Here is a 143,469-nt window from a genome sequence, read left to right as displayed (position 1 = left end):
GACTAGGGGTCGCATGATAGCAGTCTTCCAATATTTGAGAGGCTCCACAAAGAAGAGGGAGTCAAGCTATCCTCCAAAGCACCTGAAGGCAGGACAAGAAGCAACGGATGGAAACTAATCAAGGAGAGAAGCAACCTAGAACTAAGCAGAAATTTCCTGATAGTGAGAACAATTAACCAGTGGAACAACCTACCTCCAGAAGTTGTGAATGCTCCAACATTGGAGGTTTTTAAAAAGAGATTCGATGTCCATTTGTCTGGAATGGTCTAGGGTCTCCTGCTTGAGGAGGTTGGACTAGAAGATCTCAAAGGCCCCTTCCAACTCTGTTATGCCGTTGTCCTTTTCTTTAAAATTGTTCTCTCTTTTATCTCTTTCTTGTTTCAGGTGTCTGAAAGATGTGACTACGTATTTGTCAATGGAAAGGAAATGAAAGGCAAAGTGAACGCGGTGGTCCATTTCACATACCAACATCTGAACAGCCCCCTGGAATTGACTGTGTGGGTTCCCCGCCTCCCACTGCAGATTGAAGTCTCTGACCCAGAGTTAAATCAGATCAAGGGCTGGAGAATCCCCATTGTTTCTAACAAGAGGTAAGGTCCCTTGGGATCTTCCTAGCCCCACCCTGGTTTTCTCTCCCATGATTTACTGAAAGCATATAATTGGCTTCATTCACACAACACCTTGTTCCTCAAACTAGCCAATCATCTTTTATGCACAGCCTCTCCATGTTGTGTGAAATCAGCCTCTGTCTATCCTTGTTGCTACTGAGTCTGAACAGCTGGCAATACCTTCCATTCTAATGGAGCGCTAACATTTGTGGGTAGATATATTGTACATTTATTAGTGATCAGCATCAATACATAAATTGGGCTCACACGGAATACTCCATCTGGTTAACCTGGGTTCACACTGTTTTTTAATTTCTGTGTGTTTGTGGCCTGTGTCTCTCTGAGTGTGTCTCTCTGGCCTTCAACCAGTCTTGGCTCCTAGTGACTTACATGGACAAGTCTTAGCAACATTTTTGGAGATGATTTGCTTCTGAGTGACAGTAATTGCCCCAAAGTCACCCAGCATGCCCAAGTCAAGAGTAGAACTCAGCATTCCTTATTCCTAGTCCAACACCTTCACCACTAGATTCAAATGGCCCTCCCGTTGAATTCGTCAAAATGAAATGAGTTCCCACTAGCATATTTTAGGTGGAAGGTGAAAATGACCTCAAGTTGGAATTTGGGGCAAGAGGTTTGTTTCATTAAGGGGAAGGAACAGCAGAGGCCCCCTCCCCACAAAGTAAGACTCACAGAGTGACCAGGGTGGTCCAGACATAACTGCTTCATAGCTTGCCAACAGACTTGAGGGAGGGAGGGATTTGGTATGGCTACTTCGTGAGAACCAAGGACACACAGAGAGATGTTTATGGAAGACTGTGGATTCTCTCATAACAATTGTCGAACTTACAATTGGGCAATCTGACCTGCACGAAGAGGGGAGGGACGTTTCTATTCTTTTAATATAGGTAGTCCTCGACTTACACAAAGTTCACTTAGTGAACATTCAAAGTTACAACGGCACTGAACAAAAGTGGCTTGGGAACATTTTTTCACAGTTACAACCTTTGCAGCATCCCACGATCGCGTGATCAAAATTCAGATGCTTGGCAACTGGCTCATATTTATGACTGTTGCTGTGTCCCAAGGTCATGTGATTGTCTTTTGCGACCATCTGACAAGCAAAGTCCAGGGGGAAGAAGCCAGATTCCCTTAACAACCAAGTTATCAACTTATCAGTTGCAGTTATTCACTTAACAACTGAAGCAAGAAAAGTCGTAAAATTCACTTAGCAAATGTCTCGCTTAACAACAGAAATTTAGGGCTCAATTGTGTTTGTAAGTCGAGGACTACCTGTATAGCAATTTAGGCACGAAACCCCAGAGCTGGTTTTCCTTTCATCAGTGCTGAAATGGTGCCCTCAATAAAGTTTTGCATTAGAGATTTAATTGTCTCAGCTGCGTTTACTTCATCCATTGGAACCTTGATGGATCGCCCATGCAAGTCATGAGTTCATGCATGGACCCCATGAGAGCACGTCTTTAAGGCCATAACATCAACAGGGCCACAAGGTCAACTTTGAGGTTGGCTTGACCATCTGGCTTGAATCTTTTCACAGATTAGTTAGAGACAGCGATGATGAAGAGGAGGATGAGAGGAAGGGAAGAGGTTGTACTCTCCAGTACCAGCATGCAACGGTGCGTGTCCTTACCCAGTTTGTAGCTGAGCCCTTGGACCCTGGTGGCCAAACTACTTACCTGTTGGGCTCCGACTGGCAAGTGGACATCAGTGACCTGGTAAAGAATTTCATGCAAGTGGAAGAGCCGAGGATTGCCAAGCTGCAAGATGGACAGGTGCTAATGGGACAGGAGTTAGGAATGACTACCTTACAGGTGAGCACAATGAAGGGCTGGGTAAAAAAACAGGTTCCTTTCTAGATCAGACCAAAAGATTCATATCCTTCATCTAACTGGAGACACTAGAGATGTTCAAAAGTAAGACACGAAGGCAGCATCCAATTTAGGGCATGTGAATATGGAAGTTTCATTAAGTTCAGAATCCATCCAACTGAAGAACAGAATGACAGAGTTGGAGGGGACCCTGGAGGTCTTCTAGTCCAGCCCCCTACTCAAGCAAGAGACCCTAGACCTTTCCAACAGGTTTTCCAGACATTCACAGTTCTTTCCTGAAACTCATGGAGAAGACTCTCGGTGTGCTTCGTGGTGTGTTTGTGGTGATCAGAAAGCAATTTAGAACAGTCCAACCCCCTGCTCAGGCAGGAAACCCTATACAATTTCAGATAAATGGTCGCCCAATCTCTTCTTAAAAAACTCTAGTGTTGGAGCATTCACAACTTCTGGAGGCAAGTCGTTCCACTGATTAATCATTCTCATGATCAGGACATTCTAGATTGCTTCTCTCCTTGATTAGTTTCCATCTGTTGCTTCTTATCCTGCCTTCAGGTGCTTTGGAGAAGAGGTTGACCCCCTCCTCTTTGGGGCAGCCCCTCAAATATTGGAGCACTGCCATCAGGTCACCCCCTAGTCCTTTTCATTAAACTAGACATACCCAATTCCAGCAACCGTTACTGCACCGATCAGTGCATGAGGAAGCAGAAAGGAAAATTGAGATACGTTTCAGAGCTGGAACAGCTTATCAAAATAGTAAAAAAATAAACTGAATACAAAGCCACAGAACCTTTAAAAGTCCACATCTGTTCTTGGTTTACCTTGAAAAGCAGGAGAAACAGGAAGGAACAGACTACCACCCTAGAAAGAAACCAAAAGCATTAGCACAAAGCAGAAGGAAGTGTGTTTTATGTTTCGAGAATGCCCTGAAAGGAACTAAAAAGTTCATTTTATACTGTTGGATTAGCTACAGATAAGGTGGGTTTTGTTTTGGGGTTTTTTGTGCCTTGCAAAAAGCTTTTACGGCAGTCAGCAATCCACACATTGCACTGAGCAAATTTATCAGTCTTTCCTCCCCCCAAAAGGGGGGTGTATGTCCTTTGTTAGAGTAGCATCACTCTGCAGCTCTTTCTAAAGACATTTTATCAGCCGCAGAAATTCTTTGCTCTGCCTTGTGTCCAGAAATACAAAGAATATATTTGGCAGGGAAATTCAGCAAGCAAGTGAATGACAAATGGATAGTCGGTCCATTCACTTGCAAGAATACCTGTCACCTGTCTCTCAAGAATTCATCTGTCACCTATGTGACATAGTGTCATCCCCTGGATTGCTCCATCTTGTCACTCTGTCTCTCTCTCTCTCTCTCCCTCCCTCTCTCCCTCCCTCCCTCTCTCTTTCCCTCCCTCCATCTATCTATCTAGTCTATCTATATCTCTGTTATCTCACTCTAAAGGAGAGAGAGATAGAAATATAAAGATGTTAGAGAGAGAGAGAGAGAGATGATAGACATAAGGTAAAGGTAAAGGTTCCCCCGCACACGCGTGCTAGTCGTTTCCGACTCTAGGGGCCGGTGCTCATCTCCGTTTCAAAGCCGAAGAGCCAGCGCTTGTCCGAGGACGTCTCCGTGGTCATGTGGCCGGCATGACTAGACACCAAAGGTGCACGGAACGCTGTTACCTTCCCACCGGAGTGGTCCCTATTTTTCTACTTGCATTTTTACGTGCTTTAGCAGAAGCTGGGACGAGTAACAGGTGCTCACTCTGCTACGCGGCACTCAGGATTTGACCCGCCAAACTGCCGACCTTCTGATCGACAAGCTCGGTGTCCTAACCCACTGAGCCACCGCGTCCCTTTCATGATAAACATATCTCTTATCATCTCTCCCTCTCCCTCTCTTTCTCTCTCTCTCTCTCTTCCTTAATTTTTTTAGCAGAAGCAAATAAAAAGGTATGAGAAGAAAATCAATCTATGCAAAACACTGGCCCCATGAGCATAGGACATTAAATAACAGGAAAATTCCCAGGATGAGGTGGGAAGACAGAAGGAAGAAGAGCTGAAGAAGGGATCGCATTTATGTTTCTTAACCTTGCATTTTGAAATGTGCAGATCCTGAAGTCTGGGTTCTCGGGATTTTAAAACAAAGTTCTCAGTCAGTCAGGAGCACCTAAAGGTGCAGAGAAAGATGGTTTGGGAGATAAGGTGTGTTTAGATCAGGGCTTTTCAACCTTTTCACCCATTGTATCACTTTTAGGATATGGCAACATCTGAGTACCATCAGTCGCCTAGCAAGGTGTCAAAAACTTGATGACCCAAAAAAAAAGGAGAAAAGTGATGAAGTACAGGTAGTCCTCGACTTACAACAGTTTGCTTAGTGACTGTTCAAAGTTACAATGGCCCTGAAACCCCCCCCCCCAAGCCACAGCTGAGCAAGACACCTGCCTGCCCGCCTGGTGGCGCTCTTCCTCCTGTCCGAGGTTTTCATTGTTGTGAGCATTTCTGTTGAGGATTGGCAGTGGGGGTGGGGTGGGGGGTGTTTGGTTTTTATTCCCCCCCCCCGTCTGCTGGGTGGTTGCAGCAGGGTTTGGTCACTTCACATGACCCTGGGACACTGTGACCGTCATAAATATGAATCAGTTGCCAAGCATCTGAATGTAAATCACAAGACCCTGGGGATGCTGCAACATTCCAGCTGATCGGCGCTTCTTCTGGGCTCAGCAGAAGTGCCAGGATTAGTGCCGAGCTCCGGATGGAGCCTGGTGCTGATCCTGGCGCTTCCGCTGAGCCCTGTCAGCCCTGCAGCTCCAGCCGTCTCTCGCTCAGGCTTGTGCGGTGCTGCCACCGGTTCAGCTCGTTCCCCTCCCCCGCTACCACTTTTCTAGGATGGTCGCGTACCACCTGCCAGGTGCCAATGTACCACAGGGGGTACCCGTACCAGTGGTTGAAAAGCCCTGGTTTAGAGATGTTGAGAGAAATTGCGGGTAGAAATGTGCAGTTTTGGAGAAGGTGTATTCCTGATGAACATCTTGTAGAGGTTTCAGTCTGAAAAGAAAATAGGACGAACTCATCTGATCATCCCACCTTGAACAGATTGTTCTCTGATGGTCATCCTTCCTTCCTTCCCTCCCTCCCTCCTATTTTCCTTCCTGCTTTTTTCCAGCCCATCTCTTCTTTCCTTCCTTCCTTCCTCCCTCTCTACCCCTCCCTCCCTCCCTCCCTCCCTCCCTCCCTTTCTTTCTTTCTTTCTTTCTTTCTTTCTTTCTTTCTTTCTTTCCTTCCTTCCTTCCTTCCTTCCTTCCTTCCTTCCTTCCTTTCTTTCTTTCTTTCTTTCTTTCTTTCTTTCTTTCTTTCTTTCTTTCTTTCTTTCTTTCTTTCTTTCTTTCTTTCTCTCTCTCTCTTTCTGTTTCCTCCCTTCATCTTTCTTTCTTTCTTTTTCTTTTTCCTTCCTTCCCCTTCTTCCTTCCTTCCTTGCTTCCTTGCTTCCTTCCTTCCTTCCTTCCTTCCTTCCCAATCCTGTTTTCTGAAACTTAAGTCCCAAGTAAACCACTCTTTGTAATGTATCATTGTTGTGTTATAGAGCTGCAATCTGATTAACCAAATTCTGGTTTCTGGGATAAAATAAAATAAAATAAAGGCTCTACCTAGTTAAAAGTGAGACGTGGCGTGTTTGGCAAAAGTGATTTCCTTGGAACGGAGCGATGCCCTGTCACTTTGCCTGTCTCCTGCAGATCCTGTCCCCACTTTCCGATGCCATCTTGGCAGAGAAGACGGTGACCGTCCTTGATGAGAAGGTGACCCTGACTGACCTGGGGGTCCAACTGGTGTCCGGTCTTTCGCTCTCCTTACAGCTGAGCACTGGAAGTAACAAAGCCATCTTCGCTACGGCCATCGCCCAAGAACTGCTTCAAGCGGAAAAGCAGGTTAGCAGCCTCACACCTGAAGTCCCTTTTCCCCTGGTTGGGGTCTCCGAGTGTCCTGTCTGAGCACAGGTGGCCCATATTTCTTCCTGAAGCCTAAGCGGCCACTTCTGAATGGATCCTTTGATGAGCCATAGGTGAATAGGGGATCTATTTTACTGGCAACATTTTACATGGCCTGATGAATCTACAGTTAGCCAAAGGGAGAATCAGGCAGTGTTGATAATGTTTGCTTCTTTGCTTTCCTTTGCATTTCCTTTCCCTCCCTCCCTTCTTTCTTTTCTTCCTTCCTTCTTTCTTTCCTTCCTTTGTACCTCTCTCCCTCCATTGCCCTTCCTTCCTTCCTCTCTTCCCCATTCATCCCTCCCCTTCCCCCATTTTTCTCCTCTTTCCCTCCAATAATATTATTCTTCTACTTCAACTCTCCTTCTTCACTCCTATTAGTTCCCCCCCCTTTCCTCCTCTTCATCAACATCTCCCATAATCTTACTCTGACCATACACCCCCTAGCGTAGAGACTTGTGCCCACCAAGACCCCTTCCCCATCCATCTTCTTTTTCCTGCCATCTCTTGCCAGCTAAGCAGGTGAACTGGCGCTGGTGTCCTTGTATGATTGTTAATATTATTCTAAAAGGACATTTGAGATTTCTAGGTGCTCATCCCCGAAGGCCACTGAACACCTAAACAGAGAAGCATTGTAACCAGTAAATAGGGCAGCAAAACTAGAACAAGCCGTGGGTGAGAAAAAAAATGTGAATTCTTTTTTTTCCCCCTTTCTGGTAACCTTTCATAAATAATACAACATTGTACTGCTCACCTGCCAAAAATACATGTTTGGGGGAAGAAGATTCTATGCACTCTAGTTGAACAGCCAATCTAGCCGTTCCTTAACCTTGGCGGTCCTTCGTTTTTTATGTATAAAATTTTTATTAAAGATTTATTTTTGTTGAAAGGAACATAAAATCCCATATAAATTAATACAGAGCCAGAAAAAGAAAAGAGAAAGAAAGCTTGAAGGGCAAAAAAAAAAGGGGGGGGGAAGAAAAAAAGAGAAAAGCTACAAAGGAGTAGCTTGCAATCTTCTTTATGGTAGCTATAAGTGCAATTATCAATTTATCTCTTTCTCAATAGTTACAACATCCCTCTCCTTTTTATAACCTATCCTGTCTGATCCTCCCAACCGTACATCCTAAGTTCATTCTTTTCTGTTTCGCAGCAAAAAGTCTACAAAGGATTTCAATCAGCAATAAACGTAGATATTGTCTTTGTCTCTGATTAAAGAAGTCAACTTTAACCATCTCAGCAAGTTCTGTCATCTTAAACCTTGTTGGTCCTTTGGTGTGTGGAAACCATCCAGATGTGATTTTTTGCCTGCCTGGTGGTTTTGGGGAGATGGATTGAATAGTGCTGGGGGAGGGGGGAGGCAGGGGAAAGATGGATAGAGCAAAAGTTGTTCTCCCTCTTGTGTGGTTGCTGATGTTGAGGTCATCTGCTAGAGATCAGCATCAGGAGATCCATCTGCTGTACCCACAGCTACATGACTCAAGCTGCTATTGGTAGAGTTGATCATGGCCATCAATTTAGAGCGGGGGTCTTCAAAATTGACCCTTTTATGACTTGTGGACTTCAACTCCCAGAATTCCTCAGCCAGTGTGCCTGGCTGAGGAATTTTGAGAGTTGAAGTCCACAAGTCATAAAAGGGCCAAGTTTGAAGACCCCTGATTTAGAAGGTTTCAAGGGAGACTTTGAGCTTGTGAGGTCATAGATGATCAAAATACAAGATTACATGCCTCTAGCCCCAGCAGTTGGGTGCCGTATTTGGAATGGGACCAGCTATTGTGTTTTGAGCGATGCTGTGCTTCTGAACATCCCAAATGTACTGGATTGTCCCCTGTAAGTATGGAGTGGAAGCGTCTTTGGCCTTAGGATCCTTCTCCATTTCTTTTCTTCTTCTTTTCCTCATTTTTCCAGCATTAGGTTTATTTTGCTCCATGTCTGCATTAGGGGGTCCTTGGTACTCTCTGAGCTTGGTTGTTTTCTTGAAGACATTTTGTGACCCAAACTAGGTAACATCGTCATGTTTGGGTCATGAAACATCTACAAGAAGACCACCAAGCTCAGGGATCACCAAGGACCCCACAGTCCTCCTCCTCCTCCTCAGTTCTGCAAACCCCACTCCCTTCTAGCACTGATGATATTCCCAAGTTGGATAATGAAATGTCTTCAAGAAAACCACTAGGCTTAGAGTACCAAGGATCCCACAGGTCAACCCTGAGCTACAAATATTCACTTTTTATGAGGTCTTCATTAGTTTATCTTTAAAGGAATGTGCAGGGACAATTAAAAATGATGTGTCCAAGGTGTGTGTGTGTGTGTGTGTGTGTGTGTGTGTGCATGCGTGCGTGCGCGTACGCACACACACACACACACACACACACATATTTTACACAAATATGAGCTGTCACTGTTGTGACTACTGCCTGTCGATGGCCTTCGGTTAGGCTGAAACAGGAAATAAAGATTTGTCCCATGTTCGGGGCCTAGCAAGGTAATCTAAATAGTTAACAAGCATTTACACATATCTCCCTTGCTTCTCAGCTAACAAAGTGAGATAGAGCTTGCGGCCTAGAGGTTAAAACAACTGCCTAATGTGCAATCAGCCCAGGTTCGAATCTCAGAAGGGTGTGGCTGACTGATGAAAACAAATAAGTTTGAAATGCATATCAGTCTCCCTTTAATTCTTTGTTAGCAATCTAAAAATTTACACAAATATGAGCTGTCACTGTTGTGACTACTGCCTGTCGATGGCCTTCGGTTAGGCTGAAACAGGAAATAAAGATTTGTCCCATGTTTGGGGCCTAGCAAGGTAATCTAAATAGTTAACAAGCATTTACATATATACATACACACACACACACACACACACACAGACACACACACACACACATACATAAATACTAAGCAAACTGTTGTGAGTGAAGGACTACCTGTCTAAAAAACCAAACTGTGCTGGATTTGTCCCAGTGTCATTCTGTCTCATTTTTCCCCCCAAAACAGGAAGCCGTGATCAGTTGCTGGATCCAGTTCAGTGATGGAGCAGTTGTGCCCTTAGATATTTACGACACCAAGGATTTTTCTTTGGTGGCCACGTCTCTGGATGAGAAGGTGGTCTCCGTCCACCAGAGTCCCAGGTTTAAATGGCCATTCATCGTGGCCGAGTCGGAAGGCCAGGGTCTCTTGGTGAAAGTGGAGCTGGTGATCAGCGAATCCTGTCAGAAGTCCAAAAGGAAGAGTGTCCTGGCTGTGGGTACTGGAAGCCTCAAGGTCAAGTTTGGTCAGAATGACACCGTCCCAAACCCAAGTGACGGTAAGCCTGGCAGAGACGGTGTCCATCTGGAGAACCGGACCAGCGATCGGCGTCAAAAGACCAGCCTGCAGGAGAGATCTCGCCCACAGGGACCTTACTACAGCTCCTCCATGGGACACGAGGAAAGCAGAGCGACTAGCACCACTCAGAAGTCGATTCTAAGTAAGAAAGAAGACCGGGAGAGTCTCCTAGAAGACGACGGTCATATGCAAAGTCTCCCGATAGACTTCACCAGTTTTCCAGCTCAGGTAGACCTGCCTAGGAGCAATGGAGATTTGGAAGACGACGATCCTGAGGAGACACCCAGGGGCTTAAGCGACTTGGAAATTGGGATGTATGCTTTGCTAGGTGTCTTCTGCTTGGCCATTTTGGTCTTCCTCATTAACTGTGTCACCTTTGCCTTGAAATACAGGCACAAACAGGCTCCGTTTGAAGAGCAAGAAGGCCTGAGACATTCTCATGACTGGGTGGGACTGAGTAATAGAACTGAGCTGCTGGAGAACCACCTCAATTTCTCCACCCAACAGGAGGAATGCATTACAGCCATTGACCGGAGTGTGGATTTAGAAGAAAGCAAGTATCTCCTTAGTATCAACCCTCAGAAGAACCTCAACGGCCAAGTCCTCCGACCCACGGATTCTGCCCCCTCCCCGGAAGGGAAGGAGCAGAAGAACGAACCAGCCGCCTCCCCCACCTCCAAACGGAAACGTGTCCAATTTACCACCTTCACCACCATCTCTTCAGATGGTGGGTACCCAACGGTCAACTCCATTTTGACCAGCGGCGAGGATGATATCAAATGGGTTTGCCAAGACATGGACTTGGGAGAGTGTAAAGAACTAAGGAACTACATGGAACAGCTACATGAAAAAGTGTAACAATACATCTGAAAAAGATTTTGTTTTCTTTCCTATCTCTTTTTTTCCACTCACCTTTCTGCCTTTATGTTGAGATACTAGTCAAGAACAAAGAGCATAGAGAGAGGGAGAACTTGGTGAACAACCCAAATCTGGCTCCTTGGGTTATCGTGGAAAACTTCCAGAGTGTACTCAAAATCCCAGATAACAAATATATATATGGAATGGGTCTTTGAAGAGGTGTTTGAAGCCAACCCACAAGGGGAAATAAAAAATTAAATAAGGAGAAGTCAAATAAGACCTCATTATTTTAGCTGATCCTCCCAAATCAAGGCCAAAAAAGTAAATCCTGATGTATGGTTTAGATCAGGGGTAGGCAACCTTGGCTCTTTTATGACTCGCGGACTTCAACTCCCAGAATTCCTGAGCCAGCATAGCTCAGCTTGGAAACTCTCCCTTTCCCCTCAGCATGGCTGGCTCAGGAATTCTGGGAGTTGAAGTCCACGAGTCTTAAAAGAGCCAAGGTTGCCTACCCCTGGTTTAGATGCTTTCAAGCTGGTTAATTCTCAGTATTTCAGATTTGTCATCTGGATCTTATGTTTTGGGGAGGGATGGGTGGGAGGGAAAAATGGAAAAGTTGAAGGCCATATCTCAATCCATGATGAGATGGAGGAGAACATGTGAACAAGGACCAGCAGAGCCAAAATCATAATTTGGACTTAATTTGGTACCTCTAATTTCTCTAATTTTCTCCAGAAATAGTGCCAAAGAATGCGGAATGTATTTATCTATTTTCTTTCATTCTTCGTTTTTTCTTGCAAGGAGGATTTACTAACGGATCTATGATTTAGTAGGAAAGATTGCAACGTGAGCCTTCACCAAGGGGAATGTGATAGCTCCCCCCTTTTTTAATTAAATAAAATTCTGTGGCCATTTGTCACATTCAGACTCCTTTTTATTTATTTCCCCTAGAATTGCAGCAGCTTTGGCAATGCGGAAATTTTAGGGGCCCCCAAAATTGGAGAGCTTATATTGTTCTCTCAGATTTGTCTTGTTCTGGTTCCGATCCGGTCTGTGTCCCACAGAAATCAAGATAGGATGGTTTGTAAGTAAATAATTTGGCCCAGGATCAAAGGTGAAAATGTGTCCCAAAAAATAATAATAATGGTAACGATCTGGTTTCACAGGCCTTTTAGTGTGACGTTTTCAGGATTGGAAATGTGTTTCCTTGCTTTCTAACTCCTGAGATTCCTTTGGATCCATTCATGGTCATCTTTGAAAGTTCCTTATGGACTTCTTTGATGATCAGAGAAGGAAAGATTCCTTTCTTAAGCATCTTTCTCTTTCCCCCTTTCTATCTCCCCCTTTCTGAAACACTCCCTACCATTTCAGAAATTGTAGGGGGATTAGTTAGAAGACGTAGCCACCATATCTCATGGATGTGAGCAGGTCTGACTCAAAGCAACCTAGAACTAAGAAGAAATTTCCTGACAGAACAATTAATCAGTGGAACAACCTGCTTCCAGAAGCTGCGAATCCTCCAACACTGGAAGTTTTTAAGAAGAGACTGGACAGCCATTTGACTGAAATGATATAGGGTTTCATGCCTGAGTAGCACATTGGAGTAGAAGACCCCCAAGGTCCCTTGCAACTCTGCTACTCCTATCCTATCCTATCCTATCCTATCCTATCCTATCCTATCCTATCCTATCCTATCCTATCCTATCCTATCCTATCCCTTAATTCTATTCTATTCTATTCTATTCTATTCTATTCTATTCTATTCTATTCTATTCTATTCTATTCTATTCTATTCTATTCTATTCTATTCTATTCCTTATTTCTATTCTATTCTATTCTAATTCCTTATTTCTATTCTATTCTATTCTATTCTATTCTATTCTATTCTATTCTATTCTATTCTATTCTATTCCTTATTTCTATTCTATTCTATTCTATTCTATTCTATTCTATTCTATTCTATTCTATTCTATTCTATTCTATTCTATTCTATTCTATTCTATTCTATTCTATTCTATTCCTTATTTCTATTCTATTCTATTCCATTCCATATTCTATTCTATTCTATTCTATTCTATTCTATTCTATTCTATTCTATTCTATTCTATTCTATTCTATTCCTTATTTCTATTCTATTCTATTCTATTCTATTCTAATTCCTTATTTCTATTCTATTCTATTCTATTCTATTCTATTCTATTCTATTCTATTCTATTCTATTCTATTCTATTCTATTCTATTCTATTCCTTATTTCTATTCTATTCTAATTCCTTATTTCTATTCTATTCTATTCTATTCTATTCTATTCTATTCTATTCTATTCTATTCTATTCTATTCTATTCTATTCTAATTCTATTCCTTATTTCTATTCTATTCTATTCTATTCCATTCCATTTTCTATTCTATTCTATTCTATTCTATTCTATTCTATTCTGTTCTGTTCTATTCTATTCTATTCTATTCTATTCTATTCTATTCTATTCTATTCTATTCTATTCTATTCTATTCTATTCTATTCTATTCTATTCTATTCTATTCTATTCTATTCTATGGGATTTATGGACTTCTGTGTAATTAGTTTTTATTTTGAACCAGAAATGTTAACTTTGGAGTTTGATAGATCCTTGTATTCAAGGTGGAAACGATCAGGATTAGCTTCCAGCATTTTGGACGTTGCAGAATGGGAAAAGGTTGGTGCTTCTTCATTGCTTTATAAAAATGCTGACTTCCCAGATACAGTAGGTGACTGGTTTCATATCTCACATATGCCTAGTGGTTTTGAACCACCGATGAAGGATTTGCACGTGTGAACGGAATCTAAAGTAGGATGTAGACCAAAGCAAATGTTTCAGAAGTCCTGGGAAATTTCAAAGGTGCTTTTTCAAAAGGCAACCGGACTGTTTTGTTTTTTTCTTGAGGAACATGAAGATGAAGAAAACGTTTTGCTTCTCATCCAAGAATCCTCTTTAATTCTGATGGGGGGGGGGGAAATGGAAGGATATGTTCTGATAGGATGGTGGGAGATGGAAGGATTGTATTTCATGTAGTCATCTGGTTATTAGCACTCTCTCTGAGAGCTCTTGAGGCCACCTGGGGGTTTATTGGTGCCCTCAGGGTCACCTAAATCAGGGTACAATTGGTTGTGGAATCTTCTCTGAACTGTTGCAAGGGCTGTGTTGCAAAGTGGAGATTGGTGGTGTCTTATTACAACCCCCCCCACACACACACCTTCTGTTGAGGGAAGGGCGTTCAAGTCTTAACATAAATGAATTATTTTACCCCTCTTTCAATCCAGCGGTCCTCTCTATCCAAAATGTGGACTTTGCCGTTTTCAGAAGAGTGACCTTTGTCTTTCAAATGGAGATGGACCATTGGATCTTGTCCAGATGGGACTGGATGAACTGATGAACTTTATTGGAAGAGAAGCGAAATGTCCATGGGGATTCTCCATCATCCAGGTCATAGTTGCCCCAAAGATGCTTTTTCACAAGACAACTGGACTTCCTTGCTTCTCTTTGGAGATGCTTTGCTTCTCATCCCTGAAGCTTCTTCAGCTCTGACTGGATGGTGGGGAATGGCAGGATTTATACTCCTTGCAGACAGCTGGTCATTTGCATCCTTTTAGCGAGTCGTTAAAGCTACCTGGAGGTTTATCTGTGTCTTCAGGGTCACCTGAATGGGGCAAATGGGTGTGGAGCCTTCTTGGAACTGCGGAAAGGACGGGGTTGTGGACTGGAGATAGATGATGTCATATCCCTCCCCCTCTGTTGAGAGAGGGCTGTTCAGTTTTGACCTAGATGGGCTCTTTGACCCTTCTTTCAAACCAGCGGTCCTCTCTGTCCAGAATGTGGAATGCTGTCTTTGAAAGAGTGGTCTTTGTCTTTTAAATGCAGATGGACTGTTGAATCTTGTCCTGATGAGAAGCGAAACACCTCCTCCTCCTCCTCCTCCTCCTCATTCTTGATACAACAGTTGAGACCAATTTGAGGCAACCAGGACCTGGGAATCTCCACAGACACTCCTAGGGAATTTCTTGATGCTTTCAGAAAGGATTGCCAATCTTTTCTTTTGGAGATTAGTCACCCAAAGTGTGTGTGTGGTGGTGGGGAAACCGCTAGTTAATAATCATCTACATTGATCTGGAAAACGAACTCGAGGCAAGCAACAGATTCATTTGAGGAGCAGAATAATTCTTTTTTCCCCCTTCTCTCCAGCTAGTTAATGATGAAGACAAATGGACTTCACACACTCCGCGGTAAGTCAGCGCGCAAAGTGCTTTCACGCTTCGTTCAGGTAATGGATGAAACAGAAACGAAGCGATGCCGAGAAGAGACAAGCACCCCAGCAGTGTTTTGCAGCTCTTAGCGGAGTTCTGTTATTGTGTGTCTTTGTGTGTGTGTTGAAAGGGATAGAACAAACTTCAAATGAGAAGCTATGACAGATGCTTCGAGCTAGGCTTAAGACTCAGTCAACAAGTTCCCTGAAATTCAGGACACCCCCCCCCAAAAAAAGATCTAAATTGGGGTAAGGCAGACTGTAGTTTGGGGAAACACGTTGTGTTCTGTACCAGCCTGCTATTGGCCCTGCAGAAAAGGCAGGGACAACCCCTTTACAAACGGCAAGAGGCTGGAATAAAGCCTGCCCAATTTATTAACATAAAACAGACACCAACCATGAAACAGGAGCTATGAAACAGGAACTATTCAAACGGTTGCCTTCAGCAAACCAGCCCTCCCACGCATTCCCCTTATATAGAGTTCAGGGCATGGCTTCTCTCTGCCTCCTTCCGAGGAGCCCCATTGCCTTCCTCTGTTTACTCCTGATTGACTGCCTCCTGCGTCGGGCGTCCTTGAACAGGGCCAGCTGTGGGTCATCTTCATCCACACTGTCAGGCTCACACAGCTGGGTCTCCGTGGTGACCAAGTGGGAGGGGCCTGGCTGAGGGCTCTCATCAGCAAGATCTTCAACCCCCTCAGCAAGGTCTTCAACACCCCCCTCCTCCTCTGAGTCGTCCGACCCAACTGCCGAACCCACAGGCTGACCCTGAATCACAACACGTTGATCGTGACTAGAGTAGGGCAACATTTGTGTAATTAGGCACTTGACTTCCTAATTATTTGCTTATTTATTTGAACGTGCGTGGTCTCCTATTCAGTAGTGACACAGGACGGGATCGCGAAAAGTGATAGCAAAAAATAGAAGCGTGGCAAGCAATAATAAAAAGATTAAAAAGCGATCGAAGACCTCAGCCAAACTTTCTATTCTCCTAGCACCACAAACTGGCATTATTTGCGTCTTGTAATAGGTGGATGCATGGCTTGAAAGACAGATGACGGACCTGGTCCACGGTGAAAATATATATTTTTTTCCTCATCCAAGCAATAACTTAATGTGATTTTTTCCCCTTCCTGGTATTTTTCTTACCCAATAAAAGGGTTTTAAGAGTATCTTTTCGCTGGCAGCTCTCCTAGCCCAAAATGTGATTTGATGGGACTCTGGATGTGGTTCAGCAGGCAAAAGGAGGTGGTGACCTGGCTTAAAAGTTCTCCTGGAACCATGGTTTATCCCAAAGGTGTTAAACTCAATTTCATTGAGGGTCGCATGAGCATTGCGGTTGCCCTCAGGGGGCCGGGTGGGTATGGCCAGGGTGGGTGTGGCCTACTGGGTGGGCGTGGCTAGAGTGTGTATGGCCTACTGGGTGGGCGTGGCCAGCTCTACATCGTTGGCATCAAGGGTGCCTATGGGGGCCTGGGCAGGAGTGGGACAGATCTGAGGGTCTCTGGTGGAAGGAGGGTCTCTGGGCCAGGGCCAAGGCAGTGGGGGCCGTTCCCTCACTGTTTCCAGGATGGCTTCACGGGCCGCATGAAACCAGTTCGCGGGCCGGATCTGGCCCCCGGGCCTTGTGTTTGACATGTCTGGTTTATCCCAATATTGCAAGAATAGGAGAGATATAAGCTGGTTTGGGGAGGAGATGGAGACATACTCTGGGGTCCCTAGTGCTCTCTTGAGTTTGGTTGTTTTCTCACAGACCCAACTGGGTAACATCATTGCTAGAAGGAGGAGGAGGAGGAGGAGGAGGATACATACTCTGGGGTTCCTAGTGCTCTTTGAGCTTGGTTGTATTTTGCAGACATTTTATGACCCAACTAGGTTACAACCTCAGTGCTAGCTGGCCTCATGAGTGCCAGTTACCTTCTTGGGAATTCTGAAGTTGAATTGGTTTTGCATTTTATTTTTAACCACTAGCCCATGTTGAGAATGGTGTTATCATGAAAAGAAAGGAGAAGGAGAAGCCATTTTCAGACTCCCATCTTCGCCTTCTGGTTTTTATTATTATTATTATTATTATCATTTGCCAACTGTCTTTGGAATGTAGGTCCTAGGTTGGGTTTTGCAGGCTTCGGAAAAATTAGGTTGACTTTTGGGTGAATGAAATATTCCTAGAGGTCTAAGTGGTTTAGCTTCCTTTCCAGATCTGACACAAAGGCTTTTCTCTTTGCTTTTGTGCAGATCGGAAAAGGCAGCATTGGTTACCTCTCAAATGAGTTACCAATCATTGGGTGGGACAGTCCTCGCAGCTGGAGTCCGGGCCAAAGGAGAGAAAGATTAAAACTTAATCTTGCAGAGTCAAAGGGAAGAGATTTATCTTGTCTACTTTCTGGTTTTAATCTACACACACACACACACACACACACACACACACCCTTAGTTTGCTATGCTCTTTCTCACCCTGTGAGAACGTGTCATCCTTGTCCTCCCTTCCTGCGTTTGATCACTGGCAACATTTTTCACTTCACATAACTTTTGAGCTCAAAATAGCTTGCTGGATTTCCACAGCTCTTGAGGAATTTAATTGTCCTAATGCTTGCTGAAAAGTCCCCTTTTAGAAAAATACCAGAATGGAAGGGTTCTTTGCTTGCAGACATTTCATTACCCCAGTAGGGAACATCATCAGTGCTAGAAGGGAGTGGGGTTTGTGGAGAGGAGGAGGAGAAGGAGAAGAGGAAGACTGTGGAGTCTTTGATGCTCTCCGAGTTTTGGTTATTTTCTTGAAGATGTTTCATGACCCAAGTAGGGAACGTCATCAGGGCAAAGGAGTATTGGGTTTGTGCCTTGTTTCTATGTATGCGGTAGCTGGTCCTGCCAGTCTCGGTGAGAGTTGTGGTTCAGCCATCAAGAGACCCATAGAGGTAAACCACATTTTATTTATTTATTTATTAAATGTTTATGCCGCCATTTCCCCTACACAAGGGGACTTGGGGCCACAAGGTGACTTTACATGAAACTGCCATGCTTTGGGAATAAGCACCTGAGCCTTGAAAAATCCATCGTAAATCTTATTAAGAGCCACGGTGCCGCAGTGGTTGGAATGCAGTACTAGAGGCTAATTCTGCCGGCAGTTCAGCAGTTCGAGTCTCACTGGCTCAAGGTTGACTCCGCCTTCCATCCTTCCAAAGTCGATAGAATGAGGACCCAGATTGTTGTGGGCAATAGGCTGACCCTGTAAACCGCTTAGAGAGGGCTGTAAAGCACTGTGAAGCGGTATATAAGTCTAAGTGCTATTTCTCCTTCCTTCCTTCCTTCCTTCCTTCCTTCCTTCCTTCCTTCCTTCCTTCCTTCCTTCCTTCCTTCCTGCACAGTGGTTAGAATGCAGTATTGCAGGCTAACTCTGCCCACTGCTAGCAGTTTGATTTGGCCAGCTCAAGGTTGACTCAGCCTTCCATCCTTCCTAGGTTGGTAAAAGGATGACCCAGATTCTTGGGGGCAACAGGCTGATTCTGTAAACCGCTTAGAGAGGCACTGTGAAGCTGTATATAAGTCTAAGTGCTATTGCTATTGCAATTCCCAGTTTTGGCATGCAGTAGATTCCAAATTCTTGTCTTGCCAGACCTAACAAAAACCCACCGATATGGCCTGGCTTATGTCATGTTTCTCCCAGTAAGTGAAAACCAGATGGCCCATCACGAAGGATCAAAGTAATCGTATTCCACTTTCTTCCCTTCCTAGACTTGAAGAGCGACCAAATTAAAATGATATCTCCATTTACCACTGCCAAAATTTATTCCTGGTCTTGCAATATGCCAGAGTGGCTCTTTCTCATTGTCAATCCATCTCTCCAGCTTCTGGGAGGCCTCCTTATAGTTATTGTCAGAGGACCCCGGAAAATGTGCACTTCCATTATTCAATCCCTCCATTAATATTTGGAACCACTTCATTAAATTTTGGAGTATCCTGACACTTGGCTCGCTCCCTTCCTTGTCTCTGCCTGGCTGCCACAGATAATGTAATAAGGGTAATAAACAACCGAGCTAGGTTTTTTTTCCCTCTTTCTTTTTTCTTTTTAATCGAAAGGGAGGCAAAAGAGAGCCTTCCTTTAATTTATTGATCATGACCAGCTTCTCACCCTCTCGAGGGAGGAGAAAGAAGGTAACCACCAGGAAGCTGGTAATTTGCAAAGCCTTCAATTGACAAGATTTAAATATCTCCCGCAATTAAATGTTACGACTGTTCACTGGGTGTTGTAATTTACAGGGACTGTACGCTGGGGATAAATGCAGGAAAAAGAGCGAGTCCTGGAAGCTTTGTATTGAAAGAGCACCTGTTGTGTTATTTTTTTTAAAAAAAAAAATCTCAAGGTTGTGTTACGGAGCTGTACACAATGCCCAAGAATGACGTAGAACAATTCCAGTGTCCAGATCTTTGTTCTCTTACACATAATAAACAGAATCTTGCCAGGATAAATTCTTCAACTCTCAGCTTAATGGCTATCGTCCCCTGCAGCATTATAAATCCAAACACCCTCTGAAAACAGCAGGTTGCTGAGCAAAAATGCAACCCTGCCTGTTATTTCAGGTCAGTTGTTCTATGGAGAGGTTTTTTCCTCCTTTTGCAGAAAAGATAAGATGGAGAAAAGGGGGGAGGGGAGGGGAAGAGTATGAAGAAAAATAAATCACCATTTCATAAACGTCAGTGATTATTCATCTGTTTGGCTGACGTTCACCTCTCCAGAGTTTAAAGCGCAGCTCACTCCTGCATTTTCAACCGCAGAGTTCAAAGAATTCCAAAAGGCCGCTGGATTACGTGACTTCAAAACAATCATAATCAGAGCGTTACTTAATTTGGACAGCAGCCATTGACTAACCACCTGGTTGAAGCTTCCCCGTCCGCGCTTTTGTAGTAGGTTGGCTTCGGTGGCTTCCCAAAATAGTGCCGATCAAAAGATGCACGCTCTCTCGTCAACCGAGGGAAGAGCAATAACGCTGCTGTGTAATACGCCTTTGCCCAGCTGAACGGCGTTTGAATGTCCTACGACACTAAATTATGAATTGAGAATGAGCATCTCCTAGCTTTGTCTGAAGGAGGAACATATGGTCTACAATGAGGGTCCCTGGGGAGGGAAAAATGTCCTTTCTACAAAATCCGACCTACAAGCTACATTTCTCGGTGTTTTTGCTACTCACATTTTCTATGGTTGTGGCCAAAGGGTGCCTCGGAGACGCTGAAAATTCGCTAGTTTTGAATTTCATTTCTGCAGGCAGGGAGTGGCATTCACAAGGACTGGATGAAAAACTTGGCCAGGATGTTAAGAGAGCTTGGCTTTCGTTTTGGTTTTTGATTGACTCGCTGGATGTCCACTCTCCCTGGGCTTGTCCTTTCAAGGGTGGGGTTGACAAGTTCCAGTTTGCACCCAGTTAGGGACTGAATGCTAATCCTGTTTTAGGTATGAAAACAGGGCAGGTGCCTTTGTGCCAGATTATTCATTCTAGTACTGCTTTGGGCAAGAAAGCTGTCTGGGTGACTTTGTGCCAATCACCAAAAGTCTGGGAGTTCTAGTCCCACCTTAGGCATGAAACCTGTCTGGGTGACTTTGGGCCAATCACCAAAATTCTGGGAGTTCTAGTCCCATCTTAGGCATGAAACTTGTCTGGGTGACTTTGGGCCAATCACCAAAGGTCTGGGAGTTCTAGTCCCACCTTAGGCATGACTTTGGGCCAATCACCTGGAGACAGTGAGTTTCAGTCCCGCCTTAGGCATTAAACTTGTCTGGGTGCTTTTGGGCCAATCACCAGAAGTCTGGGAATTCTAGTTCTGCCTTAGGCATGAAAGCCAGTTGGTTGACTTTGGGCTAGCTACCAGGAGACGGTGACTTGTAGTCCTGTCTTAATCATGAAAGCCAGTTGGGTGACTTTGGGCCAATCACCTGGGGACTGTGAGTTCGAGTCCCACTTTAGGCATGAAACCTCTCTGGGTGATTTTGGGCCAATCACTAGAAGTCTGGGAGTTCTAGTTCTGCCTTAGGCATGAAAGCCAGCTGGGTGACTTTGGGCCAATCACCAGAAGTCTGGGAGTTCTAGTTCTGCCTTAGGCATGAAAGCCAGCTGGGTGACTTTGGGCCCAATCAGCAGGAGAGAGTGAGTTCTAGTTCCCCTTGGGCCTGAAAGCTGTCTGGGTGACTTTGAACCCATCCCTCTCTCGTAGCCCAACATTTTTGAAAATTTATGGAGATACATCAACTTCCCCAGCAATAATGCCCAATCCTCTTTCTCCCACTTCTGGCAAAAATGTCAAATTGCCTCCCAAAGCATTTGGGAATTTCTTTTCTCCCGTCACGTCCACCTGGATCTGATTTGCAGAAAGGCAATGGAGCAGGATTTCTTTTTCCCAGCTTGATGCATTTGATTGGGATAATTATAGCACCATGAGAGTTTTTGGCCTTGCTAAAAATAGGAGGAGCAAAGGGGGATGCGGTGGACTGACAAGCAACCTGGAATGATAATTTTTGCAGCCGACAAAACAAGCTTTAAAAATGTACATGTGTCGGGGGTGGGGGTGGGGGGGCAGCTGTAACTTCAATCCTGTCTCTGAATCGAAAGCTCAAGGTCGCTCTTTGGGGCGAGATGGAATTTAAATACCTAATTTTATTCTATTTATTTAAACGTTTTGCACAAGGAAAACACCGTTGCATGAACTCAAACATCCAGGGTACAATTATTTGTACCCTCCCTGCCAACATAACCATTACTGGCTGTGGAAGATGGGAGCTCTAGTCCAGCTGAAAAACCAGCCTAGAGAAGAACTATAGAATGCAGGTGGTCCTCAACTTACGACCACAGTTCAGCCCAAACTTCTGTTGTTAAGTGAATTTTACGACCCCTTTTACAATCTTTCTTGCCACGGTTGTTAAAGTGAATCACCACAGTTGTTAAGTCAGTCACCCGGTTGTTAAGTGAATCTGACTTCCCCATCGACTTTGCTTGTCCAACTGTTGCAAAAGGGGATCACATGATCCCTGGATGCTGTGGCCGTCGTAAGTATGAATCAATTGTCTGAATTTCGATCACGTGACCATGGGGAGGCGGCAACGGTTGTTAAGTGTGAAAAATGATCCCGAGTCTCTTTGTTCAGTGATGTCGTAACTTTGAACACTCACTAAATGAATTGTTGTAAATCGAGGACTACCTGTAACAGAGCTGGAAGACCTTGGAGGTCTTCTAGTCTAACCCCCCCCCCCCGTGCTCAAGCAGACAAGAGACTGTCCAGTCTGTTCTTAACCTCCAGTGATGGAGCGCCCACAACCTCCTGTGGCAAGCTATTCCACTGGTTAATTGCCCTCAGCGTTAGGAAGTTTCTCCTTAATTCCAGGTTGCTTCTCTCCTTGATGAGTTTCCATTCGTTGTTTTTTTTGTTTTTGTCTTGCCTTCTGGTGCTTTGGAGAAGAAGCTGACCCCTTCATCTTTGTGGCAACCTCTCAAATACTGGAATACTGCTATCATGTCCCGTCTGGTCCTTCTTTCCTCCAGAATGGCCATACCCAAATCCTGCAACCTTTCTTCATATGCTTTAATCTCCAGGCCTTTAATCATCTTAGTTCAGGGGTGTCAAACTCAATTTCATTGAGGGCCGCATCAGCATTGCGGTTGCCCTCAGGGGGCCGGGTGGGTGTGGCCTGGGTGGGCGTGGCCTACTGGGTGGGCGTGGCTAGAGTGCGTATGGCCTACTGGGTGGGTGTGGCCAGCTCTACATCGTTCGCATCAAGGGTGCCCATGGGGGGGGCCCGGGCAAGAGTGGGACAGATCTGAGGGTCTCTGGCAGGAGGAGGGTCTCTGGGCCAGGGCCAAGGCAGTGGGGGCCGTTCCCTCACTGTTTCCAGGATGGCTTCGCAGGCCGCATGAAACCACTTCGCGAGCCGGATCCGGGCCCCGGGTCTTGTGTTTGACATGTCTGTCTTAGTTGCTCTTCTCTGCACTTTTCCCCAAAGTCTCAATATCTCTCGTTGTTTACTTTGATGAGTTTCCACCCGTTGCTTCTTGTCCTGCCTTCAGGCGCTTTGGAGAACAGCTTGACACCCCCCCCCTCTTCTTTGTGGCAGCCCCACAAATATTGGAAGACTGCTATCACGTCACCCCTAATCCTTCTTTTCGTTAGCCTATTCTATAACGAATATTTCAACACACAAGGCCAAGATCAGTGGGGTTTATTGAAGCAACATAAAAAACAACAGAAAGGTTTTGCTTGTAAGTGTAAAAACAAACAAAACAACACACACACACACCCGCCAGCATTACCGTGAATGAAAAATGAATCACGCTTCTGCTAAGATTTATGGGCCGAAAGGTCTTCCTTTAATTGCTTTTTTGGGATGGCGGGGGGGGGGTGAGAGACGAATCTTATGAACGCGTATCGAACAGCGGTAATGATTAAGGGGTTTTAGAATTTGGGAATAATACACCAAAGAAATCGCTCTACGTAACCCAATACAAATGAATTTCCAGAAAGCTGGTTGCATTTTGAGCTATCTACTGTTCCCCAGAAATGTATAAATAAATAAAATCAGTCGGGCTAAAGATGATCTCCGCTCAACAGATGTGTTGAGTTGTCTTCGCCTCCCCTGCCCCTCCTCGGCCCGCGTTCTCAGTGTGTTACCAGCAGGAGATCATCAAAAGACTGTCTCTAATACGTAGCCTTTATCTAGTTTTGCTTTCAAGACGGAAACGTCTTTTTTATTGGTTATTTTGGACCAATAGAGCCCAATTCATTTATTACCCACCGCAGGGAATGGGGTTTGCGTGTGCGGGCACATGTGTGTGTAAAACTACCGCTGCAACTGCAGCTGACAAGAAGAGGAAATTAAAAATTTTTTCATCCCCCTTCTTTGTACTGAGACAAGCAAAAAAAAAAACCCGTTTAAAGTTGTAATTTTTCTTTCTTTCCATCTGGAAACAGCTGCAGATTTAAAACAGGCTGACTAGGTTTAAATTTGAGTTCTGCCCTTCTAGAGATGTGTGAAATTAACGAGCTGTAAATCCATCGCAGCAAAGAGTCGAATAATTTTGTTGGGGGTTGATGCTTAATTCACTTTTTCTAGATAGGGGTTCATAGAATGCTCTAGATTTCCATAATTGAGTATCTGGATATTGTTCTGTACCAGCCTGCTACCGGCCCTGCAGAAAAGGCAGGGACAACCCCTTTACAAACGGCAAGAGGCTGGAATTAAGCCTGCCAAATTTATTAAGATAAAACAGAGCAAAACAAGACACCAACCATGAAACAGGAGCTATGAAACAGGAACTAATCAAGCGGTTGCCTTCAGCAAACCAGCCCTCCCACGCATTCCCCTTTTAAACAGTTCAGGGCGTGGCTTCTCTCTGCCTCCTTCCGAGGTGCCCCATTGCCTTCCTCTGTTTACTCCTGATTGACTGCCTCCTGCGTCGGGCGTTCTTGAACAGGGCCAGCTGTGGGTCATCTTCATCCACGCTGTCAGGCTCACACAGCTGGGTCTCCGTCGTGACCAGGTGGGAGGGGCCTGGCTGAGGGCTCTCATCAGCAAGCTCTTCAACCCCCTCAGCAAGCTCTTCAACACCCCCCTCCTCCTCCTCAGAGTCGTCCGACCCAACTGCCGAACCCACAGGCTGACCCTGAATCACAACAGATATCTATATACAGATGCTGGTGAAATTACCCCCAAACAATGCAGATATTCACTATTTGTTACTGTAACCTCAACTATCCACTATCATTCAGACAGATTATTTAATGCACTATATGCATACGGTTTTTTTTAAAATAAATGAATCTTTATTTACATTTCGTGTTAAAAACACACCATACACCAACAAAGACAAAAAAACCCACATTTACAATATACAAAAAACGAAGAAATCAAAAAATTGAAAAACATTTCAAAAATTTCACATTATATCTACTTCTAAACTAGCAATTATATTCCACTCATTATGTATGCATACGGTTTTGATGCACACAATTTTATTAAGAATTTTTAGATTAAGAGAAAAAGGAAAAGAAAGAAAGATTAAAGAAATATCAAAGAACTAAAACGCAAAGAGTGAAAGAAAATATATAGAAATAACTTCTGATTTTCTTTACTACATCATTTATAAGAAAAATTATAAATTTACCCCTTGCTCTGCAGGCTACACCATAACTATTTTTCCTATAATCTATTCTTTCTAATCATCCAAGCCATAAATCATAAGTTCAATTTCTGATGCTTCATGTAAAAAATCTATAAAGTGTTTCCACTCAACAATAAACATTGGATTGATTGTATCTTTAGGATTTTTTTTCAACTTGGAGTTCTATAATGTGTTTGAGGTCAGTTCCCATAGTCCTTTGGTAATGACTGGTAGGGGATTATGGGAACAGAGGTCCCATGCTTCTGGAGGCTGCCAGGCTGTAAAAGTCTACTACAGGCCTTTTGACTCTCAAGGAGAACAAAATCTACAAAATCACAACAGTAATAACTTTAATGAAAACGAATCCGATGATTAAGATGACAAAAACCTGGTTGACCATGGCGGTTGGTAACTCATGGTTGTTTGATACAAGAACCTTCATGAAGCCTCAAAACAAGGTTCTGATAGACCTTTCTTTCTTTCTCCCATGAATGATGCTTCAGGACATATTCATGTGCCTTTCTTATAATCTCTCTGTGCAAAAGTGGGTCCTTAATCAAAGTTTTGGCCAGTTGGACAAATTCCTGGAAAGGAAGAGCATGCAGTGGGCCATTATTAGTAGTGTTCTGTGGTGGTGCTTCTCAAAAGATCCTAAGAAAGCTTTCTGCCTTGCTTTCAAGGTACACCAGGTTAGGAAGCAGATGCCCGACTCCTACCAGAAGATTTCCCGACAAGGTTTTCCAAAACCCAAAATAACAGTTAAGCGTGTAGGATCCTTGATATTCTCTGAGCTTAGTGCTTTTCTTGAATGATCCAACTGGGTAACGTCACCAGGTAACATCACGAGTAATGTTCCCTAGTTGGGTAATGAAATGTTGGCAAGAAAACAACCAAGATCAGAAAGCACCAAGGACCTCACAGTCCTCCTCCTCTTCCTCTCCCTCCCCTTGTCCTCCGCCTCTTCTAATCCGTAAACCCCACTCCTTTCTAGCATTCATGATGTACCCATGTTGGTTACATTGGTGGTGTTATTGCTTCCATTTCTTCTGACTGATGAAAGAATGGAGGAAAAGAAGCAAAGAGACTAAAGTGTCTGTCTGTCTCTGTCTCTCTCTTTGTGTGTGTGATTGTGTGTGTGTGTGTGTGTGTGTTAAAAGAGAATACTTAGCTGTTAATAGTGGATCTTGGCAGGAGCGGACATTGATCATACTTGCGCTGCCTAAAATCCTCAGCGGTTCTTGAATCTCACCACCATCTTACCCAACACCAACTGTGATCATAAGACAGATCAGGAAGAACACAACTCCCAGGACAATTTGTAATTTTTTTTTAAAAAAAAAATAAACATAATTAAAAACATAATAATAATAATGTTCTGGTTCAAGAAAAACCTGCTGTAACTCACAACAAAAAGATTCATTCCTGAAGACTGCAGGAGACAACTGACTCTGGGGAGGAACATGTTAAGCCCATTATGTATTTTGAGAAGGGGTTGGTTACATCAAAGACTAATGAAAATGGAACATCTAACTTCCTGACTATAGTTAAACAGCATTCATCATGCTTAAAAAAATAGGCTTAAGGAGAAAATGTATTTTCCACTTTGTGGTTTTATTTAATCTGGGTCTGCAGTTTTATTCTTTAAAAGCATAGCATTATTGCACGTACCTGATTATTGATGGGGAACAGAAATCTAATTTATGGGATCAACAGGATTAATTCCCCTGTAATTTCTCCCTTTTCCTGGACCCTTCTTTCTGAGTTTAATAACATACTCTGGTTAATTAGGAAATGGGGTGAACCTCCAAGTTAGCATACATACAGAGGACCTAAAATCTCAGTGCTTAGGCACTTTCGCAGCTGTGACCCGGGTGCCACAAACGGTTCACAAGCTTAACACAAATAAGATCAAGGTTTTCATTATGGTAGTGGGGCTATAAATTATCTGGGAGGTGACACATCCTGCAGGCTATCCATGGGGGAGGAGAGGCAGAATTAGGTCTCAACTGAAAGCTTAACCCCCAAGTTGGCTTCAGCACCACAAGTCATAGACAGCTCCGAATATGAAATTATTTCATTCTCCTATCTAGCAACATTCAGGAGATGATAGATAGATAGATAGATAGATAGATAGATAGATAGATAGATAGATAGATAGATAGATAGATAGATAGATAGATAGACACAGACAGACAGACAGATAGATAGATGATAGATAGATAGATGAGCTAGCTAACTAGCTATAGATGATAGATATAGATAGATGAGCTAGCTAGCTATAGATATAAATAGATGAGATAGCTAACTAGCTATAGATATATAGATGAGTTATCTAGCTAGCTATAGATAAATGAGATAGCTAACTAGATAGATAGATATAGATATAGATAGATTAGATAGATACATGAGATAGCTAACTAGCTATAGATGATAGAAATAGATGAGCTAGCTAAGCTATAGATAGAGCTAGCTAGCTAGCTATAGACGGATAAATATAGATAGATTAGATAGCTAACTAGCGATAGATAGATAGATAGATAGATAGATAGATAGATAGATAGATAGATAGATAGATAGATAGAGAAAGACAGACAGACAGGTCTACATAGGATGCAACATATTTTAACTTAATTATTACCTGAGGGGTCGAATATAACAATCCAGTTGTTTGATGTACAATTATGGCAGCATTTCCTGGAATATTCCTTGCCAGCACAGGAACATTTAAATCCATTGCCTGTTACACGGAAAAGAAAGGGCTCACATTTGCTGCAACTGAGACCTTGTAGAGAACTCTGATGTGAGTTAAATTAGTAACACAGTTGTTAAGTGAATCTGGCTTTCCCATTGACTTTGCTTGTCAGAAGGTTGCAAAAACGTGATCACATGACCCCGGAACACTGCCAATGTCATAAATATGAGCCAGTTGCCAAACATTTGAATTTTGATCACTTGCGGCAGCTGTAGGTCATAAGTGTGAAAAACGGTCATAGGTCAGCACTTCATTCAGTCTAGTTGTAAGTCAAGGACTATAATAAGAGAGTGGAGCTGAAATTATCAGCTCTTTTTGGGAGAGAGATCCTTTTTTGCAGAAAAGAGGTAAAAGGTAAAGGTAAGGTAAAGGTTCCCCCGCACATGAGTGCTAGTCGTTTCCGACTCTAGGGGCCGGTGCTCATCTCCGTTTCAAATCCGAAGAGCCAGCGCTTGTCCAAGGACATCTCCGTGGTCATGTGGCCGGCATGACTAGACGCCAAAGGCGCACGGAACGCTGTTACCTTCCCACCGTAGTGGTTCCTATTTTTCTACTTGCATTTTTACGTGCTTTCGAACTGCTAGGTTGGCAGAAGCTGGGACGGGTAACAGGTGCTCACTCTGTTACGCGGCACTCGGGATTCGACCCGCCAAACTGCCAACCTCCTGATCGACAAAAACTCAGTGTCCTAACCCACTGAGCCACCGCGTCCCTTAGAAAAGAGGTACCTTAATAAAAAAAGATTAACTCATCTGTGGAACTTTTGTTTTATACATGCACACCCACACCCTGCTACAACATCAGCAGAAACAATGGTGGCAGATGGTGAAGGCAGGAGGCAAACGCTTGGCTTTGTACCAACCAAGCCTACCTGAATGGATTATGCAGTATGCAATTACTGCCCTCAATATCTGGGCCTTTTAAGGCAGTTCTTCTTTCCCTGAGCAAGGTAACTGTGCGATTAAAAATACCTGCCATTTGGATGAACTAGAATGTGACAGCTGACAAAAGCCAACTATTAGAGGAAGCCAGTTGATTTTTGTGGTTATTTTTCTCCCCTTTGTTCCTTGACCTCTTGGACCCAATATTAAACCCCAGGGCCAAATTATAAGGACCAAACCTTCTATCCGTAACATTATCTGATGTGGTGGAATGAAGTCTGGATTCCCAGGAGGGAGGGGCTGCCTCGTAGCGGACCAAGAGACAGCAAATTTTGGATCGCTTGGTTGGGAGGAAGCTTGTTAAGAGGGCTCCTGCCTAGAAGTTCTCTGAGCATATCTTTAGTGATGGAAATAGTTGCTTCAGACTGGCAAGATTCTGTCTGAAGGTGAGGAACATAAAGGAAACTTGCTCAGAAGTAACTCTTATGTGTTTCTTGGTTCTTGGGTCCTGTTCACCACAATGCGAAGTCACGCCTGCCAGTTCTTTAGCTGGTGGTGCCTTTCCTACACACCAGGTTCTTCCCAAGAATCTAAGATGCCATTATTATTATTATTATTATTATTATTATTATTATTATTATTATTATTATTATTATTATTATCAGAATTATTATCAGAATTATTATCAGAATTGGAGCCTTGGTGGCGCAGTGGGCTAATGCCTCCTTAAGTAACACCAGCTGCCTGCAATTAGTGCAGGTTCGGGTCCCACCAGGCTCAAGGTTGACTCAGCCTTCCATCCTTCCGAGGTAGGTAAAATGAGGACCCAGATTGTTGGGGGCAACAAGCTGACTCTGTAAACTGCTTAAGAGAGGGCTGTAAAGCACTGTGAAGCGGTGTATAAATCTAAGTGCTATTGCTATCTATCATCTATGTATATCATTCATCTATCATCTATATCTATCTGTCTGTCTGTCTGTCTGTCTGTCTGTCTATCTATCTATCTATCTATCTATCTATCTATCTATCTATCTATCTATCTATCTATCTATCTATCTATCTTGGTGGAGCAGTGGGTTAATGCCTCCTTAAGTAACACCAGCTGCCTGCAATGAGTGCAGGTTCGAGTCCCACCAGGCTCAAGGTTGACTCAGCCTTCCATCCTTCCGAGGTAGGTAAAATGAGGACCCAGATTGTTGGGGGCAATTAAGCTGACTTTGTAATAATGCCGCTTGGGGTGTGTGTGTGTGTGTGTGAAAGCCCTAATAAGCAGGCATATACATAGAACGAAGGCTACTGCTAAGCTTGTAAGCCGCCCTGAGTCTTCGGGATATAAATGGGATTTTAAAAAAAATTATTATCAGAATTACTTTCTTCTTAGCTCATTGTTCAAACTTTCTGTCCAACTGGCTTTAGACATCTGCTTTCTCTAGAAGTTGGACAAATACAAAAATGCTGTATTCTTTCTTACCTCTTCTTTTTAATCAAAAGGGTTTAAAGCAGCACTTATTTATTTTTCCTCATCCAGACCCCCTTGGGCTACAGCTCCATTTACACCCTTCCAGGCCAAACTGCAGCCTTGGTTAATGAAATGGGCATTTGACAGATGGCATTTCTGCCTGTTGGCCATTTTAAGATAGGAGAACCAGGTCTAATTAAAACAGCCCCCGCCTTCAACGAGTTGCTTTCTTTGGTCTTTCTGAGGAGATGTGGCTGCTTTATTGTCCAAGTCGGCCAGATTGTCTAAGAGAAACTGGGCAAAAATTAAACGTTAAAAATGAAGGCGGACCAATTTTTTTTTAAAAAAAAAAAATAAATCCAGCAACTCTGCTTGATGAACTTTAGAAGAAAGGAAATTTCTCCCTCCCTGCTAACGATTTGGGCAATTGACATTTACAGACGTTCTAGGAGCTGTGATGCTAATGCACTTCTCCGATGGGTGGACAGGATCTAAAAATTGGGAGTGTCGGTCTTTTCCTAAATCGTGGAAGCTGAAGAGTTGGTCCTTTCCGAATTTTGCGGTCTGCAGCCACAGAGAAGCAGGCTGTTTCATCTTCACGTCACCCCTTAATCTCACCATATGATAAAAAAAGATGACTCTGGAAAGAGTGCAGAGAAGAGCACCAAAGATGATTAGGGGACTAAAACATGAAGAACGGTTACAGGAACTGGGCATGGCTAGTCTAGTGAAGAGAAGGACCATGATAGCAGTCTTCCAATATTGGGGGGGCTGCCACAAAGAAGAGAGGGACAACTCAGCCTTCCATCCTTCCGAGGTAGGTAAAATGAGGACCCAGACTGTTGGGGGCAATAAGCTGACTTTGTAATAATGCCGCTTGGGGTGTGTGTGAAAGCAGGCATATACATAGAATGAAGGCTATTGCTAAGCACATTTGATTTGTGCTTAGATTGTAAGCCGCCCTGAGTCTTCGGAGAAGGGCGGGATATAAATGGGATTAAAATAAAAAAACAAACTCATTTTCCAAAGCACCAGAGGGCAGGACAAGAAACAAACGGATGGAAACTAATCAAGGAGAGAAGCAAGCTAGAACTAAGGAGGAATTTCTTAATAGTGAGAACAATTAACCAGTAGAACGGCTTGCTTCCAGAAGTTGTGTGTGCTCCAACACTGGAGGTTTTTTAAAAAGAGACTGGACAGCCTTTTATCTGGAATGGCATAGGTTCTCCTGCTTGAGCACGGGTTGGACTAGAAGACCTCCAAGGTCCCTTTTCAACTCTCTTCTTCTGTTGTTGTTTTTTTCTTTCGGAGAACCGTGCCTGGATCTCCCAAGAAAGGAAACATAAAGCAGAAACGTTAACTAGCTGAAATCCACCTCGGCTGCTACAACATCTAGAATTCAAACTTTACAACTTCAGGCTATCCAGCAACGAATGGGCTAAATCGAAAGGCTTTGGAGCACCAACAGAAGGAGTTTGGGGGGAACGGAATTGCATTTCAAAGCCGGCTTCCATCGTTTCGTTTTGTTTTCAGCTGCAATTTTACACAGGAGGATCTTGAGGCTGCCCAATGTGGTCTCAATTATTTCCTTTTCCAAACTGCACCTTCACGCCTCGGGGTCTTGTTTAAAGCAGGGAGTTGAGCCTCAAAGGGGTTTTTGACATTGTCCAAGCCTTCCTGAGTTTGATTTCCAGCTTCTCTGGTAGGAAACCCAAAGGGATTTTTTTTTCCTGACCTTTTTGAAGATCACGAAAAGGAAGTGGGAACCTATGCTCTTTTTTTGTTGTTGTTGTTACTCGTATTCTTCTGCTCGCTTTTTACAAACTTTTCTCCTGGCACCCCAGCTTTGAGGTGTTCACTCTGGAGTGAGCTATTTAGCCGTTTCATATAATCTGGGGGAGGACGAGACCAATAAATCAGCAGTGGATTGGCTTCTCCTGCTTGTAATTGCCAGACTAAATCAGAACTGACTTTTAATAATAGGGTTGATTTAAACACTACACGGTGGGCTTCATTCAAGGGGGCTTTATTAGACAGCGGAATTTTCACTTATGTTTTCCCCTCCGCAGTCTCTCTCTTTCTCCTGATCTCTTTCTCTCTCTCCCTCCCTCTCTCTCTTTCTCTGTCTTTCTTTCTCTCTTTCTGTCTCTCTCCCTCTCTGTCTTTCTCTTTCTCTCTTTCTCTGTCTCTCTCCCTGTCTCTTTCTCTGTCTTTCTCTTTCTTTCTGTCTCTCCCTCTCTCTTTCTCTCTCTCTCTCCCGATCTTTCTCTCCCTCCCTCTCTCTCTGTGTCTTTCTCTCTCTCTCCCTCCCTCTGTCTTTCTCTCTCTCTGTCTCTCTCTTTCTCTGTGTCTCTCTCTCTCTGTCTGTCTCTCTTTCTCTGTCTCTCTCTCCCTCTCTCTCTCCCGATCTCTTTCTCTCTCTCCCTCCCTCTCTCTGTCTCTCTTTCTTTGTGTCTTTCTCTCTCTCTCTCTGTCTCTCTCTTTCTGTCTTTCTCTCTCTCTCCCTCCCTCTCTCTCTCTTTCTGTGTCTCTCTCTCTCCCTCCCTCTCTCTGTCTCTTTCTTTGTCTTTCTCTCTCTGTCTCTCTCTTTCTCTCTCTCCCTCTCTCTCTCTTTCTTTGTGTCTCTCTCTCTCTCTCTCTGTCTCTCTCTTTCTTTGTGTCTTTCTCTCTCTCTCTCTCTTTCTCTGTGTCTTTCTCTCTCTCTCTCTTTCTCTCTCCCCTCCCTTCCTCTGGGTGAATGTGTGTTTGTCTTCTGAATCTCCATGAGGGTCCAAGTCAGCAACAGATCAAACAGGGGTGTGCAAATGCCTCAGCATCATTAGTCAATTTCATAGAACAGTTCAAACAGCTTTGTCTGTTTGACCAAAAAAAAAAGCTTGGCCTGTTTGAAGAGCAGTGAAGGTGATAAGTTGTCTGGAGGCTAAACAATCAATGTTTGAAAGGAACAGGGTAGTCTAAGAGAGATAAGACTTAGGGGGTTACATAATAGCATTCTTCCAATATTTGAGGGGTTCTAACAGGTTGGCCTCTTCTCCAAAGCGCCTGAAGGCAGGACAAGAAGCAACGGATGGAAAGTTATCAAGGAGAGAAGCCACCTAGAACTAAGGAGAAATTTCCTGGCGGTGAGAACAATCAGACCATGGAACAACTTGCCACCAGAAGTTGTGGGTTCTCCAACACTGGAAGTTTTTAAGAAGAGACTGGGCAGTTACTGAAATGGCATAGGGTCTCCTGCTTGAGCAGGGGGTTGGACTAGAAGACCTCTGAGGTCCCTTCCAACTCAGTTACTGTTACTCAGTGGAACTGCTTGTCGCTAGAAGTTGTAGGTTTTTAAGAAGAGACCGGACAGACACTTGTCTGAAATGGGATAGGGTCTCCTGCTTGGACTAGATGACCTCCAAGGTCCCGTCCCACCCTATTATTCTATGTTCTACGTCTTTTTAAGAGTTGAGGAACATCAACAGAAGCAGGGCAGAGGTTTCCAAGAGGAATGCCCAACACAGTTCCCTCCCCCCCCTGGAAGTAAGGAAGGAATTACCTCTAAAATTGCAGCTGACATCCCTTCAGATACAGAACTGTTAACAATGGCAAAAGAGTTTTTCATAACCGCGTGAAGATCTTCCTGGTGGATTGCTGGTAATAAGTGGACCCCAGCTGCCCTAGGGAGTAAATTCAGCTTGTTAATCCTCTCCCAATGGATGGCCGGTAGGGGCCGTCCTCCCCTTACTATCACAATTGGGACCAGATGTTTCCTTGCTAAGCAGGAGGTCATTAAGTGAGCCGTGCTTCAATTTACGACCCTTTTTTCCCGACAGCATCAAGAAAATCAGGCACATCTGGCTTTTCCCCATTCGCTTGGCTTGCTGGAAGGCTGCAAATGGTGGTCAATGGGATGCTAGGAGGCTGCAACTGTCGTATGTACATGCCAGTGGCCAAGCTTCCGGATTTTAGTCATGTGGTCATGGGAAATATTGCAATGTCCCAAGTGCGAAGACCAGTCCTGCCTGTCGTGACTTCAAATGGTTGTTAAAGGAATGGTCTTAAGTTGAGGACTACCTGTAACTTCCAGCCTCTGCCCATTGGCCAGGATAACTAGGACTGAAGAGAGATGGGGTTCCATCAGATTGTTCCCTGTGTTCCCTGCTCTCAGATCCTCTCCCATTGGCAACAGAGAGGATTGTGCAGTTTCTAAAGCTCTCGCCTTGTTCTGGGAGCAAGTGAAATTAATTCAATTCTTGTTCGGTCTTTCATTCTTTTCTTTCTTTCTTTCTCTTTCCTTCCTTCCTTCCTTCCTTCCTTGGTAATCAATCCACTAAAGAAGACTTTGTCAGGCTGGCTTTTCTTTTTCTTTCTTTCTTTCCTCTTTCCTTCCTTCCTTCTGTGATCAATCCACTAAAGACTTTGTCAGGCTGACCTTTCTTGCTTGCTTTTCTTTCTCTCTTTCTTTCTTTTTCTTTCTTTCTTTCTTCCTTCCCTCCCTCCCTCCCTCCCTCCTTCCCTTGGTGATCAATCCACTAAAGACTTTGTCAGGCTGACCTTTCTTGCTTGCTTTTCTTTCTCTCTTTCTTTCTTTTTCTTTCTTTCTTTCTTCCTTCCCTCCCTCCCTCCCTCCCTCCTTCCCTTGGTGATCAATCCACTAAAGACTTTGTCAGGCTGGCTTTTCTTTTTCTTTCTTTCTTTCTTTCTTTCTTTCTTTCTTCTTTCTTTCTTTCTTTCTTTCTTTCTTTCCTTCCTTCCTTCCTTCCTTCCTTGGTGATCAATCCACTAAAGACTTTATCAGGCTGGCTTTTCTTTCTTTTTCTCCTTCCTTCCTTCCTTCCTTCCTTCCTTCCTTCCTTCCTTCCTTCCTTCCTTCCTTCCTTCCTTCCTTCCTTCCTTCCTTGTTGATCAATCCACTAAAGACTTTGTCAGGCTGACCTTTCTTGCTTGCTTTTCTTTCTCTCTTTCTTTCTTTTTCTTTCTTTCTTTCTTCCTTCCCTCCCTCCCTCCCTCCCTCCTTCCCTTGGTGATCAATCCACTAAAGACTTTGTCAGGCTGACCTTTCTTGCTTGCTTTTCTTTCTCTCTTTCTTTCTTTTTCTTTCTTTCTTTCTTCCTTCCCTCCCTCCCTCCCTCCCTCCTTCCCTTGGTGATCAATCCACTAAAGACTTTGTCAGGCTGGCTTTTCTTTTTCTTTCTTTCTTTCTTTCTTTCTTTCTTTCTTTCTTTCTTCTTTCTTTCTTTCTTTCTTTCCTTCCTTCCTTCCTTCCTTCCTTGGTGATCAATCCACTAAAGACTTTATCAGGCTGGCTTTTCTTTCTTTTTCTCCTTCCTTCCTTCCTTCCTTCCTTCCTTCCTTCCTTCCTTCCTTCCTTCCTTCCTTCCTTCCTTCCTTCCTTGTTGATCAATCCACTAAAGACTTTGTCAGGCTGGCTTTTCTTTCTCTTTCTTTTTTTTCTTTCTTTTTCTTTCTCTCTTTCTCTCTCTTTCTTCTTTTTCTCTTCATCTACATTAGTTTCCACTGCGTTTTATCCTCTTTTAAAAAAGGAAAGGAATTCCATAAGATTGATTGATGATATTCCATAACTGTCTGTAGGAAGTCCCTGCCAAGGAGCAATTCGTTCAGGTAGGCCAGCTCAGCAAACAGTCATCAATAATCAGCATCTTGTTTCGGGGGAGAATTGCCAATTCTTCCATGATTTTAAGCTTTGTGTAAATGATTTTTTTTTAAAAAAAAATGGGGTGTTGTTTTTTTTTGGAATGTCCAACCTAACTTTCCCGAAGCTGTTCAACTTTAAAAAAAAACAAAAAACCCAAGTCCTGCACTTCTTAATTTCTAAATGCTTGTCTTTAGAAGAGGTCAACTGTGATTTCATTCATTTTAATTATTTATCCACCCATTTTTTTAAGCTGTCTCCTGGAGAGAATCTAGCGGGCATGTTGTGAAGCGTGACATGGAATTTAGACTGTTTCCCCTGAGGCTGGGCCGCAAATGTCAAGAGCTGAAGCGCGGATCCAACCTATTTCAACAAGGTCAGCTTAGTCGGGATGCGATTGCTCTCTCTCGCGCGGGGAAAGCAAGAATCAAGGGGACTTAAAGAGTAAACTGGTCTTCTGCGAATGGCGCCTTACCTAGCTTTCCAGATACATTGCAACGCAATTCCCAGTAGCTGGAGGAAGAGGGAATATTAAATTTTAATTATTCTTCTCTGCCCAAGTACGTAAGAGTTTAAGCGCTGCTATTTCTGATTCTGCCTTCTTCGTAACCTCAAATTCAAATCGATGGGAGATTCTTGAGCGGACTAAATCTGAAACTGTGACGCTCTCCGTTCTCCCCCGGCATCGAAAGGGATTTCCTTAGAGGATGAGCAAGCCGAGCAGACATGGGATCCCAGGATGTGACTCCGTGTGCAGGAGAAGACATGTCCCCCTTCACAGGCATTTCTTCAGGCCTGGAGAGTTTCGAGGGCTCCAGAGCTGGAAAGGTTGATCGTATCTAACGGGCGTGAGATACCACAAGGCCTCTCCCTCAAACTCCAAGCACCTGGGCAGCCAAAGTATTCTTGGCTTGCTCCAAATTTCAGTGAAAACTGAAATCACCGTTAAGTCCCCCAGAATCACTTTGAACAGTGTGATTGGTGTCAAAGGAAGGAAGGAAGGAGAGGGAGGGAGAGAGAGGGAGGAGGGAGGAAGGAAGGGAGGGAGAGCAGGGAGGGAGGAAAAGAGGGAGGAAGGAAGGAGAGAGGGAGGGAAGGAAGGAGGGAAGAGAGGGAGAAAGGAAGGGCAAGAGGGAGAGAGGGAGGAAGAGAAGGAGAGGAGAGGAGGGAGAGGAAGGAAGGAAGGAAGGAAGGAAGGAAGGAAGGAAGGAAGGAAGGAAGGAAGGAAGGAAGGAGAGGGAGAGGAAGGAGAGCAGGGAGGGAGGAAAAGAGGAAGGAAGGAGAGAGGGAGGGAAGGAAGGAAGGAGGGAAGAGAGGGAAAAAGGAAGGGCAAGAGGGAGAGAGGGAGGAAGAGAAGGAGAGGAGAGGAGGGAGAGGAAGGAAGGAAGGAAGGAAGGAAGGAAGGAAGGAAGGAAGGAAGGAGAGGGAGAGGAAGGAGAGCAGGGAGGGAGGAAAAGAGGAAGGAAGGAGAGAGGGAGGGAAGGAAGGAGGGAAGAGAGGGAAAAAGGAAGGGCAAGAGGGAGAGAGGGAGGAAGAGAAGGAGAGGAGGGAGAGGAAAGAAGGAAGGAGAGGGAGGGAGGGGGTGGGAAGGAAAGGAGGAGGGAGGAAAAGGAAGGAAGAAGAGAGGGAGGGAAGGAGGGTGAGAAGAGAGGGAGAGGGAGAAGAAGAGGAGGAGGAGGGAGAGGAGAGAGGAAAGAGGAGGAAAGGAAGGAAGGAAGGAAGGAAGGAAAAGAAAGAAAGAAAGAAAGAAAGAAAGAAAGAAAGAAAGAAAGAAAGAAAGAAAGAAAGAAAGAGAAGGAAGGAAGGAAGGAAGGAGGGAGGGCGGGAGGGAGGAAGGAAGGAAGGAAGAAAGAAAGAAAGAAAGAAAGAAAGAAAGAAAGAAAGAAAGAAAGAAAGAAAGAAAAAGAAAGAGGAAGGGAGGCAAGGAAGGAAGGAAGGAAGGAAGGAAGGAAGGAAGGAAGGAAGGAAGGAAGGAAGGAAGGAAGGAAGGATCGTAGCATGAAGATTCCTGAGGCCCTCAACATTGCACTTCCCAACCTCTGGAGGAGAGTAGATTAGAGAAGGTTGGTGTAGGAAATTCAGGAAAATAAAGCGAGCTTTCCTTAGGGAGAAACCCCCCCCCAATAATCTCCTTATCAATACTAGAGCAACCTACCTCTTCACCTTCTCCTCGACTTCTTTTGCAAAGGTTGGATCAGCCTACAGCAGGGGGGGAGAAAGGAAAAAAAAAGAGGGGAACCCAGAATTGATGGCATGCCAGGAAAACGCGCTCCAGATGGTGAAAATAAAATCAAGAGTCAGAAGAACTTGCTTGCTCAGGGCGAGGCTGCCAAAATCAAGCCTGTCAAAACCAAACATCTACCATGCCAACAACATTCTCCTGTCAGAGTAATCGGTGTCTGATGCTCTAATTGGAGGACTAAAACTTTGCTCTTTTATTCATGGTTTTTCTCCAAAACTTCCTCCTCCTTCCCACCAACCGACCTGTCCCCTGACAAGCAGGACTGTGCTGAGCAGGCTTTTTTTCTCCGTTCTCAGAACGGAGTTGTTATTGTTGTTGTTGTTGTTGTTGTTGTTGTTGTTGTTGTTATTATTATTATTATTATTATTATTATTATTATTATTATTGGGACTTATATGCTGCCCTATCTCCCGAAGGGTGGCTAACAACAGTAACATACAATAAATACAGAAGTTAAGATAAAAATTAAAATTAAAGGCCTCTGTACAATAAATTAAAATTAAAATTAAAATAAATTAAAAGTTAGAGTTAAAAATTAAAAATATAATTAAAATGCCTGTCAGTCCAGGTCAGCCTGGTGGAAAAAGGAGAGTTTTGAGGCCGCGGCGAAAGGATTGGAGATTTTGGGCCATCCGAAGCTCAAGGGGGAGCTGGTTCCACAGGGCTGGCGCTCCCACAGAGAAGGCCCTCCCCCTGGGGGTCGCAAGCCGACATTGTCTAGCCGACGGTACCCTGAGGAGGCCTTCTCTGTGTGAGTGTACTGGGCGATGGGAATTCGTTCCCGGCAGCAGATGATCCTGCAAGTATCCCGGTCCTAAGCCATGTTCCGGCACCATTTTTGGATGGAACCTTGTAGAATAGGCAAGGCGGGTTGTATGACATGTGTGAGTTCCGGCACCTTTTTCTTATACAAAAAAAGCGCTGGTGCTGAGAAAGAGAGAGGATTTGAGGGGGGGGGGTGTGGGGGGTTTGTTTCCGGATGCCTAACATCCTGGCAAATCCTTCTGGCAGTTTCAACCACTCATTTGGGAGGAAACTGACGCAAATAAAAATTGACAAGCTGGACTGCCTGAAGTCTCGACTTAAGCAGGGAGGCATCGGAAGCCAGGAAAAGGGAAAAGACACATTTGGATGATGTACCTTTTACACAATCTCCCCTTCCACACCAGTTCGCTTTCAAATCTTGCAATGAACCGGAATGGAAAGATACAATTAACGGGGAGGGGGGGGGAAATACGCTTCGTAGCCAAGCTGGAAGCGGGAGGAAAAAAGTTCAACGTGGAAATAAAAGTGACCAGGTGATAAAACAGGAAGCGTATCCTACTTGTGGCATCTTAAGAGAGGCAATCTGGTCTAGTGGTTAAAGTGCCAGCCGAGAAACCAGGAGACTGGGAATTCTAGTCCTACCTTAGTCATGAAAGCCAACTGGGGCCCAGTCACCAGGAGATTGGGAATTCTAGTCCTACATTAGGCATGAAAGCCAACTAGGGCCAATCATCAGGAGACTGGGAATTCTAGTCCTACCTTAGGCATGAAAGCCAACTGGGGCCAGTCACCAGGAGACTGGGAATTATAGTCCTACCTTAGGCATGAAAGCCAACTGGGGCCAGTTACCAGGAGACTGGGAATTCTAGTCCAACCTTAGGCATGAAAGCCAACTGCGGCCCAGTCACCAGGAGATTGGGAATTCTAGTCCTACATTAGGCATGAAAGCCAACTGGGGCCAGTCACCAGGAGACTGGGAATTCTAGTCCTACCTTAGGCATGAAAGCCAACTGAGGCCAGTCACCAGGAGACTGGGAATTCTAGTCCTACCTTAGGCATGAAAGCCAACTGGGGCCAGTCACCAGGAGACTGGGAATTCTAGTCCTACCTTAGGCATGAAAGCCAACTGGAGCCAGTCACCAGGAGACTGGGAATTCTAGTCCTACCTTAGGCATGAAAGCTAACTGGGGCCAGTCACCAGGAGACTGGGAATTCTAGTCCTTGTGACCTTGGCCTTATTTTGTAAAAATAATAAAGGTGGGTACAACTAACTAAATAAATAACATGGGGGAAAAAATCTTACGGACAGACTTGGCTCTCTGGAAAAAGCTTAATGCTGGGAAAGGTAGAAAGAAAGAGAAGGAGAGGACAAGCAGGAACATGGGGGATGGAATTCCTTAGAGAGAACTTACAGCAGGTCCAACAATGATCAGGTGTACCCTGGAGTCTTCCTGGTACCACTCTATCAATTGAACAGGAGAGAAATCTGGTTAGACTAAACTTAATCTAAAGCATGATAACATTGACTAACGATAACTGATGGCAGATGGGCCTTGATGGTGCGGGATGAAGCAGCTTCAAGTTGTTATTTTAGTCCAGCTGAGGTGAGAAGATACGGCAGATGCCTACAGAAACCTTGGACCCAAATGGTTGAGGATTATGTGGCTGAAAAGGAACCTTTTTGAATATTGCAACCAGCTGTTGGCATCTCTTAGCTTCTCTTAGCACCTGAAGTCTGAGTAATTCCTTAACTAAATCTCCATGACCAACTGGTTACGATCTATACCTCCTTTGACTAGTAAACTGTTTACTACACCATCTAAGTATGAAGGGCCTCGTTTCCTGGCTACGTTGACACCTATAATGACTTTTTTTTTCTCGGCTGCCCTATATACTGTATTTAATTTTGTACTCTACTGTAACTCTTTTTAATTGTTTCAGGAATGTTTGGTGCCCGGAGTCATTTGCTTAAAATGAATAAATGAATGGATGAACCTGGAGAATTCAGAGTTGTCTGATGAGCAGATGGACCGTTCAACCAATGAAATTAATTTTAATTGAATGTGATCAATTAAAGAGATAGGTCAATGATGATTGTTGGTGCACAATCACCTCCTTCCACCCAATGATCAGATGTTCAATCTGTCTCATCTAAAATCATTTACTGACCAAGAGTCCTGTGCATTCTCAGTCCTCAAAGAAAAGTGGTTCCATTTATTTATTTTTATTGATCAATTTAAGTTTATTTTGCTGCCCATCTCACCAATACCAGAGACTCTGAGAGGCTCTTAGGGTTATGGCCCCATCGGAACCCGGTGCAGTGGAAGAAGAGGAGTTGGAACTTGGACCATCTGACAGGGATGGCACACTTCCCTTGACCTGTTTGGAGAGTCCAGGGACTGAGGATGATGCTGTCCCAGGGCCCTCAGGTGCTGGGGGAGGTGGTCGACCAGATGGAGAACTGCCTGCCTTCACAGACACAGGGGAGGATCGGCTGCTGACCAGCAGTGGTGCTGATAGGCAGCCGATCCCCTCTGATGAGGAACAGCTGCCTCCTCCACTGATCCAAGGACACGGAGAGTGGAGCATAGGCAAGCTCACAGAAGGGCTGCAAGGAGATTTGTCTTCTGTCCCAGCCTACGTGAGTCCTTGTTAACTCACAAGGACCAACCTCTCTTTCAACAAGCAGGCTGGAAATGCAGGGAAAACAAACCCCTTTTAATATTATTTACAGACCTGCAAAATGTCCCCGAAGTAAAGGCAAATGAAACACGATTCAAACAGAGAAATTGTTCACAGGCAAGGCAATCAGAACATGATCCCATGAAACTTGAGTCCTCTGCAAACGGTTGCCTTCAGCAACCAGCACCGCCCACACCTTCCCTTTTTATTATGCAGCCCCAAGGCGTGGCTTCTCAATGCTTTCTCTGCCCTTGGAGTTGCCCCATTGCCTCTCTCTGTCCTGCTCTGGTTGCCTGTCGGCATTTGCGAGCATCTATGATATCTTCCAGATGTGAGTCCTCAGAGTCTGACTCAGCTTCCCAGCACAGCTGGATCTCAGCCTGAGCACGAGTGGAAGGGCCAGGCTCTGCATCAGATTGTAAATCCTGGAACTCATCAGAACCTTCCTCCGACTCTGATGGCTCTCCAGGCCCCTCCTCCTCTGATTCCCCGGACTCAGCTGCCGGGTCCACTGGCTGGCACGGAATCACAACAGATTGCCCCATCCCTCCTCATAAGGAACACCTGGAGGGGATCAACTTAAGTAGAAGCCATGGGGAGTTAGGTATTTGCCAGGAATAATTGTTTGCTTTGGCTTACACTCCTCCCGGCTTTAACTCGTTTGCAAGATGGCTCTTCGCCTTTTGCCTTGGACCTTCCCTTGCCTTGTGGACTGCGTTTGGCTTTGCTTTGTTGAGCCTTTGGAACGGCTTCTGGTCTTGGACCTTTTCTTTGCCCCAAGGACTGCCCTGGTCCAGTTGCCTCCTGAAAAACCACCTTTGGGACACCTGGGTCATAACAATTCATAGCACGCGGGGCTATAAAAAAAGCAAAGTCTAGAATTTGCCTCCCCAAATGTTCTTATGAACCACAAAATTTTTTAGAAAATCCAAACTCTGGTCAGATGGACACAACAGCTGTATAAATCACATTCCAGGTCCCCTGCCTCCTCCAATTATGCCTCCCAGTCATTCAAAAAGATGTCCAATTGGGGGGGGTGTCATCCATGCCAAATGTATTGTAAGAGGTTGGATGGGAAAATTTTGACCTGAAAAAACATCCAGTAGATAAAGAGGATCTTTAACTCTCCTTAGTCCACAGATCAGCAGGAAGATGTATAGATTCTGGTCGTCCTGGACAATCCCTGTAGACAAAGCAGGATGGAAAATTCTTAAGTTTCAAAGGATCAGAACTTCTCGGGAAATTAAGAAGGTCAAGGACCCACCAAGTCAACAAACCAACCATCTGTACTTTGGCAGTTGTTGATTCCAACACAACACCTTCACTCTTATTAGGAGCCATGGTGGCGCAGTGGTTAGAATGCAGTACTGCAGGCTAATTCTGCTGACTGCCGGCTGTCGGCAGTTCGATCCTGACCGGCTCAAGGTTGACTCAGCCTTCCATACTTCCAAGGTCGGTAAAATGAGGACCCAGATTGTTGGGGGCAACAGGCTGACTCTGTAAACTGCTTAGAGAGGGCTGTAAAGCACAGTGAAGCGGCATATAAGTGTTAAGTGCCATTGCTGCTGCTGTGGCTCGCTCCTTCCTTCCTTCCTTCCTTCCTTCCTTCCTTCCTTCCTTCCTTCCTTCCTTCCTTCCCAGTGGTTAGAATGCAGGATTGCAGGCTAATTCTGCCGACTGCCAGCAGTTCAATCCTGACTGCCTCAAGGTTGACTCAGCCTTCCATCCTTCCGAGGTTGGTAAAATGAGGACCCAGATTGTTAGGGGACAAGAGGCTGACTCTGTAAACCACTGTGAAGTGGTATATATGTCTAAGTGCTAAGTGTTATTAATCAATCTACTGAAACTCATTTTTTCATACTATTTTTCTTTCTCTCTCTTTCCATTGCTTTTCAAAACCATATATGGCTAGAAGCCAAGAGCTGGAAGGGACCTTGGAGGTCTCCCAATGCCCCTGTTCAAGGCAGTAGCCCTTATTATCATCCATATCCTGGAGAAATGGTCCATTTTGGAAAGTAAACCAGAGGACCACTCAAGGCGGCTTGGAGAGATCAAGAGAAGCCAAGAAATTTAGCCACTTTTCCCGAGGAAGCAAAAGTATTAAAAAAAAGGTTAGAATGAGGTTGGTGCCTCTTCAAGACTGGAACGAGGGGAAGAGAATTGGATTTTAACGGCTCAGTACAGAAACGGAATTTTCTTTTAGCCTCTCTCCTAAGGAACGATGGTGGCATCAACAAGGGCAGATTGGCCAGCTCAGATTAACCTGCCTCAAAGTCTAATTTTTCACCAGAATTTCTGCTCTACAGGTAGCTCTTGACTTACAACGGGTCCCTTAGCAACCATTTGCAAGTTACAACCTGCCTGAAAAAGAGGATTTATGAGCAGCAGTGGGATTCAAATAGGTGAACAACCGGTTCTCTGCATGGATGCCACTTCCGGAAGTCCATTCTGGGCTTGGGCAACAAAAAATTAGCTACCGGTTCCGCCGAAGTGGTGCGAACCGGCTGAATCCCACCACCGTTTACGACCCAGATTTGAAGTTCCAGCAGTTACTTCCCCCCCCCAGTCACGTGACCACTCCTCAGGTGCTCAGCAACACAACCACACTCACAACTCTTGGATGTTTCCCACGATCGCGTGACTGAATTTTACAACGGTTTTGCCCAAACCCGTCGGTTACTTCGTTTTCGCCAAAGCCGCTCCTGTACCGATCAGTAGGTTCGCACTTACAACCGCTGTGCACACTTAATGTCCACAAGATTTGCACTTACGGCTGCAGCGTTTGCTTTACGACCATTGCGTTCACTTAAACGACCGCCACACACACACACACACAAAATTGTAAAATCAGGTCGATGGTGCGTTAGGACCGTTAAAACTATTTACGACAGTAATCAGCGGGGCTCACTGTGATTGTAACTTTTAGGACTGTAGGTTTCTGACCTGGCAGAAATGGCAAAGATCTCGGCTTATTTGAAAGATCATTCGCAAGAACGCTATATTATGGAGTGGAAAAAATGGATTGAATATATCCAGAAGAAATATGGGACTAAAAAGTTTCATTTAGCATTTGAATAAGTCTTCCTTTCTATTTTCTTTTTCCCCCCTATATGAAATATTAGTATTGTTTGTAGTTATCTTATATGAGCTAGAGAGTGATAGATTTAAGAATTTATTGTTGGTAGCATATGGATGTTTATGATTGTTCTTTGTTTTTATACCCTGTACTTAGCTCTGGGAAGTGGGGGGGGGGAAGCGGGGGGAGGGGTAGGGAGGGATAGGTAGGGGAGGGGGAGGGGGGGATTGTTAAAGATAAAATGTATTTTAAAACTTTTCAATTAAAAAAAACTTTTAGGACTGTAGAACATCCCAAGGTTGGCCCCATCGCTGGCAGATTCCAGCAGCTTTATTAATGTCTCCATCCACAGTATGGATACCACAAATAATTCAGGTTTTTTTCCCCCAAACAGAACTGAATTGGCAACCATCATCTCTATTTTTATGGTCTCCCTGAGGTGACCTTTTAAAAAAGCAAAAAAAGAAAAACGTTTCGGTCGCCGTTTCCCGCACTTCATTTAAAAAATAAAAAATAAAAAAATCTCCGCAATCTCTTTTCAAGATTGGCGTAAAACACGGGGGCTTGATCAGTAACCTAAACCAGCTCCACCAAGGCCATCTCTGTTTATTTCTCCTAAATATCACCGGGGGGGGGGGGGGCAGAGTCCCAAGCCTCGCAATATTGCTTTTCGGAAATTAGAAACCCAATCCGGAGATTTATTTTTATTTTTATTTTGCTTTTTTTTTTTGCTCTGCTTTTCTGTAGAATTTGCAACCGCCTCATTAAGCTTCAGTCAGAGCCAGCCAGAAAGCACCAGACGACAGAAGGCGAGCAAGAGAAAACGTGAAAGGAAAAAAAAAAGGGGAAAAAAAAAATAGCGGTCCAAATAGCTCAATTACAAAACAGAAGGTGAAAAGGGAAGGAAGGGAGGGAGGAAAAAAAAAAAAACACAACCCCGAGATTCATAATCAAAATATCCTTAGTGCTCCATAAAGCACGGAGCTATTCTGCTTGATTTAGCAAAAAAAAATCAAAATTACCCTTAATGCAATTTTAATATTCCGCTGAGGTTTAAACCATTTCCAATTTTAACCTACGCTAATCTTCGGCTTCTCTAAAGGTAAGTTGTTACTTGTATTCCCGGCGGCAAAAAGATGTCTTTTTTTTTAAAAAAAAAATGAGGAATTCTTTGCAGCGTGCTGACCTTTTCTTATTTTCCTTTCTCGTCCTTCACAAACGCTCCTAGCAACAGAGCCTTTGGTTACTCGCAAGATGCGTTCAAAGCCGCCCCCGCCCCTCGAAAATATTCTCTGCAAATACGGCCGCTCCTCGGCTTACGACTGCAACTTGTTTCTGTTGCGAAGCGAGACCTTTGTTAAGTGAGTCTTGCCCCATTTTACGACCTGCCTCACCAGAGTCGTTAAGTGAATCGCTGCAGCAGTTAACTTAGTTGGTTACGTTGCCCGGCTTCCCCCTTGACTTTGCCCAATCGGAAGGTCGCAAAAGTGTTCCCGGGAGACCGCAACAGTCGTTAAGTACAAGTCAGTTGCCAAGCATCGGGATTTTGATCATGTGACCGGGGGGGGCGGTAGAGGCTGCCATGGTTGTAACTGGACAAAAGGCCACCAGTCATTTTTTCCAGTGGCCGTGGTAACATCGGACGGTCGCTAAACGGAGAGTTATAAGTCAAGAACTCCCTGTACAACACAGACAGGCAAACATGGGGATCAATTCGAAACTTTATACCCCTTTCCCCACCCCACCCCGAAACAAAACGGCCAAATTCAACCCAGCCTGGGATCCTCTTCCCGCCTTTCCGACATTTTGCATTCTGCAAAAATGCAAATCCCGATTCTCGAGCATCCTTCAGACCGTGCTTTTAGCGCTTTTCCTGTCTTCTGAAAGGATCCACCATCCGGTTTTGACAAACCAGGAAATTGCCAGGATTGGCGGAGGGAAGGCTGAGCTGGTGCCCCATGCGCGGGGCACGCGATGGACATGTTTAATTATCTACTTGTCACCGGTGCTCAGCTTGAAGGAGAAGTTTTCTAGCTTCCCCGGTCCTTGGACTGTGCGGACTGACAGCTCGAGGCGCGATTCGGAGGTCAAAGCCGCAAGGCACAACGGCAGGTGTGTGATTCCAAGATGACCGTGCATTATATCTGTCACCCCGTTTTGCAGAATCTCCGGAGGGAGAACCTTAATTCTTTCTCTACCAGGAAACAATCCCTTTTCCCTGCTTGGCAGAGAAAGAGGATTCTGCGCTTGGGTTCCATTCCCCCAGATTTCTTTCAGCAAAAGGGCAAAGGGATGGGCCCCGCCCGCCCAGGAGGAATTCTGCTTACTGGGATAAATAGTATTTAGGAGGTACCAGGATGGTTTCCTAAGAGTTTTTCCTTCGCTTTCCTTTCCCGCTCCTTTCTTTTCCTTTCTCCTTTATTTCTTTTCCTTCTCTTTTCCCATCCATTTACCACCTTCCCTTCTCTCCCCTCCACTCCTTCTACCTTTCCTTTCCTTCCCCCCTCCTCCCTTTCTTCCCTTCGCCCCCTCCCATCTTCCTTTCCTTCCCTTTCCCCATTTATTGTCTTCCCCATCCATTTGCCTCCTTTCCTTTCCTCTTTCCTCTCCTTTCGCTTCCCTTCCCCATTCATGTTTCCCCCATCCATTTACCTCCTTTCCCTTCCCTTCCCCATTCATGTTTTCCCCATCCATTTACCTCTTCCTTTCCTCTCCTTTCCCTTCCCTTCCCCATTCATGTTTTCCCCATCCATTTACCTCCTTTCCTTTCCCTTTCTTTCCTCTCCTTTCCCTCTTCTCTTCCCTTCCCTTCCCTCCTCTTCCCTCCTCCCCTCCCCTCCCCTCCCCTCCCAGGTCTCCAAAGAGAAAGACATTTGTGTTCAAGAAAGGCTTTTGCTAAAAATTCTGGAACCCTTCATGCTTGTATGCATTTTTACCTGCCCTCTGCAGAAATTCGGTCCAATTATGCTGCCTGTTCGGAAGGCTCACGATCCCTAGAAATGAAAGTAAATTAGGGGTCCTGCATTCAGCTGCCCCCAAAAAAGCAACTCAGGGCAAGGTTTTCAGCAGGTTGTTTTCATTTTTGCATATCGCTTTTTTAAAAAAATTGAAACATTTAAACTAGAAGATAAAAATGAAACTAACAGAAAGTAAAGAGGAAAAAAGAATAAGGGGGAGAAAAAATCAAACGAGTGCGTAAAACCTTTAAGCAAGAAAATGAAAACCAAGAAAAGCTTAATATAAGAAAAAAGGAAAGAAATCAAAGAAAAAGCCAAAAAAAAATGCAAGAAAAAAAAACCAGAAAAGAAAAAAGATATTAAAAAGTGGCTTCTAGTATTCTTCACAGCTGTTAACAGTAGAGCTTTTATTTTAACCTCTCTGCAAAGTTACCTTATATTACTCTTCTGATCCATCCTACCTAATCCTCAAAACCGCAGGCCGCGTTCATTTTCTTCTTGTTTTTACACAAAAAATCCACATAAGAGGCTTCAAGCCACAGCAGGTTGCGGGGGGTTTCGTTGGAAAGCAAGACAGAAATAGGAAATATTTCTCCAGGGGTGGGAAAGAGGATTTTGAACATACTTACCTTGAGCCTGGACACAGATTTTGCTCCTGATTTGAGGCTTCGCAAATTAATAATAACAAAACACAACAAACAAACAGAGAACAGAGGAAAAGCAGGTGAATAAAGCTGGAACCCAAAGGGCCAGGCGAGCTTTTGCAAAACAGTTAACATTTCAGAGATGGCTATTCGAAATGGCTGCAAAGAGGAGGTAAAGAAAAATAAAACACGCTTTTCTCTTTTGCTTCCTGCTTGCTCCCCTCAATTTATCAGGATCACTTGCCCCCAGTCACCCCTCTTAAAAAAAGGCTCTCTATCATCAATATAAGGGACGCGGTGTGGCTCAGTGGGTTAGGACGCTGAGCTCGTCGATCGGAAGATCGGCAGTTTGGCGGGTCGAATCCCGAGTGCCGCGTAGCAGAGTGAGCGCCTGTTACTCGTCCCAGCTTCTGCCAACCTAGCAGTTCAAAAGCACGTAAAAATGCAAGTAGAAAAATAGGGACCACTACGGTGGGAAGGTAACAGCGTTCCGTGCGCCTTTGGCGTCTAGTCATGCCGGCCACATGACCACGGAGACGTCCTCGGACAAGCGCTGGCTCTTCGGCTTTGAGACGGAGATGAGCACCGGCCCCTAGAGTCGGAAACGACTAGCATGCATGTGCGGGGGAACCTTGACCTTTACCATCAATATAAAGGTCCCTCCATTCAGGCAGGTGGAAAAAAATTAGCCACAAATAGCAGGGTCTTTTTCGTAATGGCACCCTCAGTTGTTGATACTGACTGAGTGATCAATATGCAAGAGACTTAAAACACTATCATTATTCAGGATCATTTTTTCCCCCCAAACAGCACGCACAAATTCCTGCCGTTAGACAAAAAAAGGGTCTTCTGGTGAAATTATTCTGCATTTAAAAAATTGGTTCTCTTCTTTTCATTTGGGATCCTGGTGAGGCTTTTATCTTACGCAGGCTGTCTAGAAATATACAGGTAGTCACGGCCACAATTGGCCCCCAGATTTCTGTTGCTACGCGAGGCCTTTGCTAAGTAAATTTTGCCAAATTTTACGAACTTTGTTGCCATAACTGTTAAGTGAACCCCTGTAGTGGCTAAGTTAGTAACACGGTTATTAAATGAATCGGGTCTTCCCCCACTGATTTTGCTGGCAAAGGGGGAAATCACACGATCCCAGGATATGGCAACCGTCATAAATATAAGTCAGTTGTCAAGCATCTGAATTTGGATCCCGTGACCCAGGGGGATGCTGCAGCGGTCAATAAGTGGCTTGGGTCCGGACTATCTAAGGCAGGGGAGTCAAACTCAATTTCATTGAGGGCCGCATCAGCATTGCGGTTGCCCTCAGGGGGCCGGGTGGGTGTGGCCAGGGTGGGCGTGGCCTACTGGGTGGGCGTGGCTAGAGTGTGTATGGCCTACTGGGTGGGCGTGGCCAGCTCTACATCGTTCGCATCAAGGGTGCCTATGGGGGCCTGGGCAGGAGTGGGACAGATCGGAGGGTCTCTGGCAGAAGGAGGGTCTCTGGGCCAGGGCCAAGGCAGTGGGGGCCGTTCCCTCCCTGTTTCCAGGATGGCTTTGCGGGCCGCATGAAACCACTTTGTGGGCCGGATCCGGCCCCCGGGCCTTGTGTTTGACATGTCTGATCTGCTGCCGGCATCATCTTCCCATCGTCCTGTGCGCCCCCACAGGGAGGGCCTTCTCAGGGTACCGCCAGTTAATGAATGCCGGCGGGTTATTCCCAGGGGAAGGGCGTTCTCTGTGGGTGCGCCTGCCCTATGGAACCAACTACCCACAGAACTTAGGACTGCCCCCGACCTTTGCGCATTTCGCCGGGACCTGAAAACTTGGCTCTTCGATCTGTTTGGTCCAGACTGAGGGGTTGTTAATTTTAATTGGGTTTTAGATTTACTTTTGGGGCTTTCTTTTTCTTTTCGAACAAGCTGGCCTGGTCTGACGGGATGGGGTTGGGTTTTTATAAATAGTTTTAATTGTAATATGTATTAATTTTAAGGGCATAATGTTTAATGGCTTTTTAATTTTTGTATAATATTTTTATTGTGTATTGCCCTGTTCACCGCCCTGAGTCCTTCGGGAGAAGGGCGGTATAGAAATCAAATTATTAAATTAAATTAAATTAAATTAATTGTTTTAATTGTTTTTATTTTTTGTATTCATGGTTTTAACTGCCCTGTAAACCGCCCTGAGTCCTATGGGAATAGGGCGGTATACAAATCCAATAAAATAAATAAATAAATAAATAAGTGTGTGAAATATGATCCTCAGTCCCATTTCCCAGTGCTCTTGTAACTTTGAACAGCCACTAAATGAACGATTGTACATTGAGGACTGTTTTTCTTTTCGTTTTGATTCACGGTGAGGCCTGGATCCTACACAGGCCATTCAGAAATATATTCAAGGAAAAGGAAGGAATAAAGATCTCAATGCTAGCTTTAAAAATGGGGCAGTCCAAAGACACAGCAAAGGGTGAAGCTGCCTCGATTTCTGGTTAAAATTACCCCTTTTAAAAAAGCAGCTTCTCCGTGACGTCAGAAGCTCATCAGAGCTGGCAGCTTGCAACTTGAGCTTCAGTCAATATTTATGGTAAGCTCCAATCAATTTCTGTAACTTGATACAATTATCAGGTTTTCCGGCAAAGCAGAATTTTTGAGAGAGAGAAACAGAAAGAGAGAGAGAGAGAGAGAGAGAGAGAGAGAGAGAGAGAGACAACGAAACAGAGACAGGCAGAGAGAGAAAGAGAGACAAAAGAGAGAGAGACAGGCAGAGAGAGAAAAAGAGAGACAGAAAGAGAGACACAGAGACATAGAGAAATAGGGAGACAACACACAGAAAGAAAGAGAGAGTGTGTAAGAGACAGAAAAAGAGACAGAGACAGAGAAATAGAGAGAGAAAGAGAGTGTGTGTGAGAGAAACAGAGACAGATACACAGAGAGATAGATAGACAGAAATAGAGTGTGTGACAGAGACAGAGAGACAGAAAAAAAGAGAGAGAGAGAGAGAGAGAGAGAGAGAGAGATATGGTAGATGATAAATGATAGATAATAGATGAGAGAGAGAGAGAGAGAGAGAGAGAGAGAGATGTTCCCCAGCAATATTTTTCTACCTTTAATCATTAGACTTATTTGTCTTCCTGGGCAAATGAGGGAAGGGAACAAACCCCACTGTCATTGTTACAGAGGTTAAAAAAATCAAAAGGAAGAAAAAAGGAGAAAAGCTAATGAAGGCCGCCATTTGTAAAAACGGGGAGAGACGGAAGGCTGCCAACAAAAGAGGCTTAATTTATTTTCAAGGCAGAGAATCGTAGCAGAAGAGGGCACTTATCTAGAGTAGTTCTTTCTGAAGGTATCAAAATAAATTAAGGCCCTGTCTGTGATTGCTATCAAATACTGTATTTACACAAAAAGCAATTCTCTTCCAGTCTCCGGCATGCTGAACCAAATCTGTCTTTTTAAGTTAGGCCTGCAAAATACCGCTTTCAAGGCAGACACAAACCGAAATTAGTCCCTTCCCCGCCCCCCCCCCCAGCAATGTACTTCTATCTGCATTCAGGTCGCAAATCCCAGTGGCTTTGAACCTGGGTTAGCCAATGCACAGGTGAGCCCCAATTTCAGCAGGCCTCTTGCGCCCCACCCATTTCTAAAAAAAAAAAAAGAAAGAAAAGATTTTGACTATCGTTGCACCTGAACTCTGCAAGGTTGGGAGGCTGATTTGTGGGCCAAGGGAGGCACGCCGTGCAGAGTTGTTGGGTGCGTGTCTGCAGATGGAGCACGACAGTGGAGAAAATGAGGTTTGCAGAAATTCGTCTTGGGCCGTGGTTTGCCAAGTGGAGAAAGGTGAAAGCCAGAGGGATTGGAAGCGAGGAGGAGGAGGAGGAGTGGAGGAAGGCTGTTGCCCACTCAAGTTGATGTGTTGATGAAGAAGAAAAAGAGGAGAAGAGATAATCTAGGAGGAGGAGGAAGAGGAGGTGGATATTTGGCTGATCAATTCCTCTCTTTTCACATGGATGTCAAATGTGTTGTTACAGGAGGAGGAAGAGGGGGAGGAGGAGGATTGCCATGACTTAAGCTAGGTGAGCAAAATCCTTGCAGAAGAAATTCATGCTCACAACCCAAAGGTTCAAAGGCAAGGGAATGCAATTTTTTTAAAAGAAAAAGAGACAAAATAAAAACCTTGTGGATTGCCAGCCTCCACAGACTCACCTACCCAATACGTTGCAGCTGCTTCTTTCATGGCTTCAGTGAAGGACACAGCAAACCTGGAGAAGAAAATACATCTGAACATGATGGAGCTGTTGATGGACTCAAAAGCCCCATCCCACTCAAGATCCTTCCTTTTTAGCAGCTAACTCTCGTCCAGAGAGGTTCCCCAAACCGGGACCCTTGGCAAGGGCTCCAAATATTAGGATTCCACCATCCCAAAGGTCCACAGTTGAGAATTTTCCAAGATGAAGGTTGGAAGAAGGTTGACTTATCATTGCCCTTCTCCAGTCTTAGGAGGTTCCAAGCGGTCTGTGGAGATTCTCAATCATCCAGGTCATGGTTATCCCAAAGGTGCTTTTCCAAAAAGGCAACTGGACTTTCTTGGTTTCGCTTCTCATCCAAGAACTGAAGAATAGCAATAGCAACAGCACTTGGACTTATATACCGCTTCACAGTGCTTGACAGCCCTCTCTAAGCGGTTTACAGAGTCAGCCTGTTGACCACCGAACAATCTGGGTCCTCATTTTACCGACCTCGGAAGGATGGAAGGCTGAGTCAACCTTGAGCCGGTCAGGATCAAACTGCCGAACTGCAGTACTGCATTCCAACCACTGCGCCACCACGGCTCATTCAAGCTTCTAGTATGAGAAGCAAAATGATTTCAAAGAAAACACCAAGAAAATCCAGTGTCCTTTCGGGAAGGACACCACACTTTTGGGACAAAGGTCCAAATAGATTTCAACTGATTCATGATAGAACAATAAAGACTAGGAGGGACATTTCTTTACCTGGCTTCATCCAACACCTTCTCCATAATCAGGGCCTTCTCCTCACTTTTGGCATCTTCGTTAACATCCGTGCCTCCAAAGATAATCCCAAAAGGAACAGGACTTCCTGAAAAATGGAGAGTTAATCAACAGTTAATCCCAGTGACAAAACCCAACTCAACTCTGGGATCAGTGTTGGTGGAGACCCTTTCAAAGATCTCCCCTTTGAAGTAGGGCCTGCGTCAAAGTACACCAAAGGGGACTTCGTCTGGTGTCCACGTTGGAAGGTGCCAGCAAATCCAGATACAAAACCAGTGGTAGAATTCAAATATCTAAACAACTGGTTCTCTTATTCGATGCAGGCCTGGGCCTCCGAGGCCTAGAATGGACTTCCGGAAGTGGCATCCATGCACTTCTGGTGGGCCATTCTAGACCTGTGAGGCCTCCTGCAGGACTCCGAGGCCTAGAATGGATATCTGGAAGCCAGCCGGTTCTCCGAATAGAGCAAACTTTAGCTACCGGTTCTCCCAAACCGGTGTGAACCGGCTGAATCCCAACACTGCTTACAGCCATTGATTTAGTGACTGTTCAAAGTTACAATGACATTGCAAAAAGCGACTTACGTCTGGCCCTTGCGCTCACAACCATTAGTACCATCCCCATGGACACACTCTCAAAATTAAAAATGGCAACTGGTATGGATTTACAAGACCATTGCAAATAGGGTCACCTGATCGCCACTGGTGATCTTCCCAGCCAACAAGCAAAATCAGTGGAAGGAACCACATTTGCTTAATTATGACATGATTCACCTAACAACTGCAGATCTGCTTAACAACCACGGCAAAAAAAAAGGTCCTAAAAGGAGCAATGGAAATTCCGGTCCCATCGTTGTAATTTGAGGACTTTCTTTCATTTGACCTCTGGGCTTTGATTTTTCTAAGGACAATTTTTAACTTCCTTTCTTCCATATGTCATCCTTATTTAGCAACCACAATTGGGACCATCCATTTGGTCATTAAGCAAAACAATCACCGAGCGAAACATGGCTGTGCTTACGATCCTGTTTCCTCTTTCCTTTGCTTAACGGACCTGCAAAAGTTATCAATGCAAGGGCAGGTTGCAAAGTTGCTTTTTCCTCACCGCTGTGACTGCACATGGTCACTAAGCAAGGCAGTCACTAAATGAGGACCACCCGTATTTAACCATCTTTCTTTTTAATCTCATCCTGGTGTTCCTTTTTTTAAAGGAGAAGGTGCTTTAGGCCAGGCTAAGTGCTCTTTTCAAACGGGAATCCAAGACAGGCCATCTCACTTTGCCTTTTGTCTGGCTAAATGAAAGCCAACTATCCTCTCAAACCTGTTCTACCATGCCAGCCCTGTCATTACAAAGAAGAGCAATTTGCATTGTGTCTTTTCAGATCAAGCATCCTTCAGCTCAAAAGCAGTGATGCTAACACAACTATAAACCTCTCTCCTTTTTTAAAAAAAAAACATTAGAAGAGTGGGAGGGGAAGGGAGAAACAATTAACTGGGCAGTTTTAACACTCCATTAAGCTAACAAACAGCAGCGGTGATGGCAGCTAATTAGGAACAAGCCCACTTTCCAATTCTAGGTAGATGGTTTCACTTGTTAAAAAGGAATCAGGTAAGCTGGCTCAGAGCTGGCAGAGGAATTCGTGACCTATTTTAAGCTGTTCTCAGAGGTTGGTCAGATGGTCCAGCATCTCTGGACAGCAGCAGTTGAGGGGGGGAAAAATGCAGGCAGACAGGAAAGCAATAAGTGACTAAAGTTGAAATGCCAATTAAAAGCATCTCTTGGAGAGGAACAATCAACAGATAATCCAGGCCTTATTCTCCAGTTAAAATGGAGTTTTCAAGTCAACGGAAAAGATTTGGGCTATGTTTGAGCCAAAGAACAGATCCACACTGCAAAACAACCATATAACCATTAGAGGGCAGCAGAACAATATAGAAAACTCTAGGTTGCTGCTGCCACCTAGGGGCTATGCATATTATAGCAGCCCAGTTATAACAGACTTATCAAAGCTATACCACTAATATTTTAGAGAAGCAACTTGGGCTTTTTCCCAAAGCCTTTTGTTTCCCACCCCTTTGGAGACCAAGAGACTTTATCTTACCTTGGAGAAGCCTTCCAGCTTTAAAGAGATGGATGCCCAGAGCTGCCTCCAACTTCTCCGAAGAGATGAGACTCGAAATTGCCAACGGGGACGCATAATCAGAGGTATCCTTCAAGAGACACAAATGCCCTGCAGCTTGTAAATGATCTCTTTGGAAAACAGGCGCAGATGGAATAATTAAAAAGAAAAGACAGGATATTAGCATTTAATTTCTGCAGGAAATAAGGCCATGAGGTTTTATAATAGGGGTCTTCAAACCTGGCCCTTTTATGACTTGTGGACTTCAACTCCCAGAATTCCTCAGCCAGACACAGCAGTTGAGGGCACAAATGGCAATCACATGACCTCATCACAAATACATGTGGGGATTGCCAAGTTCCGCTACAACAGAAGTAGGAATTTTCTTGCTTTCTTTCCATTGTACCAATAACCACGATTTACATTCTTACAGCCATTCTATACTGGTTGTGTTCCAACAGAACAAACCTCAACTGTTCTATGTGGAACGGAATAGAATAGAATAACAGAGCAGGAAGGGATGTTTGCTGGGCTTCAGCAATTTTTGCTGTTTTCCAGAAGAAAAACACCAATTCAAATTTATTATTTACGTATTAAAATCTATACAGCACCCATCTCGCTACCCAGAGCAACAAAGGAATGAGCTTGTTTAACAATCACGGCATTCATTTAATTTTAAACTTAACAGAATAACAGAGTTGGAAGGGACCTTGGGGGTCTTCTAGTCCAACCCCCTGCTCAAGTAGGAAACCGTGTATCATTTCAGCCAAATGCTTGTGCAATCTCTTCTTTAAACTTTCAGTATTGGAGCATTCACAACTTCTGGAGACGAGTTGTTCCACTGATTAATTTGCTCATATTAATAGGCTTGCAAATTGCCAATGATTTGAAACTCATTTCCTAATGGGATCCAGGAGAGATATTAGCAGCCAAGGGGGGTGAGGGGTGGGGAATATCATCACTGTGTTTTCTACCGCACAGAGAGAATATGCAATTTTTCTGAATTTTCCAGAAATCGCACCAAACATTTTCCCTCCAGCACTGATTGTAATTGACCAATGGAACTTTTCCCCACTAGGAATATCAAAAGCCTGTTCTCATGTAAGCTGTGATATTCCTTGAGACACTCTATGGCCTTTCAAGGAGCTGGGTGGGAAAAGAATTTGCTTGATAATTGTTGACTTGTTTTCTTGGCTGTCTACTCTATAACATGCTTAGATGTGTTTTTCAACAAAATTCAAAAGTTCTTGAATGTTGCTGTTGGAGACAATGCCATGTTTACATGTTGTGTATAGAATCAACACACAGGCCAAGCTAAGATCCAAACACCTCCAATAAGATAGGTGTATTACGCACACACAAATACACAGTGTTTGACATCTTTGTTGAAATGCATATCAATAGAGAAAATACGAAGTACAGTATCCAGAAGACAAAATAACCAGCTGAAATACAGAATAACCACTGTGAACACAAAATACGTAGCCAGAATACAAAATAAACCCCAAAAGTTACGTGCCCACAACCCAATTACTCCATTTCAGATTCACCCCATAGATGCACACCCTGTAAACCCACAAAGGGCTAAATCCGGGTAACCATTCACCGGGTTTAGCCCAGTAGGTGAAACAGCAGCTTAAGTCTCCTGACCTAGGTTTGGCAGATCGATCAATTGATCTGAATAGAGCTGGAAGGGTCTTTGGAGGTCTTCTAGTCCAGCCCCCTGCTCAAGCAGGAGACCCTATCATTTCAGACAAGTCCAGACTCTTCTTTAAAACCTCCAGTGATGGAGCACCCACAACTTCTGGTGGCAAGCTGTTCCACTGGTTGATTGTCCTCACTGTTAGGAAGTTTCTTCTTAATTCCAGGTTGCTTCTCTCTTTGGTCAGTTTCCATCCACTCTCCTACCCTCTGGTGCTTTGGAGAATAACTTGATCCCCTCTTTGTGGCAGCCCCTTAAATACTGGAATATTGCTATCATGTCCCCCGCCCCACCCCCAGTCCTTCTTTTCTCTAGACCAGGGGTCTTCAAACTCAGCCCTTTTATGACTCATGGACTTCAACTCCCAGAATCCCTCAGCTAGTGTGCCTGGCTGAGGAATTCTGGGAGTTGAAGTCCATGAGTCATAAAAGGGCTGAGTTTGAAGACCCCTGCTCTAGACTTCCCGTACCCAATTCCTGCAACCGTTCTTCCTTATGTTTTAATTTTAGTGCACCCAGCCAGCAACAGAGGCTTCCCTTTCCACTCCTGAGCACCCTCTCCGGCCACTGGTCCACCCTTTGCAGCCTTGCCCGGCTGCACCGGACGAACTCCCGCCTGCCCACCCGCCGCCACGTCTTAAACAGGGCTGCAGAGAGGGGGACCGGGCTGGGAGTGCAAAGTCGGGCATAGGGAGGGAGGGGGAAACTTACTGGATCCTCTGGGCGGTGGTGCCGTTGCCCGTCTGGGCTCGCCCGGGAGCCAGCAGCAATAGCCGCATGGCGAGTTGGCAGCTGTGCCCTACTTCCGGCCAGGTCCTTGGCGGCTTCATTCCCTCCTTTCCAAGCACCGGAAGCTAAGTGCTCCTCTTCCGCGCTTGCCCAACTCTATGGTCGGCTCCCTTCGGGTGTAGCAGTCAGCCGTAAGGAACGCCCCCCCAGCAACAAGGCGGCAGTCATGCAGTTCCGCTTCCTTTCGTTATGAGGACGTTATTGTTAACTTGTTGCTATTTCTTCCGCTGTCATTTTAATGTTTACTGGTTTTTATTGTTTGTAAGCCGCCTCCAGAGGAGATGAACGGCACATAAATCTAATGGAGATGGATGGATATGATGGATGGATTAGCTAGCTAGCTAGCTAGAGAGAGAGAGATACATAGATAGATAGATAGATAGATAGATAGATAGATAGATAGATAGATAGATAGATAGATAGATAGACAGATAGATAGATAGACAGACAGACAGATGAATAGAATCAGAATCATAAAGATAGATAAATGATTGGTGGATAGATAAATAAATAATTGATATTGAGTTAGGTAAAGGTAAAGGTTCCCCCGCACATGCGTGCTAGTCGTTTCCGACTCTAGGGGCCGGTGCTCATCTCCGTTTCAAAGCCGAAGAGCCGGCGCTTGTCCGAGGACGTCTCCGTGGTCATGTGGCTGGCATGACTAGATGCCAAAGGCGCACGGAACGCTGTTACCTTCCCACCGTAGCGGTCCCTATTTTTCTACTTGCATTTTTACGTGCTTTCAAACTGCTAGGTTGGCAGAAGCTGGGATGAGTAACAGGCGCTCACTCTGTTACGCGGCACTCAGGATTTGACCCGCCAAACTGCCAACCTTCTGATTGACAAGCTCAGCGTCCTAACCCACTGAGCCACCACGTCCCTTTTGAGATATTGAGATAGAATCATATAAATAGATGATAAGATGATAAGATAGAATCATAGATAAATATCGGTGGAGAGGTGATAAATGATTGATATAGAGACAGAATCAGAATCATAAAAATAGATAGATATCATACTATATAGACTGTAGAATGTATGCATGGGTTGGAGATCAAATTCAAAGAAACTCCAAAAAAAAGTGCCCTGTGTTAAGTAGAAGATATTCTACTGTGTGTTCTTTCTTGTCTCTTGAAAAGAAATATTGTATTGAGCTGAAATGGTTGCAGAAGTATATATTTTTTTAGTAGCCTAGAAGATTATTATTTCTCAGCCTAGGCAGTTTTAAGATACGTGGACTTCAACTCCCACAATTCCCCAGCCCCACATTTCTCAATTCCTCAATCCCTTTCAGGTCTCCTTAGCAGCAGAAGCAAACACACACACGCATTTGCATGGATAATTCCCTTGGCTTTATTTAAGCCTGTTTTATTATTCTCTTGCAAGCCACCTTAAGCAGCGGGAACAGAAATTATTGATACAGTAGCCTGATCAATATTTTTTAGCAACGGCTGTCAATGTATTTACTACCTGTCAAAGGCAAGCAGGATTTTCTCTCTTGTGAATGACAGATGTCAGAAAGAAACTGGAAACCAAACAACCAAAATGCTGGCTGTGAGTTTCCTTAAAAACTCTGATTTCTTTCAGTCTCACCACTATCTGCATTTGAGGGATTTTTTTCTCCCCCTAGAAGAGAGAGAGATAGCAGCTAGCTTTTGATGTAAAGCAAGATCTTCTCAACTTATCTCTTGAAATATAAAGAAGCGGTTTTATCATCTGACATCTCAAGTCTAAACCCTCTTTTGCCTCAGGAAGGCAGGCATGGGCTACAGCTTGGGGGCTGTGAAGTACAAAGTCTATCGTCCCCAGCCAACATGGGCAAGGCAGTTCAACACCCCTGGGGATGCTCAGGATAGAGAAAGCTGGATTGATTGCGGAGAAAATCATAAATCTTGCCATTAATCTTGGAATGCTAACAATAACAATGATTCAGATTCCAGGAAAAAAAAAATGTTATTGGACTCTGAATTGTGCAATGTTCTGCTTGAGGTTATGACCTGACTGGCATTTTATGTCGTTTTATTCCACTACTGTTGTACTTTTCTTCCTGTTATTGCGACATTCCGTATTTTATTCTTTCTTCTCGTTATGTACATACACAAACTTGTCAATTAATAGCCATGCGTGTACGAGTACGTTCACTTCTTTTTTTTAGGTTTGAGATAATCGCATTCTGGCTGTCGTTGGGCCATTTGACTTGCATTATTTCATTGCTCCTTAAATGCTTAGAACACTTCTGGAATCTGTAGCCTTACAACACCCTGAAACGGCAACCGCCTTTCCCCCATCCCAAAACAGCAAGGAAACAAAACTGCGCCGACAGCAAGAAACGAAAGCGACTCATTGAGAGTTTCGCTTCTTTGCGGGACTATCCAACAGCTGGGTGGAAGCCCAGCCGCCCCATTCCGGCCATCTGCACCCAGAGCCGGTCACTCCGGGCAGAAATAATAATAAACCTTTAACCATAGTGTGGTGGGATGGAGGGTTTGTTGTCACTGTGTGTTGGGGGGAGAGAGAGCACAGGGGGAGGCTCAGCTAATCTCAATGTACACATGTTGTACTTTGACAATAAAGGTTCCAAACATCCGCACGCCTCCCGCCCCCCCCCCGCTTTCCAAAGCATGCTTAAGCATTGCAACATGTTTGCACGTGACAAAAAACCCGTGACTCGCTTTGGGCGTGCTCTGTTGCTCAGTCTCTCGGATGGTCCTCTTGGGGGGTGTGGGGTGGGGGGGAAAAAGAAGTCCAAAAAAAATAAAATAAAATAAAGAACCAGAGAGGAAGGCACTGGAGTTTGGAACAAAGCCGCCTCTGATCCGGACCGACTCCGAATTCCACCCGAAAGGCGCGCTTGCAATTTTTGAGTTTATTCTTTTGCAGCGAAAGCAAGAACCCGGAAGTGTCTTCCACCAGCAAATCAGGGGGGAGCTGTGAGCGACGGCGCGCCGTGGCCAATCAGCGAGCGCGGCCCGGGCCGAAAGAGGCGGGCTTTAGAAGAACCTGGGCATTCCCAAGCGAGGAGGAGGCGAAGTGGCGGCCGGCAGAAACGACGGCGGGAGGGGGAGAAGGCTGTGAGAACGGCGGCCAGCGCCGGGCTTTTCTAGTGAGGTAGTTGGTAGGGGGGGCGGGGAGAGAGAGAGAGAATCTGGCGCGCCTCGGAAGAGCCCCCGAAAGCGTGAGGTTACGGGTTCGAATCCCACTTGGGGAAGAGTTGGGTTTGGAAGCGGGGTTTAATTGAAAAGTTTCGGGGTACGGGGGGTGAGTCGGCTCTTGGAAGTCAGCCCCCCCTTCGTTCTTTAGCTCCTAAGAAGGGATCTGAGCAGCCGAGGAGCTTAAAAGTTGCCAAGAGGGGGGGGTGGAAGGGTTGGAGAGTGCCAAAACTGGGTGAGGGTCCGGGGGGGGGGAACCCCAGAGGTTCCTGGGTCCTTAAGAGAGAGGACGTTGGAGGGGGAGTTGAGTAGGGGGCAACACCCTCATTCTGAGCTAAGGGGGGGAGTTTTTTCAGTTGGGTCACCCAACAGGAGACGTTGAGTGAGGAGTTGGCCAACCAGCAATGCAAGAGGCTGAGTCCAATGAGAGAAGCCCACTCTTAGACCCCAATGTTCGGTCACCCGGCTCCTTCCCCGCAGCCAATATCTTCCATGGACGGCGCTTGGCCTGCGCTGCAGTGCTGCTGGCTGAACTGCTGGAAAGGGTGGCCTTCTATGGCATCACCTCGAACCTGGTGCTTTTCCTCAATGGAACTCCTTACAACTGGGAGGGGACCCAGGCCAGCCAGGCCCTCCTCCTCTTCATGGGGATCACCTACCTGGTCTCCCCTTTTGGGGGCTGGCTGGCTGATGCTCTATTGGGCAAGTTCCCCACCATCTTGGTCAGTATGGCGGTCTATCTCTTGGGCATGCTGGCTTTCCCCGCCATGGCCATCACTCCAAGCCGTCAATGGCTCTGCGGGGAGCTTCACCTATCACCCATTGACAACTGCTCAACGCCTGTGGAGAGTAATGTTACGTCTGCCCCGTGCCCGTCACAAGGAACCACGCCCTACTGTTACATCGCCTCCTACGTCGGCTTGGTGCTGGTTGGGCTGAGCGTGGGCTCCGTCAAGGCCAATATCACCCCCTTCGGAGCCGATCAGGTGGAGTAGCCTTCATTGTCTTCCTCCCTAATGAAATCTTGGGTTGGGTTGTCAAATGGGTGGCCAAGCAGACCAGTTGGACAGCTTCATGTATGTCCTTGCTGCTGTCTGTAACTGTCTTAGTTGGTGGTGTAGATCTTCTTGGAGATGTGGTCCCTGCCGAAACACCATAGTTAAGTAGGAAACCAGGTGGTTTCTTAAGAAGATGGGTTCCATTAGAGTTTGGGCCATCCTAGGCTTGGGTGCTCTTATAGGAATTTCTGCACTAATTGGGGAGGGGAAGATAAATCAATAGAATCTTCCTACTCTAGATATCTATGATCATCTTCCCCATTTCCTGGCAAGCCTGCAGAAGCATCTGGAAAATGGTAGCTTATAGCAAAGATCAGTCTTCTCCAACCTGGTGGGACCCATCAACTCATAGGTTTGGCCACAATAGTCAGTTCAAACAAGGTTGGGGTGGACAATGCTAAGTTAAATGCAACAATGGCCTAAAAGGATAGTTAGCAGCTTTTTAGCCTTCAAATGATGAGCAGTGATTGATTTTTAATGTTGATACCCACCTCCTCAACTCATTCTTGAAACATTCTGGTTTTGTGGGTGTGTTGCATGTGATGCTCAAAGGATTTTCTTGGTTCTCCTCCCGTAATCTGTGGCTTTGTGGATTATTGAGATTAGCTTCCCCACATCTAATCTTCATGATGGCTCTTTCCATCAATTGTCCCTTCCTCTTTGCCTCTCCACCACCAAATTTGGGGGTGTGGTGGAAGATTTGCGGAGTTGGCTTGAAAAGCTCTTCACATTGGGAGATAAGAAAGGAAAATTCAAGAATTAGGGGCCATGAATGAGCTAAGTATCACCTTTGAATTGTGGTGTGGATTGATATCTCTCTCAAGAACGCTGGGATGGCGTGCTTGACTTGTATTTGTATATATGAAATATTGCTGGAAGGGACCTTGGAGGTCTTCTAGTCCAGCCCCTTCCCCCCCTCCCCGCTTAAGCAGGAGAACCTACGCCATCTCAGACAGGTGATTGGCTAGTCTTTTCTTAAAGATCTCCAGTGATGGAGCGCCCATGATTTCTGGTGGTAAGCTGTTCCACTGGTTGATTGTCCTCTCTGTCAGGAAGTTTCTCCTTAAATCCAGGTTGGTTCTCTCCTTGATCGGTTTCCAACCATTGTTTCTCACCCTTCCCTCTGGTGCTGTGGCAAACTGTGTCTATGAGGGGGGGGTCTCCTTTAACAGATCCTGATTCTTCCGTTCTCTTGCCTTTGAATTTGGACAATGGAGGGTTAAGAAATATTTCTGAGTAGGCCAGATTTAAAATTAGAATTTTCAGCTGCTCTTTAGACCAAACTATCCCCGTTAATAGTAGATATTCATATGTCCTGAATGTGCTTGTTGTGCTATTTTTGGATATATTAGCTTCTGTTTCTTGCAATCTCATCCTTCCCCAGTTCTGATGTCTTTGAAATACATTTACATAAATTACGTTTGGTTTGTTTAAGCGGCAATACCTTTCTGGGTGGCTAAAATAGGTGTCGTTTTGGATAATGGGAGTTATAGTCAAAGTCATTTGGCCTGGACCAGATTGAGAACAGTTGAAACCTGAAAAATGTGTATCAAAGTGTTCTCCGGAGGCAGCTGATTGAGTGTAAAAAAACATTGTGTTATATTAAGACAAAGAAATTGGCCTCTTAAATTTCCTAGTGCGCAAATTTCTTCTCTCTTGCTTACTATGCTGTGTCTGCTAAATTTCTATATAATTCTTCCTCTGTGCTAATCGCCCTGACCTGATATGCACACAATTGTGGCCTTGTGACCAATCAGACATGTGACACCAATAGGGAAGGTTTGTTCCAGGAAAGGCACAAAATTTGCCTATTATTGTGAGTTTGGTCCTCCAGATGTTGTTGATATGGCCTTCCTGGTCAGCTGGCTGATAATGAGGAATTCCGGGATTCGTAATTCAGCAACATCTGGAAGATCCATCTCTATGCAAATGAAACTTGGGACTTTGAGGAAACAGGATTGAAAGAGGATTGACACATTTGAACTTCGGAGTTGGAGAAGATTCCTAAGACCAGGTACAAAGCAAGACAAGCAATGGATCATCAAACAGATAAATCCACAGTTCTCACTCAAGGCATGAATGATCAGGCTCAAATTGTCCTATATTATGCGAAGACCCAGTTCTCTGGAGAAGGTTCAGATGCTAGAAAAGATGGAAGGGAAGGGAAGGAGAGGATGAGGTGGATGGACTCTAGTTAGATAGGGCCACCATTGGAAAATATTCTTGGAGACATCCTTCTGGAGAAAATTGACGTATGTGGGCAACACCAGCTTCATGGCACTGAGTCAATGGCATATGAAATCAAATTTCTGTTTCCCATCAGTCAACTTCCTCTGTTGACCTAAGATCTAAACCAGGGATGTCCAACCTTGGAAACTTTAAGACCCATGGACTTAAACTCCTAAAATTGTGGGAGTTGAAGTCCACCTGTCTTGAAGGATGTTGGCTGGAGAATTCTGGGAGTTGAAATCCACAAGGCTTAAGGTTGCCAAGATTGGACACTCCTGCCATCAACCAAAGTTTGTCAAGACACACCTTCATTGTTTTTTCTCTCTCCAAAATGAACGTATTGCTCTTTTCATTTTCCTGATGTTGTTTTCATTATACCAGCGAAACACGCTTACACCCTGTTCCAAATAGGTGGACTTAAGCAATGCAGTGGTTTCATCCCAATGGGCTGAAAAAGAGGATTTTTTTTTCATCACTCTTCCAGCTGTTTTCAAGTTCCTCTTTTAAAATGGTTTGTTTCCTGTTCCTCTCTTTGACACACGGTGATTTTTTAAAAAAAAAACTTCCATGACTTCTCATAGTTCTGCCATCACTGCAAGGAAATGAAACTGACTTGAAACGTAAAAATGGCAAAGGATGAGTAGCCCAAAATCTTTCTACATCACACTGGGGGCGTGAGCGCTTCTTAATTCATGATGGTCAAGAGAATCCCCTGTATATTTATTTGCTTACTGCATTTTTCTCCAAGAACGCAAAGCAGAGACTCTGTACTCTGTTTCTTCTTTTCTTTAGACTAGCCCAGGGGTAGGCAACTTCGGCTCTTTTATGACTCATGGACTTCAACTCCCAGAATTCCTGAGTCACCTGACTCAGGAATTCTGGGAATTGAAGTCCATGAGTCATAAAAGAGCCGAGGTTGCCTACCCCTGGACTGGCCAAACCCAAGTCCTGCAGCCGTTCTTCGTATGTTTTAGTCTCCAGGCCTTGGATCATCTTAGTTGCTCTTCTCTGAATTTTTTCCAAGGTCTCAACATCTTTTTTGTGATATGGTGACCAAAATTGGCTGCGGTATTCCAGGTGTAGTCTGACTAGGGTTTTATAAAGCGGTACTAATTCTATGAGGAGATCAACCCTGACTGCTCTTTAGAGGGCCAGATCCTGAAGTTGAGACTCAAATACTTTGGCCACCTAATGAGAAGGAAGGACTCACTGGAGAAGAGCCTAATGCTGGGAAAGATTGAGGGCAAGAGAAGAAGGGGATGACAGAGAATGAGGTGGCTGGATGGAGTCACTGAAGCAGGAGGCGTGAGCCTAAATGGACTCCAGAAGTTGGTAGAGGACAGGAAGGCCTGGAGGAACGTTGTCCATAGGGTCGCGATGGGTCGGACACGACTTCGCAGCTAACAACAACAACTAATTCTATGATCTTGATTCTATGCCTCTGTTAATGCAACCCAGGATTGTATTAGCTTTTTTGGCTGCTGCTGCACACTGCTGGCTCATGGTTAAGTGATCATCCACTAGGACTCCAAGGTCCCTCTCACAGTCGCTGTTTTTGAGCTAGGTCCCGCCCAATCTGTACTTGTACCTTTGATTTTTCCTGCCTAAATGTAAAAGTTTGCTTTTCTCCACATTGAAACTCATTTTGTTGGATAGGGCCCCTTGTTCAAGTTGGTCAAGATCTTTTTGGATCCTGAGCTTGTCTTCTGGGGTGTTTGGCTATTCCTGCCAGTTTAGTGTCATTTGCAATTTTTTTTTTTAAATTCCATTTATATCCCGCCCTTCTCCGAAGACTCAGGGCGGCTTACAAGCTTAGCAGTAGCCTTCATTCTATGTATATGCCTGCTTATGATGAATTTGATGAGTTCCCCTTCTATTCCCTTATCTAAGACATTTCATCCTAACTAGGGCCAGATTGTCAAGGACGGATTGATACGCAGAAGTCCAGATGTTTAATATGCCAGGCAAAAACTCAGAGCCACCTCTCCCCATCCCCCCAAATCGCACACCCCTAATCTCATTTATCAGATTTTTAAAACCTGGAGCACTACGAAAAGGAAAGATGGCTACACATCTCGAATTGCATGGGTCTTTCTTTCTTCGAAGAGTTTTAAGCAAACCAGAAGAATGAGGGCTAGGGATGATGGCAGTGGTGCCATTCTTGGTCTTCATCCAGCTGTGCTGGCACAGCATCCAAGACAGAAAGTGGACCTTTTAATGAGGCCACGAACAAGGCCTGCTAGTTAAGGACGTTGGCTTTTGTGCAAGCCGGGATGGCATAATTGAACCAAAACACAGCAAAACAAGTCTCTGGATGATTCAGCTGGCGCTGGAGGAACGTTCTGAATTTTTTATGTTCTTCCTTTTTTTTGTGGAGGGGAGATACAGTAGTGGCTTTTCATTCGCAGCTGTGTCATAGAACAGCAGCCCCAATGAGTCATGAAAAATGGGGCTTTGGGGCCAAGGGTGTGTCTGTGGGAATAGATATATATCCCTGTAACAGCTGTTGGGCTCTCAGTCCCCAAGAAACTGTGGCTTATTCTCTATTCTCAATCTTTTCGGCTGCTTTAAGATACGTGGACTTCAACTCTCAGAATTCCTCAGCAAGAGCCACCAATTGGGGTGTGGTTTTTCTCCTTGGTGGTCCTTTGATGAGGGTAGAGGTTACTGCTTGATTGTTTGTCTGGTGTGAATCCCTGCTTATCTAGTTGTGAGCTGCTGGAGAGAATAGAAAATAGAATAGAATAGAACAGAATAGAATAGAAAACATGGAATGGAATAGAAGAGAAGAGAACAAAAAATATGGAATGGAATGAAGTAGGATAGGATAGAATAGAATAAAAATACGATAGGATAGAATAGAAGAATAGAATAGAATAGAATAGAATAGAATAGAATAGAATAGAATAGAATAGAATAGAATAGAATAGAATAGAATAGAATAGAATAGAATAGAATAGAATAGAAAATATGGAATGGAATGGAATGGAATGGAATAGAATAGAATAGAATAGAATAGAATAGAATAGAATAGAATAGAATAGAATAGAATAGAATAGAATAGAATAGAATAGAATAGAAAATATGGAATGGAATGGAATGGAATGGAATGGAATAGAATAGAATAGAATAGAATAGAATAGAATAGAATAGAATAGAATAGAATAGAAATAAGCAATAGGATAGGATAGGATAGGATAGGATAGGATAGGATAGGATAGGATAGGATAGGAAGGGACCTTGGAGGTCTTCTAGTCCAGCCCCCTGCTCAAGCAGGAGAACCTATACTATCTCAGATAAGTGACTGTCCAGCCTCTTCTTAAAAACCTCCAATGATGGAGCGCCCACAATTTCTGGAGGCAAGCTGTTCCACTGGTTAATTGCCCAATGTGTTAGCAAAGCTATACAGGCAGTCCTCGACTTACAACAGTTGGTGTAGTGACCGTTCAAAGTTACAGAAGCACTGCAAAAAGGGACTTCATGACCGTTTGTCACATTTACGACCGTTGCAGCATCCCCGTGGTCACATGATCAAAATTCAGAAGCTTGGCGACTGGCTTGTGTTTATGCATGATGGTTGCCGTGTCCTGGGGTCATGCGATCAACTTTTGGGACCTTCTGACAGGTAAAGACAATGGGGAAGCCAGATTCGTTTAACAACCGTGTTACTAGCTTAACAACTGCAATGACTCAGTGAACATCTGTGCCAAGGAAGGTCGTAAAATGGGGCAAAATTCACATAACAAATGTCTTATGTAGCAACAGAAATGTTGGGCTCAGCACCCTTGTAAATCACAATTTCTTCTCCCTTCGCTACCAGGGGAATTCTGGTAGTTGAAGTCCACATGTCGTTAAGCCACCAGGGTGGAAAAACACTGGATTACAAGAATGCTACTTAGTTATTATGGGATATAACAACAAAATCTTGAAAATCTGCCAAAACTTTCTTCCCCCTCCTCTTATACCCAATAGAATCAAGGTGAGGTTTTCTTGAGTTTCTTCCTCACTCGTTCCATGGCTGACTGGGGGATTCTGGGCATTGAAAGCCAGGGTCCAAGGTTGGGAAACTCTGCTCTCTATGGACTAAAAATGGAATTCTATTTTGCATATCTCGTTTGCTTTTTATAGAGGCAGAGATTTGCACCTGCTCTTTCAAAGTTTGCTTCCTGAAATATCTCCGGTCTCTTCTGTGGCATTATGAAAATTATCCCTGTAAAAATGTTCCTGCTGCAGGTCCTTCAAGAAAGATATTATATATATTATATATAATATATATACAGGTATATATAAATAATTTTCTCATAGAGTTTTCTTCTCCCTGGGGGAAAAAAATCTCCTCTAGGTGAAGGATCGAGGTCCGGAGGCCACCCGGCGTTTCTTTAACTGGTTTTACTGGAGCATCAATTTGGGAGCCATCTTGTCCCTGGGGGGCATCGCGTACATCCAGCAGAATGTCAGTTTCGGCATCGGCTACATCATCCCCACGGTTTGCATTGGGGTCTCCTTCGTGGTCCTCCTGTGTGGCCAGAGCGTCTTCATCACCAAGCCCCCAGATGGCAGCGCTTTCACCGACATGTTCAGAATCCTGGCTTATTCTTGCTGTAACCGAAAACAGCCAGAGCGTTTTTCCAGCCCCAGGTAGGTAAAAGTGAGGGGTGGGTGGGTGGGTCTTTTTCCCTGGACAGTTGGTGTAAAACCGGAGTCTGGATACATTAAGTTTGTGTTGCTTTTTATCTAGGGGAAGACTCTGTTAAACAAGCTTTCTGGGGATCTTGAAAGCAAATAGTCTCTGCTAAGCATTTTTGCCTTCAGCAGCTCCTTTCTTGCCTTTTTGTGTGTTTGTGGTTCTTGAAGGCATCGAAAAACAAATTTTGAAATTTTGATGGGCAAATACTATACAATAGCAGCGCCCTTTCTTTCTCTTCCCTTCCTTTTTCCCCCTTTCTCTCCCCTCCCTCCCTTTCCTTCCTTCCCACTTTCTCTTTTGCTTCTCTTCCATTCTCGTTACCTCTCCCAACTTTCCTTCCTTCCCTTCCCTCTCTCATTCCCCCCTCCCCTTCCTTCCTTCCTTCCTTCTTTCCTTTCCTTTCCTTTCCTTTCCTTTCCTTTCCTTTCCTTTCCTTTCCTTTCCTTTCCTTTCCTTTCCTTTCCTTTCCTTTCCTTTCCTTTCCTTCCTTCCTTCCCACCTTTCCTTCCTTCCTTCCTTCCTTCCTTCCTTCCTTCCTTCCTTCCTTCCTTCCTTCCTTCCTTCCTTCCTTCCTCCCTTCCTTCCTTCCTTCCTTCCTTCCTTCCTTCCTTCCTTCCTTCCTTCCTTCTTCTCACCTTTCCTTCCTTCCTTCCTTCCTTCCTTCCTTCCTTCCTTCCTTCCTTCCTTCCTTCCTTCCTTCCTTCCATCCTTCTTCTCACCTTTCTCCCCATCCCACCCCATTTTATACAGAGCATTTCACAAACTTCGTGCAAACCTTTGACATTTTCCAGTGGGGGGGGAAAACCTGTCTTCAATCTGAAAGAATTTCCATTTTTGATTTGCACCCTAACCAAAAAGCAGGATATTAAAACTAGTTAGTATGTGCCTTCCCGCCCTTCTTTGAGTCGACCGATTCTTCCGCTTTGGGACCCCCAAAGATTTGGCCCCAACAGCCTTAAAAAACAGCCGGCTCCAAAGTCTTTGGGTGATGCTGCCGGGAAGAAACCACGGAATAAGCCTTCCTTTTCTTTCTGAAGGGGCACCCAGGGGATCTTTCACCAGCCTCAGCCTTCAAGGGACAGCCTTTTTGAAGCAGCCAAGACTTCCCACGGGGGTCCTTTCCGAGAAGACAAAGTGGAAGACGTCAAAGCCTTGGTCAAAATCATCCCCGTCTTTTTGGCTCTCATCCCGTACTGGACCGTCTACTTTCAGGTGGGCGGATAAAACGTGGTTTCTTTTGGATTATTTTCCAGGTGGCACAACCTTATTGTTGTGATTCAGGGTCAGCCTGTGGGTTCGGCAGTTGGGTCGGACGACTCAGAGGAGGAGGAGGAGGGGGGTGTTGAAGAGCTTGCTGAGGGGGTTGGACAGCTTGATGAGAGCCCTCAGCCAGGCCCCTCTCACCTGGTCACGACGCAGACCCAGCTGTGTGAGCCTGACAGCGTGGATGAAGATGACCCACAGCTGGCCCTGTTCAAGGACGCCCGACGCAGGAGGCAGTCAATCAGGAGTAAACAGAAGAAGGCAATGGGGCTGCTCGGAAGGAGGCAGAGAGAAGCCACGCCCTGAACTGTTTAAAAGGGGAATGCGTGGGAGGGCTGGTTTGCTGAAGGCAACCGCTTGAAAAGCTCCTGTTTCTTGGTTCGTGTCTTGTTCTATTTGTTTTTGTAGCAATAAATTTGGCAGGCGTAATTCCAGCCTCTTGCCTTCTTGTAAAAGGGGTTGTCCCTGCCTTTTCTGCAGGGCCGGTAGCAGGCTGGTACAGAACACTTATATGCAAACCGGTAGGTGGGTGCAGCAAATTAGACATTAGCCTGATCCAAATCCCTTCGCTTTCAAAACAAATTTCCAGTTCCTCGTCCTCGTGCACAGAAAGAAAACTTCAGAATCTGCCTTTCTGGGCATAACCCCTTATTTATTTATTTTGCAAAAAGCTGAGTTAACTTGGTGACTGATTCTAATCGACCACGATCCATGCTAGGTCAGTGCTAGGGAATCCTGGTCAAAGTTAGAGCCCTGGAATCGATCCCTATGGTGGGAAAAAAAATGTCTTTAACGACTCTGGCTTTGCTCAGGCGGACTCTGAGGTGTTCTTTCTGTGCATGAGGACTAGGGGCTTGATCTTGTTCTGTGCTTTTTTGCTTGGGACTACACGGCCACAGGATCGGAGGCTGGACCTGGTCCCGAGTTGGTTGGGTTCAATATTTGGGATTTTATTTCTATAAGCGGCCCAGAGTCAACTGTGAGTAAGTTGAGCAGCCAGATAAATTTGCTTAATAAATAAAAATATATAAACTACTAGGTTGAAGAGATGGGGACTAACAGCAGTGGCTGTATTTGTGATTTATTCTTTGGCTCACATGCTTTTATGATTTATTTGTTTCTGTTCCTTCTTAGTGGCCCAGAGTCACCTGTGTGTGTGTGTGCTTGTGTTGGGGGCTCTAAATTGAGTTAAAATAGCAGGTTAAGACAGGCAGCTAGATAAATTTAACAAGTAAATAATAGGGGAGCTCAACTGTGGCTTTTTAAAGAAGGCAACAGATCATCTGAAAGATGGGAGAAATACATTTAATTTTGGGGTATGAGTTGGTTGGTCAGGCTAAAGTTGATCGGCTGCTTCCAAGCCATTGACAAAGAGGGTTTGATCCTGCTGGGCTTTGTAAAGAAAGCTGCTGAGCCATAAATCCTTTTGACTTCACAGATGCAGACCACCTACGTCCTCCAGAGTCTCCATTTGAAAATCCCACAGTTTTCCAACAGCACGTTCAACAGCACGACAAGCGCCCACGCGGTGAGCCACGAAGTGAAAACAGGGTAACAAGAGTTGGAAGGGACATCTATGCAGATTCTCAGTCATCCAGGTTGCCTCTTGAAAGAGCACCTTTGGGACAGTCGGAAGGGACCTTGGAGATCTTCTAGTCCAGCCCCTACTCAAGCAGGAGACACTCTACCATTCAGGACAAATGGCTGTCCAGTCTCTTCTTGAAAACCTCCACGGATGGAGCATCTGGCCAGCCTTACCTTATTGAATGGACTAGACTAGACTAGACAGACCAGACTAGACTAGACTACAATAGAATGGAACGGAACAGAACATAATAGAATGTGGAATGGAATGGAATAGAATGGAATATTATAGAATATTTAGAATAGGATAGGATAGGATAGGATAGATCAGAACAGAACAGAACAGAACAGAACAGAATAGAATAGAATATTGAGTGGAATAGAGCAGACATGTCAAACACAAGGCCCGGGGGCCGGATCCGGCCCGCGAAGTGGTTTCATGTGGCCCGCGAAGCCATGCTGGAAACAGTGAGGGAACGGCCCCCACTGCCTTGGCCCTGGCCCAGAGACCCTCCTTCTGCCAGAGACCCTCAGATCTCTCCCACTCCTGCCCAGGCCCCCATAGGCACCCTTGATGACAACGATGTAGAGCTGGCCACGCCCACCTAGTAGGCCATACCCACTCTAGCCACGCCCACCCAGCAGGCCACGCCCACCCAGGCCACACCCTCCCAGCCCCCTGAGGGCAACCGCAGTGCTGATGCGGCCCTCAATGAAATTGAGTTTGACACCCCTGGAATAGAGTAAGAGTAGAGTAGAGTAGAAGTAGAGTAGAGTTGGAAGGGACCTTGGAGTTGTTCCACTGGTTAATTGTTCTAACTGTCAGGTAATTCCTCCTTAGTTCTAGGTTGCTTCTCTCTTTGATCAGTTTCCATCCGTTGCTTCTTGTCCCGCCTTCAGGCGCTTTGGAGAATAGATTGACTCCCTCTTCTTTGGGGCAGCCCCCGAGATACTGGAAGACTGCTATCATGTCCCCCCTCGTCCTTCTCTTCATTAAACTACACATACCCAATTCCTGCAACCGTTCCTTCTATGTTTTAGCCTCCAGTCCCCTGATCATCTTTGTTGCTCTTCTCTGCGCTCTTTCTAGAGTCTCAACAACTTTTTTACATTGTGGCAACCAAAACTGGATGCACTATGCCAAGTGTGGCCTTGGTTTGTATAGTTTTCCTTTGTAAACCAAAGCTATAAACAAACTATATCTATACACACACAGTCTTCCATTATTTGAAGGACTGTCACAGAGAAGAGGGGGTCAATCTATTCTCCAAAGCACCTGAAGGCAGGACAAGAAGCAACGGATGGAAACTCATCAAGGAGAGAAGCCACCTGGAACTAAGGAGAAACTTCCTGACGGTGAGAACAATTAATCAGAGGAACGACTTGCCTCCAGAGGTTGTGGGTGCTCCAACTTTGGAGGTTTTGAAGAAGAGATTGGACAGCCATTTGCTATGGGATCTCCTGCTTGAACAGGGGGTTGGACTAGAGGACCTCGAAGGTCCTTCCAACCCTTTTATTCTAAGTTCTATGTTTTCTAACTAGCTTAAGCAATTGGACTTTTGGTGCAGTGCTAAAAATAGGGTTTGTTTGTTTGTTTGTTTGTTTGTTTATTGATTTATTGATTTATTGATTTATTGATTTGATTTGTATACCGCCCTTCTCCCTAAGGACTCAGGGCGGTGAACAGTGACATAAATATCAGAATGCACAAATACAGATATTGAAAACAAATTAAACCCTAATTTTGCCCAAATGCAGAAGATAAGTTACCTTAAAACAATAATTACAACAGAACCCGTCAGACCAGACCGGATTGCTCAAACAGATATGTTTTTAGGTCGCGTCGGAAGGAGCGAAGGTCGGGAGCCATCCGGAGCTCCCCAAATGCCTTTCCATGTGTCCCTTCGGGTCTCCCGAGTGGTCCCAGGGCCGTTGTGTCTGTGAAATCCCAGAGATCAATCCTCAAAAGCGAAGGTCAAAACATCTCCAATTGGAGAAGGACCCTCTCCCCCCAAATCCATTGGAATGCCTGTTCCATCAGTCGACCGATCACATACTCCTGTTTTGCCCATTTCAGCATTCCTGGTGCACTTTGTTTGGCATGAATATTTCATCATTAGAGTAATCACAGTTTTCCAAAAAAACAAAAAAACAAAACCAACATTGGAGATCCTGGTGAGGCTTTCCTGTTTAATTGGGACTTTTTCCACCCTTCCCCTCTTGAACTATTCTGGTGATTACAGAGGAGCAAGTATCTTTTTGCTAGCGGCTAAGGGTATGTCGGCTTGACCTGGGTCAAAACCTCGCAAGGTGGAATTTTAATGAAGAGCAAGGCATCTGCAGAAGGTCTGCAACAACAGAGAGAGGATGAGAGCAGATCTCAGCACGGTTTTTGTGTAAATAACTCTTTTAGGAACGATTTTTCTATGCAGACCATGTGCGCTCATGGTTTAACCTATGATCCCTCGTGAAACTGTCGTTCTTCTCCGCTTGTGGGTTGATGAAGACAGATACTTAATGAGTTTACAGTTTCTGCATCTCAGAGAATTTTAATTTCTCTGCTGGCAGGATTTTGTTTTTAGTTCCTGGGAAGTTGGCTGGCAGAGCCAAGGACTTAGCAGATGTTCTCCAAAGCCAGGAGGCCATAGGGATAAAAGTGGAATGGTTTGCCTCCAGAAGTTGTGAGTGCTTCATCACTGGAGGCTTTTAAGAAGAGATTGGACAGCCCTTTGTCTGAAGTGGTATAGGGTTTCCTGCCTGAGCAGGGGGCTGGACTAGATGACCTCCAAGGTCCCTTCCACGTTTGCTCTTCTCTTATTCTGTAAATCGTAGGTTCTGCTCTCTCACACACATTAATCCTTGCTGACGTTGGGTTGATGTTCCTCAACAAGCAACATGGGGTCCATCTGCACAGAACAGGGGTCCCGCGTTGAGGACTAGATGGCTGAGTTTGGGTTGTTGCCTTTATAGAGCCTTGGTGTAGCAGTGGGCTAATGCCTCCTTAAGTAACACCAGCTGCCTGCAATTAGTGCAGGTTCGAGTCCCACCAGGCTCAAGGTTGACTCAGCCTTCCATCCTTCCGAGGTAGGTAAAATGAGGACCCAGATTGTTGGGGGCAATTAAGCTGACTTTGTAATAATGCCGCATGGGGTGTGTGTGAAAGCCCTAATAAGCAGGCATATACATAGAATGAAGGCTACTGCTAAGCTTGTAAGCCGCCCTGAGTCTTCGGAGAAGGGCGGGATATCAATGGAATTAAAATAAAAAATAAAAATAAATCTCTGTCTCTCCACCCCAGTTCCCCGCTGCTTGGCTAACCATGTTTGATGCTGTGCTGATCCTCATCCTCATCCCCCTCAAAGACAAAGTGGTGGACCCCATCTTGAAGAAGAAGGGGCTCCTTCCTTCCTCGCTGAAGAGAATTGCGTTGGGGATGTTCTTCGTCATGTGCTCTGCGTTTGCTGCAGGTAAGGCACAGGATTTTGGACTATGGAGTGCCACCACTGGACCAGGCAGTCGATATGGTGTCATGATGTCTATGGAGATTCTCAGTTGTCCAGGTCAAGATTGTCCCAAAGATGCTTTTTCGCAAAGGCAACTAGACTTCCTTGTTTTTTTTCCTTTGAAGACGTTTCGCTTCTCATCCCTGAAGCTTCTTCAGTTCTACCTGGATGGTGGGGAATGGAAGTCCAGTTGCCTTGTGAAAAAGCATCTTTGGGACATGGCGTCCTGATCTAGATCTCTGCTTAGAAACAAGACTTTTAGCAGCTACATTTCTAAGGTTGCTCTAATTAACAACTTTCACTGTTAGATTTAACGACTGGCAACTTGGGCATTAACCAAAGTGGTCACTAAGTGAAACCGAGACTGCACTTACAGCTTTCCTTTGCTTTATAGACCTGCGAAGGTCATCCATGTAAGCTTTCATTATAAAGTTATTTTTTTAACTTCATACGGTTGCAAAATGAGGCAGTCACTAACTGGGAACCACCAGTAATGGGAGAACGTTTTTTTGACCAACCAAAATTTTCAATCATCTTGAAATCTTCACCAATGGTTTAACATCTGTGGGCGTCAGAGGGGGCTAAACCCATCTTATTCTCTTCCTGATGATTTGGATTATTGCACGGTCAATCCTAAACAGGATGACCAATCAGGGCGAGCACTGTGCAATCAAAACCGCAATGCTTTGTACACAAGTACAAATTAAATTAAATTAAGTGTGAGGTCAGGGACAACGTGGAACCTCGGAGAGATGTCGCAGATTGCGAGTCATTTCTTGCATGTTTTTCCTTCCAGGAATATTGGAAAGCGACCGGCTAAGAAGAGTCAAGACCAAAATAATTGATCAGAAGATTGGGATGACAATCTATCACGCAGCCGACATGTCCGTCTGGTGGCAGGTCCCTCAGTATATTCTGATCGGAATCAGTGAAATCTTAGCCAGCATTGCAGGTAGGTTTCAAATGTTGCGTGTGTAAGAGGAATACAGGCACCCCTTAAGCCTCGTCATTCAGTCTATAATTCCCTAGCCGAAAAGACCAGAGATTTGCAAATCTCTTTGCAATCTTTGGAGAATCTGAGCAGGTAATCTAGGGCCAACTGCCTCGGTCCTGAACCACGGTTAGTTTAGGCAGTTTTCATTGAGTAATCCAATTGGCTGCATCAGTACATTTCTCTGAGGCAGAAGTGGGCAATTAATTCTCCTAAGGGGCTACATGAGAAAGCGGGACTGCTGCGGAGGGCCAAACCAATAGGCTGAACGTAATTCTGCTCAATTACGTGCATGGCATACAGTTAGTTATGAGGATGTTATTGAATTTGGGTCATGAAACGTCTGCAGGAAAACAACCAAACTCAGAGAAGACCGAGGACCCCAGAGTTGTCTTCCTCCTCCTCCTCCAACCTCACTCCCTTCTAGTACTGATGATGTTCCCTAGTTGGCCATGAAATGCTTGCAAAAAACCAGTCAGGTTCAGAGAGCACCAAGGACCCCAGTTCTTCTCCTCCTCCTCCTCCTCCTCCTCCTCCTCCTCCTCCTCCTCCTCCTCCTCCTCCTCCTTTTTTCCACAAACCTCACTCTCTTCTAGTACTGATGATGTACCCTAGTTGGGTCATGAAATGTCTGCGAGAAAACCACCAAACTCAGAGAGGACCGAGGACCCCAGAGTCGTCGTCCTCCTCCTCCTCTTCCTCCTCCTCCTCCTCCTCCTCCTCCTCCTCCTCCTCCTCCTCCTCCAACCTCACTCTCTTCTAGTACTGATGATGTACCCTAGTTGGGTCATGAAATGTCTGTGAGAAAACCACCAAACTCAGAGAGGACCAAGGACCCCAGAGTCGTCGTCCTCCTCTTCCTCTTCCTCCTCCTCCTCCTCCTCCTCCTCCTCCTCCTCCTCCAACCTCACTCTCTTCTAGTACTGATGATGTACCCTAGTTGGGTCATGAAATGTCTGCAGGAAAACAACCAAACTCAGAGAGGACCGAGGACCCCAGAGTTGTCGTTGTCATCCTCCTCCTCCTCTTCCTCCTCCTCCTCCTCTTCCTCCTCCTCCTCCTCCTCCTCCAACCTCACTCTCTTCTGGTACTGATGATGTTCCCTTAGTTGGGTCATGAAATGTCTGCGAGAAAGCCACCAAGCTCAGAGAGCACCGAGGAGCCCTCAAACACTTATTTACATTTGATTTCTGATTCCTGACTGATCTCACGTGGGCCTGACAGGGGCAGCCAAAGGGCTGGATGTGGTCTGGAGCCCATAAAAAGCCCAGGTTTGAGGTGCAAACACATTACTTACAAACTAATATTGGCCCAAACCAGGATTTAACTCCAGGGAAGCAGCCAGATTGTTGGACGGCCTCTAGGGTGTTCTTGGTAGATTTTTTTTTTAAAAAAAAATATCGTGGCTTGAATAAACAAGGGTGTGGTGGCTTCTTTGCTGGTGCATCAATATCCAGGCTCATCACCCGCGATTGATTTTTTTCTTTTCTTCTTCTCCCTGTGTGTTCCTCTCCTCCCCTCCGACTTTTGGTGCAACCTGCAAACGGGAGGTGTGTGCGTGGCCGTAAAATCTCATTTTCTGGACTGTTTCACACACATTTTAGGTTCATTAGGAAAAAAAAAAGCCACCAGCCTCTCACTCTTTCGCATAGCACTCATATCGCCTTGTCTTCTAATTAAATCATAGCCGTGTTCTCACCGTGGGACTCAATCAATTCCGATCAACTTGGTTTCTCCGGGGTCCTTTCGTGGGCTTTTGCTAGCAAGGACAAACTCGCCTCCAGTTTTACAGGCAGGAGTTGGGCGTTTTTGAGTCTAGAAACCAAATATTGCAGAGCAGCAGCTGGGGCAAAGATGCTGGATCGAACCCTGGTGAAGACTAGATCCACATTCAGAGGCCCAGTTTGGTCTCATGGTTAAGGCTCCAGGCTAGAAAGTGGGTGTCTGTGAGTTCTAGTCCCCCTTTAGGCATGAAACTGGGAGTTCTAGTCCCATCTTGGGCGTGAAAGCCAGTTGGATGACTTTGGCCCAATCACCAGGAGACTAGGAGTTCTAGTTCTGCCTTAGGCCTGAAGGTTGGCTGGGTGATTTTGGCCCATCACCAGGAGACTGGGAATTCTAGTTCCACCTTAGGCATAAAAGCCAGGTGGGTGATCTTGGGCCAGCCCTTCTCTCTCAGCCCAACTCACCACTCAGGTTTGTTGGCTGTGAGTAAACTAGGAGGAAGACGGCGCATTGGAGGTGTTCACCGGCTTGAGTTCCTTGTAAAAATCAATAAGAGCAGGGTGCAGAAAAATAAACATGTGATCTGCAAAAAGACCATCTCCCTAGACGAGGAACGTGCACACTGGAGTGTCGTGTGGGTCTCCCTCTGTGTCGCTCGTTCTAAAATGTGAGCGGTACACAAGAACGATCGCATTACTGGTCTTCAGGCTTGATTAAAATTCAATACAGCAGCTGGCGTTATTTTCCACTCGTAACGTTGAATTATTTCTTTTTCCCCCCTCTGGACACATTTGAAATGGCAATTTGGCCATTTGCTTGAGAAAGCCTCCAGAGGCAACCTTTAAGGCTTGGTGGGAGTGCAGATAGGAATTGGGTTTTGGTTTTTTAGATTTTGAATTCTGGGTTGAGAATAGGACTCTCCTGTTCCTTATTCTTTCGTTCCTTGCAGCATGGAGCAAGCCATGTGTTGTCCTCTCTTCTCCAGGGCGATTCAGATTTAGAAAGTTCAGGACTTCTGCTTCTTTCTGAATTCTGAAGAGGCTTCATCTGGAAAAAAAAACACGAGACCTCGTTTTTTGGAGGCAATCAATGGGTCGACGGCTACAAGCCTACTTTGTGAGTTGTAGCTGCGTGTTGACCACGAGAGGGCAGAATTTCCAGAGGTTTGGGATGCTGAGAGGCACAACTTACACAACGTATTTTCATATATGGTGGACTTGTAAAAGGGTTAAAGCTTTTTGGATTAAAATTTGGTGGAATATGCAAAAAATATTCAAGAAAAGGATAAAGTTTTGTCCGCAACTGTTTTTATTGGGTATTATCACAGATACTACCGTTGTGGACACTAAGTTGATGTTGAATTTAATTACGGCAGCGAGACTTTTAGTAGCGCAATATTGGAAGAAGGAAGAACTGCCGACTATAGAAGAATGGACTTTAAAAGTTTCCAATTTGGCGGAAATGGCAAAGATCCCAGCGTATTTGAAAGACCAATTGCAACAGAGATATATTGTGGAGTGGAGAAGATGGATTGATTATATCCAGAATAAATATGGGACTAAAAAGTTTCACTTAGCATTTGAATAAGTAGTGGATTTATATGATGTATAACTAGCTTGTAGTTATTTTATTAAGAGTTAAAGTGCGATAGAATTTAATATTTTATTGTTGTTTGCATATTTTAGATTATGTTTGTTTGTATTTTTATACCCTGTATTTAGCTCTGGGAAGTCGGGGAGGGGGGGAGGGGAGGGGAGAGTTGGGGAGGTTTGGGGAGAGGGGAGGGGGAGGGGAGGGGTTTTGTATTCAAAAATGTACTGTAAAACTTTTCAATTTAAAAAAAAACATTTATGTGCCTGGCGCCTAAGTTTTGGACATCAGAGGCTGCCCCGTTTCGAATTTCCAAGCACAGAAGCCAAAACCGCCCTTGTCGAGTGGTGAGAACACCCACCAAGCACAGGATAAAACCTGCGACGCAAACGAATTAAGAGGCAAATACATTTTAAATGTCTAGAAAATCCATTGCTTCATCGTCGTCCCGAGAATAAAGAGGCAGAGAATCTTTCTGTTGAAGTTAGCTTGCGAACTAACCGTTTTCCGTCTGTCTGTCTTCTCTTTTTTTTTGTTCCAGGTTTGGAATTCGCCTATTCCGCTGCTCCCAAATCCATGCAAAGTGCAATTATGGGTCTCTTCTTCTTTTTTTCTGGAATTGGCTCTTTCGTGGGCTCCGGACTTTTGGAGTTGGTATCCCTCAAATCAATCGGTTGGATGAGTAATCACGCAGATTTGGGTCAGTTATCTCTTATTGCCTCTTATGCAGGCAGAAAACCATATTCAAGTTTACCTTTTATATGAATAACAACAGCAGCAACAACAAAACAACAATAACAATAATAAAAAATTGGAAGGGAACTTGGGAGATCATCTAGCCCAACCCCCTCCACTGATTAATTGTTCTCCACTCTCAGGAAATTCCTCCTTAACTCTACGTTGGATCTCTCTTTGATAGTCTTCCATCTGTTATTTCTTGTTCTAACCTCAGGCACTTTGGAAAATAATAATAATAATAATAATAATAATAATAATAATAATAATAATAATAATAATAATAATAATAATAATAATAATAATAATAATAATAATAATAATAATAATAATAATAATAAAAAAAATAAAAAAGTTGGAAGGGACCTTGGGGGTCCAGTCTCTTCTTAAAAACTTCCAGGGCTGGAGCATTCTGGAAGTAGGATTTGGGAATGGCCGGTCTGGAGAAAAGAAGGACTAAGGGGGACATGATAGCAGGCTTCCAGTATTTGAGGGGCTGCCACAAAGAAGAGAGGGGTCAACTTGTTTTCCAAAGCGCCAAAGAAGGCAGGACGAGAACCAACGGATGGAAACTAATCAAGGAGAGAAGCAACCTGGAATTGAGGAGAAACTTCCTGACAGTGAGGACAATCAGGGGTGTCCAATCTTGGCAACTTTAAGACTTGAGGACTTCAACTCCCAGAATTCTCCAGCCAACATGGCTGGCTGGGGAATTCTAGGAATTGAAGTCCACAGGACTTAAAGTTGCCAAGATTGGACATCCCTGAACTAGTGGAATGGCTTGCCACCAGAAATCGTGGGTGGTCCATCACTGGAGATTTTAAAGAAGAGACTAGACATTCACCTGTCTGAGACGGTATAGGTTCTCCTGTTTGAGTAGGGGGCTGGACTAGGAGACCTCCAGGGTCCCTTTCTATTCTGATTCTGATTTTTAGCAAATTCAGGTCCCAATGGGGATTGTAAGTTAAAGGAACCCTGAAATAAAACAGATTCTCCTCTGAAATCTCAGGGAACCAGTTGAGCAAGACCCAACTTAGTACATAGCATGGAAACGCTCCACCTCACTAAATGAGCTAATGGGGAAGGGTGGTTTTTTTTGCGGGGGGGGGGGAGGGGGGTGCATAAAAGTTCTCAGGACCTTCTCAAATCAGGCAAGAAACTGATTCAGCGAGAAGAGCCATACAGATGCTCGGATGGGCAATTATTTTCCCAATGCATCGATCAGGCTCAAATCCTCTCCTTCACCCATCTGCAAGACCCCGAAATTGCCAGCCAGCATTCCTCTAAAAAACAGTTAAAATTACTTCTGCCTTGTGCGTGCGAGAAAAAGATTTTTATGGCCTGCACAGTCTGATCCGTAAAAGTGTGTGTGTGGGGGGGGGGGGAGAGGCAGTTTTATAAGCCCTTGTGCTTTTCAGGGGAAATATATATCCTGTTTTTAAGTGTCAGTTGGAAGAGCTTCAGTGTGGTTCTCGCCTCTGATTTAAATTGGGTTTAATTGAATTAATGCTTGCAAAGAAAAGAGGCTTCACCTTGACAAGGGTGTGACCAGCGAACTGACAAAATTCAGTAGTTTCTTAAGCAAAGGAAATACTTAATACGTTTTGATTGTGCTGAAAGGGTCTGATTTGGCCCTAAATGTCAGGAAATCCATCCTTCCTTCCTTCCTTCCTTCCTTCCTTCCTTCCTTCCTTCCTTCCTTCCTTCCTTCCTCTCCTCCTCTCCTCTCCTCTCCTCTCCTCTCCTCTCCTCTCCTCTCCTCTCCTCTCCTCTCCTCTCCCTTCTCTTCTCTTCTCTTCTCTTCTCTTCTCTTCTCTTCTCTTCTCTTCTCTTCTCTTCTCTTCTCTTCTCTTCTCTTCTCTTCTCTTCTCTTCTCTTCTCTTCTCTTCTCTTCTCTTCCTCTCCTCTTTTTCTTTTCTCTTCTTTTTTTCATATCTGTCCACCTTAGGTGAGTCCCAACCTTTTCCTTCTGGGACATGGTCTAACTTCCCAGGCTCCATCCCTAGACAACAAAACCCATCTCCTTGCTTTCTGCTTCCCGGTCAGCATCTTACTCCGTCTCTTGTCTCCCTCGCAGGTAACATCAACGGTTGCCATTTAAACTACTACTTTTTCCTCCTGGCGGTGATCCAGGGCATCACCCTGCTGCTTTTCCTCATCGTGTCTGTCAAATACGACCGTCAGAAGTGGAGGGCTAACGCCGGACGGACTTGACGTGAGCGTAACAGAAGGCATGGAAGTCAGTGGAGCATCAGGAGCTGTTGCTGACCCAGCAAGAAACCGCCGTTTCAGAGGGGGCGTCTTACTTTTGACTTGCATGATTTTTGACTTCTAGTTTGGACCCCTCCCTGCTCTTACACACACACACACACACACACACACACACAGGCTAAAGCAGAGAGTGCCTTACGCTAGCAAACTAATGTTACGGGCTGCATCCTGTGATGTAGACCAGACCTGATCTAAGGCGTCCACATTTTCTCTGATGCTTTTTTCCCCTTTCAAACCTGACATGACAAACCCAGAATCGTTTTGACTTCCCTTCCGGGGTGACGGACGGACAGAACTGCGCATCGGATGTGTGGGCGTGTCTTTGCGTGACGACGTCCCAGGCTGGCTTGAAAAATAATGCATTCCTGCCCCTGGACACCTTTTGAGGTTCGAAGGCCATGGTGCGACGTCAGCCTAGGTTTTGGGCGTTGCTGGCATCCGTGGTTCTCTCTTACACAAAAGCATCCCAGTACTCCTGACGGGTGGCGCTCCGAAGCTCAACCGGCGGCTCTGGCGCTACGGCTGGGGATCATAGGTCTATTTAGTCCAGGGTATGAAGAGAGCTAGTTAGACAACGCTGAAATAAAAGATATTTTTAAGCTACTGTAGGTTTTGGGGTGGGGGGGGATGTTTGGTTTGGTTTTATGTTAGCAATTATTTGGGAGTGCGAAACTGGTTTGGCATATTCTTGCCTGTTTCCTGACATTTCCTTCCCTTCTTTTTCCCCTTCCTTCCTTCCTTCGTTTTCTTCCTCCCCCTCCCTCTTTCTCCCTCCCTCCCTCCCTCCCTCCCTTCCTTCCTTCTCCTTCTTCCCGCCATCTTTTCCCCCCTCCCTTTCTCCTTCCTTCCCTCCTTCCCTCCTTTCCTTCCCTTCCTCCTTCTCTTTTCCTTCCTTCCTTCTCATTGCCCCTCCTTCACTTCCTTCCTTCCTCCCTCCCTCCCTCTCTCCTTCCTTTCTTCTTTCCTTCCCCTTCTTCCCTCCACCTTTTCCCTTCCCTCCCTCCCTCCCTCCCTTCCTTCCTTCCTTCTCCTTCTTCCCGCCATCTTTTCCCTCCCTCCCTTTCTCCTTCTTTCCTTCCCCTTCTTTCCTGCATCTTTTCCCTCCCTCCCTCTTCTTCCTCCCTCCCTCCCTCCCTCTTCTTCTTCCCTCCCTTTCTCCTTCTTCCTTCCCCCTCTTCCCTCCTTCCTTCCTTCTCATTGCCCTCCCTCCCTCTTTCGCTTCCTTCCTTCCCTCCTTCCTTCCCTTCCTCCTTCTCTTTTCCTTCCTTCCTTCTTTCCTTCTCATTGCCCCTCCTTCACTTCCTTCCTCCCTCCCTCCCTCCCTCTCTCCTTCCTTTCTTCTTTCCTTCCCTCCCTCCTTCCTTCCTTCCTTCCCAGGATTTTTTTTATGACATTTGGGTTTAAATCAGAGATGAACATGCAAACAAAGTTCTCAATTCTTCATCCGCTTGTGTTTTTCAAGTTGTCTCAGCCCCAGCCTTGACTCATCAACCCTTTAAACCAACTCTTTGCACTGAATTTTAGAGTCGCTGGAGGGAAGAAAAACGACCTGAGAATTGCTGCTTAATTCTTAACCAGGGAGGGGAGGCAAATCTTCTCTTTTTAAAAATATCAAGTATCTTCCTTTAAACTTGTTTACACAACCCTTGTGATGTGACCCTGTGTAAATAAATTTTTAAAAATGGTTCATCTCCATAGTTTCTCTCCAAATTCAGTTATTTTATTCGCAAGGTGAAAAGGTCTGAGAAGAAAGTCGGTACTTAAAAAAAACAGATGTTGGTGCTGCAACACTATTGGAAGCTATTTTCACAGTTCATAAGGACTGGAAACTTCAGCGAACACCATAGCTTCTTCAGATAGGTTTTCCATCTGTAATCATTATTGACAGACACAATCATTCCTGTATAATAAGAAGCTTGTACGATTTTTATCTTTGTTGGTTCACTTATATCTGTCTAGATTGGAACATGGTCTCTGGATCGGTATAACGCCTAGGTAAGGCCACACTTGGAATACAGCGTCCAGTTTTGGTTGTCACGATGTAAAAAAAAATGTTGACTCTCTAGAAAGAGAGCAGAGAAGAGCAACAAAGATGATTAGGGGACTGGAGGCTAAAACATATAGAGAACAGTTGCTGGAATTGGGTAGTTTATTAAAAGGAAGAACTAGAGGTGACATGATAGCAGTGTTCCAATATCTCAGGGGCTGCCCCAAAGAAGAGGGAGTCAAGCTATTCTCCAAAGCACCTGAAGGCAGGACAAGAAGCAACACATGGAAACTAATCAAGGAGAGAAGCAACCTGGAACTAAGGAGAAATTTCCTGACAGTGAGAACAATGTCCAGCGGCACTCTTCCTCCTGTCCGAGGTTTTAATTGTTGTGAGCATTTCTGTTGAGGATTGGCAGCGGGGGTGGGGTGGGGGGAGTTTGGTTTTTATTCCCCCTGTCTGCTGGGTGGTTGCAGCAGGTTTTGGTCACTTCACATGATCCTGGGACACTGTGAACATCATAAATATGAATCAGTTGCCAAGCATCTGAATGTAAATCACAAGACCCTGGGAATGCTGCAACATTCCAGCTGATCGGTGCATCTTCTGGGCTCAGCAGAAGTGCCAGGATTAGTGCAGAGCTCCAGCTGGAGCCTGGCGCTGATCCTGGCGCTTCCGCTGAGCCCTGACAGCCCTGCAGCTCCAGCCGTCTCTCGCTCAGGCTTGTGCGGTGCTGCCACCGGTTCAGCTCGTTCCCCTCCCTCGCTAGCACTTTTCTAGGATGGTCGCATACCACCTGCCAGGTGCCAATGTACCACAGGTGGTACCCGTACCAGTGGTTGAAAAGCCCTGGACTAGATGATCTCCAAAGGTCCCTTCCAACTCTGTTATTCTGTGCTTTCCCCCTTCTCTGCCCCTGAAAGCCTGATGAATTAACTTTATGGCTAATTAAAGAAATACCTTGCAATGCATCATTTATGCTTCTGAGTTCAGTGACTAGCACCTCTCTTTGACTTAACGTAGCAGAAACATCACTCTGCCTTTCAAATCCACTTTTGGACTGCTAATCACTGCAGGAGTTGAGAAACTAATAAACCGAGACAGAACTTTGGGCTCCATCGGCCACAGACCGGAGAATGGAGGCACCCCTGCACGGCACCGTTTCGGAATGCCTTAGTTCAGGGGTAGGCAACCTTGGCTCTTTTATGACTTGTGGACTTCAACTCCCAGAATTCCTGAGCCAGCATGGGGGAACTATGACCCCTTCATGACTTGTGGACTTCAACTCCCAGAATTCCTGAGCCAGCATGAGAGAACTATGGCCCCCTCATGACTCGTGGACTTCAACTCCCAGAATTCCTGAGCCAGCCACGCTGAGGGAAAAGGGAGAGGTTTCCATGCTGAGCCATGCTGGCTCAGGAATTCTGGGAGTTGAAGTCCACCAGTCATAAAAGAGCCGAGGTTGACTAACCCTGATAGTTGATATTGTTAAAAAGAAACATTTTCCCCGTAAGCAGAAATCCAGCATGTGGAAGAGAAGCTACCTTTCTGCCTGCATACAGGCACGGGCAGTCCACAACTAAGCCCCCAATTTCTCTTATTACACGAGACCGTTGTTAAGCGAGTTTTGCCATTTTGCGACCTTCCTTATTACCGTTCTTAAGTGAAACCCTGCAGTTTTTAAGTCAGTAACCCGGTTGTTAAGTGAGTCTGCCTTCCTTATTGGCTTTGCTTGTCAGAAGGTCGCAAAAGGGGATCACGTGAACCTAGGATGCTGCAACCGTCGTAAATATGAGTCGGTTGCCAAGCGTCTGAATTCTGATCACATGGCCGTGGATGTGAGTGTGGAAAACGGCCACAAGTCGCCATTTTCAGTGCCATTGTAACTCTAAATGGTCATTAAATGGTCGTCCTGGACTTGTGCCCATCATCACCTAAAGCTGATATCACAATTAAATTAATCTGATTTATGAACCCAACCCGTGGTGTCAATCCCAAAGCCAGCTCAGTTTGCAAAAAGGGTGTTTTATTCTATTTTACAAAACCTATTTTATTAGGCAGATCTGCGGGCACCTAACTCTGAAGCCGTTCATCCTCCGTCTATTAAGTAATAAAGTGACTGTCTCCTGTTAGAGAAGAAACTTGGGGTGTTTTAGTGTCTATTCCTCCAAAGAGAAAAAAAAATTACACCTTAATGGCTGTCAGATCTTTAATGGCTTGATGGGCTAGAATTATGCTGTCGTGAAATCGAACTAACCAACCTTTAATCTCAGTCACCTGCTGATGTTGACTCCATCGGGGGTGGGGGAGTTCCACATCGAATTTTCAAAAGTCCTGCCCTTTTCAAAAAGGAAAGCAGATGGTCAGCTGTCTGCCTATCATCTATGTCTATCTCTGTATCATTCTATCACTTTCATCTGTCCATCATTGTCTGTCTGTCTGTCCACCTGTCTGCCTCTGTTTATCCATCCATATTGTCTGTCTGTCTGTCTGTCTGTCTGTCTGTCTGTCTGTCTATCTATCTATCTATCTATCTATCTATCTCATTTAACATCTCTCTCCATCCATATCTCTATATCTATCTATCTATCTATCTATCTATCTATCTATCTATCTATCTATCTATCTATCTATCTATCTATCTATCTATTTAACATCTCTCTCCATTCATATCATTATCTCTGTCTGTCTGTCTATCTATCTATCTATCTATCTATCTATCTATCTATCTATCTATCTATCTATCTTTTAACATCTCTCTCTCCATCCATATCTCTATCTATCTATCTATCTATCTATCTATCTATCTATCTATCTATCTATCTATCTATCTATCTATCCATCCATCTCTCCTGGCGGATAGAGAAAATTTGGAAGAGGAGTTTGAAACATTAAACTTTATTTGCTGGAGAGTATTTTTTTTATCTGTTTAGTGGAGAATGGGAGGCTAGTACATGACAAAACTGAAGATTAGATGATAAAAATAAGACAAGGGTGTAAAAATGAGTCAGTCACATGGGTGACCCATTTTACGACTGTCACACCTTATGACTGTAATGGACGGGCTCCATCACCCTCAAAGTTGAGGACTACCTGCATTTATAGGGAAGGAAATAAGCGATCCCGAACAAGGCAACCATCCAGGGTTGACTGTTTTTTATTGCCTATATTGGTTTGTCTTCTCTTCCTCCTTGTGATTCTGTCATCCGCTTCTCTATTCAAGAGATAATGTACCTTAATCGGTCTGCAGCTATCCATTCCAAACCCAGCCGGTGTAAATCCATTAATGCTCCAGCTAAGTATTTATGAAAGGTTAATAATTCAGAAATCGCACTCAGAGAATCATAACAGCGCCGAGATTCCAAGGCATAACACGCGCGGGCTGCCAAGGCAGTATTGTTAAATTGCTATGATTCTTGCTTTTAAAAACACATCAAAAATATTGTGTACCAAAGACTTATGCGGGGAGGGGGAAAATATATATGTGCGAGGAAGCAATAATTCAAAATTGCAGCATGTGTGCGCCTTCTGGAGTGTTTTTAATATTGGCAAAGAGCACTTGAAATATTTTTATATAGATTTCAGGCGGAAGGGAAATGAAATATCAGAACGGGTCTGGTTTTCGGGAAGTACAGGTTAGATTGGATGGTTCCTGAGGTTAGCAGAGTGCAGCTGTTTTTAAGCCGGGGAGTGGGGGGGGGGGAGAATTTAGCAGGTCATGTCTCTTTCCAACTGCTTAGTACTCTACGTTAGAATAGAATAGAATAGAATAGAATAGAATAGAATAGAATAGAATAGAATAGAATAGAATAGAATAGAATAGAATAGAATAGAATAGAATATAGAATAGAATAGAATAGAATAGAATATAGAATAGAATAGAATAGAATAGAATAGAATAGAATAGAATAGAATAGAATAGAATAGAATAATAATAGAATAGAATATAGAATAGAATAGAATGGAATATAGAATAGAATAGAATAGAATAGAATAGAATAGAATAGAATAGAATAGAATAGAATAGAATAGAATAGAATATAGAATAGAACAGAATAGAATAGAATAGAATAGAATAGAATAGAATAGAATAGAATAGAATAGAATAGAATAGAATAGAATAGAATAGAATAGAATAGAATAAAGAATAGAATGGAATGGAATAAAGAATAGAATAGAATAGAATAGAATAGAATAGAATAGAATAGAATAGAATAGAATAGAATAGAATAGAATAGAATAGAATAAAAAATAGAATAGAATAGAATAGAATAGAATAAAAAATAGAATAGAATAGAATAGAATAGAATAGAATAGAATAGAATAGAATAGAATAGAATAGAATAGAATAGAATAGAATAGAATAGAATAGAATAGAATAGAATAGAATAACGGAATGGAATGGAATAGAATAGAATAGAGCAGAAAGGAGGAGGAGGAGGAGGAGGGAAAGGAGAGGGAGAAGGAAAAGGAGAAAGGAGAAGAATAAATAGAACAGAATAGGAATAGAGAATAGAACATCCTTCTAGGTGGATTTGATGTGTTTTCAATCACACACTCACAACTGCCAAAGTGACTTTTCACACACACACACACACACACACACACACACACACACACACAGAAAGAGAGAGAGAGAGAGAGAGAGAGAGAGAGAGAGAGAGAGAGAGAGAGAGAGAGAGAGAGAGAGAGAGAGAGAGAGAGAGAGAGAGAGAGAGAGAGAGAGAGAGAGAGGAGTGTCAAAGGATGCCTGGAGTTACACGTACAGCTTTCCTAAGCCAATATTTTCAAAGGCTACATTGGACCTAAAATCACATAAAATCTGATTTCCCTTCCCCATGGCAAAAAGCTAAAAAAAACAAAAAAAAACTTTTGTTGTGTGAGTTTTGCTGAGGTTTGTTTGAGGCAGTAATTTCTGCCTAGTTTCATTTCCTGCATGTCAATTAAAAATCAAAGTTTCCTGCAATTAGTCCATTGTTTTCCAGCCCTATTTGGAAACAGAGACACAGACGCCCAATTAGAAAGAAGAAAATAATTGTAACTCATTGCTACTTTTGGAGCACTTACAATAATGAGATCCTTTGTGAGACTGACCATAGCCAACGGTCAGAATTTATTCTCCAAAAGTTGGGGTCCTAATTAGGGAATAAAAAGGAAAGCATTGAAGAGTTGTTTAATTCCTGGTTTAGCAAAACAAAAGTTCGATCTCTTTTCCATAATATAGGAACTGAAGTCCAAATTAAGTTTATTTATTTTTTTCCTGTCTGGTGCCGATGTGAGGTTCAATAAAACAATGGCTGGTTCTGAACGGTCTCTTGCCAATGGCTAAATAGGCTGCATGCCAGAATCCATTTATATCACATTCATAAATGTATGTTTAAAACATTATTCCCCCCCCCCATGGATTCTGCCATCTCCCGAGGAAGGAGGAGCGGATGTGGATTCAGCCTGCCTTAGGTTATTTCAAAGACCAAGGGAAACCTTTTGAACTGGGGGAACAAAGGGGAGGGTTAGGGAAGGAGGCATCTGGCCTGTGTCTCCATTTGAATCTGTAGAAGAAGAAGACAATAACCATAAAGATTCGAAGTTCCCTTTTTCCCACGAAAGGGATGACACGAAGTAAATGATGGGTGGGGCTGACCAAATGGGGTTGAGGGAAGGGCGGTTGAACCGGGAACTCTTTATAAAGTTTCAATCTGTAAAACAATACCAGGTCCCGTCTTGTATTTCCACAACCAAACATGTCCTAGTAAAAATTCCTTTTGGACTAGAACTGACTCCAAGAGTTTTTGTTTTCCTAAGACGTGGATTGGGGTGGGTCCTGACACTGCATCCATAAATCATAGAACTACGGAGTTGTGGAGCTGATGCAACCCCAGGGAACATCTCCTCCAAGCCTTTGCCATCTGCAGGAAAAGCAACTTGGCCATCCTCTAGAACTGGCTGTCCAACTTCTTCACAAAAGCCTACAGAGATGGAGCACTTTCAACCATTATGCCTAGACCCCACAGGTGCGGAAGTTGGTTTTGGTCTTATAGCAATTCAGGGCTACCCTATTCCTAGGGCAAGATAGAGTCTCTTTGCAGAAGCTTCTTTTTTCTTTTCTTTCCTTTCCTTTCCTTTGAAGAACGGCTGCAGGACTTGGGCCTGGCTAGTCTAAAGAAAAGAAGAAATAAGGGAGACATGATAGCAGTCTTCCAGTATTTGAGGGGATGCCACAAGGCAGAAGTGGTCAAATTATTCTCCAAAGCACCAGAGGGCAGGACGAGAAACAATGGGTGGAAACTGATCAAAGAGAGAAGCAACCTTCCTAACAGGGAGGACTATTAACCAGTGGAACAGCTTGCCACCAGAAGTTGTGGGTGCTTCATCACTGGAGGTTTTTAAGAAGAGGCTGGACATTCACTTGTCTGAGATGTTATAGGTTCTCCTGCTTGAGCAAGGAGTTGGACTAGAAGACCTCCAAGGTCCCTTCCATATTCTATTCTATTCTATTCTATTCTATTCTATTCTATTCTATTCTATTCTATTCTATTCTATTCTATTCTATTCTATTCTATTCTATTCTATTCTATTCTATTCTATTCTATTCTATTCTTCCCTCCTCCTCTCCCCTCCCCTCCCCTCCCCTCCTCTCCTCTCTCCTCTCCTCCCTTTCTCTTCTTCTCTTCTCTTCTCTTCTCTTCTCTTCTCTTCTCTTCTCTTCTCTTCTCTTCTCTTCTCTTCTCTTCTCTTCTCTTCTCTTCTCTTCTCCTCTCCTCTCCTCTCCTCTCCTCTCCTCTCCTCTCCTCTCCCCTTTTCTTTTTTTTTCTTTTCTTTTGTCTTTTCATACTTGCATTTTAACCAGGCAGTACAATTTCAACAGCTCATCTCAAAAAGTCTTTCCAAAGCTGGGCAAGCATTGATAGCAAGCTCAGCTTCCGAAGCCAGCAGCTTAGTTATTCAAAACCAATTGGACGCAGCAAAGAGAAAGTGTGTATGTCTCTGTGTGTGTGTTTGAGCGTGTGTTTATGCGGAAGAGCTTTTTTCCTCCCCCCTCCTCCCCCCCCACCCGTGAAAGGTAGCACTTTAAAGAGCTCATAGAATTGCAGAGCCAATTTTAACGGTGGGAAACCATTTTTTACGCGGCAAACCTCCTCTGCCAAAGTATTCCAAGCACAGCTGGTTGGGTTTTTTCCCCCCTACCCCCCCCTACCGCATCCCTCTCATACACACACAAACACACACACACCACCACCACCACCACAACATTGCTTTAGCACAGCAGTGGCTTCTTTTTTTTTTTTTTAAACAGGATTTGGAAGAGCAGAGCAAAATTCGCAAGTTATCAGTTAGGAAGTTATGAGGCGCCCTCCTCTGGCTACTTTGAAACATTGGAGACCAATCAACTTTTTTTTTTTTTACAACTTGGTGTATCCTGGTTTATCACGCTTCACACACACACACACACACACACACACACACACACACACATGTTTTTTTTTAAGACTAGCTTGCTGAGAGTGGTTTGCTTGGACATCAGGAGGAATACAGCAGCATGGGGGCTGAAGTGGGTAGGTAGACACAGCCCAAAGAGAGAAAGAGAGAGACGGTTGTCTTTAAAATCCTAACACGGCCCTGATCCTTTGATGTATCTGAAGGGGCCTTGGTGCTCTCTGGGCTTGGTTCTTTTCTTGAAGAGGTTTCATTACCCTAACTAGGTAACATCATCAGTGCTAAAAGGTATTGAATTTAGGAAGGAAGGAAGGAAGGAGGGAGGGAGGGAAGGAAGGGAGGAGGGAGAAGGGAGCACTCAAATTTTGATCATGTGACCATGAGGTTGCTGGGATGGTCATAAACATGAAAACCGGTCATAAGTCCCTTTTTTCCAGTGCTGTTATAACTTCAAACATTCACTAAACAAATGGTTAGTGAGTCGAGGACTACATTTAGCCTAACAATCACCATGTAACTTAACCAACCAGCCAAGAGACAACTGATAATAATAATAATAATAATAATAATAATAATAATAATAATAATAATAATAATAATAATAATAATAATAATAATAATAATAATAATAATAATAATGTTGGAAGGGACCTTGGAGGTCATCTAGTCCAACCCCCTGCTCAGGCAGGAAACTCTATACCATTTCAGACAAATGGCTGTCCAGTCTCTTCTTAAAAACTTCCAGTGTTGGAGCATTCACCGCTTCTGGAGGCAGGTCGTTCCACTGGTTAATTGTTCTCACTGTCAGGAAGTTTATCCTTAGTTCTAGGTTGCTTCTCTCCTTGACTAGTTTCCATCCATTGCTTCTTGTCCTGCCTTCGGGCGCTTTGGAGAACAGCTTGACTCCCTCTTCTTTGTGGTAGCCCCTCAGATATTGGAACACTGCTATCATGTCACCCCTCACCCTTCTCTTCATTAAACTACACATACCCAATTCCAGCAACCGTTCCCTATATGTTTTTCAATGAACCTATTCCTAACCACCAGCAGCCTGTATAGGAAATCCTTGCCTTACGACCGTGATTGAACCCAAAACGTCTGTCGTTAAGTGAGGCATTTGTTACATGAGTGTTGCCCCATTTTACAACCTTTCTTGCCACAGTTATTAAGTGAGTCATTGCAGTTGCTTAGTCAATAACACAGCCGTTAAGTGAATCTGGCTTCCCCCCCCCCCATTGACTTTGCATGTCAGACGGTCGTAAAAGGGGGATCACGTGACCTTGGACACTGCAACCGTCATTAAGTATGAAGCAGTTGCCAAGCATCCGAATTTTGATCACGTGATCATGGGGATGCTGCAAAGGTCATAGCTGAAAAACCTTCATAGGTCACATTTTCCAGTGAGGTTGTAACTTTGAACGGTCACGAAATGAGCTTACTTGTAATTGTCGGTGATCCCCGTCAGTATTTTTAATATGACCTTAATCACTCCTTTAGGAGCTGCGTTTGTCTTGGGAGAAGAACATAGATTTGATTTATTTATTTTTTCACCCTCATGGACCCCCTCCAAACAAACTGACTTTTAACCAAGCCATGGAAACATTTTAATTACAGCCGTGGACACGTAGAAATAAATATTACATTCATTCAGTTTACAGTGAATACTAGGCCAGTCTTGTCAAAAACAAGAATGAACCAAAAAAAAGGACCGTCTTCGTTATGAGGTGTCAAGTTCCATTGAGGCCATCCCAAAGAAAGAAGAGAAGCAAAACAGACGGGTGTTTTGGGTGTTAGGAAGCCAAAACCCAAACAGGGCACAAATAAAACCCAACGAGGCATTTAAATATCCCTAATGATGGTTGACACAGCATGTTCCCAACTTCGCAAGCCGGCTGGAAAGCATTCAGAGGCTTCATTCACACAACGAGTTTAACCTGGTGCCTGACTGAACCAATTTTTCTGAGTTGGTACAATGCCGCCAGCTGTAAATTAACCCCATGGGCTGAGTGAATATGCTGAACTACACACAGAGACAACTAATCAAGGTTTAGCTAAACCAGTGGAATGGCTGTCACACAGATTTGACCAGATCTGGTTCATTGGGTTGTACAAATCCAGCCAACCAGTCCATTAAACTAAGAATGACTTCTGTTTCGAGTGAAGGAGGACCAGAACGAAAAGCTGGAATATCAGGGTTTCTGCTCCACTTAGAATGAACTAATTTCAAGCTTATTGGTCTCCAAGGAAAGAGAAGACCTTCCAGTTTCCAGATCAGCTCTGTATTGTCAAACAGAACATTGGTTCACTTTCAAGGTAGTGGGAAAAAGAAAACCTTCAGAGATAGGCATGGATGTTGGTTAGACCAGAGGTCCCCAACGTTTTGTGCACCAGGGACTGGTTCTGTGGAAAGAGCTTTTTCCACGGATGAAGGGTGTGTGGTTTTGTGTGCTGCCTGCATCCCACGGATGGGGCTTTGCTTGTTTGTGCAGACCAGTTGCTGGAATGTTGTGGCCCGGTACTGGTCCATGACCCAGGGGTTGGACAACGCTCAACATCAAGTGGTGCTGATTCGCTACAAGGCTGGACCAATCAGGGTTTGCTGTTCTATCTACCCATTGGTGGTTAGGCTGAAGAATGCAATGTTGTGGTGCCCTACCCCTTTTCTATGCACATTGTGACATCACGCACAGGACCCAAGGGGTATGAATGCAGAGATGTTGCTTTTGTCATGGGTTAAAATCAGCAGAAACTCATGGACTCCTCTGCATCTAGAATTCCCATGCCAAAGTTTCTTCCAAGTGGCAAGACCATTTCAGTGGCTTATGTTAGGTTTGGACCAAAGCTCTTGGATTGGAATACCTGCAAAATAAGTCTCATCTGCCCCAAATGACTATGTTGGCGAAAGGAAGAGAGATGAGAAGGAGAGCCAAATTTCCACATGGGAACCTTAAAAAAAATGCAGCTAAATCCAAAAGTGACCCCAGTTTCATTCTGCTGTACAAGATGTCATCCCCAATTCTCTCCAACTCAAGGAACGGTAAGTCAAGCATGACTTAGATCTCAAGACGTTTCAAATCTTTACAAGAGATCTGAAGATCCACTTTGATTTGTCTCTCTCTCTCTAAAAAAAAGAATACTTTTGGTTACTTTGCACTTGATAACCTCCAAAAACCCAGCCTTCTCATTCTTCATGACATCCTGTCCCACCTAGGCACCAACTATTCCTTGGGAACTTCCACTTGACCTTAGAAACATCTGATCTGAAGAGGATGGGGTGGGAGAAATCACCTATGGTTTATTATTTAGCAAATAATAAACATGGAATGAACTTTTATGAAAACATCCATGTAAATATCATTGGCAACAATATGGAAATAATTTGCCGTTGTCTCTTTCTGGTTGGGTTATCACTTCCCAGTAGAGCCTACTGGCCGAGAACATCTTGATGATGTTCTATCCAAGAACTAACCAGGTCCAACTCTTGATTTGTTTTCTGCAATCCATCCAGCTTGATTAGACACTGCCATCTAGCTGGTTTCATCAAAGAACGTATCTGCCGGGTTATCAAAATTGATCCTATACATCATCTACTCAATTCCCACTCCAGTTCATGCATATATTTGTGTATTCACATATTCCAATGCATCTGAAGGCATCAAGGTGTGGCTGTTAACTCTGAAAACCCAGAAGTGATGCTGCTACACTTTATCTTTGAGCTTTTCCAGGTAGTTCCTGATCTGTTTTGATTCTCCCAGGTCCATATCTTGGCAAACCCATTTAATGTCATCTTCACTGCAGTTGAGGATGGAATTGACAGTGGGAGAGCCATCATCGGGAGGGATGGTGGTGAACGTGGTAAATTTCACCCGCTTCCTCTTGGAGGCAGGTGAATGCAAAGGGTGCTCCTGTTTCAGGTCTCTGATTTGCTTGTCCCCCCATTGACCTTTTGGACTGCTTTGACTCGGGAGCTTTTTTGGCGTGCCAACGAGGAGTTGGTGGCCTGCATCAAAGCCTATCCCTTGGTCTATGTTCGTGGTGCACTCATCAGGTGGAGGCGAGACGTCTGCTGGGTTGTCCAGCAGCTCCATTTCATTCCCGAGCCACACCCAGTCATGAGAATGGTTCACGGAGGTCTGCCCTTCCATGGGAAGCTGCTTGTGACGGTACCTCAACGTGAAGGTGGCACAGTTAATCAGGAAGACCAGAATGGCGAGACAGAAGACTCCTAACAGAGCATACATCCCAGTCTCCAAGTCACTGAGGCCTCTGGGTGTCTGAACCAGGTCACTGTCCTCCATGCCATTATTGCTTTGGGGAAGATCGATCTGAGCCGGGAAGTTGGTGAAATCAATCGGGATGTTCTGGAGTAGACCTTCATCTGAAAGTTTATCTCCTTCAGGGATACTTTTGAAGACTTTGCTTTTGATTGTCGACTTGGCTGTCACACCGGTCTTCCTCCTGAGGCCTTCTTCTCGTTCAGCAGAAGAACTCCTATAATATTGTCCTTCCTGGCTATGGTGCTCTTGGTCAAACTCCTTCTGCCTCCGGTCACTGGCATGGTTTTCAATTTCCTCAGCACTGTAATCCTCAAGGCCGTGGGAGTTGGCATCGTTCTGGCCAAACTTGACTTTGATGCTTCCGAGGCCAACTGCTAGGATGCTTTTCCTTTTGGATTTCTGGCAGGATTCAGAGATCATCATATCTACTCTGACCAGTAGACCTTCCCCTTCTCCTTCTGCTACCACCACTGGCCATTGGAGAGCAGAGCTCTGAGGGGCCGAAACAACCAATTCATCAAGTGAGGAGGCAGAGAGAGAGAAATCTCTGGGATCATAGATGTCCAGTGGAGTCACAGCACCATCGCTGAATTGGATCCAGGAGCTCACCATGGCCTCCTAGCAGAAAATAAAAGGAAATAGTTGAATGAGGTAAGTAGAACATCTCATTAGCTTTCATGGACTAGAAGGACAAGAAGCAATGGATGGAAACTAACCAAGGAGAGAAGCAACCTAGAACTAAGGAGAAACTTCCGGACAGTTAGAACAGTTAATCAGTGGAACAACCTGCCTCCAGAAGTGGTGAATGCTCCATCGCTGGAGGCTTTTAAGAAGAGATTGGAATAACCATTTGTCTGAAATGGGACAGGGTTTCTTGCCTGAGCAGGGATTGGACTAGAAAACCTCCAAGGTTATTTCCAACTCTGTTATTCTATAACACAGAGAAACAACCTAGAACTAAGGAGAAGTATTAACCAGTGGAACAGCCTGCCTGCAGAAGCTGTGAATACTCCAACACTGGGAGTTTTTAAGAAGAGGTTGGACAACCATTTGTCTGAAGTGGTATAGGATTTCCTGCCTGAGCAGGGGGTTGGACTAGATGACCTCCAAGTTCCCTTCCAACTTTATTATTATTGTTGTTGTTGTTCTTGTCATGATGATGATGATGATGATGGAAAGTGTACCTGTGTATGTTTTCCAAGTTGCTATCTGCAACGCTTATTTTCTCAAGCCATTGTTCCATGCTAGCTTTGAGGTTCATGGATCTGGTGAAAGGCCAGCCACTTTTCAAGGAGACTGCAGTCTCCTGACACAAATCAGCTTTAATGGGAAGGAGAGGAAGAGTGGCTTTTATAGGGCTGGAATGCTTAATCAATAGGTCCGATCGATAAATCTGATACTTTTAAGCAATGCAGAAGGGAGCAGTTTAGTTTAATGGTCCTCAAAGATTATTATACTTTCCAGGTAGGAAACAGCCAGAAAACAAAATGGGCAGGGGAAAAAAAATCTCTTCTAAGAGTATCTGTCCCTTGACACAAGCATCATTTAAACTTGAGAGTGGCCTTTCCCCCTTCTTTGGAACAATCGGTACAAATGTATATCCATTTAGTTTAAAAGGTTTTACCACTGCCTTGGGAAGAACATGTCCAGACCTCAATGGGGTATTTGTTAAGAAATAAGCTTTTTGATGGGGCCATAAAATAACAAGATTTGATGAGCCTCCCAATCTGAAGAGCAATTTCGTTTTTCCATTCCCCCAGTTTTCACTGTATCTCTTGGATAGTAAGGAAACGGGTTAAAGATGAAGTAGTATGCCAAGTGTCGACGCTGCTAACATCGGGTGTTCTTGCTTTGACAACAGAGGGGAATGTAGCCATCTTTTCTCTTTTGCTTTTAGAGTTAGTTGATGCTGGGAGGGGGGGATTTGGATGAGAGTCCAGTTAGTCATAACAGTAATAACTCAGCTGTGGGAACCCAAGGTTATTGCGCCCAGAGTTGATAAAGATTTGGTGGGCTGGAGAGCTGGGGAGAAAACCTGTGCTTCAGGCTAATTGGAGAATGTGATTTATGACTGTTAATTGGAGGAGGGAATTATGCTTTGTTATTTTGTGCCCAGGGGAGGGGAATTCAGTTTTTGGCTTTAATTACATAGTGCAGATGCTTTGTTTCTCAAATAAAAGATTCTTTAAGGTAAACAATTCCTCGAAGTTCTTTTGAAGAGTTTCATTTGTTGGAACCATGACACCAAGATTCTGGAGACACAGGGCTCAGCATACGACTCAGGAAAACCCAAATACTCTACCTGTTTGTGAGTGTGGAGCAATTCTTGAGCTATAGTAGTAGCCATGAAAGCTTGATGACTAGCTGTGCTGGGCTGAAGAACAAGGGACAACCCAGCTACTAGCTGGACTCCAATATCGGTGATGGTCACTTTGTCGTCCAACACCATCACAGTCTTCTCGGCCAAGATGGAGTCAGATAGTGGAGAAAGGACCTTTGGAAGTCAACAGAGAGATGCTCTTAGGAATATATCAAAGTTACACTGTCATTTTTTCTCAAATACCTTTAGAGAATGAAAGATCAAGGCAGGAATGTTCTCCTACCAATGTGATAGACTGACCTGGACCATTGTCATGCCAACTTCCTGCCCAACCAGAACCTTGCCTCCTTGTAACTGGGCCACATGAGGTTTCTCAAGCTTCATGAAGTCCGTCACCAAATCGGTTATGTCAACCTGCCAGTCGGAGCCCAACAAATAAGACAGCTGCCCTGATGGGCTGGCATCTTCAGCCACAAACTGGGTGAGGACTCGCACCATGGCATGCTGGTACTGGAGGGTGCAACCTCTTCCCTTCCGCTCATCTCCATCTTCATCATCACTGTCCCGTGTCAATCTGAAAAATTAGCATTTTGAGATTGCCTTCACGCCCAACGAGCTGAACAGGCACATCACACTTCAAAGATGCCATGGCTTCTTCCACAAAGAAGATGCTCTTATAGGGAGGTTCGCTATGGTCAACTGCTGTTTGGAGAAGACAATTCATCGTTGGTTCATGGACCAAACTCCAACAAAGGCTTCTTCTAGGGAAGAATTTGCAAAAGCTTGAACCAATTAAATTTGCCTGTTGACTTCTGAAATAGAATTGCCCTCCCCCCAATAATGATATAAACTACATTAAGAAGAGATAGATAGAAATATAGAGATGTTAGAGAGACAGCTAGAGAGAGAGATAATATAGACATCTCTCTCTCATATAGATAGATGATAGATAGATAGATAGATAGAGATAGATAGATAGATAGAGATAGATATAGATAGAGATAGATAGCGATAGATAGAGATAGATAGATAGATAGATAGATAGATAGATAGATAGATAGATAGATAGATAGAGATAGATAGATAGATAGATAGATAGATAGATAGATAGATAGATAGATAGAGATAGATAGATAGAGATAGATAGATAGATAGATAGATAGATAGATAGATAGATAGATAGATAGATGATAGATCTATAGAGATAAAAATAGAGGGAGAGAGAGACATCTGTCTGTCTGTCTGTCTGTCTCAGATAGAGATGTATAGAAATAAAGACAGAGAGGAAGAGATAGAGATCTATCTTTATCTATCATCTCTCTCTCCTGCTATCTCTCTATTCATCTATCATCTATCTACCATCTATCCATCTATCATCTATCTATCATCTATCCATATATCTATCTTCTATCATCTATCTATCTTCTATCATCTATCTAATCATCTATCTACCATCCATCTATCTTCTATCATCTATCATCAATCTACCATCTACCTATCTTTCAGAAAGCCCCTTGATTGAGTGGCAGATTGATGCTGATTTTTCCTGAATCCAGTCCAACATGGACCACTGCACCATGTCCTCGGGAATTGGGGAAAGACTGAGCTGGATCGCCCTAGGGAATATGAGATCCCTTTCCCAGTCCCCTTTATAAACACTTCTTCCTTATCTACAGAAAGAGGGGAAAGAAGCAGAACAGTGGATTGAAAAAGAAGGCGCAACAGAGACAGAAGGACACGGAGTCCTTTGGACATAGACAGAGGCCACAAATCTTGAGCCAGCCAACCAAACCTACCTCTGGTTGGAAACAATGGGGACCCTCCAGCCTTTGATCTGATTCAGCTCCGTGTCGGACACGTCAATCTGAAGAGGCAGGCGTGGGACCCAAACGGCAAGCTGCAAGGGGGCACTGAGATACTGGTACGTGAAGTTCACCACAGCGTTCACCTTTCCTTTCATCTCTTTGCCATTGACAAAAACGTAGTCACATCGGTCGGACACCTAGGCAAAGAATGAAAACAGGAGGAGGTCGAGAAGGAATCAGGGGACATCCTTGAGTGGGTCTGGCATGGATTGGAGGAGATCTTTGGGGCACATCTGGAATTTTGAGAGCCTTTGGACAAAATGATGCCTATGATCAGACCACATCCATTTAGCTCAGACATGTCAAACACAAGGCCCGGGGGCCAGATCCGGCCCGTGAAGTGGTTTGATGTGGCCCGCAAAGCCATCCTGGAAAGAGTGAGGGAACGGCCCCCACTGCCTTGGCCCTGGCCCAGAGACCCTCCTCCTGCCAGAGACCCTCAGATCTGTCCCAATCCTGCCCAGGCCCCCATAGGCACCCTTGATGCGAACGATGGAGAGCTGGCCACGCCCACCCAGTAGGCCATACGCACTCTAGCCACGCCCACCCAGTAGGCCACGCCCACCCAGGCCACATCCACCCGGCCCCTTGAGGGCAACCACAATGCTGATGCGGCCCTCAATGAAATTGAGTTTGACACCCCTGATTTAGCTTTTCAGCCCTGGACCCATTTAGTAAGGCTTTGGTGATATTCTCTCTCTCTCTCTCTCTCTCTCTCTCTCTCTCTCTCTCTCTCTCTCTCTCTCTCTCTCTCCCTCCCTCCCTCCCTCCCTCCCTCTCTCTCTGTCCCTCCCTCCCTCCCTCTCTCTCTCTCTCTCTCTCATCCAGCTACCATCTATCTACCATCCCTGTATCATCTCTCTCTCTATATATCGTCTTTCTGTCTCTCCCTGCCTGTCTGTCTGTCTGTCTGTCTGTCTGTCTGTCTGTCTATCTATCTATCTATCTATCTATCTATCTATCTATCTATCTATCTATCTATCTATCTATCTATCTGCTATCCAACTATCAGCTATCTACCTTCCCTGTATCATCTCTCTGTCTCTGTCTCTGTCTCTGTCTCTGTCTCTGTCTCTGTCTCTGTCTCTCTGTCTCTGTCTCTGTCTCTGTCTCTGTCTCTCTGTCTCTGTCTCTGTCTCTCTGTCTCTGTCTCTGTCTCTGTCTCTGTCTCTGTCTCTCTCTCTCTCTCTCTCTCTCTCTCTCTCTCTCTCTCTCTCTCTCTCTCTCTCTCTCTCTCTCTCTCTCTCTCTCTCTCTCTCTCTCTCTCTCTCTCTCTCTCATCTGCCTATCCATCCATCCATTATCTATCTCTACCACCCAGCTTGTCCCCAGTATGTTAACAGAAGAGAAAACTCAGTGGTCTGTAAAATTCAACACTGATTAAGGAAGCGATTATGGATATCTCTCTGAAATTGGCTATGCTAATGTGTGCTTCTATTCTGGGACAATATTTACATGCTAAATAATAAATCCAGTTCAACGCTGGCAGTGAGAAGGCAGGAGGCTGCACTGAAGTTGAATGAAAAGAAAAGTTCAGCAGCACAAAACAAATCATAAAAAAGAGACAATGGTCTATCACAGGAGGAATTATTTTTCTGCTGGATGTTCTTTGTAAAGTCCTGGGGATTTGTAATTAAGGGAGAAGAAAAAAAGTAGTGGTGTTTTGGGAAATAATAATAGGGATCACTATTAATCACTATAGGGATGCGGTGGCTCAGTGGGTTAGGACGCTGAGCTTGTCGATCAGAAGGTCAGCAGTTTGGCAGGTCGAATCCCGAGTGCCGCGTAACAGAGTCAGCGCCTGTTACTCGTCCCAGCTTCTGCCAACCTAGCAGTTCGAAAGCACGTAAAAATGCAAGTAGAAAAATAGGGACCACTACGGTGGGAAGGTAACAGCGTTCCGTGCACCCTTGGCATCTAGTCATGCCGGCCACATGACCACGGAGACGTCCTCGGACAAGCGCTGGCTCTTCGGCTTTGAAACGGAGATGAGCACCGGCCCCTAGAGTCGGAAACGACTAGCACGTATGTGCGGGGAAACCTTTACCTTTACCTTTATTGCAATAGGCTGATCCATTAAGACATCCTAGGTTCTTGGGAAGAACTTGGTATGAATGAATGCCAACACCAGCTAAAGAACTGGCAGCTGTATTTGAAGTCCCTCCCAAGGACCTGGGATAGGCAGATGTTGTTTGCAAAGATAGTGCCAACAGTAAAAGGTGCCTTGGGTATAATTGCAAAACATCTGGAGCACCACTTGAACACCATTGGCACTGACAAACAGCATCAGTCAATTGCAAAAGGTAGCTTGACTTGGAACAGCTGATATCTCGCAACAACACCTTTAACAACATCAAAGGACAACATCTGCATATGGGAAGGACTTGATAGGTGGACAAAAATGCCAAAGCCAATCTAAACATCTGGCTGACTGTGCAATCAATCATAATAATAGAATTCTGGTGTCACAATGGTGCTTTTTCAAAAGGCAACTGGACTTTATTTTTTCCTGAAGACATTTTGCTTCTCATCCAAGAAGCTTCCTTGGTTCTGACTGAATGATGGAGGAGATTTATCTGTCCAAGTGTCCTCAATGACTCTCAGAAAGAGTGCTAATGACCAGATGACTGCAAGGAATATAAATCCCTCCAATGTCCACCATTCAGAACTGAAGAAGCTTCTTGGATGAAAAGTGAAATGTCTTCAAGGAAAACCAAAGAAAGTCTAGTTGCCTTTTGAGGAAAAAAAACAAACTTTGAGACAACCATGACCTGGAAGACTGAGAATCTCCATAGATGTTTAGAATTCTTGAAGAATAGAATAGAATAGAATAGAATAGAATAGAATAGAATAGAATAGAATAGAATAGAATAGAATAGAATAGAACAGAACAGAACAGAATAGAATAGAATAGAATAGAATAGAATAGAATAGAATAGAATAGAAAATATGGAACGGAATAGAATGGAATGGAATGGAATAGAATAGAATAGAATAGAATAGAATAGAATAGAATAGAATAGAATAGAATAGAATAGAATAGAATAGAATAGAATAGAATAGAATAGAATAGAATAGAATAGAAAATATGGAACGGAATAGAATGGAATGGAATGGAATGGAATAGAATAGAATAGAATAGAATAGAATAGAATAGAATAGAATAGAATAGAATAGAATAGAATAGAATAGAATAGAATAGAATAGGAATAATAGAACAGAACGGAATAGAATACTACAACAGAATAGAACAGAACAGAACAGAACAGAGAATAGAATAGAATAGAATAGAATAGAATAGAATAGAATAGAATAGAATAATAGAATAGAATAGAATAGAATAGAATAGAATAGAATAGAATAGAAAATGGAATAGAATAGAATAGAATAGAATAGAATAGAATAGAATAGAATAGAATAGAATAGAATAGAATAGAATAGAATAGAATAGAATAATAGAATAGAATAGAATAGAATAGAAAATGGAATAGAATAGAATAGAATAGAATAGAATAGAATAGAATAGAATAGAATAGAATAGAATAGGAATAATAGAACAGAACGGAATAGAATACTACAACAGAATAGAACAGAACAGAACAGAACAGAGAATAGAATAGAATAGAATAGAATAGAATAGAAAATGGAATAGAATAGAATAGAATAGAATAGAATAGAATAGAATAGAATAGAATAGAATAGAATAGAATAGAATAGAATAGAATAGAATAGAATAGAATAGAATAGAATAGAATAGAATAGAATAGAATAGAATATGGAATGGAATGGAATGGAATAGAATAGAATAGAAATAAGGAATGGAATGGAATGGAATGGAATGGAATAGAATAGAATAGAATAGAATAGAATAGAATAGAATAGAATAGAATAGAATAGAATAGAATAGAATAGAATAGAATATGGAATGGAATGGAATGGAATAGAATAGAATAGAAATAAGGAATGGAATGGAATGGAATGGAATGGAATGGAATAGAATAGAATAGAATAGAATAGAATAGAATAGAATAGAATAGAATAGAATAGAATAGAATAGAATAGAGCTGGAAGGGACCTTGGAGGTCTTCTAGTCCATCCCCCCCTTTAAGCAGGAGAACCTACACCATCTCAGACAGGTGATTGTCTGAGATTGTCTAGATTAGAAGATTGTTGCTGGGTAAGTTAGTATAAAATTGAGATGGAATAAACTTCTCTTAAACCAAGTTGACAGGAGGTATTGATCAAGTACGAAGTGCAAAGAATAAAGCATTAAAATGGGCTTGTTCCTAATTATTCACGTTTTCTCATAATTTAGCACTCGTTGGCAAGGTGTGAATAAACCCCAGAAGGATGTTGATAAGTCTGATAACTCAGTTCCTTTTCATTGTAGCATCTAACACCTCCTGGTATGTGTGCTTAATTAAACAATATCCAATCTATAAATCCTCAGGCTTTTAAGAATGCAATAAGAGATTTTATTTGGGGGGGGGAAACAAGGGGACAAGTAGCCTTGGTCCATGAACTCAGGAAAGCTTCCTGCTACCCTGGATAAAAGGTAAAGGTAAAGGTTCCCCCGCACATGCGTGCTAGTCGTTTCCGACTCTAGGGGCCGGTGCTCATCTCCGTTTCAAAGCCGAAGAGCCAGCGCTTGTCCGAGGACATCTCCGTGGTCATGTGGCCGGCATGACTAGACGCCAAAGGCGCACGGAACGCTGTTACCTTCCCACCGTAGTGGTCCCTATTTTTCTACTTGCCTTTTTTCGTGCTTTCGAACTGCTAGGTTGGCAGAAGCTGGGACGAGTAACAGGTGCTCACTCTGTTACGCGGCACTCGGGATTCGACCCGCCAAACTGCCGACCTTCTGATCGACAAGCTCAGCGTCCTAACCCACTGAGCCACCGCGTCCCTACTACCCTGGATAGAGGGAATAAAATATTGCTCCCAGACACAAGATCCAACATCCGTCTCTTCTTTTGCAAGCTGCTTTCCTCACAAGAAAAAGGGGACAGCATACAAATAAAGGCGGAGTCAAGAAAATTAAGGCCAAAAACATTCTTTTATCAGAGCCAGTTCGCATTGTCAACATGTCACCATGCCTAGTTTGGAGCTGAGGATGGTTTGGGGCACTGTGCCTCATAACATAGTCTTGTTCAGTGGTGAAGAAAAGAAGTGAGAAAAAAAGCTAAAAGTAGGAGAGGGCTCACGAGATTATGAGTGATCTCATGGGGTCTGGAAGCGTTGCAAAAAGATGCCTGAAGCTGACATGGATCCTGCATTCCTGCCTGGAATCACGCAAGATCTCTCATCCGTTGACCCAGAAATTTGACAAGATTTGGAGATGATGGAAGATTTTCCCTTTGGAAGTCTCTTCCAAGTTAGGGATTATGGACCATTTGCCTACTGGGAAATCTCATAATTTGTTGAGGATCATGGGATATTTGCACATTGAAAAAAATCTCATGAGAGTTGGGGATCATGGGATATTTGGTTGACTTCTAATACGACGGAAAGCAGGATGGATGCAACTTGTTGTGGAGCTCCATCAGGGCTAAGCAGGAATTTCAACCTGAACCTCTACAATCCTAGTCTAACCTTTCAAAACATCTACTGTATATCCGGTCCTCCAACCTTCAAGTTTAGCAACTCCTGGATTTGATGGTCAGGTGGAAACTGCCAGAGATATACACATATCTTATCTCAACATCAATGTTAGGGGAGATACTAAAAAGTATGGATTTTTACTAACTTCCTCAGGTTTATTAGCATTCCTTACCCTCTTAAGAGGCATGCAGGAAAAGGAGAGAAAGAGAGAGACGGTTGTCTTTAAAATCCTAACATGGCTCTGATCCTCTGGGTTGATCTACTCAGATGTATCTGAGGGGTCCTTGGTGCTCTCTGGGCTTGGTTGTTTTCTTGCAGACATTTCATTATCCAAACTAGGTAACATCATCAATGCTAGGAGGAGGAGGAGGAGGAGGAGGAGGAGGAGGAGGAGGAGGAGGAGGAGGAGGAGGAGGAGGAGGAGGAGGAGGAAGTGGAAGAGGAAAAAGAAGGGAGGAAGAGGAGGAGGAGGAAGAAGAAGATGAAGAAGAGGGGAAGAAGAGGAAGAGGAAGAGGAGAAAGAGGAGAACGACTGTGGAGTCCTTGGAGTCTCTGGGCTTGGTTTTCTTGCAGACATTTCATTATCCAAACTAGGTAACTGTCAGAACCCATTTATATCCCATTCATAAAACTCTATCTGTATGTTTCTAAAATCTTATACCTCCCCCTGGATTCTGCCATTTCTCCAACGAGGAGAAGAGAGGATGTGTATTCAGCCTGCCGGGAGGCTGTCTTCAAAGACCAGGGGAAGAATCTTTGAACTGAGAACAACAAAGGAAGGGGGGGGGGAAAGAGATCTGGTTTGTATCTCTGATCAGAATCTGAAAGGAAGGAGGTAATTGTTGTAAAGGCATGGGAAGATCCCTCTTTCCCATGGAAGGGTTTGACACCTGAATTTTCATTGATCCGGGACTGACCAGATGGTTTGAGGGGAGGGGTTTGACTCGGGGACTTTTTAAAAGTACCAACCTGTAACACAATTTCAGATCCTGTCTAGTATTCCCATTACCAATCATGTTTTAGTAAAAGCTCCTTTTGGACAATTCCTGGTTCAAGAGTTCTTTCTTTCCTAAGATGTGGATTGGGGTGGGTCCTGACAGTAACATCATCAATGCTGGGTGGAGGAGGAGGAGGAGGAGGAGGACTGTGGGGTCCTTGAGCTTGCTGGCTTTCTTGCAGACGTTTCATTAGTCTAGCACTGACAATGTTACCTAGTTGGGTAATGAAATGTCTGCAAGAAAACCACCAAGCTCAGAGAGCGCCAAGGGCCCTCTATTTCAACCCAGAGTTACAGATATTCTCCTTTATTAGATGCATCTTCTCCGTTGGCTTCCTTGCTGCCGTTGGCTTTCTTGCTGCCAATCTTAGCACGTGCTCAACTCACTTGCACTTGAATAGACACAGAAATAAATAGAAGGAAGTTGACTGCCAAAACAAGGCTTGTTTCAAATCTGAGCAATCTGTTCCAGAGAGGGAAGTGATTTCCTCCCCCTCCCCCTCAAGTTTTGCAAAATAAAAATAGCTGGCTCCTTTTCTAAGTTTCTAGGAAAGGAAGAAGTTCCCAAGGTCCAGAATGGAACTCTCATTATTCATGGGCACCAAGAAAGCAGAGGAATCTTGCTGAGCCAGCAAAAATGTGGGCTATTTTTTATGTTTTAGTGCCACTGTAAATATCGTCTGGTCTACTTTTTAAAAGGTTAGACCCGTCCTTGGGAGATTGAGCACTTTTATAACTGCTGGGAGGAGTGTAAATTCAGAGTTCAGAGAAGCAGAGTGTGGTTGATAACCCAAACCAGGAGAGAGATAGGAAAAGAATTGGCTGGACAACCTGGAGCATCAGTTACACTTCAAGTGTGCTACTTACATTGTTAAGGATGGAGAATTGCCAGCTTGTCAACGATGTATATGTTTTATGTACCAGCCTTTGTTGGAAGGATATACCAAGAGGTATACCAAGGGTGGACGTATGAAATATTAAATCTCACTCTTCCAGAATTGGGCATGTCTAGTTTAACGAAGAGAAGGATGAGGGGTGACATGATAGCACGGTTCCAATATCTCAGGGGCTGACCCAAAGAAGAGGGAGTCAAGCTGTTCTCCAAAGCACCTGAAGGTAGGACAAGAAGCAACAGATGGAAACTAACCCAAGGAGAGAAGCAACCTAGAACTAAGGAGAAACTTCCTGACAATTAGAACAATTAACCAGTGGAACAAGTTGCCTTCAGAAGTTGTGAAAGCTCCAAAACTGGAAGCTTTTAAGAAGAGACTGGACAGCCATTTGTCTGAAATGGTTGACGGTTTCCTGCCTGAACAAGGGGTTGGACTACATGACCTCCAAGGTACCTTTCAACTTCTTCTTCTTCTTCTTCTTCTTCTTCTTCTTCTTCTTCTTCTTCTTCTTCTTCTTCTTCTTCTTCTTCTTCTCCTCCTCCTCCTCCTCCTCCTCCTCCTCCTCCTCCTCCTCCTCCTCCTCCTCCTTCTTTATGAAATCTGCCTCATGGATTGCCACACATTGTGTGGCCATATTTTTCAGGTTTCCTTTAATGTTTATTCAAATTTCTGAAGAGAGCAGAGAGGATGGTACCAACCTAGAACTAAGAAGAAAGTTCCTGACAGTAAGAACAATTAATCAGTGGAACGACTTGCCTCCCAAAGGTGTGGGTGCTCCAACACTGGAGTTTTTAAAGAAAAGATAGGACAACCATTGGTCTGCTATTCTGTTATTGTGTCCCCATTTCTTCAAGTCTGTTCAGTCTATTTCTGGAAATAACAGACTAGCTGGGTTCCCTACAGGATAATCATAGGAGACAGACAGAAGCTTCACAGAACATATAGAATATGGGTGGTATAGACCTTGGAGATATTCTAGTCCAATCTTATGCTCAAGCAGGAGACCCCACTGGACAAATGGCTGTCCAGTCTGTTCTTGAAAACCTCCAAGTGATGGAGCACCCCATAACTTTTGGAGATAGGTTGCTCCACTGATTAATTGTTCTCCACTGTCAGGAAATTTTTCCTTAACTCTAGATTGGATCTCTCTTTGATAATCTTCCATCTGTGATTTCTTGTTCTAACCTCAGGTACTTTGGAAAATAATAATAATAAAGTTGGAAGAGACCTTGGAGGTCATCTAGTCCAACCCCCTGCTCAGGCAGGAAACCCTATATCATTTCAGACAAATGGCTCTCCAGTCTCTTCTTAAAAGCTTCCAGTGTTGGAGCATTCACAACTTCTGGAGGCAGGTTGTTCCACTAACTGTTCTGTCAGGAAATTTCTCCTTAGTTCTAAGTTGCTTCTCCCTTTGGTTAGTTTCCATCTGTTGTTTCTTGTCCTGCCTTCAGGTGCTTTGGACAATAGGTTGACCCCCTCCTCTCTGTGACAGCCCCTCAAATATTGGAAGGCTGCTATCATGCCCCCCCCGGTCCTTCTCTTCACTAGACTAGCTATGCCCAGTTCCCTCAATTCTTCATCATGTGGTTTAGCCTCCAGACCCCTAATCATCTTTGTTGCTCTTCTCTGCACTCTTTCTAGGGTTCATTTCATGGAAATGTTTCTACTTGTCAGAGATGGAGTGCACAGTCTTTGAAGACACAACAGGAAAATAGTGTAGAAACAACACAGAAGAAGAATAGGACCAAAGCCTTTGCTTTGCTGTGAGAGTTTTCTAGGTTTAATTGAAATAAGACTCAGGAGATTCTTACCCTTTTGTATTTGTAATGCTCAGGATGTTATGATCTAGTTCACCAGAACAAAGATGGAGATTTAAGGCAGGTTGTAATCTTTGACTTGTCGATCAGAAGGTCGGCAGTTTGGCGGGTCGAATCCCGAGTGCTGCGTAACAGAGTGAGCGCCTGTTACTCGTCCCAGCTTCTGCCAACCTAGCAGTTCGAAAGCACGTAAAAACGCAAGTAGAAAAATAGGGACCACTCCGGTGGAAAGGTAGTAGCATTCCGTGCACCTTTGGTGTCTAGTCATGCCGGCCACGTGACCACGGAGACGTCCTCGGACAAGCACTGGCTCTTCGGCTTTGAAACGGAGATGAGCACCGGCCCCTAGAGTCGGAAACGACTAGCACGCATGTGCGGGGGAACCTTTACCTTTACTTTTTTAATCTTTGACAGACTAAGGAACATACCTGTGGTGGAGATGCTGCATCATCAGAAGGAAGTTCTGAGATTTGAGAATGACAGATAGAAAGCCCCTCAGTTTGGGGTTTGCTCTACATATTAGGAAGATCGTGCACTAAACTATATGTGCCAGTTCAAGAAGGTTTCATAAATATGTCTCTTCAACAGAAAGCTTGAAGGGTTGGTAGACAATGGGAACCAGACAAAGCCTCAAATTGCCTTGAGCCAAAGGAAGCCTGGCTGCATTATTAATACGGAGGCATTAAAATCCAGCAGGGATTCTTTAATAGCTGGAGCTACATATATTATCTCTATGGTTTACCTCAATAGTTTCCAGAGATATTTTCAAGAAGCTCTAATTACATCTGATTTCAGGTTGGGCTCTTATCAGGAATACAAATAACCTAGCTATTTTATAACATAGCTCTTTAATTCGCCTCAGGCATGCCTTTTTGCTGAACTGAAGTTCAGACATTCCTCTAGATCACGGGTAGGCAACCTCGGCTCTTTTATGACTCGTGGACTTCAACTCCCAGAATTCCTGAGCCAGCCACGCTGAGGGGAAAGGGAGAGGTTTCCAAGCTGAGCCACGCTGGCTTAGGAATTCTGGGAGTTGAAGTCCACGAGTCATAAAAGAGCCAAGGTTGCCTACTCTTGCTCTAGAAAGCCAACAGCGTCAACACAATTCAAAAAAAAAAAAAGAATGTGAGAACCCAGTATGCCATCAGGAAGGTTTTGGCTGTTTGCTTATCAAGTGGAGAAGAAAAGGCAATACCAACAAGTAAAACTTGATCAGAAAGATGGGACAAGAATCAACAAGCTATCTTCATCCAACGAGGTCAGAGTTGGCCATGGAAGTTCAGAGTGGAAGGACAGAGACCCAACTCCTCAAAAACCAAGAATGAAACATCCCCCGTGGCTGACAATGCTAGCACTTACTTTAACCACATCCTCAGCAGACTTGCATTCCACCGATTCGGAGATATCCACCACCACATTGTTTTCTTCAACAGAAATGACCTTGATGGGGACAGCCACTGTCTTCCCAGTGAGGATGGCTGTGTTCAAGATATCCGTGTCCTGGAACGCAATGGAAACAAAAGCAGATGTCAATGTAACATTGGTTGAGAGAAGTTCTCCTGAGGGTCAATGGCCATTTAGTCAAGATTCAAAGCAGGGTTGGCTCGTAATAATAATAATAATAATAATAATAATAATAATAATAATAATAATAATAATAATAATAATAATAATAATAATAATAATAATAATAATAATAATAATAATAATAATAATAATAATAATTATTATTATTATTATTATTATTATTATTATTATTATTATTATTATTATTATTATTTTATTTGTATACCGCCCTTCTCCCGAAGGACTCAGGGCGGTGAACAGGGCAATAAATACTAAAATGCAAAAGTACAAAAATTAAGAAAAGATTAAACAAAGTGCCCAGTGCCTTATAACAATAAGTTAAAATACGATAAAACAGTAATGGAAGGAAGCTTCCCCTCTTGGGTGTCAGCCAAGGGCCACCGGAAAAATTGGGCAGGATATCATTTGGTTGTCTTCATCTAAATTAGCACGAAGATGATCAGGGGCCTGGAGACTAAAACATATGAAGAACAGCTACAGGACTTGGGTTTGGCTAGTCTGAAGAAAAGAAGAAACGGGAGAAATGATAGCAGTGCTCCAGTATCTGAGGGGCTGCCACAAAGAAGAGGGGGACAGGTTGTTCACCAAAGCACCAGAGGGAAGGACGGGAAACAATGGTTGGAAACTGACCAAAGAGAGAAGCAACCTGGAATTAAGGAGAAACTTCGTGACAGTGAGGACAATTAACCAGTGGAACAGCTTGCCACCAGACGTTGTGGGTGCTTCATCACTGGAGTTTTTTAAGAAGAGGCTAGACAGTAACTTATCTGAAATCGTGTAGGTTATAGGTTCTCCTGCTTGAGCAAGGGGTTGGACTAGAAGACCTCCAAGGTCCCTTCCAGCTCTATTCTATTCTATTCTATTCTATTCTATTCTATTCTATTCTATTCTATTCTATTCTATTCTATTCTATTCTATTCTATTCTATTCTATTCTATTCTATTCTATTCTATTCTATTCTATTCTATTCTATTCTATTCTATTCTGCATTTCTGTTCTATTCTGTATTTCTATTCTATTCTATTCTATTCTATTCTATTCTATTCTATTCTATTCTATTCTATTCTATTCTATTCTATTCTATTCTATTCTGCATTTCTGTTCTATTCTATTCTATTCTATTCTATTCTATTCTATTCTATTCTATTCTATTCTATTCTATTCTATTCTATTCTGTATTTCTGTTCTGTACTATTCTATTCTATTCTGTTATTCTATTCTATTCTGTAATTCTATTCTATTCTATTCTATTCTATTCTATTCTATTCTATTCTATTCTATTCTATTCTATTCTATTCTATTCTATTCTATTCTATTCTATTCTATTCTATTCTATTCTGTATTTCTGTTCTGTACTATTCTATTCTATTCTGTTATTCTATTCTATTCTGTAATTCTATTCTATTCTATTCTATTCTATTCTATTCTATTCTATTCTATTCTATTCTATTCTATTCTATTCTATTCTATTATCTTGACTTGGCAGAATCAGACTTGGTTAATACTTGGAGGAAGACTATGATAAAACCCCAGTGTTGTATCAAACGAGAATGTCCAAATGATAATAGTAATCTCAGAAGAAGGATGTGAAAACCACTTCCATGTTGCTCCTAAAATAATTACTGAGCACACCAGGTGCCAAGCTGAATTGAGAATTTACATTTACATCTAAATTAAATCAATGATTAAAATAATATCCTGTCTTCAGCAGGTATCTGTAAGAATTCTAGAAAAAGGATATCATTAACTCTTGGTCAAATAAGGCAACCTTTTCCCCCCTCCCATAAAGTTTTGCCCAACTGTTTTGCTTTTTCATTTGAAGGAAATATTTTCAAAACAGAGCAGAGAGATAGAAATAAATGATCCATAGACTGGCATCAAACCATCTGAAAAAAGAGGCTGCCATTTAAATGCTAAACACATCAATTCCAAAACATTTGTACAGTTTAACTTTGCTCCTGTTCCATAACATTTAGAGGACATTTACGATCTCTCTGTCATCAGAGATTAAGAAATGCGTATGAAAAATGCAGGGATGGAAAACATTGGCAGATTTTTCTTCCTTTTTCCAAATGGACCAACCATTGAATAAATGGGATGTTGGGGCGAGATCTGTAGATTTGTAAAATCAGTTGCTGCTTTAGCTTGGAGAAGGAAAGAAGAAGAATTACATCCTCATTATCAGGCTTTTCATAAGAGCTCTGAGCTAAATAAGAAATAAATTGATTTTTTTTAGGTGGTTTAATCTTTGTTACCCCTTCCTTCCCACATTTTATCCCTCCTCATGAGAATACCAAAAGATCCCTGGCAAGACCAGACAATGCCCAACTGAATGAACCTTTATTGTCAAAGTACAACCATGTATACATTGAGATTGGCTGAGCCTCCCTTCGTGCCCCAACCCCCAACTTACAGTGACACAAACCCTCCATCTTATTACACCATGTGAGCTAATTGCACAATGCACCAGCCTCACAAGTCAATCATGCATAAAGTTTATAAAATTATTTCCCGTTCAAAAGCCTGACAGCCCATGGATAAAAGCTGTTCTTCAGCCTGTTGGTACGGCTGGCTATACTCCTGTATCTCCTACCTGACGGTAGGAGAGTAAAGAGGTACCATCCAGGGTGTGAGTCATCCCTGAGAATTTTCCTCACTCTTCCAAGGCAGCGGGCCCTGGCGAGGTCATCCAGTGGGGTCAGGGGACAGCCCACAATGTCTTGTGCTATGCTCACCACCCTCTGTAATGCTTTTCTATCTGCGGCTGCCAGCATACCAAACCACAATACCATACGAGAGGACGCTCTCTATAGTAGACCGGTAAAAGAGGGTCATTAGCCATTGTTCTACCCTGTTCTTCCGCAAGACCCTAAGAAAGTGAAGCCTCTGTTGGGCCTTTCTAGCCACCTGGGTTGTGTTAACTTTCCAGGTCAGATCTTCAGAGGTAGACTCCCAGAAATTTAAAGGAGGAAACTCTCTCCACACAGCCCCCCCCCCGATGTAAAGTGGGGCAGGTTCCTCCTTTCTCCTCCGGAAGTCTAGCACCATCTCTTTCGTCTTGCTGATGTTCAGGTGCAAGTTGTTGTTACGACACCATATGGATAGTTTTTGTACCTCCACCCTGTATACTGTTTCATCCCCACCTGTAATAAGACCCACCATGGTTGTATCATCTGCGAACTTAATTATCGCAGTAGATGGGTCGGATGATACACAGTCATATGTGTACAAAGAGTACAGGTAGGGGCTAAGTACGCAGCCCTGTGGCAAGCCGGTGCAAAGCTTCAGGGGGGGTGGACAAAGCAGACCTGACCTTCACTGTTTGTAAAAGGTCCCTGAGAAAGTCTTGAATCCAATCACAGATGGAGTGGGAAAATTTCAAGTCAGTCAGCTTCTCGATGAGAACGCTCGGCAAAATGGTGTTGAAAGCTGAGCTATAATCAACAAAAAGCATCCTGACATAACTTCCAGGTTTCTCAAGATGACTTGGTACAGAGTGTAAATCAGTAGCTATGGCATCAACTGTCGACCTGTTCCCCCTGTAGGCAAATTGATGTTTATCGAAATCCAGTGGGAGGCATGTCCTGAGATGTTGGAGAACCAATCTTTCGAAGCATTTCATGACTACAGACGTTAATGCAACAGGTCTGTAGTCATTCAGGCACTCGACTGCAGTTTTCTTGGGGACTGGGACAATGGTAGCTGCTTTCAAGCACGATGGTACACATGCCGTTTGCAAGGAGATGTTAAAAATCCTTGCCAGGACCCCTGCTAATTGGTCGGCACAATTCCTAACCACTATCCCCAGCACCCCATCTGGGCCTGCAGCTTTGCTGGGATTCACAGCCTTCAATACAGTTCTCACTTGGTCTTCAGATAAGGTGAGTTGCTGAAAATCAGAGGGCAGGCCAGCAGAGGCTACGGGGTGGGGGGGTGGGGGGGTGGGTTCTGGTGTTTTTACCTCGTAGCGAGCGAAGAAGATATTCAGCTCCTCAGCAAGTCCCTAGATTTGAGGCTGATCGTTATATAAAGTTAAAAACAGAATGGTTACAGAGCGGCTGTTTCTGTCTCCTGGCTAACTTTAAAAGAAAACCCAAAGAATTGCCTGCAATTTCCAATAGTTCATCTGCAACGTCTATGGACGTGCACGCTTCAGACCCGAGAATACCCTGAGGCAGAAGCTTGCCCACCCCAAGGATAAAACACCCCGACACAAACTGAGCAACGTGGTGTATGCAGTACAATGCAGTAAGACACGTGCAGATCTGTACATTGGGGAAACAAAACAACCACTTCAAAAACGCTATGGCACAACATAGGAGAACAAACCCATCAGGACAACATTCAGCAGTCCATCTGCATTTGAAAGACAAAGGCCAGTCTTTCAAAGGCAGCAAAGTCCACATTTTGGACAGAGAGGACCGCTGGTTTGAAAGAGGGGTCAAAGAGGCCATCTAGGTCAGGGGTGTCAAACTCAATTTCATTGAGGGCCGCATCAGCATTGCGGTTGCCCTCAGGGGGGCGGGTGGGTATGGCCAGGGTGGGCGTGACCTACTGGGTGGGCGTGGCTAGAGTGCGTATGGCCTACTGGGTGGGCGTGGCCTACTGGGTGGGCGTGGCTAGAGTACGTATGGCCTACTGGGTGGGCGTGGCCAGCTCTACATCGTTCGCATCAAGGGTGCCTATGGGGGCCTGGGCAGGAGTGGGACAGATCTGAGGGTCTCTGGCAGGAGGAGGGCCTCTGGGCCAGGGCCAAGGCAGTGGGGGCCGTTCCCTCACTGTTTCCAGGATGGCTTTGCGGGACACATGAAACCACTTCACGGGCCGGATCTGTCCCCTGGGCCTTGTGTTTGACATGTCCGATCTAGGTCAAAACTGAACAGCCCTCTCAACAGAGGGGGAGGGATACGACATCATCTATCTCCAGTCTACAACACAGTCCTTTGCACAGTTCCAAGAAGGCTCCACACCCATTTGCACCACTCAGGTGGCCTTGAGGACACAGATAAACCTCCAGGTGGCCTCAACAACTCTCTAAAACAGACATGTCAAACTCGTGACATCACGTGACATCATGCAATGTATCAGAGCTTTTCCCCCATTGCCGGCAATGAGGTGGGCACGGTTTCCTTGTGACCTGTCCAGCCCGTGGGCCGGAACTTTGGCACCCCTACTCTAAAAGAATGCAAATGACTAGCTATCTGCAAGGAATATAAATCCTTCCGTTCCCCACTATCCAGTCAGAGCTGAAGAAGCTTCTTGGATGAGAAGCGAAACGTCTTCAAAGGAAAAACAAGGAAGTCCAGTTGCCTCTTGGGAAAGCACCCTTGGGACATTCATCTGCAATGGTTCCAAAACCTTGGTTCTCCCAAAGCCAAGTCTCAAGGCAGTTCCTTTCCCTATACATCATTGTCATCAGCGAACTAAGGAAGACCACATACTTATAGAATCAGGGGATCATGAACGGAGAATAAAAGTAGTTATTCATCCAAGAATATACAGCTGCAGACCAAAATAAGCAAAAAAAAACCATGGTACTAAAAAGCAAAAGAAAACAGCCAATGGGCAAGAACCACTTCAAACACTGGTCCACCAGGATGAAATAAACACTCTTTGACATGCTGATGGGACAGGTGGTGGAGATGATCCTCTGGGTATGGGGGCTGATGGCAAATTAGAACATGTAATAATATTCATATGGATTAAGAGTCAAGTTCAAACTCAGGCCACCAGTGGGAGGAAACTGGACTTTGTTGTGACATAAAAAAAACACATTCTGCTAAAATCTGTTCTTAAATTGAGGTTTTCACTGGACCAGGAAGGTAGGAGATGGAGAACTCGCATCCGTATGATATCAGCTTGGAGCTTGTAAACCAGCTTCATCATTGGGCCTCTGGGGGACAGGAAGTCCAGTGCAATGTTGTACTCACTCTAGTTTGTTCTGCCTTGTCAGCAGAAGAGATTCCACCCTGAGATGATGCCATCTAAACTGCCAAAGATGTTCTCTGCCAGCCGAGGAAAGATGGCATGCAGTTCCTTGGCGGGAAAAAAATCTTCAATGATTGTCATGAGATCATGGCACCGCTGAGCAAAAGGCTTGTTTAGACAGCCTTTAAACCAGTTAGCAGGTAGATGGGCAGAGGGACACAAACCACCTCCTCCACTTCCTTCTCCATTCCACAAACCCCACTCCTTTCTAGTACTGATGATGTTCCCTAGTTGGGTAGTGAAATATCTGCAAGAAAACAACCATGCTCAGAGAACACCAAGGACACAAACAACAGCTTCTTCCTCCTCCTCCTCCTCCTCCTCCTCCTCCTCCTCCTCTTTTTTTCCACAAATCCCACTCCTTTCTAGTACTAATGACATTCCCTAGTTGGGTAGTGAAATATCTGCAAGAAAACAACCAAGCTCAGAGAGTACCAAGGGCACCAACAATCTCCTCCTCCTCCTCCTCCTCCTCCTCCTCCTCCCCCCCCCACCCCCAAACTCCACTTCTTTCTAGTACTGATGATATTTCCTAGTTGGGTAGTGAAATATCTACAAGAAAACATCCAAGATCAGAGAGCAACAAGGACCACACAATCCTCCTCCTCCTCCTCCTCCTCCTCCTCCTCCTCCTCCTCCTCCTCCTCCTCCTCCTCCTCCTCCTCCTCCTCCTCCTCCTCCTCCTCCTCCTCCTCCTCCTCCTCCTCCTCTCCACAAGCCCACTCCTCTTACAGGAGAGCTTATTTCTGTCCTCCAAGAGCAGTAAATAAGGTATTTCATGCAACTGTCTCAATGTTACTGAACGTACATATAAACCCACTAGATAAGGGTCTGTGGAGATTCTCACTCATCCAGGTTTCTTGGATGAGAAGGAACATTTTCATGGAAACCCCCCCCCCCCAAGAAAGTTGCCTTTTGAAAAGCACCTTTGGGACTTCTGGATAAGAATGTTACTGAACTTCCTAGTCAGAATCATGACGGTCTAAGCATGCCAGCCCGGGTGCCCTCCTACGGGGGGGGGGGGACACAAACATGTAATAAAAATAAAATTAAAAATATTCATGTCCTCAGACCACCATAAAGCAAAATGATTTATGGAAACAAACAACCCAACGTGTGTGTGTGGGGGGGGAAATGCAATCAATTCAGAAGACCTACAGATGCAGCCTTCAATATTACAAGACGAAAACAGCCCCGTCTTTCCTCTAGGTTTGGAAGAAAGAAAAAAACCACGCCGTTCCTGAAATCCACCCCAAATAAACTTTCATTCATTCCATTCAAATCTACAAAGCTAAAGAATTCCTTCTTGCAAACAGGCCTCCGTTGATGAATTCCCCAGCGCTTTTAATGTACAAAGGGAAGGCTAGCGGTTTCGTGTAAACAGATAATTAACAAGCAAAGCCATTAAGAGGTGTTTTTCTGTCTCGTTTCTGTAATGGCTTGATAAGTTCAGAGTCTTTTCCAGTACAAGCGTTAACAACCAGCTCTTCTAACCCCCACCAACATGAGCCCGGGCTGAACAGTGATGGATGACTGGATTCTTTCCTCTGCTTCCCAAGAGTTACTAGATTTCACTCGTGGAACGGGGAAAAAAATGTAGCTGCCTTTTTCTAAGCCTCCCAACTACAAATTATTTTTGAACCTTGTAGGCCTCATTATTATTTTTGTGGAGCCTTCACTAGCCCTTCCTGGCTTCCCACGGGGTTACACTGAAGTTGGAAAATCTCAGTCCTTCGATCACCGTTACACGATTAGGAGCAGGGAGCGTTTGCCAATGTTTTAGCCTTGAAAATAATAATAATAATAACAACAACAACTTGTTTTTCCTCTGTTTTGCTGCCTGCATCTCATCCCATGACGCACGCATTCAAATGCAGCCCTTGCAATTTTCTTTCTGAAGCAGCTTCAGGGCTGAGAAGAATTATATCCAACACAGCATATTTCTGCCAATTGATTCTGCTGGCACTCAGGATTTGGCCATCGTTTATTCTTCCTTGCTAGAGTGGGTTTTGTTTGGGATTGCTGTGTTCATGAACCTCGCCATCCTGTCCTATAAATCAGGATTTATGGCTTCCGGGGATGTACCAATGCCGCCAGTCAGCCCAATCTTCTATATATTTTCTAAAGTCTTAGCAAAATATGGAGACCTCGGGCATTAAAACTGGCAATCTTATATTAAAAACCCAAACTGGATTGGAAGGAATTATCTGAGCAATGTCCTCCTCCATTCTGCAAGCCCCACTCCCTTCTAGCACTGATGGCGTTACCTAGCTGGGTCATGAAATGTCTGCAAGAAAACCACCAAGCTCAGAGAGCACCAAGGAGCCCATATTGTTCCTCCTCCCTCTCCTACTCCTACTCCTTTTTCAGTAATAAAGAGAAGGATGGATAGATAACAGACTGCCAGCTGGGACAATTTTAAGATTAACTGCAAAGAAGATAGGCTGAAAGGGAAGGAACAAAACAAGCAGTCATGATTTCTAGCTGGCGAGGCAGACCAGCGGTCTCTCTCTTTCTGGCCAATTGCTAAACTGAAAATGATATTTCTCAGGTAGCCAAAAGGTGTAATTTCCTACCAAGACCCAAAACTTTCAAAATATGATCGTTGCCGTTCTCCTCCCCCTCAGTGCCAGGAAGAAGAAAAGTTGGAATAGACTTTAACTTTCGCAGGAAAAAAAGGAATAGAAATAATCTCTCTCTCTCTCTCTCTCTCTCTCTCTCTCTCTCTCTCTCTCTCTGTGTGTGTGTGTGTGCGTGTGTGTTTGTATATGCATGCCTTTGTGTGAAATGGGCCCACACACTTTGAATATGAACTTTAAGCAGGACTAAATTCTCTTTTTTCTGTGCTGACTTGCGCCAAGTTGTAGATCAGTGTTACAAGATATTGTAGTACAGAATTAGAAGGAACCTGTCTTCCTTCCTTCCTTCCTTCCTTCCTTCCTTCCTTCCTTCCTTCCTTCCTTCCTTCCTTCCTTCCTTCCTTCCTTCCTTCCTTCCTTCCCCCTTCCTCTCCCTCCCATTGCCCTTCCTTCCTTCCTTCCTTCCTTCCTTCCTTCCTCCCTCCCTTCCCCCTTTCTCTCCCTCCCATTGCCCTTCCTTCCTCCCTCCCTTCCCCCTTTCTCTCCCTCCCATTGCCCTTCCTTCCTTCCTTCCTTCCTTCCTTCCTTCCTTCCTTCCTTCCTTCCTTCCTTCCTTCCTTCCTTCCTTCCTTCCTTCCCTCTTCTCGGAGGTGGTGGACTCTTGTACTCAACAAGAATTTCATTTTATGCTTCAATGAAAGAAAGAAAGAAAGAAAGAATGGATGGATGAATGGATGGATGGATGGATGCTAGACAGATAGATAGACAGACCTCTAGGCACTAAATACTCAGGAAGAAGAAATGATGGAAGATTGTAAAGCTGCTCCTGGATGAAGAATGAGTTTGTAAAATCTAGTTTTACAGCACCCATAACATGAAAATGCACTTTCTCTCTCTCAGAAAGACAATTCCTTTCACACCCTTGGTACCCCAGGCATTTTAAAAGCAAAATTAAAAATGTAAAAAGTTATATAAACACCCCATTGGTGGAACTAAGTTATTCATTTGGTAATTTACTTAACAGCAATGGGATAATAGCTGCCATCCACAAGAATCATGGCTTCCAAACACCAACAAAGCAACACGCATGAATGTTTTATAAGGGAACACACATTCACACACGCTGTTTCAAGGGACTTCCTCAGTCCTAAATACAGACCAGATGGCTCCCCCCCCCCCGCCTCAAAAAAAAATATCCAAATGTCCACAGCTCCATTGTTGCTAAACTGGAGCTTCTAATGCAGTCAATTTTTCAGGAGCGAAAGGATAGACAGACACACAAACAGATAGATAGATGGACGGACAGACAGGCAGATGGATGGATAGGCTGCTTGGCATGTTGACAGACAGACAAACAGATGAATGAAGGCAATATAAGTGTCCCAAGATAATATTGCAGGATCTAATCTGGGTCAGCCATGGGGACCAGAAGTTTAGTCTAACGCTGCCCAGAGGCTACCATAAGAGGACAAATTATGCACTACAAAGGTCCCTTGGCAGTGGGAGATTCTTTTAATGTAATCTACCGGATCCCTTGCGTGGATTGCCCATGTGACAGTTGGGGAGGAAGCTAACCACCAGTCTGCAAGGACACAAATGAGACCCGAACTCATTGGTAGCCTCACATGGCAATGGACAAGGACATACACTCAATTTTGCAGCTACTAAGATTGTTGGCTGAGCAGGTACATAAATAGCCTTGGAAGACAATCCTCTGGTCCCAGTGACCAACCCAGATTGGATCCTGCAGACAAACAGACATATAAACAGGCAGGTGGAGGGGGCAGACAGATAGATGAACAGAACTGGAAGGACAGGATAGATCAGGGGTGTCAAACTGCTGGCCCGTGGGCCAGATGTGTCATGGAGAAACCACGTCTTCCCCATTGCCAGCAATGGCAAAAAAGTCACGATACGTCGTGACACGACATATGACGTTGCGAGTTTGACACCCCTGGGATAGATGGACAGACAGACATAATAACAGAATTGGAAGGGACCTTGGAGGTCTTCTAGTCCAACCCCCCCCCCCCTTGATCAAGCAGAAGACCTTGTACTATTTCAGAAAATTGGCATTTGCAGAAAACGGAGTAGTTCCTGTTTTATTTTATTCCTTTGCCACAAATGATGAGGAAGGCTGAGGACATCTCTGAAAAAGGATTTAGTAACTGCTGAACTTTTGCCTACTTGTAGTAAGACAGATGCCTGCTCATCCAAACTGCAACGTGGCCATTTTTTCCTAATAGAGAATTTCAGAAGATGTACTGGTGTAATAAATTGTAATAAAAGCGCATTTATTATTTATTCATGTTTGGGGAGGCAACGAATCCTGCTGAAGGACAGTCAGCACTGCTAAATCAAGGAGGGGACGATGATGGGCAAGGAAGCTGGCAGATTAAAAGGCCTACTGTCCATCTTTTCCTGTAGTTGGCCAACTCTTCCCTTCTCTCTTGGTGCCATCATGGTAGTTTACCATGATGGTGTGGCTGTCACAAAGATCCTGTTACAATTTCACCTGATTGGTCTTGCTTTAGAGGGAACAATATGCAGTTGGATTTCCAAACACTGTTGGACCAAGAGGTCCACAAGCCTACTCAAAACATCCATACCCAAGACAATCCAAACTAGTTTCTAGAAAATACCAGGTTTCACCTTAGTCATAGTCAAGAAGGAACCCCCCCAGAAGCATTTTTTTCAATGTTCTTTCAGCAGGTCAACGCAGAAGCTGGATTCACAAATAGCTTTAAGTTGGAGGCAGTTGTATAAACCACTAGTGGCAGGGTTGATTCATCAGGCTGAACCATACACTAGGGAGGGCGAATTGTGTGACTAGGATCTGAGTATATTAAACCATAAATAAGCAAACCAACATGCTAATCGCAAGAGATGGTTGTGATTAAGACATGTGCTTGGATCAAGGAAGGGTAAAATAAAATTGGTGACTCAGAGGCCTGGATTTCTTGATCACATGATCAGTCATTCAGTCTGGACCATCAAGACTGATTGTGCGGTCAGGGAAGCTGGTCGTACAAATCAAACCAAGGTTAAAGCCTAACAGGGCTTAGTCTTAGTGCAAATATAGCTTCTTAGGGTGTTGCATGAATCCAGGCCTCTGAGTCTTTGATGGATCTAGCATCTTCCTAATACAGAATAGAATAGAATATTCTTTATTGGCCAAGTGTGAGTGGACACACAAAGAACTTGTCTGTCGTGCAGACGTGTATGTACAAACTTTAAAGTAATATAATCATAAGATACCAATAGAAGTAGGTAATAGGAAAGATGAGAAGGGTAATAGTAATACAGCCCTACTACATGGGTAAATATCTTAGGCATGACAGTGCTGTGGGAGAGTAAGGGCACAAGGGAAAGAAAGAAGCTGAGGGGGCATATGGCATATGATAGTGTCTCTCAATCGTGGCAACTTGAAGACAGGGTGGACTTCAACTTCAGCTGAGGAATTTAATCAATCAATCACAATAGCTGGAAGGGCCTTGGAGGTCTTCTAGTCCAACCCTCTACTCAAGCAGGATACCCTATACAATTTCATTCATTCTCTTCTTAAAAGCCTCCAGTGATGGAGCACCCACAATTTCTAGAGGCAAGCTGTTCCAGCGGTTAATTGTCCTCTCTGTTAGGAAGTTTCTTCTTAATTCCAGGTTGCTTCTCTCCTTGATTAGTTTCCGTCAACTTCAAACTTCTTGTTTGAAGTTTCTTGTTTGAATCTGAACTCTACGCATCTTCGTTTTCAAGATTGAGAAATACTGGTATATGGTCTGTGTGTAGCAAAATTTCTTGCAATTTTGTGAAATTCCAAACATTGACATTTGAAAAAGGCTGCGTCAAGGTTCCGACTGATGATCCCAACAAAGTAAGCACAGCTGAGACATTCCAATCTCTAATGGGCGATCCACAGGGGGAGGGCGTTCTCTGTGGGCGCGCCTGCCCTATGGAATCAACTGCCAACGGAACTCCGGACTGCCCCCGACCTTCGTTCATTTCGCCGGGACCTAAAAACCTGGCTCTTTGAGCTATCTGGTCTGGACTGAGGGGTTTAATGTTTTTAAATTGTGATTTTATTTTTTGCGGCTAGACTTAATTTAATTTAATTTTAATTTTATATTGTATCGTTTTTAAATTTTGCCTTGTAAACCGCCCTGAGTCCTTTGGGAGTAGGGCGGTATATAAACCGAATTAATAAATAATAAATAATGCAAAACTTTATTGAGCACACCATATTGGCATTGATGAGTAGGAAGTCAGCTCTGATTAAATTGGCATGAAAGCAGTATATTAAAAGTATAGAAACTCCCTCCCCCCCCCCACAGTGCAGGTCACATTACCCAATTAAGCTCCAGACAATTATTATGAGAAAGAATCTTCAGTTTCAGAATCTAGATCACGTGAAGTGTTAATACCACTTTACAATGCCTTGGTAAGGCCACATTTGGAATACTGCATCCTGTTTTGGTCACCACGATGTAAAAAAGATGTTGAGACTCTAGAAAGAGTATACAGAAGAGCAACAAAGATGGTTAGGGGACTGGAGGCTAAAACATATAAAGAACGATTGCTGAAATTGGGTATGTCCAGTTTAATGAAAAGAAGGACAACATGATAGCAGTGTTCCAATATCTCAGGGGCTGCCCCAAAGAAGAGGGAGTCAAGCTATTCTCCAAAGCCCCTGAAAGCAGGACAAGAAGCCACGGGTGGAAACTTAATCAAGGAGAGAAGCAACCTGGAACTAAGGAGAAACTTCCTGATGGTGAGAACAATTAATCAGTGGAACAACCTGCCTCCAGAAGTGGTGAATGCTCCAACACTGGAAGATTTTAAGAAGAGACTGGACAGCCATTTGTCTGTAATGGTATAGGGTTTCCTGCCTGAGCAGGAAGTTGGACTAGATGACCTCCAAGGTCCCTTCCAACATTATTATTATTGTTGTTGTTGTTTCCAAAACAAACTCGTGGATGCAGCTCCATAGCTGCAATACACATTCCATTTCCCCCCCCCCAAGGAAAAAAAAAACCAGCCAAAGCAGCGTGAAGTTTTTCCAAGCTTGACAGGCTGCTGAAAAGAACAGTGTTTACATGGCCGAATGCTGGCCTAAAGATACTGTTTGTAAATGTTACATGCAAACATGCATATAGGAGAAAGGTTTTACATATCCGAAGTTGAGCCTTATGTAAGTGTGCCTTTTGTAAATTATTCAGCAGGCAACGGTTGGATTGAAGGCGAGCCGAACTGAACACAAACAGGTCTGGACTTTCCAATTAGGTCCTGTCACTTTTCAAACAGGATGAGGCTGTTGAAAAGCCAGGCTCATGCACTTAAGAGCGTTGAAAAAGCATCAGGAATAAAATACGGTTAAACCTAAAAATTCCGCCTGCTAAAGAGGAAAGAGGCTTATCAGGAAAGAAAGAGGCCTTAAGTTTAAAAAAAACCCCACAAAACCAGAATGACAAATTGCCCAGGTCTCTCTGTTTTACAAATCACAGCTCTGCAGAGTGAATTCTCCTTTCCCCTCACATCGTAATAATCTTCTACATGTAAATAAATAAACATGGATGCCTCTCAGCAAATCTGTCACTTTAACTTTGCCACTTGATGCATTCTCTGCCAGGCTTGCTTTACGTGGTGTGCCATTTGTCATCCAGCCATTTTTGTAAAAAATTCCATTTATATCCCGCCCTTCTCCGAAGACTCAGGGTGGCTTACAAGCTTAGCAGTAGCCTTCATTCTATGTATATGCCTGCTTATTAGGGCTTTCATACACCCCCCCAAGCGGCATTATTACAAAGTCAGCTTAATTGCCCCCAACAATCTGGGTCCTCATTTTACCTACCTCGGAAGGATGGAAGGCTGAGTCAACCTTGAGCCTGGTGGAATGCGAACCTGCACTAATTGCAAGCAGCTGGTGTTACTTAAGGAGGCATTAGCCCACTGCTCCACCAAGGCTCTTTTTGGGGGAGTTGCACCAGAAAAATGCATCAGGGAGATTTTGCAGGTTGTACCACAAAACAGCCTTTTGTGGGTTGCCCCAGAAAAATACATCAGAGGAAGCCCAGAAGTTTGGCTCTCCAAATTAGATGACTTATCTGGATTAAATTGTTCTCCAGCTTAAAATGCTTCTTAAAAGACACCATATTTTTCTATATTCATCACTACTAAATCTGGGGAGTGGGTTGACCCAGTTTGATGGACAAAGCGTGAGAATGGTGGGAAAAGAGAAGAAGCACCAGAGGTCAGGATAAGAAACAATGCTTGGAAACTGATCAAGGAGAGAAGCAATCTGGATTAAGGAGAAACTTCCTGACAGTGAGGACAATCAACCAGTGGAACAGCTGGCTTCCAGACATCGTGGGTGCTCCATCACTGGAGGTTTTTTAAGAAGAGACTGGACATTCACCTGTCTGAGATGGTATAGGTTCTCCTGCTTAAGCGGGGGCCTGGACTACTAGAAGACCTCCAAGGTCCCTTCCAGCTCTGTTCTATTCTATTCTATTCTATTCTATTCTATTCTATTCTATTCTATTCTATTCTATTCTATTCTATTCTATTCTATTCTATTCTATTCTATTCTATTCTATTCTATTCTATTCTATTCTATTCTATTCTATTCTATTCCTGTTCTGTTCTGTTCTAAGCTTCATTTGTCTACCAATTGACTCTGAGATCCCTAGATGGACAGAGACCTCAGAAACACTTGAATGACATGGCCATTGACACAAACTCTATCAGTCAATTGCAAAAGGAAGGCAGCTTGACTTGCAATAGCTAACATCCTGCAACGAGACCTTTAACACCATCAAACATCCACAAATGCCTAATCCCAGATCTTTGGGAAGGACTCAATAGGTGGACAAAAGTGCCAAATCCAGCCTAAACATCTGGCTGATTGCACAACGAACTATAATAATAATAACAACAAGTCCACTAGTCTGGATGGTAGATGTGACAGTACCTGGAGACAACAAAAGAGAAGAGAAAGAACTGGAGAAGATAACAAAATACAAAGACCTGCCAACAGAAGTAGGACAATTGTGGCAAAAGAAAGCAAAGATAGTACCAATGGTCATGGCGCCTTGGTTGCAATCCCAAAAACAACTGGAGCATCACTTGGACACCTTCAGCATTGACAAAAATCCCCACCAGTCAATTGCAAAAGGCAGGTTTGCAGCTGACATCCTACCACGAGAAACTTTAACACCATCAAACAACATCTGCCTAGCCCAGGTCCTTGGGAAGGACTCAATGGGTGGACAACAATGCCAAATCCAGTCTGAACATCTGACTGGCTATCTGACCAACCATTATCATCATCATCATCATAATCCCAAAACTGTTTCTTGATTCCCCCCCCCCCATGCCAAATTGGCATGAATTTGCTTCTCCCCCCCTTTTTTTCCCAACTTCCCAACTCACAGAGCTGATTTGGATATATCTGAGCAGATGGCAGCCTCCAACTTTTTCCTTTGAAGCTCCTGTTTTTCTCACCTTACAACTCCGAGCAAGGGAACTGTCAGGTAATCAGCTGGGCAGGAGATTAAGGCACAAATGAAGAAGAAATTAAAAAGAGAACGATGGCAAAATAAGTGGCTGGCTGGAGCTGCAGAGTTAGCAGAAGAAAAGAAGAGCCAATATTCTTTTACCTTGTCTGATCCTGCCAGCATTTTATTTTATTTTTCAAAAAAAGAAAATTCTAAGCATCGGCTCCTTTATTCACCTGGATGCTATTAGCAGGTTGCCTTACAGGCTGTGCCAACCTTGCTAATACGGCTTAGCAGAGAACAGACACACGCACACCTAAGAAGGCAATTCAAAGTGTATTTTTAGGAAACATCCCGGTAATAGTTTCGGGTTTATTTATAATTTATTGGCCAAGCACCACCAAATCCTTTTAACATTTCCCAGATGAAGGATTTATTATTAACTTCTGATTAGAATCATCTCTACAGAACTGGCTTTGCTTGCTTTCTTTGACTAGGGTTGAAAAAAAAATATTTGATGTGTTACATAGACATTTGTGTGGGCGTGTATCAAAGCTCTTCTCTTTCTGTTAATATTTTTTTTTAACCTCCAGGGATCACGTTTCCCAGTATATTTGACCACGTGGCTTTCACTCGTTCTCACTTTCAGTGTGTTTCATTGTAGGGACACACCTGGTTAATGACCAGGTCAGCATAATGTTAGCTCATCTGTTTCATGGTGGGCTTGGAGAAGACAATTGGAAAGAGGTGCACCTTTATAGGAGAACTGAAGTGCATAATGGTGAAAGGTTGGATATGGATCAGTGAAAACCAGTTTTGAGTCTACCCTTAGCCATGGAAGTTCATACATTTCAACTGAATTCAAGGGAACATAATTGTTGGGTTCATCTAAAAACATAGAATGCTCACACTATGGATTAACATGCAAACCTAATTCACACAATGGATAAAAACAATGGCTGGGGTCTTACAACATGCCAGAATGCAACTACTGTCAGTGTCAGAATGGGACTGGGATGGGATTTATATCCCATTCATAAAACTCTATCTGTATGTTCTAAAATCTTACATCCCTCACTGGATTCTGCCATTCCCAAGGAGAAGAGAAGATGTTAACTGGCTATCCTTATCCATTTGTTGCAAGGGTGTTTATTTCAGCCTGCCTAGAGGCCATCACAAAGACCATGGGAAGAACCTTTGAACTGAGAAGAACAAAGAAAGAGGGGGGGAGAGATCTGGTTTGTATCTCCGATTAGCATCTGAAAGGGAGAAAGGAAATGTTGTAAAGGCATGGAAGATCCCTTTTTCCTTGGAAGGTTTTGACACCTGAACCTTAATTGATCCGGGACTGACCAAATGGACTGAGGGGAGGGGGTTCACTCGGGGACACTTTAAAAGTATCAATCTGTAACACAGTTTTCAGATCCTGTCTAGATTTTCCACTGACAATCATGTTTGAGTAAAAAGTTCCTTTTTGGACAATTCTGTCTCCAAGAGTTCTTTCCTTAGACGTGGATTGGGGTGGGACCTGACAGTCAGGCTCCTAAACCAAGAAAGACATGTTGAGGTTCTTCTAGGAAGTTTGCTTTATTGTTCCTCACCAACGGACAGAATCTTGCCAAACTAAAGTCATAGTGACTGGACTAATACTCAACATTCGGGACCAGCTCATCCACTGTGTATTATGTGACATTGCTATTTCAAGATACTAAAGCTGCCTCTTGATTGAATAGCTGCATTCCATACGGTGTTATGATTAAAATGATGGACTTCAGCAGATCTCCAGTCTACTGAAATGATGGTCTTGAGTGATCATCAGCCAATAAACCATTCTTCAACCTACCTTTACTAGAACATTAGGAAGACATTGCCCTCCAAACATCTAGGGAAGCAGGCATATTATTTTTAGGAAAGGTAAGGAAGAAATTTTGACATTCCCCTGAAAGCAATACAAGAGTACAACAGATCTTTTAGAAATCTTGTAGGAAACTCAGGATCTCTTACCATTGCTAATGGGACAATCCCCACTAGATCCTTCTGGCAAATGAAAATTTCAGAAAGGGCCATCTCTGTCATTTTCTTCTGAGGATATTCCACTTGCCAGGATATTGGCTGGGTTCCCGAAAGGCTGCTGAAGCTGGCAATTTCAAAATTCAGTCTGACAACTTCGCTGAATATGTTGTTATTATTGCTTCTGAATGAAAAGAAACAGAGAAAAGGCACATGACTAGATGGGATGGCAAAGAATGGTTTTTTTAAAAAAAGAACTACACAACCAGTGAAGCAACAACACATCATGCGTGGACAATTGGAAAAGAAAGAACAGTGGTAACTAAAAAAACCCACACCATTTGTCTTCAAGCAAACAAAATGGCATCCTTTTTAAGCCTTTATAAATAAATATAGGGATTATATTAGAGAAAGTCTGAGTGCTGGGATTTTTAAGTAAAATGTGTTGGGACAAGTGGCCAGGCCAGTTAAGGAGAAAGCAAAATTATCTATTTAAATCTGTTACGGTGAGTTGGAGAAGCTGTATACCTCTTCTAGCAATTGACACGCATGGGGAAAAAAAAGAAATTAACAGGAGTCATCATCATTAGTCAATCAACTTTCGCCTCTCCCTCCATGCATTTGATGACTCCATCAAATCAATGGAACCAACAGTCGAATTGAAAGACACTTCATCTTTACCTCTTCTCTTTGCAAAATTTCAACTCAATGGGTGTGTTTATTTTTTTTATTTTTATTTTTTATTTTAATTCCATTTATATCCCGCCCTTCTCCGAAGACTCGGGGCGGCTTACAAGCTTAGCAGTAGCCTTCATTCTATGTATATGCCTGCTTATTAGGGCTTTCTCACCCACACCCCCAAGCGGCATTATTACAAAGTCAGCTTAATTGCCCCCAACAATCTGGGTCCTCATTTTACCTACCTTGGAAGGATGGAAGGCTGAGTCAACCTTGAGCCTGGTGGGATGCGAACCTGCACTAATTGCAGGCAGCTGGTGTTACTTAAGGAGGCATTAGCCCACTGCTCCACCAAGACTCTTTAATATGTCCCTGGCTAGATTTCAAAGCTGGCAATCCTTTTTATTTATTTTTAACCAGGGCAGAACACTAAATGCACTGTCCTTATGCTGAATGGACTTCACAATAACTCACAGTCATGTGATATCATTGTGAAACCAAGTTGGAGTGAGCACATGCATCCAGATCACATTCTAGGGCCACCCATGAAATAGGTGGGGGAGGTAGAAAGGAGAAGGCAAATGAGAAGAGGGGGATTATAAGAAGTCCAGAATGTCCCCACATTGTCTAAAAATCCCTCGTTCAATTCAGTTCATCTCCAAGACTCTCTACTAAGGGTCCAATCTGGGACCAGAGGTTTAATCTTCTGATTCTTTGGACTTGTGCTGGAGTCCATCCTCAAGGAATGTCTCTCTCTCACCAGACTAAGGTCCAATAGCACCTAGTTTAGCACCTAGAGAGAACATCAAAAGTTCTCTCTGAGCAGATGGGATACCAGTCATAAAAATAAGTAGCCCCCCCCAAATTCCAGTAACCTCTCATTAACTACCACCACTCAGGTAATTTCATATCAATGCAGCTTACACGGAAAGGTTCAGATCCTGCATAAAAATGGGGGCACTGGACAATTTTGCTCTCCCTCCTGCTTAAAAGGAAAGATGGCACCAATTCCTTCAACCTTTTGGTTTCAAACCTTCCTCTTCAAATTTCCTTAAGTCTGTTGACCTAAAACTTTTACAAAAGGAACTCAGTGGTGTTTTTGAGATGGAAGCTAGCCTAACTCCGGTGCCATCTCTTTCTTCCTTTGAGAAGCTGTCTCACTTTTTAGTGTTCACCTGATGTGCCATTCTCAGGCTGAGAATGTGGAAAACCAAAGAGTCAGTGAAAAGCCTCACTTTAAGGGCTTTCAAGTTACAGAAAATGGATACAATTAAGAACGACAGTTCTTTAGGAAGGCACGGGGAAGAGGATTCCCTTCTTTAAAAAAGCTACTATTTTTACATTTCCCCTTTTTCCTCCGTGTGTCAATAGGAAACCTGCCAACTCAAAACAAATGAAGCTGAATTTCCCATAAGCTTATGCCCCAAACTAGATAACAGTTTCAGATCAACATATCCCTTCACAAAAGGCTTCTGGGAAGACAATGGAGCTTCCTCAGTTGAGTACTTTGGACTCTCCAAGTTGGGATTATGTGGGTTCCAGTAGCATCTGCAAGAAGGGTCAAAATTTGCAAGAAATGGGTACAGCATTGCAACAGAAGCTCTGCCCCTTTTGTATAATGCTTGCATGAGCACAAGGGGTCTAATCACACCATTGCATCTACCCTATTTTGCTATTTGTAGATGAGCAAAAGCTGACACCATTGCATCAACCCTATTTTGCTATTTGGCTCAGTGGGTTAGGACGCTGAGCTTGTCGATCGGAAGGTCGGCAGTTTGGCGGGTCGAATCCCGAGTGCCGCGTAACAGAGTGAGCACCTGTTACTCGTCCCAGCTTCTGCCAACCTAGCAGTTCGAAAGCACGTAAAAATGCAAGTAGAAAAATAGGGACCACTACGGTGGGAAGGTAACAGCGTTCCGTGCGCCTTTGGCGTCTAGTCATGCTGGCCACATGACCACGGAGACGTCCTCGGACAAGCGCTGGCTCTTCGGCTTTGAAACGGAGATGAGCACCGGCCCCTAGAGTCGGAAACGACTAGCACGCATGTGCGGGGGAACCTTTACCTTTTTAGATGAGCAAAAGCTGGTTCAGAACCTTGGAGAGCTCCAGACAGAAGTGGGTCAAAAGCCCTGTTTCAGCTCTTGATATTTTCATAGAATCATAGAATCCTAGGGCTGGAAGGGGCCTTGGAGCTCTTCTAGTCCAACCCCCCGCCCAAGGCAGGAGTCCTTATTCCATCCCAGACAAATGGTTGTCCAATCTTTTCTTGAAAACTTCCAGCAACGAAGCACCCACCACATCCGGAAGCAAGCCATTCCACTGTGTTCTGACTGATAGGAAATTTCTCCTTAGTTTATTTATTTATTTATTTGATTTGTATACCGCCCTTCTCCCTAAGGACTCAGGGTGGTGAACAGTGACATAAATAACAGAATGCACAAGTACAGATATTGAAAACAAATTAAACCCTAATTTTGCCCAAATGCAGAAGATAGTTATCTTAAAACAATAATTAAAACAGAACCCGTCAGACCAGACCGGATTGCTCAAACAGATATGTTTTTAGGTCGCGTCGGAAGGAGCGAAGGTAGGGAACCATCCGGAGCTCAACCGGTAAACGGTTCCATAGGTCAGGCGCGCTCACAGAGAACGCCCTCCCTCTGGGAGCTACCAGACGGCATTCTCCGAACGGCGGAACCCTTAGGAGGCCCTCTCTGTGGGAGCGCACTGGACGGAGGGACGTTGACGCTGGCAGCAGGTGATTCCTAAGGTACTCCGGACCCATGCCATGCACCTTGAATCTTACCCGGAGGACAACTGGGAGCCAATGCAGCTCACGGAGTAGAGGTGTAACATGGGAGTATCGGGAGACTCCCAACACAACTCTCGCGGCTGCATTCTGTACCAGTTGGAGCCTCCGAGTGGTCCTCAAGGGCAGCCCCATGTAAAGAGCATTGCAGTAGTCTAAACGAGAGGTCACGAGTGCATGAGTGACCGTACGTAGGGCATTTTGGTCTAGATAGGGCCATAATTGGCAAACCAGGCGAACCTGGGCAAACGCTCCCCTAGTCACAGCTGTTATGTGGTCTTCCAAGGAAAGCTGTGAATCTAAGAGGACTCCCAAGTTGCGAGCCCTATCTGTGGGGGGTAATAACTTACCCCCTATAGAAAGAGATGGAATGTTCTGAATATCCCGAGATGCTGGTACGTACAGCCACTCAGTCTTGTCAGGGTTGAGTTGAAGCCTGTTCTTCCCCATCCAGACCCGAACTGCTTCTAGGCTTGATCTCTCTCTGATAAGTTTCCATCCATTGCCTCTTGTCCTTGTCCTGTCCTCTGGTGCTTTGGAGAGTAGGCCAAGCCTCTCTTCTCTGTGACAGCCCTTCAAGTATTGGAAGATGGCTATCATGTTTCCTTCTCTGCATTAGGCTAAAGATACCTAGCTCTGTGATGACCCAGGGCACAGCACAGAGGCAATGCAGTCAGCTGGCAATGCAAACCGCCCTTTAATTGCTCCAAAGTTTCCCCAAATGCTCCCACATTTCTGGCAAGCCTCCAAACCAAGTAACACACACACACACCTTCAACTGCCTCTGGCTGCAAGTAGTTTCACACACAGTCTGATTAGAAGAGGAATTTATTCAAGGCCATGGAGATAACCAGGAATGACACATACATCATAAACCTAATGAGTCTGTGTGAATACAAGCTTGCCTGAGCAGTTTCAGAAGAGAAGACAAAATACAGTCCAAGGTCTTTGAACATCCAAGCAACATGGTCAGTCAGTCAGTCAGAGTTTCCAGATTTCCAATCAGAAGTCACAGAACAAGAGATCAGCAACAACACACAAAACTCCAAGGAATCAGCATGTGTTCCCGACAAATGCCTCTCCCCACAGCATCTCCTTAAATCTCAATCCCCAGGTGTGCCTTGTGGAGAAGGGCGGGATACTCTCCTCCTGAGTAGTTGAGCCTGCCTGTGTTGTTCCCTCCTTTTCTCCACTCTCCGTGCTCTAGGATCAGGTGGGGGTGGCCCTTGCTCATCACCTGAGCTCTGTCTCTCCTGGCCTGCCTCGGCCTGCTCTTCCCCACATTACTCTGAAGCCACAGATACCTCTCCCTCCATAAGGTCCCGTTCCAGCTCATTTTCCTCAGAGGCACGACAAGCTCTCTTAGCTATTCATCACACAATTTAGCCTCCAGACTCAACCAGCTTCCAACAAGTAAAGTCAATGGAGGAGTTGAATTCACTTAACAATCATGACAAAAAGGGTTATAAAATCAGAAGTGACTCTGGTGCAAATTGTAAGTCAAAAGACTACCTGTAGAATTATCACTACCCTTTCAATGGGCAAAGAATCTCTACTGAAATGAGTCTTTTTAATATACTGTGTATATATATATATATATATATATATATATATATATATATATATATATATATATATATATATATATATATATATATATATATATATATATATATATATATATATATATATATATATATATATATATATATATATATATATATATATATATATATATATATATATATATATATATATATATATATATATATATATATATATAGTATTTGTCAAGGCTTTTTGAAAGCACCTTGCTAATTAACTCTTTCATTCCTGTATTGGCCTGTCTCAAGGCTTATCCACAGGATATAGTCAACTATGAGAGCTCATTATTTGTGCAAATTATTCAAATTGCTAATAAAGAATTTTGGGAGGCTGATATGGCCATTTCGAACTCTTTATGTTCTCATCAGTCAGTCATACCCTTTATCTGAAATTCGAACCTGGGCTGGTTGTATCTTAGGCAGTTGTTTTAGCTTGCTGAGCCACAGGTTCTTTCTCTCTTTTTATTAGCTAGAAGGCAAGGCAAATATATGTTAAGTATTTGTCAAGGCTTTTTGAAAGCACCTTGCTAATTAACTCTTTCATTCCTGTATTGGCCTGTCTCAAGGCTTATCCACAGGATATAGTCAACTATGATCAGATAAAGGGTATGACTGACTGATGAGAACATAAAGAGTTCGAAATGGCCATATCAGCCTCCCAAAATTCTTTATTAGCAATTTGAATAATTTGCACAAATAATGAGCTGTCATAGTTGACTATATCCTGTGGATAAGCCTTGAGACAGGCCAATACAGGAATGAAAGAGTTAATTAGCAAGGTGCTTTCAAAAAGCCTTGACAAATACTTAACATATATTTGCCTTGCCTTCTAGCTAATAAAAAGAGAGAAAGAACCTGTGGCTCAGCAAGTTAAAAACAACTGCCTAAGATACAACCAGCCCAGGTTCGAATCTCAGATAAAGGGTATGACTGACTGATGAGAACATAAAGAGTTCGAAATGGCCATATCAGCCTCCCAAAATTCTTTATTAGCAATTTGAATAATTTGCATATATATATATATATATATATATATATATATATATATATATATATATATATATATATATATATATATATTCAACAGATCAGGGGTGCAAACCCTCTTTCAGGTCACGCTCTGTAAGGAATTCTCAGGATCACGCTTCACCATGTAGATCAGCCCAGTCCAGAGAAGGTAACTCAATGGAGTTCCTTTGCAATCATATGCATTGATTTAATCCACAGCCTGAAGCAGAAGATGGGGGAAATGCTCACCTTTTTATTGGTTAAGCAGAGAAAATTGCCTCGCTAAGAAATGTATTGAAAGTCGATGCATTTCAGGGAGAAAGAATTTCTGCGCGCATGTGGGTGTATTTGCCAACGCAGCTTTTTTTCCCCCTTCCCAAAGCAATTTCCATATTCTTTTTATTTACCCATGGAAACACTTCTCCAAACTGAAGGCAGTTGAAGAAAAACAAGTAGATTTCAACCTCAGCATTCTGGAAAATAAGGTATGGTCCACTTAGAACTCTGTAATGCAGTTCTAATATACAACAGTAACCTGACTGGTGCAACCATTCTCAGCTTTATCAATCCCAAACTCAGAGTTCCAGTCCTAATAATAAGAAATGCAATATTCTCCAAGCTACTAGATCTTTCAAGGCTGAGTTGAAAGCTGGTTCTGAAAGACAGAGAAATCAGGGGGTTGGACTAAAAGACCACTAAGGTCCTTTCCAACCCTATTATTCTATGTTCTAAATATTTATTTAAAAACATTGGAACATAAGCCAGCTTATTTGCTGCCAAATGGGTGCTTTTAGCAAATATATTCCATGAAACTGAGGTTTATTTTCAATGCAACATTGTTATCCCCAAGAACCCAACAGCCATTCCAGGAACAACATGTGTGACTTCCATTTGATACTGACTTTGTTAACATGCAAATCAGCCGATTACAATGGTCTATCCACAAAGCCTAATCAGAATAAGGACCATCTTTGCTAGACTAATAATGTATAATAATAATAATAATAATAATAATAATAATAATAATAATAATAATAATAATAATAATAATAATAATAATAATGTTGGAAGGGACCTTGGAAGTCATCTAGTCGAACCCCCTGCTCAGGCAGGAAACCGTATACCATTTCAAACAAATGGCAGTCCAATCTCTTCTTAAAAACTTCCAGTGTTGGAGCATTCACAGCTTCTGGAGGCAAGTTGTTCCACTGGTTAATTGTTCACACTGTTAGAAAATTCCTCCTTAGTTCTAGGTTGCTTCTCTCCTTGATTAGTTTCCATCCGTTGCTTCTTGTCCTGCTTTCAGGCACTTTGGAGAATAGCTTGACTCCCTCTTCTTTGGGGCAGCCCCTGAGATATTAGAATGCTGCTATCATGCTACCCTAGTCCTTCTCTTCATTAAACTAGACATCCCCAATTCCAGCAACCGTTCTTTATATGTTTTAACCTCCAGTCCCCTAATCATCTCTGTTGCTCTTCTCTGCACTTTCTAGAGTCTCAACATCTTTTTTACATCGTGGTGACCAAAACTGGATGCAGTATTCCAAGTCTGGCCTTACCACATTGTGGCATTGTAAAGTGGTATTAACGCTCCATCTGATCTTGCTTCTATCCCTCTGTTAATGCAGCCTAGCACTGTGTTGGCTTTTTTGGCAGCTGCAGCACACGGCTGGCTCATATTTAAGTGATTGTCCACTAGGACTCCAAAATCCCTCTCACAGTTACTACTATTGAGCAAGGTACCACTAGGATGATGGTTCTTTGAGAAAAACAGAATTTAGAGAACCTTATTGAAGAATCAGTAATATATTGGTGCACATCTGTCGACCTTTTCTAGAGGATCAATGAGTCACTGTGCACTCTTGGGAACTCATCAAAATTGTTCGCGTTGAATGTTCATCTTTGCATTTTGACCCAGCTTATGGATCAGCAAACAGAAACGAGAGTCAAACGGACAAATGGATTGAACTGTTGTAATGATTTTGTCCACAATATCCCTGCACTGAGAAATAAAAATGCAATAGAAGGTAATAAAAGGAACAATATTCCAAACCATGTAAAAATGTTAAGGACAGCATAGATGCCAGCGAGAAGCAGTGGCTAGAATAGACGGGAATTCATCAGTCAGGATTTGAATTAACTGTTTGGCTCCTCTTTATTTTTTGACTTTCTGGTAGGGCAGAGAAGGAGCCATCTCCCTTCTTGTTCTGCCATGTTTGTAATTACTGATGTTTCCTATGTTGATAGGGAGGACAAAGTTATTTATGACAAGTCAAAGAACTGAGAATATTGGAGGTGTAAATGGAACGATCACTTTTTCCCAAGCTTAGCTGAAAATAGGGATTTTCAATGAGGCACCGAGAAGAGACAGGAATGCACAGAGGGTTTAACTCAACTCAACTCTCTTTTGGAGTGGCCCAGAGTCACCTAGCTGGCTTTTATGCCTAAGGCAGGATTAGAACTCACGGTATCCAGGTGATTGACCCAAAGTCACCCAGCCAGCTTTCATGTCTAAGGCAAGACTAGAACTCACAGTCTCCAAGTAGGAACAATCAGAGGCAACATAGCTCACAAAAGGAATGGAAAGAAGATGAAAGAAAGAAAGAAAGAAAAAAGAAAAGAAAAAAAGGAAAGAAAGAAGAAGAAAGAAAGAAAGAAAGAAAGAAAGAAAGAAAGAAAGAAAGAAAGAAAGAAAGAAAGAAAAAGAAAAGAAGGAAGGAAGGAAGGAAAGAAGAAAGAAAATAAAGAAAGAAAGAAGAAAGAAGAAAGAAAGAAAGAGAAAAGAAAAAGAAGAAAGAAAGAAAGAAAGAAAGAAAGAAAGAAAGAAAGAAAGAAAGAAAGAAAGAAAGAAAGAAAGAAAGGAGGGAGGGAGGGAGGAAGGGAGGGAGGAAAGAAAGAAAATTAAGAAAGATGAAAGAAGGAAAGAAGATGAAAAAAAGAAAGAGAAAGGGAGGGAGGGAGGGAGGGAGGGAAGAAAGAAAGAAAGAAAGAAAGAAAGAAAGAAAGAAAGAAGAAAGAAAGAAAGAAAGAAAGAAAGAAAGAAAAAGAAAAGAAGGAAGGAAGGAAGGAAAGAAGAAAGAAAATAAAGAAAGAAAGAAGAAAGAAGAAAGAAAGAAAGAGAAAAGAAAAAGAAGAAAGAAAGAAAGAAAGAAAGAAAGAAAGAAAGAAAGAAAGGAGGGAGGGAGGGAGGAAGGGAGGGAGGAAAGAAAGAAAATTAAGAAAGATGAAAGAAGGAAAGAAGATGAAAAAAAGAAAGAGAAAGGGAGGGAGGGAGGGAGGGAGGGAAGAAAGAAAGAAAGAAAGAAAGAAAGAAAGAAAGAAAGAAAGAAAGAAAGAAAGAAAGAAAGAAAGAAAGAAAGAAAGAAAGAAGGGAGGGAGGGAGGAAAGAAAGAAAATTAAGAAAGATGAAAGAAGGAAAGAAGATGAAAAAAAGAAAGAGGAAGGAAGGAAGGAAGGAAGGAAGGAAGGAAGGAAGGAAGGAAGGAAGGAAGGAAGGAAGGAAGGAAGGAAGGAAGGAAGGAAAACCCAGCCTTGACAAAGTCTTCTTTAGATTAATCACCTAGTTCATTTTTACAACCAAATTCAGGGCACACATGCTGTAAGAGGAAAGTATTATGGTATCACTGCTGAAAAGAACACAGCCATTCTTTCAACGCAATGTCAGGCTGTAATCTATGAGCTGTGAGTTACAGACTCTCTTCCACCAGTCTCAACAGCTCATGAAAGCAGGTGCTAGTGTGGTTGGGGAACGCGGAGAGAGCAAAAAAAAAGCCCGAGAAACAAATTTCAAAGATCAGATCTCTCTCACTTGGCAACAGCAACAGCAGTTGCAAAACTCCTTGCCGATATCTATCAATACCTTCCTGGATGCGCCTCTCCAAAGCTCCCATCGCAACAGTTCCTTGACATTTAAGTCAGAACTAAATTTTTCAGAAGGTCAGAGCAGAAACATGACGGGTGGCCCAGACTAGTTCAACTCACAACTAACCTTGCCACAAGCACACAAGTTGAATGGAAAGATGGATGAACTTTATCTCCACGAGGAGGTAATTCATTATCTCGTGAAGCGCCAGAAACACCATTTTGCTGTTTTTCCTAGAATATTGGTTGGCTTCTCCTAGCCTATTGATCAGCTGTCACATCCTTCCCACTCTCCCCCAGGGAAGGGGCTAGGAAAACAAGAGCCTGTCTACTTAATCCAGTATTCTGTTTCCAACCAGAGCTACATGATCAAGGGACTGGAGGCTAAAACATAGACGGAACGGTTGCTGAATTGGGAATGTCTAGTTTAATGAAGAGAAGGGCGAGGGGTGACATGATAGCAGGGTTCCAGTATCTCAGGGGCTGCCCCAAAGAAGAGGAAGTCAAGCTATTCTCCAAAGCACCCGAAGGCAGGACAAGAAGCAACGGATGGAAACTAGCCAAGGAGAGAAGCAACCTAGAACTAAGGAGAAACTTCCTGACAGTGAGAACAATTAACCAGTGGAACAACCTCCTTCCAGAAGCGGTGAATGCTCCAACACTGGAAGTTGTTAAGAAGCGACTGGACAGCCATTTGTCTGAAATGGTATACGGTTTCCTACCTGAGCAGGGGGTTGGACTAGATGACCTCCAAGGTCCCTTCCAACATCATCATCATCATCATCATCATCATTATTAGTATTATTATTAGTATTATTATATGATTCACCTCTAGGCAGGGACCACATAAGTAGACATCCCAGAAATATGACCACCAGAATTACAAGAAGTAGACGTGAGGGTTTCTTTGCAGGCACCAACTGTTTGGTGGCAGTTACTTCACCTGTTGTTAGAAGAGCAGGCAGAGAGGCAGAGAGTGGAGTTAAGCGTGTTATCAGTTTAGAGTTGTTATGTTCCCATAAAGGGTCCCAGACCAACCCCTCCTGAATTCTGTTGACTCTTATCTGGTGCCAATTTAGTACTGAACTTTAATTGACTGGATTCTTCTGCAGAGGCTTTCATTAATCTTCTAGGCTGATTAATGTCAGTCACAAAGAATCAGCACCATTCGTAAGGTTGCAAGATGCCCCATCCCAGAAGACAAGTTGGTCTTCAGTGTTGTACAAATGAATCATCGTTGCAACTCTAATTTCTTAGAAGTAGAAGTTGGTGCAACTTGACAATTTTACTTCACTCAATCCTTTCCTGAAGCAAAGTCCTCACTCAAATACCATCAATTCTTGATCAAAGCCTTATTCTTGGTCACTGTCTATTCCCTCTCAATCGTTGGTTTCTTCTGTGCTTCTCAGAAGGACGGTTGAAGAACTGACTCACCTGAACATTAGTCCAAGTATTATTTCCTTTTCCTAATCATTGGTTTGAGATGTCAACTCTACTCCCCAGAAGACAGATGCACAACCAAGATATGGAGCCAAGTTTGTCCCCTGTGTTGTCATCCCACAAGGTTTGGGAGCATTAGAAAAGACGAGAAGATGCATCTGTGTGTGCTACTCAAGACTGCTTTCTTCCTTTTAGATCAACCTGCTTCTCTAATCTCTAGAGAAGATGACCTTTTCACCAGTGTTAAATAAATATTCAGCTACCGGACCAATTAATTTTGGGTCCATAGAACAGAGCACATTGTAACTCCCATCCTGGATATCAAAACATCTTGGTCGTATGTGATGATTTATTAAAGTAAGAACACCATCTTCCTTGCTGAAAAAGATAGGGGAATAGACTCTCTCTGTTCTCCAAAATTTAGAGATCCATTTGATGTTCCCATCCACATCCAATTTTTATGATCTGGAGCTCCATGTGATGTTTTCCATCAGTAATTCCGGGTAAGCAATTCTCATCTTAACTGGAGGACAATGAAAAATTAATCTCCTCTGAATGTAACTAAGTTTTTCAGAGCAACAACAAAACTACTTAGGCATTATCACTTTCAACAGATGTTTGCAGACTGCTTTCATTTACAAAAATACCTGTCATGTTTTACTGTTTCCTTGAGGAACACCACACAAACACACAATCAGTTGGAATTAATAAAACGTTCCCTGCAGGAAAAGGTTTTGAAAAGAGGCTTTCAACCTGCCATTCTAACACTGATTAGAAATGATTGAAAAACAATGAATGTGATATCTGCCTTCTTCTCTTGATTAAGCTTCAATATGCTTAACTACAAAAGACTGCTCAATCTCATTGCATAATCACCTCTCTTTTTATCTCTCCTGAACATCTGTTTCTGCTTTTGGAAAAGCTGAGGTGGTACGTGTCATAAGTGAAAAGTTGTATGTCTACAAGAAGGAAAAGTACCTTGAAGAAAATGATGAGGATGTCAACTCAAGGTATCTCCTGATACCTTAAAATGGTGTTTCTCAACCATGGCCACTTGAAGATGTATGGACTTCAGCTCCCAGAATTCCCCAGCCAGCATGACAACCTTAAGATGTGTGGAGGTCAACCTTATAAAATGTAGACTTCAGCTCCCAGAATTCCCTAGCCAGCGTGACAACCTTAAAATGTGTGGACTTCAACCTTAAGACGGGTGGAGGTCAACCTTATGATATGTAGACTGCAGCTCCCAGAATTCCCCAGTCATCAAGGCTTTCCCTCCATTTCTAATTCACCAAGTCTGCACCTTTAGTTACATCCCTTGTTTTACATCTTAATTTAATCTATGTTTTTAAATGTATGGGTTGAGTCCCATCATTTCTTCAGGGGGGTTAGAACAAGCAAAGATGGTGGCTTTAACCTCACGATGGAAGCCCTACCCCTTTTTACGAGTCAGGGATGCCATCTTTGTTTTTTGACCCTACCCCCAGATGACTTTGATTTGGGGGAGGATGTATTAACTTTGAAACTTATAACTTCCAATTATTTCCATTTCTTAAAAAAATCCACTATACCTTTCTGTCTGCAATAAATCCAGATAATTTATACACTCTCTCTGCCTCAGCCTTTCTGTTGAATTTCTGGCACGATGGCACTGTTGCTAATTTGATGTTTTTATATTGTACTGTTTCATCTTTTTTTTAAAAAAAGGGTATTTGTAAAATAATAACAGTGACAAAAACATCAACAATATAGATATAATGCCTTTGGGGTGTAAAAAAAAATCTATACTCCTACCCTGGACTGGTGACATCTTTTTTTTTCTTCACAAAATAATTCTGGGAGTTGAAGTCCACAAGTCATAAAAGGGCCAAGTTTAAAGTCCTCTGGTTTAGAAGCTAAAATCCCTAAAGTGTCAAGTGTCTTAAGGCAGGGGTCTTCAAACTTGGCCCTTTTATGACTTGTGGACTTCAACTCCCAGAATTTCTCAGCCAGGCATGAGGAATTCTGGGAGTTGAAGTCCACAAGTCCTAAAAGGGCCAGGTTTGAAGACCCCTGCCTTAAGGGGAAGCTATTTCATGTGACAAACAAAAACCTATCTGCTTCTTCCTGGTTTTCTGCTTACAAGGTTGGTCTAAGCCAGCCAGGGATCCAATCCTACCCAATCAGGGATCACATCCAGGCTAAGTTGGAGCTTCCAAGGTTTTCATAGGAAGTCCTCATTGACACCTAGATTGCATAAAGCAAGTCCTATAATCGATCCCAGGATCTCTATATAAGGGCAGAGTCAAGTGATTATGGAAATTGTAATCCTCTGCATCTAGAGATGTTGGAGAAGACTCTTGGGAGTCCCTTGGACTGCAAGGAGATCCAATCAGTCAATCCTAAAGAAAATCAACCCTAACTGTTCCACCAAAGGAGAAGACAGGACTCCCTGGAGAAGACCCCGATGTTGGAAAAGATTGAAGGCGAAAGGAGAAGGAGATGGCAGAAGATGAGATGGTTAGATAGTGCCATCAATGTAGTGGGTGTGAGTTTGGGCAAACTCAGGGAGTCAGTGGAGGACAGGGGGACCTGGTGTGCTAGATGGTCCATGGGGTCATGAGGAGTCAGAAATGATTTAGCATCTGAACCACAAAACATCCAGACAGACAAGCTTGGGTTACAGGCAACATCTTGGAAAAGAAGATCCCTTAAAAGGGAGGGAGTCCCAAAGA

General features: G+C 43.8%; 4 protein-coding genes across 6 annotated transcripts in view; 2 read left to right on the top strand and 2 right to left on the bottom strand.

Annotated features, from left to right (window-relative positions):
* Nucleotides 1-10,611, top strand: part of LOC308674547 (transmembrane protein 132D-like) — a gene marked incomplete at both ends in the record, with an annotated part of 253,795 nt that extends 243,184 nt beyond the window's left edge. The window contains 4 exons of the mRNA XM_081339121.1: nucleotides 385-590; nucleotides 2,164-2,437; nucleotides 6,178-6,369; nucleotides 9,424-10,611. Coding sequence (XP_081195247.1) covers nucleotides 385-590; nucleotides 2,164-2,437; nucleotides 6,178-6,369; nucleotides 9,424-10,611 — 1,860 coding nt within the window. The remainder of the gene's footprint in view (nucleotides 1-384; nucleotides 591-2,163; nucleotides 2,438-6,177; nucleotides 6,370-9,423) is intronic.
* A 12,480-nt stretch (nucleotides 10,612-23,091) lies between these two features.
* Nucleotides 23,092-57,764, bottom strand: GLT1D1 (glycosyltransferase 1 domain containing 1). Of its 3 annotated transcripts, XM_081339142.1 has the most exons (13): nucleotides 57,648-57,764; nucleotides 55,218-55,366; nucleotides 53,099-53,204; nucleotides 52,844-52,948; nucleotides 52,315-52,366; nucleotides 48,106-48,142; nucleotides 47,456-47,512; nucleotides 42,531-42,626; nucleotides 40,174-40,223; nucleotides 37,910-37,953; nucleotides 33,658-33,778; nucleotides 27,666-27,764; nucleotides 23,092-25,611 (listed from the first exon to the last, which is right to left on the bottom strand). In XM_081339142.1, exons 1-13 carry the CDS (start codon nucleotides 57,713-57,715, stop codon nucleotides 25,441-25,443), a joined length of 1,155 nt encoding a protein of 384 aa, XP_081195268.1. In that variant the 5' UTR covers nucleotides 57,716-57,764; the 3' UTR covers nucleotides 23,092-25,440. The 3 variants fall into 3 exon arrangements, with proteins under 3 accessions (XP_081195268.1, XP_081195269.1, XP_081195270.1); XM_081339143.1 differs by lacking the exon at nucleotides 52,844-52,948; XM_081339144.1 differs by lacking the exons at nucleotides 47,456-47,512; nucleotides 48,106-48,142; nucleotides 52,844-52,948 and having other exon boundaries at nucleotides 52,311-52,366.
* A 2,681-nt stretch (nucleotides 57,765-60,445) lies between these two features.
* On the top strand, nucleotides 60,446-84,201 carry SLC15A4 (solute carrier family 15 member 4). Its single transcript, XM_081338933.1, has 8 exons — nucleotides 60,446-61,860; nucleotides 68,504-68,799; nucleotides 69,886-70,060; nucleotides 71,550-71,639; nucleotides 74,994-75,162; nucleotides 75,995-76,150; nucleotides 80,046-80,204; nucleotides 82,317-84,201. The coding sequence occupies exons 1-8, from the start codon at nucleotides 61,279-61,281 to the stop codon at nucleotides 82,451-82,453; spliced, it is 1,764 nt and encodes a 587-aa protein (XP_081195059.1). The 5' UTR covers nucleotides 60,446-61,278; the 3' UTR covers nucleotides 82,454-84,201.
* Nucleotides 84,202-95,629: 11,428 nt separating this feature from the next.
* Nucleotides 95,630-102,470, bottom strand: LOC308674375 (transmembrane protein 132C-like; the record flags this gene model as incomplete). The annotated part of the gene is made up of 5 exons (XM_081338801.1): nucleotides 95,630-96,826; nucleotides 98,511-98,702; nucleotides 98,829-99,102; nucleotides 100,325-100,530; nucleotides 102,447-102,470. The coding sequence occupies 5 exons, from the start codon at nucleotides 102,468-102,470 to the stop codon at nucleotides 95,630-95,632; spliced, it is 1,893 nt and encodes a 630-aa protein (XP_081194927.1).
* Between the last annotated feature and the right edge of the window lie 40,999 nt (nucleotides 102,471-143,469).

The sequence above is a fragment of the Vipera berus genome (assembly GCF_964194415.1).
Source record: "Vipera berus genome assembly, chromosome: 14".
NCBI classification, from domain to species: Eukaryota; Metazoa; Chordata; class Lepidosauria; order Squamata; family Viperidae; genus Vipera; species Vipera berus.
The sequence above is the reverse complement of the archived record's forward strand: the minus strand, read 5'-3'. Positions and strand labels throughout refer to the sequence as shown.

Bases quoted from the DNA above. Each gene is read 5' to 3' on its own strand.
- SLC15A4 (XM_081338933.1), top strand. From the start codon at position 61,279: ATGCAAGAGGCTGAGTCCAATGAGAGAAGCCCACTCTTAGACCCCAAT. The intron at 61,861-68,503 runs GTGGAGTAGCCT...AATCTCCTCTAG, and splicing joins CCCCCTTCGGAGCCGATCAG to GTGAAGGATCGAGGTCCGGA. The intron at 75,163-75,994 runs GTAAGGCACAGG...TTTTCCTTCCAG, and splicing joins GTGCTCTGCGTTTGCTGCAG to GAATATTGGAAAGCGACCGG.
- GLT1D1 (XM_081339142.1), bottom strand. From the start codon at position 57,715: ATGCGGCTATTGCTGCTGGCTCCCGGGCGAGCCCAGACGGGCAACGGC. The intron at 37,954-40,173 runs GTAAGTTCTCTC...CCCCTGCTGTAG, and splicing joins TGATCATTGTTGGACCTGCT to GCTGATCCAACCTTTGCAAA. The intron at 33,779-37,909 runs GTAGGTTGCTCT...TTTACTCCCTAG, and splicing joins GTCGAGGAGAAGGTGAAGAG to GGCAGCTGGGGTCCACTTAT.